This window comes from Pinus tabuliformis, chromosome 5_1 (genome assembly GCF_031772625.1).
Source record: "Pinus tabuliformis cultivar Carrire ecotype Pingquan chromosome 5_1, CPIR1, whole genome shotgun sequence".
Taxonomy (NCBI): domain Eukaryota; kingdom Viridiplantae; phylum Streptophyta; class Pinopsida; order Pinales; family Pinaceae; genus Pinus; species Pinus tabuliformis.
The window spans coordinates 268,948,246-269,092,424 of record NC_142305.1 but is presented as its reverse complement, the minus strand read 5'-3'; positions in this window follow the sequence as shown (position 1 = coordinate 269,092,424).

Below are 144,179 nucleotides of genomic sequence, written 5' to 3'. Positions count from 1 at the left end.
CTGATCTTTTGTCACCTGTGTGGTGGAATTGCCTATGTGGCTTGAAGTGCCTTTGTGGCTGTGTGTACACGAGAGCCCTGTGCTCAATTGAGCAGGTGGACTGCAGAACAACTGGCTCAGACTCGGAAACTTTTTTTTTTTGAGTGGAAAGGCCGATTAGTGTGGATTTTGCGCTAATAGTCGCGCCAGAAGCCCAATTAGTGCGGATTTTAAGGGATAAATTGCGCCAAAGCGCCAGAAAACCCGATTAGCACGGGATTTTACCGGGAAAGTCGCGCCAATTAAGATACTTACACCGATTTTTAGTTAGCGCGGATTTTTCGCTCGGGGTTGCGGAAAGGGGATCTTTGAATAGTGTGAACTTCGTTTGGCGGTTTGCAAACAGTGCAGATCGACGGAGTTACAGATTCGTCCAGGAGAGACAGATCAGGAAAGCGCCAGAGGAGATTTGCGAGAAACCTCGACTTCGTTTGGCGATCTGCCGGGAGAGCAGGATCGGTGAAGTGGCAGATCAATCCGGGAGAGGTGGATCGGATTAATTGTGATCAGATCATTGTTTCGACTCTGTTGAAAATGCCAAATTTGCTCATTGGAGCGAGGGTGCCAGATACTGTAGATCGGTGGCAGAGGTGACAGACCCATCTGTCAGGTATTGTATTTTTGTTGTTGTTAAGTAGATTCACAATGAGTAATACGATGGAATCTTACCTTAACGAATCTAGTAAACTCAACGGGTCCAACTTCACGAATTGGAAGTTTAAGATCCAGACCCTGCTCGAAGGTGCGAATGCTTGGACTATAGTGACAGGCAATGAGCAGAAGCCGACTGCAACCACACAGAACGAAGACTGGGAAAAACGAGAAAACAAAGCCAAAGTCCTGTTGAAGATGTCTGTGAAAGACAATGTCATAGCACACATCAGAGACTGTAAAACGTCCGCAGAGATTTGGACAAAAATCAAAAGTCTGTATGAGACCCAGAATGAAAACAGAGTTTTGGCTCTGAAAAGCAAGCTATTTTCAATGAGGATGGATGAAAGGGAGTCTGCTACTGCATTTGTCGCGCGAATCAAGGATGTTAAAGACGGATTGGGGGCCATTGGAGTGGCGGTGGCTGATGAAGATCTTGTTGCAATTACAATGAATGGGATGCGTGATGATTTCCAAACCTTCATCACTGGAGTCTCGGCAAGGGAGAAAACACCCACGTTTGATGATCTCACTGCGATCTTGCAACAAGAAGAAGAGCGATGGCAGAACCTGAATCTGAACCCCCAAAGTGACGATCTTGCGCTGGTGGCAAAACGACGACTATCTAAAGGGAAGCAGTCACAGCAGCAATCAGTCCAGAAAGGAGGAACGTCACATAAACATCACTGTCATAAAGGTATGCTTGCAAATCATTCCGAAAAGAAATGCTTTTATTGTGGAAAGAAGGGTCATATACAGAGAGATTGTTATTATAAGAAGCAGGCTGATGAGGCAAGGAGGAGACAGGTAAATCCAAAACACAGAGGATATTTTGTTGAAGAAGAAGACTTCAGTCATGAATTTCGACTGTTCACAGTCGACTGTGCCCTTTCAACATCGAATGAAGATGACATCTGGTATGTCGATTCCGGGGCATCCTCTCACATGACAGGTAATAAGGAATTTTTTGATAGTCTTGAAGAAATTATAAATGGATCAAAAATATATCTAGGGGATGATAATGGATATCATATTAAAGGTCATGGGGTGATTTCAGTTAAGTTACCAAATGGAAAGATTAGTCACCTTTCAAATGTTTTATATGTACCTGGAATAAAGAAAAACCTGATATCTGTATCCATGATGGCTGATCAAGATATGCATGTTGAATTCTTCAAGACTCACTGTGTGATAAAGGATTGCAGGAATGAATTGTTGCAACAGGCATGCGAGTTGGAAGCCTATATATACTGGATGCAAAATGTATATCAAAGCAAGCCATGGTTGTAGGAGAGTCGACAGTTGAACAACTCTGGCATTAGAGGTTTGGTCATCTGAATCTGCAGGATCTCATGTTGTTACAAAAGAAAGGTATGGTCGAAGGTCTCCCCATCTTTCATAACATTCAGTTAAACTGTGATGGTTGTGCCTTAGAAAAGATGCACAGAGAACAGTTCCCTGTGCATGATAGGAGGAGGCAAACAGAAATCTTAGAGCTAGTGCACACTGATGTATGTGGTCCCATGCAGACAAGGTCGCTAGGGGGAGCATACTATTTTTTGTTGTTTACTGATGACTGCACTAGGTATTCATGGGTTTATTTTTTAAACAAGAAAAGTCAGACTTTCCAATGTTTTATAGATTTCAAAACCCTGGTGGAAAAACAGTTTGGAAAAAGTATTAAAATTCTCCGATCTGATCAAGGAGGAGAATACAAATTAAAGGAATTCATGAAATACTGCAAATCTCACGGGATTGTTCAACAGTATATAGTACCGCACACACCACAGCAAAACGGAGTTGCAGAGCGTAAAAACAGAACCTTGGTGGAATGCGCAAGGAGCATGCTGCAAGGTAAAGGTCTATCTAATATTTTTTGGGCAGAAGCGATAAATATTGTTGTATATTTGAAAAATAGAAGTCCTACTAGGTTTCTTGGCTTCAAAACCCCTTTTGAAGCCTTATATGGATTTAAACCAGCAGTAAACCACTTAAGAGTCTTTGGGTCAAAGGCATTTGCACATGTACCCAAAGCTGATAGAAAGAAACTAGACCCTAAGGCAGTGAAATGCATCTTTGTTGGTTATGGTACAGAGTTTAAAGCATACAAACTGTTCAATCCTGAGTCTCGTAAGACATTTGCAAGTAGAGATGTAGTCTTTCATGAACAGGTACAATAAAGGAAAGCTGATGTTGGAGATGATTGGCACATTCCATTGCTATTGGAGGAAAGCAGCGAGGATGAAAGGGAGCAAGAACAGGAGCAGAAAGAAGAGAATGAAGAAGAACATCAAGAAGATGAAAAAGCAGGCCCAGTTATTGCAGAGGAAAACAAATTTGAGGTAAGTCCCCTACCAAGGAGGTCAGGTAGGAAGACTGAATTACCATTGAAGTTGAGAAACTATGCGTTGATGTCAAAATTTTTGAACATTATAGAGCCCTCTAATTATAAAGAAGCTAGCCAATTTGAGGAATGGAGAGCTGCAATGAATGAGGAGATGGAATCAATTCTTAGAAATAATACTTGGGAATTAGTAGAGCTGCCTAAAAACAAAACACCTATAGGAAGTAAATGGCTGTTTAAACCCAAAATTAATGCAGATGGAAGTATAGATAAGTTAAAAGCTAGGTTGGTTGCAAAAGGATACTCACAGCAAGAAGGAATTGATTTTGATGATACTTTTGCACCTGTAGCAAAGCTAAATACAATCGGATTACTTATTGCTTTAGCTACTAAATGTAATTGGGAATTACACCAACTAGATGTTAAATCTACATTTTTAAATGGTGATTTAAGAGAAGAAATTTACTTAGTACAGCCAGAAGGATTTTTAAAGCAGGGGCAAGAACAGCTTGTTTGTAGGTTGAAAAAGGGTTTATATGGATTAAAGCAAGCTCCCAGGTCTTGGTATGAAAAGGCTGATTGTTTCTTTATAGAGCATGGTTTCCATAGAAGCTTAAATGACCCAAATTTGTATACCAAGTACAATAATCAGGGGCAAATTATTTTGATTTCTCTATATGTGGATGATATGATTCTAACAGGAAATGTAGATGACTTAATCAGAGGAATCAAAAGGCTCATGGAACAAGTCTTTGAAATGAAAAATCTCGGAAGCCTTAACTATTGTCTGGGATTAGAAGTATTCAGAGATACTGGGCAAACTTTTCTTACCCAAGGGAAGTATGCTAGAAATCTGTTGGAAAAGTTTGGGATGGATCGGTGTAGATCAGCAGCGACACCTTTGCAACAAAATTTGAAATTGAGCAGTGACGATGGCACTAAGGAGGTAGATGCCACAATGTACAGACAACTGGTTGGCAGCCTGATATATCTTACAACAACCAGACCTGACTTGGCATACTCAGTTACTGTATTGAGACAATTCATGTCGAAACCGCGTGAAAGTCACTGGATAGCAGCAAAAAGCGTGTTGAGGTATCTTTGTGGTAGTGTTCATTTTGGTATTTTATACACTGATGTATCTGATGTTACTCTAGCAGGTTTTTCAGACTCAGACTAGGCAGGTAACCTGGCTGATCGGAGGTCCATCACAGGTTATACATTCAACATAGGTTCCAGGGTCATATCATGGAGCAGCAAGAAACAAAGTACTATAGCTTTGTTGTCATGTGAAGCTGAGTATCAAGCATTGTGTGCAGCAACATGTGAAGCGATCTGGTTGAGGAGACTTCTCAAAGATGCAGGAAAAGAACATAAGAAACCCACTTCTATCAAAAGCGACAACCAGAGCACCATCAAATTAGCATACAATCCAGTGTTTCACAAAAACACCAAACATATAGACACTCAGTTCCATTTTGTTAGAGAGAAAATACAGTCAAAAGAAATTATTGTTGAATATTGTAAAACTTATGACAATGTGGCTGATATTTTTACAAAGCCTCTTGCACGAGTGAAATTTGAATTGTTTAGAAAGATGCTAGGAGTCCAGGAGAATCCTTTCTCCATTAAGGGGGGGAGTTGAGAATAATTAATATTATTTGATATTAATGGAGAAAATAGTTACATTGTTGTAACTTTCTCCCTAGTTTAGGATTAGTTCCTATAGTTATGGGATTTGGGTGCAACTTCCTACTTCCTAGTATTGTATTTAATGATGTAATCTTTGATTGATTGTGAGAATAGAGTGGACGAGAGTGATCTCTCAAGTTTTGTGAGTGTAGTCCCCAGGTGCAGGCCACACCTGAGAGCTACATCTCTTTCTTTTCAATTTTGTTCACATTTTATCTGTCAAGTTATTTTTTGTGAAAACAGATGAGAGATAATTATAAAAATAATATAAACTAGGGAGCTTTGGATTGACGGTGAATGACGGTGAATGGGTGTACTATGAAGGCACTCCTTGCCTTGCTATAGGTCAATGGTTCAAATCCCCAATGGGTGCTTACCTGCCAAAAAAAACCTATAACAATAATATAAATTATTGTGAAAAGTAAAAAATTTAAATCACAATTCATAAATAAATGAACAACAAATGTCATGTTATTTTTTGTGAAAATAGATGAGAGATAACTATTTTATGAAAATAGATGAGAGATAACTATAACAATAATATAAATTATTGTGAAAAATAAAAAATTGAAATCTAGAAGAATCAATTTACATAGATATTGTGAAAATTAAAATATTGATGAATAAGAATTAATTATCTACCCCATAAGAATTTAAATTTTTGATAAGAAATTTCTAATGTAATGTAAAAAAACCTTTGATTGTATCGATTTCAGTGATTGAAATTTTCTATAAAAATGGTTTTGTACTCGTATAGATTACTAGTCCAATACATTATTAACCCAATGAAAATTTCCAATGTAATGTAAAAAAATCATTGATGGCATTGATTAGATGAGAGATAACTATTTTGTGAAAATAGATGAGAGATAACTATAACAATAATATAAATTATTGTGAAAAATAGAAAATTTAAATTCACAAGAATCAATTTACATAAGTATTGTGAAAATTAAAATATTGATGAATAAGATTTAATTATCTACCACATTAGATTTTAATTTTTTTCATCAGAAATTTCTAATGTAATGTAAAAAAACCTTTGATTGTATTGATTTCAGTGATTCAAATTTTCCATAAAAATGGTTGTGTACTCATATAGATTACTAGTCCAATAGATTATTAATCCAATGAAAATTTCTAATGCAATGTAAATAAATCATTCATTGCATTGATTTCAGTGAATATTATTGCATGCAAGTTTGGTTGAATTGATTTATTGCATTGAATTCACTGAATAATGTTACATTACATTAGTTCATGTGTGATTGAATCAATTAATTGCATTGAATTAAATAAATACCATTGGATTACATTAGTTTAAGTGTTATTTGATTAATTTATTACATTGATTTCAATGAATACTAATAGATTGTATTAGTTTTAGTGTGATTGATAATTGATTAGTTTGAGTGTGATTTAATTAGTTGATTTCATTGATTCCATTGAATATTATTGCATGCAGTCATGATTGAATTGATTTATTGCATTGAATTCACTGAGTAATCTTACATTACGTTAGTTGATGTGTGATTGAATCAATTAATTGCATTGATTTCAGTAAATACTATTGGATTACACTAGTTTAAGTGTTATTTGATTTATTTATTGCATTTATTTGAATGAATACTAGTAGACTGCATTAGTTTCACTGTGATTAATTATTGAGTAGTTTGAGTGTGATTTAATTAGTCGATTGCATTGATGTGGGTGAATACTATTAGATGCTTTAGTTTAAGAATCATGAATTAAATGTTTGCATTGATTTGAGAAAATACTATTGGATTGTGTTGATTTGAATATATATGAATGGATTGCATTTAACTTTTTTTTATAGGGGCATAATGCAATATGGAACAATGCCTAATATTGAAGAACAAAAAACATGACAGAAAATACAATTAGTGAATGTGCTAGTTGAAATGTGGGAAAACTAAGCTTATAAATGAGTTACTTTATTAAACATATGGTTACAATATAATAAAAAATAAATGATTTCAATGAATATTATGGATTTGGGAGATATGTTGTCACCTAAAGTTACATTTAAAAATAGTAGAATAATGCTTTAAATTAACAAATTAAAAATAGTAATAACAAAAAGATAAATATTCACCATAATTAAAATAATTCAATGTGCAACTTGATTTGACATAACTTTATATAGAGATATAAAGTAAAAAAAAAAAAAAAACCTTTTGCAACTTAATTTGACATAACTTTCTATAGAGATATAATGTAAAAAAAATTACCTTTTAGCATGAGGAATAAATGTAATTTTTAAATTATATGTTAGAAAATAGTATTATTGATATTACATTATGTGTAATTCATTTTACATTCAATTTACATGTGATATTTAAAACAAAAATGTATTAATAACAAACAATATTTTAGTCAACCATAAGGAAAATATTTCAATGTTAATATTAAATTGATGCAGGAGCATCCAGCTAAGGGAGGTTATGGCTGGAGTATTTGTCTTTGCAGACACAAGGAGTTTCAGTTAGTTTTTTTTTAATTTTCATTTAAATTTCTAGTTAACAGCATTTAGGACCTTATGTTAAGTTTAAGGTTGTCTCAGCCCACTATTTGTTTTTGTTTACGTTCTTTTTATTTTTGGTTAAAATTTACTTTTAGAATACAGTCAAGAAAGAACAGTTATCAATGAATAACTAAATGTAACTGCTGACAGTTTAATAACTGTACAATGAACTTTACAAAAAAGAGAGGAAAAAAACTACTGTAATTATCATCATAGTATTGAATAGAACCTAGCATGCAAACATTATGAACAAAGAAAAAGAAAGTTTGAATCCATGTATCGCAGCCTAATGTCATCTTCTTCCCAACTTAATTAAATTCACTTACCCATCTCATAACGATGACTAAGAGTGAATAATTAACACAGAAACAAGAAGAATACGCAATAAATTCAGCAAAACAATGGAGTGGGCTTGTAGAAGAAACGAGCATAATCACTGTCGAAGGAATAAACAAATATCTACAGGTACCAACAGAAGTCATATAATTTCCCTTTTACTATTTAATTATCAAAAAGAAATCACTGTGTACATCTTGATATCAAATATCTACAGTCCAAGATATAGTTTCCAAATACAAACAGGCCATGAAAACAGAGGTCCTCCATTAACAATGCCAAATACAACCACGAGGTCACCATACGACCGATATAAATACAGTTCATAAGTTAATAGCCAGAGGCATAAATACACAGGCCAAGACACAGTGAGGCCGAAGCCAAACCCTCACAACAAACCCAGAGAAGACTGCCAACAACAAACGTATCGGATAGACAGACAAAGGAATAACAAGGAGCGACCCTACCCGATACAAGCGTCAGTGTCAGGGCACGAGACCAGCAAATGGTGAGCCTAGTCGTATACCTGCATGGCCAACAAACAAGGCCATTAGAGTGAGCAAACAGAGCCATAAGAACAAGAATTGAAAACAGAGGTAAGGGTTTAAGGAAAGACCACTTACCGAAGGAGCTGAGCCCGTGCGAACGAGGAAGGAAGTCGCAGACCAAGGCCACAGTCGCGGAGTGCCCACTGCTCACAAGGAGCAAGCACAATCAGAAACAATAGAAAGCAAGGCAGAAGCGTAAGGCATAGAGGGAGAACTTACCTCTGGCTGAATGTCGGATGAGAGCCGAGAGCCGAGCCACCCCGCAACCATGACCTGCAACAAAATGCCAAGCAAACAGTCAAACAATGAAGTAAACACTTTGAAAACAATAGCATAATCGAAGCTAGCGTATAGCAAAGACCCACAACCAAAATCATAACCAGAGCTGAACAGATGGAGACCAGAGACTGAGACCAGGGGTTCCAGACCCAGAACTTCGAAACCATTCTCAGAATAGGAAACATCACAAACGTGTGCAAGTAGAAACCCTCACGGGGAATCATTCCCAGAGCTGGACAAGCGAAACCCTCGTGAAGCAACAACCAGAGACCAGGAGCCAAGACCTTAACGGTGCAGCAGAACAACAAAGTAACAATAGAATGGTCGGGGTTAGGGTTTCAACAGAATAGTGAAGAGGCGGGAGAAGCGAGCCCGAGGAGGAGGATAGTTGTCCTCACGACATCAACCTCCTGTACCACGTCATAAAGTTAGCAACCACAAAACAATCAACCACACAATCAATATTTAATAATATGTTGTAAGTGATCAGGGCTGGTCCCATCAAATTTTGGTATCAAAGCAGGTTAGAGTTAATTTGTTTCTTTTTTCTACAAAATAGAAGTCAAAAGAAGAGGTCATGGCAAAGCTATTCGAAGCGTAGTAGATGAAGGATTGAGAGAAGAGATTAGGATCTTGAATGCCCATTTGGTAGCGGTAGAAGCAGGAAGGAGAAGGGATCCAGAAGGAGGAGAGGACAGTGATGAAGAAGTTGTAGTTACGACAAATGGATCGGATGAGGAAGGACCTGAAATCAGATTCTTTAAGGTTAATTTTATTGGCTAGCAGTAAGCCAAAGCCCGAGATTTCAAACTGCGATGGTAGTTTGTCCACAAAAGTGTTGTTGGAATGGATTAGTGAATTAGACAAATACTTTGAATGTGTGGAGATCAACAAATATAGAAAGTTACATTCACTGCCACAGATTGCAAGAAGAGAGGAGAATATCGAATAAGTTACCTATTAAAAAGTGAACCAGAATGGTCGCCAAAATGAAGGGTAAGTTTTTGCCCAAAGATTACCAAATTTCTCTGTATCGGCAGGTGCAGAATTTGAAACAAAGAGGAATGACGATGAAAGAATATACTGAAGAATTTTATCGAGTGAATCTAAGAGCGGGTTAAATTTTAGACACCCCAGAAAATATAGCAAGGTTTTTGAATGGCCTAAGGCTAGAGATATTAGACGAGATAAGTATTCTTTTTCCAAAAACCATAGAGGAAGCATACTAGAGTGCCTTGAAGCCAAAAGAAAATATCGCAAGGGAGCAGAATGCCAGAAGAGGACGTGGATCTAGCAGAGGGAAGGGACAATCCTTTGGTAGAGGAAGTACTGTGAACAACAGTGAAGAAGGCAGTAGTTCAAAGACCTCAGGGACAACAGAAAAGGAAGGTAGCACTAGGGGAGGAAGGCCATACCAGTGAGGAAGGGGAAATGGCAGAGGCAGAGGAGCTTCCTACTAGTGCTACAAGTGCCACAAGTGGGGGCACAGGTCCTTTGAGTGTCCTAAAGGTGAACAGGCTGGACAAAGAGGAGCATATGTTGCTCAAACAGAGGAAGCAGAGGCACCACCCCAAAAGGTAGAGAATGTATCGGAGACAGGAGAGGCCTTAGTCTTGAATAAGGTACCACTGAAACCAAAAAAGGAGATGGCTGAACAAACCCAGGAAAATGCATTATTTCGGATTGTGTGTAAGTCACATGGAAAATGTTACAAATTGATTATAGACAGTGGAAGCACTGATAATATGGTTGCAATAGAGATTATGGAGAAATTGGGTTTGAAAAGGTTGAAGCACCCAACACCCTATAAGGTGTCTTCTTTACATAAAGGTCATCAACTGCTAGCTGATGAGCAGTGCGAGGTGGAATTCCATATTGGCAAGTATAGTGACAAAGTGATTTTTGATATCATGCCCATGGACGTGCGTCATATTCTGCTAGGTAGACCCTAGCAGTATTACCGAAAAGTTGTTCGTGACGGAAAAACAAACTGTTACAAGTTTGTCAAGGATGGGATTAAGCATACACTAGTACCTATCAAGGAAGAAGATACAACAGAGACTAGTGGGAAGAGAGTGCTACTGATGGGGGAAAAGAATTTTTAAAACAAATTGAAGATAATGAGATAAAGTATGTCATTGTAAGGAGATTGAGAGTAATGCTTTTGCATACTAAAATTTCTGACTTACCTAAAGAAATCCAGGATTTGTTGCAGGAATTCAGTGACATTGTGGCAGATGATTTACCAGATAAGTTACCACCAAATCAAAGTATCAGTCATCGCATAGATTTCATCATCAGAGCTAGTCTACCAAACAAAGTTTCTTACCAGATGAGTCCTAAGGACAACAAAGAGATCAGGAAGCAGTTAGAGGAATTATTGGACAAAGGTTTGATATGGGAAAGTTTAAATCCCTGTGCAGTTACGACAGTTTTAGCTCCCAAGAAAGGAGGTGAGTGGCGGATGTGTATGGATTCGAGAGAAATAAATAAAATTACTATCAGGTACAGGTTTCCATTGCCAAGAATTGATGACGTGATGGACTGATTGAATGGAGCAGCATATTTTTCGAAGATAGATCTGAAGAGCGGATACCACCAAATTAGAATAAGACAAGGGGACGAATGAAAAAACAAATTTCAAGACCAATGAAGGTTTGTATGAATTGCTGGTGATTCCATTTGGGTTGAGTAATGCCCCTAGCACTTTCATGTGCCTGATGAAGGAGATGTTGAAGGAGTTCATTGGGAAATTCATAATTGTGTATCTTCACGATATACTGATTTTCAGCAAGACCAAGGAAGAACATTTTCGACATGTTAGATATGTTCTGGAGAAGTTGCAGCAAAATAAGTTGCGGATAAATTTTTAAAAATCTTCTTTCCTTCAGAAGGAGTTAGTCTATTTGGGTATTGTGATTGTAGAAAATGAGCTGAAAATTGACGCAGAAAAAGTTGCAGCTATCATTAGCTCACCATCCCCTAAGAGTCTGTTTGAAGTTTGGAGTTTTCATGGGTTAGCAAGATTCTATCACAAGTTTATAAAGGATTTTAGTGGAATATGCGCACCCATGTTGGATACCATCAAAAAGGCAAGTCAGCCTTTCCATTGGACTAAAGCTACAGAGAAGAGTTTTCAGATGTTGAAGAAGAAGATCACTGAAAGGCCAATTTTGAGCTTTCCTGGTTTTAACAAAATTTTCCAAGTTTGTTGTGATGCTAGTGATACAGCCATTGGGGACATACTCAGCCAGGAAGATAAACCAGTAGCTTATTTCAGTGAAAAAATAAATGAAAGCAGGAAAAAATACTCGTATTACGACAAGGAGTTTTATGTTGTCGTCCAAGCATTGAAGCATTAGAGACATTATTTGTTGGGTAACGAGTTTGTCTTATTTTCTGATAATTCTGCGTTACAGTATGTTACGCAGCCGCATAAGTTGAATCATAAGCACGCAAAATGGGTCGAGTACTTGCAGAGTTTTACATTCATATTGAAGCATATCAGTGGTCAAGCCAACAAGGTAGCATATGCACTAAGCAGAAGAGTTTTACTCTTGCAGAAGAGCATGATACAAGTGTTGGGTTTTGAACACGTGAAGGACTTGTGTCAAACAAATGCAGATTCCAAGGAGGCTCATGAAGCTTACCAGAATCACTTGTTGAGGAATAATTGTCCATGGCTGGACTATAACTTACATGATGAGCTGCTATTCAAGGGAGGACAATTGTGTGTTCCAGAATGTTCAATGAGGGGGAGCATCATCTGGGAAAAACATAGTGGAGGTCTAGCTGGACATTTCGGTATTGATAAGACATTGGATTAGATTAGTCATTTTTATTACTGGCCGAAGATGCGAAGAGACATGCAACGATATGTGACCAGGTGTAAAATATGTCAGTTGACGAAAGGGCACAGTCAGAACACGGGGTTGTATACACCCTTACCTATTCCAAACAGACCGTGGGATTCAGTTAGTCTAGACTTTGTCCTGGGTCTGCCAAAGACACAACGGGGTTTTGACTCCATCATGGTGGTGGTGGACCATTTCTCGAAGATGACACACTTCATCCCTTACAGGAAAACCAGTGATGCTACCCATGTAGAACACTTGTTTTTCACTAAATTCGTTAGACTGCATGACTTACACAAGTCCATTATTTCCGACAGGGATGTGAAATTCACAAGACATTTCTGGCACACCTTATGGAAAAAGCTTGATACAAAGTTAAATTTCAGCTCCTCCTATCACCCAAAGACAAATGGGCAGACAGAGGTGGTGAACAGGAGTTTAGGGAACCTACTAGAGAGTCTAGTTGGAGAAAATTCACGAAGGTGGGATCGTGTACCTGCCCAAACAGAATTTGCTTACAACGATTCACCAAATCGAAGCATAGGAAGTAGACCTTTCCAGATCTTGTATGGAATGCATCCCTGAGGAGTGCATGAGTTACGATATTTGGGAAATTTAGAGAGAAGAAGTGCTAATGGGGAGGATTTCGCAAGAGCAATTAAAGACCTACATGAGCAGGTGAAGTCAAAATTGCAGGACAACATTTAAAGATACAAATAGAAAGCAGATCTGAAATGATGGGAGGTACAATTTATTGTAGGAGATAAAGTCCTAGTGCATCTGTGCAAAGAAAGATTCCCTAAGGGCGAATACAATAAGTTGAAATTTAAGAAAATTGGACCTTGCAAAATTCTGCATAAGTTCCCTGCAAATTCCTATGAGCTACAATTGCCTCCAGATATAGGAATATTGCCCATTTTTAATGTGTCGGATTTATTGCCATACACTGCCAGTCCTGAAGGGGACAATTTGGCACAGCCAAAACGGGATACCCAGGAAGAGAGTAGTTCGTGGATGAGACAAATGCCTTCAGCTTAGCCACTTGAAATCAAAGGAATCCTCAATACACAGGTGGCTAGGTAGACTCGAAGAAAGGAGTACCTACAGTACCTCATCAAGTGGAAGAACCACCCCATTGAGGATAGTTCATGGCTTGACGCAGGATAGATACAACGTGCAGGGTATTCTATTGAGGAGCTCATGGACTGGAGCCATGAATTTTCATCTACCCCGGAAGCCTGATGCAGGAGCATCCAGCTAAGGGAGGTCATGGCTAGAGTATTTGTCTTTGCAGACAGAAGGAGTTTCAGTTAGTTTTTTTTTAATTTCCATTTAAATTTCTAGTTAACAACATTTAGGACCTTATGTTAAGTTTAAGGTTGTCTCAGCCCACTATTTGTTTTTGTTTATGTTCTTTTTGTTTTTTGTTAAAATTTAATTTTAGAATACAGTCAAGAAATAATACTTATCAATGAATAACTAAATGTAACTGCTGACAGTTTAATAACTGTACAGTGACTTTTATAAAAAAGAGAGGAAAAAAACTACTGTAATTATCATCATAGTATTGAATAGAAGCAAGCATGCAAACATTTTGAACACAGAACAAGAAAGTTTGAATCCATGTATCACAGCCTAAATTCATTTTCTTCCTAACTTAATTAAATTCACTTACCCATTTCATAACGATGACAGAGAGTGAATAATTAACACAGAAGCAAGAAGAATACGTGGACAAGTTCAGCAAAACAACGGAGTGGGCTTGCAGAAGAAACGAGCATAATCACTGTCGAAGGAATAAACAAATATCTACAGGTACCAACAAAACTCATATAATTTCCCTTTTACTATTTAATTATCAAAAAGAAATCACTATGTACATCTCGATATCAAATATCTACAGTCCAAGATATAGTTACCAAATACAAACAAGCCATGAAAAAAAAGGTCCTCCATTAACAGTGCTAAATACAACCACGAGGTCACCATACGACTGATATAAATACAATTCATAAGTTAATAGATGGAGGCATAAATACATAGGCCAAGACACAGTGAGGCCGAAGCCAAACCCTAACAAGAGACCCAAAGAAGGCTGCCGACAGCAAACGTATCAGATAGACAAATAGAGGAATAACAAGGAGCAACCCTACCCAATACAAGCGTCGGTGTCAGGGCAAGAGACCAGCAAACGGCGAGCCTAGTCATATACCTGCATGGCCAACAAATAGGGCCATTAGAGCTAGCAAACAGAGCTATAAGGACAAGAACTGAAAACAAAGGTAATGGTTTAAGGAAAGACCACATACCTAAGGAGTCGAGCCCGTGCGAATGAGGAAGGAAGCCGTGAACCAAGGCCACAGACGTGGAGTGCCCACTGCTCACAAGGAGCAAGCATAGTCAAAAATAATAGAAAGCAAGGCAAAAGCGTAAGGTATAGAGGGAGAAATTACCTCTGGCTGAATGCTGGATGAGAGTCGAGCCACCCTGCGACCATGACCTACAAGAAAATGCCAAGAAAATAGTCAAACAGTGAAGCGAACACTTTGAAAACAACAGCACAATCGAAGCCAGAATATAGCAAAGACCCACAACCAAAATCATTACCAGAGCCAAACAGACGGAGACGAGAGACTAAGACTAGGGGTTCCAAACCCAGAACTTCAAAACCATGCTCAGAACAAGAACCATCACCAACGTGTCCAAGTAGAAACCCTCACGGGGAATCTTTCCCAGAGTTGGACAAGAGAAACCCTCATGAGGCAACAACAAGAGACCAGGAGCCAAGACCTCGACGATGTAGCAGAAGAGTAGAGTAACAATAGAATGGGCAGGGTTAGGGTTTCAACGGGATAGCGAAGATGCGAGAGAAACAAGCCCAAGGAGGAGGACAGTTGTCCTCACGACATCAACCTCCCAAACCGCGCCATAAAGTTAGCTAACCACAAAACAATCAACCACACAATCAATATCTAATAATATGACGTAAGTGATGAGGGCTGGTCCCATCATAAATAACATAATTTTATTTCTCCTTTATATAGATAAAAATAAAATAATTTACAACTAAAAAACTGCTTATATTTTCACTTTCCATAACTAGGCACATGCCTAATTTATTTCATTTTTAATATGTAGTTGATATATAAGATTTTTAAAAGATTAATAATAAAGAAAATTCTAATGTGGGTTGTAAATAAATATAATAATGCAGGCGCTCAAACATATTTAATATTGTAATATTATATTTTATCCAAGTTTTTCCCTAACTCAGTTCTCTTTTTATTAAAAAAAATCATTATATTTGAGGTTCACTAGTAAACTTAACTCCTATGTAAACATTTGATGTGAGGTCTTATGTAAATATTTGATTCCAAAGATGTTGTAATGTTTAACATTTTGACTTGGTAAAAATAAATTAATAATTGTATTTATATTTCTAATTAATTATAATTAATAATTAAACTTCCCTAGATACACCTGAACTCCACATCTACCAAGCCCTAGAGATCAAAGAGATCAAATCTCTTTTCACTTTAAAAGAGGTTTGTATCTCAAGAAATCTGAGTTCTCTCGATGCTTGGTAGATGGTAGATTAAGAGTTAAGATAGATCTAGGGTGATTCAATTATTATTTATAATTGATTATAATTATAATTATTAATTTTATCTTTTTTATTTTATTAATTTTATTTTTATCATATTATTATCGAGTTATAACAACGTCTCCACCATATTATGTTCAAATGCTTACATAAGATTTATGCTTACTTATGAACCTCCAATATAAAGAAAAAATTTGATAAAAGTGAATCGAGTGATGGGAAATCTTGGATAGAAATAATATTACCAAATTATATGTTACCCAACATTTATTACCACTCGCAGCTAATAAAAAGTTGAGATGAGTGATGGGAATATTTCCCATCACACTCTAGCCTAGATATTACATTTTACCCAATATTCTCCCTCACCTCTGCTAATTTTATAGTTGAGTTTGTTTACTTTTAAACTTCAAATATAAACAAAAATTGCAATAAGAAGTGGACCTATTGAGAGGAAATATTGGGTAAAATGTAATATTAAAATATTATATATTACCCAATATAACTTAGTAAAAAAATTACAATAAAAAGTGGACCTATTGAGAAGAAATATTGGGTAAAATTTAATATTACAGTATTATATATTACGCAATATAACTTAGTAAAAAGTAGATGGGTGTGGGCATAAGTTTTAGATAAAATGTAATAATAACATTTTTCCTAATATTTCCCCAACCTCAATCATATCCACAAATGTCACAGACATATCCATAAAAAAGTTATACCTTTATATGTTACATGGATTCAATGTAACATAAATATAACATCAAATAGATTTCCTCTTAATAGGTGATATTCCACATGAATACCATGGCTCAATACCATTTATTCTTAAAGTCATGGATAAATACCATGGGTCATTATTTTTTTTATTAATTTTTTTATAGGTTTATTTTTATTTTATTTTCACTAAGTTCAATTTTACATTACGATACAATACATATTTCAACGACTTAGTCTCAGTGTATAAAATTTGATGTAAAATAAAAGTGAAAATTGAATTTTTTTTTATGGTTAACATTGATTTTTAAAGTAATGTTATTTTTTTTTTAAAGTAACATTACATGCAACATCTCCATAATATATATATATATATATATATATATATATATATATATATAACATCTCCATCATATACTAGGATGTAACATTACATACAACATCTCTATAAAATATATATATATATATATATATATATATATATATATAACATCTCCATCATACACTGGGATATAGAACTACAAATATATATTAAATTTTAATATAGTCACAACGAAATAAACTATAATTAATTTACAATAATCAAATTTAAATATAGATTATAAGTTAAAAGATTAAAATATTTATTGTATTTTAAATACTTAAATCTCAAAATATTTGCCAGTAATTTTATAGAGGATTGTAAGAAATATTGTACTAGTTTATGTCAAATAAATCATTTTTTATCAAAGTCGGAATTTTACTTTTTCATCATCACTATTTTTAAAATGTTAAGATATTTATTTTTATTTTTTTTAAATTAAGTGTGGGAAATGTAAAGATGAAATATTTATTATTTTAATGTGAATTATGCATTATGAATTTTTATTTATTAATTAAAAATATATATGACAATGATGATGGTGGGGTGGTTAACCAAGATCATATTTGGTTTAAATTAGATTTTCAAAAAGTAGATAAATTATATGAGTTTTCAAAATTACCATAGTTATTATGGATAAAAATATTAGGACCTCGTGGATATTATAAAAAAGAATTTGAAATTGAAATTCAATGTCTATGTATGCAAGACAATTAAGGGAATGAATTTTTTAATATTCAACCTTCTTAGTGTCACAAAGATGGTAATTTATTTTGACCAACAATATTTTAAGAACTATTATAAGCCTTATTTCAATATGGAACTCATGAGAGATTGTCCTTATTCTTGGAATCTTGATTTTCTTGGTGGTCAAAACAAAGAGAGACTTTTGGTATTACACATCAGATTTTATCTTATACCACAAGTATTCATTCATTTTAGATGCAATAATATGCCTAGTTTTATTGTTATTATGTAGAGTGAACTATTCCTTCATATAAAAGTGTTATATCCAAGACATGGCATCTTTATCGCAACCTTTTTATCATCAACCTTCTACCATGTTGTTTATCCCCATCTTGTAAATTAGGTACCTTATCATAGTCATGATTTTGATGAAGAAAAACTTCACTACTATGAGGCAGATAAGATAGGGTATATTGCCTTTGATTTTGAGATTATAAGTTATAAATTATTTTGAATTTTATATATCCTCCTCCACAATTCTATGTTAGACATGTTGTAACACCAAACAATATGAGTGAAAAGAGTCTAAAATATAAGTTTCCTCTTATCCCATAGAAAAATTTCCACTAATTCATAATTTTTTTCAAGCCCATAAAAAGTTTTCTACCCTTTATTTATTGTTTTTTGAATGTTGAGCTTCTGATTAAGATCAATCGAAAGATATTTATATGTAGTCACTATATTCAAGTTGTAGTTGTCATAATAAATATTAGTGTATGTGATCCTTTTGTATTTAACTATAATAACCTTTGTTTTAATAGTGTTAATAGTCATACTTGTACTAGAGTATAAATCCTCTAGAATATTTAGTTGATTGTCAATATCATAGGGAGTCCTCACCATAAGAACACCTTTATGTCCCTAAACCTAGGAATAATTTTCTTATACAATTTTACCAAAGTAGATCTCAAGTTAAAAAGAAAAAACTAACTCTAATATATTACAAATCTTACTATTGGGAACCATGCCAAAATATTTTCTAAAGTTAGTCAAACAACACAAGGAAATAGTTTTAGTATTGGGACACTCCTTTGCAATTATCCTAATCATAACAACATGTTCCACACTTGAATGATAAGTCTTAAATTTAGTCTTAAATTTAGCCTACCCTTTAGCTTTGTTTCCATGACTTTCAAGTGATCCACTAATTTTATTTTTCAAAACAAATCCATATAAATTTACTAAGAGGGAGATCATTGTTGCCACAAAATCTAGGAGTCCCTTTGAAAATCCTCATTAGGTAGGAAAAGACAACAAGAAAATGTTGCCACTATCACCTCGAAAACCTTTATCTTACTCTTTAGTGGTATTTTATCACTAGGGATGGTTCCGTATATCACCTAATGGAAATACTAATGCGACGGTTAAGATGATGCATAATATATCTATAGAATGAATTAGATTTATCTGAAAGCCTAGAAAGGCCTAGGTGTTCTACACTAGGATTCAAATATTCTATGCCTCGAAAAGAGATAAGGCTATTATAAGTTACTATTTGATTGATATGTAATAATAAAGTGCAAAATTTCATATAGTAGCCAAGGAATAGGCCTTCCAATGATAATAAACAATAAGGGCACAAATGCCTTCCAATAGAAACTAGGGTTAAGGTAGGAAATTGATTCTATGTCTTAATTATAAATATAAAAAATAGATGAGGGATGGAATTAACCCTAAATAAGGAGGTTTAACCATGCACTATCATATATTTTTTCCTTTATATGTTTTATAGATGTAATTCTTAAATTATAAGCCATAAACATCGAACCAAAATTCACTTTTGTATAAATCTAGCATAGAATCCCAAGTAGATAACCTTACACATCTAGGAATGGGGAAAAGAAAATGAAATTTAATAGAAGTTACAGATCATCAACACACAATGCCTTATCTTACATGGGTTTAATCAAGCCTTCTTGCAGGAAGTTCAAATTAGTTTAATAAATTATTGAACTAAGATGAGTATTCTTACTATGATAACTCAAATAACTATTGAGAGTCATGGTGACACATAGTATAAAGACTACCCATTAGGAAATTCTCGCAAAATCCGAGCGAGGTTTCCCTAAGACCATTAAAAAAATAGAGAACATAGTCGACCAGGCCTCAACCTTACAATGTCTTCCTTGAATCAAATGCATACCACTGTTAGGGTCGGCGATGTTTCCAACCAAAAGAAGAATAAAATGACAATAATTAACATTATTTACAGACTAAGTCTTCCCTTGGAGTCGAATTTCATAACATCCATAAAAACCGTGATAGAAAACTCGAGACTAGTTCAAGTACCCATTAATCGGTTGGACATTCATCACAGTGCACGACAGGCTGAGTAATGGTTTTCTCCAACTCCTCAATCAGAAATCTGTAACGCGTAGAAAACCTCCATCCCAACTCGGAGGAGTAACACTAATTAGAAGCTTGCATTTCAATTATTGAAACAAGTATAAACTAGATATTGAGCATATCAACGAAAATATAAACGTTCAAATTACCTGTAGCCAGCCGTAGATAAAAGTCCCCATCATTGTCGAACTGCTGAAGCTTGGAATCTGTTACGACTTCCAGAGAAGCCACAGAGAGAAGAAATAAGGCCTATCATGTCATAGGAAGGTAGACTTGGCTCATAACAACTCCAGGAGTAGGCAGGAGACCGAAGATGTGTGTGCATGGAAAACCCTCTTGTAGAGTGGACTGAAGACGTCTCTCCCGCAGCAGAAACAATGAACAGAAATCGAAATGACATTCAAGGCAAAGGAACCTAAAGTTCATATCCAGTGTTAGACCAACGCCATAGCTGGAGGTCGTAGATGTGGAGCAGAACCAAAGGATGATGATGGGGTTGTCCAGAAATGAAAGCTCGAGAGGGACGGTCCTATTACCTAGGCCGCCACAACAGCCCGCAATAAATCAACATTAATGGAGGCCGAGTGGAGCTAACAACACAACAGTGAACTAAGGGTGAATAAACTCAGGGTCAGGATGTAATTTCTCGGCTTAAGCCGAGTAAGAGAGGTCATAAATAAAGTGGCATCGATGTGGTTAGTGGTAATGTTAGTACGTTAGGAATCTCGACAATTATTAAATCCATTACATTTTGACACGAGAGCTTTTAAAAAAAAATTATGATGGAAATATATGATAAGAGCCCTGTTGTAATTCATTAGTGTATCAAAGAAATCGAAAGCAATTAATTATTACAGTTCTATCAAAATATATATGTACCATGTTTATCTATGCAATAAATTGCTATAAAAGAAATTACTTAGCTTATTTAAATATGTGGATTCATGACTTATGGTATCAGAGTGCTTAGCTTGCAAATACTGAGTCCTCTGGAATAAAGAAAAAAAGCATTATCGATAATGTGCACAAAGGAAGTAGGGAAGCAGTCAACATGAGGAGAACTAGAAATCCCCCACATAGGTATGTAATGGGAGCAGGATCAACAACATTTCAAGAAGGAAAACCTGAGGTATGGGTATAACTAGGTGATGAGCCGTGAAAAACCAATACAAATATCATGGAGATTGTACAAGAATTGAAGGGTGAGATGGCCCGGTTATGGGCAGATAACGAAAGATCGATGTAATTGCAGGAAAATATTTTGAAGAGCCTATATGATAAACAAAATCATCGGCCACTACTCCCTAGTCCTAGACATGGAAATATGACAAAGGAACAAGAGTTTCGAACAGAGAAAGTGACAAAGAAAATCATGAAGAAGAATTAGATAATGTGTTAGATCACAAGACCTAGGAAAGGCACAAAATGGAGCTTCAAGAGGGGTTTCAAAAAATAAAGCCTCCTCTCTTTGATGGTGAACAGGAAGAGGCAACAGAAGCATGGCTCATCAATATGAATAAGTATTTATAGTTGTACGAATATGACCATTTTCAAAAGGCTCATTTGGTCATTTTTTAGCTACAATGCAAAGCCAGCCTGATCCAAAAACGGATCCTAGATAAACCTCTAAGTATAAAAGACTTCATATAAGAAGTAAAAGGTGCCAAATGGCACAAATCCTTTGTAAATTAGAGGAAAATGAAAGTCATTGGCTACTATCAAAAATAGTCTCATTGCAGAGATCCCTTCATTCTGAATCCAATGCAACTTGAATGGGTGAAAACAGACTTCAGATGCAGAAGCTATCATAAAATGAAGCTGCCCTTTTTCAAAGAAAAAACAGGAAAAATCCCTTGATAATGGGTCCTAAAACCCTCTAAGTCTTCATCAATATCCTAAAATGTCAAAACCACCAAAAAATGGGAAGTCTTAAGGATATTGCATTACACTATAGGAACCTTAAAAACATGAGAAAACAACGAAAATGAGGCAATCAGAGGCTTGAACAGTATTTGCATAGGGGTCGTCGGATCTGGTCGATCAACAGTCCAGATCCAATCAACAATCACAATCTGTGGTGACAGGTAGAGGTAGTCAGAGGCATAACGTGATTGAACTAGCCCGATGCAATACAACGATCACCGATATCAGCGGATCGCAATCAACAAACACGAGTGGGGCCTATGTATATATGCGGTGCAATATGCCGATCACCGATGATTGGATAGGCGAATCGGTATCGGCGATGGCCAAACCGGATGGAAATATAGACTGTATTCTATATATTTTTAAATTCGGAAAACATCAATTTCCTTTGTAAATGCATAATTCGTTTATTAAATGAAATACAAAGGGATAAAGCCCCGATGCGATATTACGGACCTGAAAGGGTTTATTAACACTGTTGCATATAAATTCAAGTCCGATAGGTAGGATTTTTCCATGTTTTAGTGTATTTTTAAATACAAAGGGGAAAACCATGGAGCAGGCATTACGACATGTGATGGCGACTTACGAGTGGACTCGATAGGAAAATAAGGCGCAGTTATGAAACTTTGAAGTCTGGAGTTGTGTTTTCTGTGGACTTTCTTGTGTTTTACAGCGTTCTTTGTGTAAACACATAGTCACTATTTCTGAAGGATTCAAAGTTTCGGTGGCTCCTTCCGTTGTGGAATAGGTGGCATTCATTCTCGAGGGCATTTATCAATGATTGCTAACACTCAAAGAAGGGATTCGAACGGACCAAAATAGGGAGATGAAGAGCCCGAGAGGGAAATGAATCAACATCACCGTTTTGGCTTAAAAGCCATGGATGTCAAAGATAGAGGGCTGGCTGAGTTGTTGAGGGCTTCTGAGTTGAGTGTGGGTTGTTATTGTTGACCCTTGAGGTCTTTTTACAGAAAGTGAAAAGCCAAAGCGGGAATTTAAGGCAAAAGAGGTAGTGCAGAAGCAAAAGGCAACCAAGGGAGTTACTTAGAGTTCAAGTGAAAAGCCTAGAGAGAGCTGTAACATGATAGAAGGCAGAAAGAAGCCAGATCCAAAGAGCCAGAGTCAGAGCCAAGAGCCATAACCAAGAGCCAAAGAGCCAAAGTTAGAGCCAAGAGCCAGAACCAAGAGCCAAGAGTGAGAGCCAACAGCCATATCCAAGAGCCAGAGCTTCAAGAGCCAAGGGATAAAATGGTGTCTGAACCCACTATTTATGTGTATAACAGCAGGAGTTGAGCCAAAGAGCTTATAAAAATACTTATACCATAATCCCAGAGAACCTAGTTGAATTGACTAGAGCTCACAGAGATGTAGCCCAAGAGTTCTGGGTGAACTCCAAATTAATTTTTTTTTTCCATGTGATTGTTTATTGTTGCATTCTTTACTGAAGATGCATAAATATATATCAGTTTCAGCACATTAATTTACAGCACACGAATAGTTAAAAACAATACCAACATACACCAATGTTTTCAAGCATTTCTTAATTCGACATTGGTTAATCATTAAGACTTGGGAAAATTTAAAGCTTTGGAAGTGGGAGAGGTTCTTGTAACTTAGACAAGAAGCCTAAGTGCCCCATTTTCAGATAAGGTGGTATCAGAGCTTAAGATTGGTTAACCCCACCTTCAAGGAAGGTTATATCAGAATGCTTGATTGACAGAGCAAAGATTGCTTGTCTAAAAGGTGTTTGAACAACAAGAGGCTGATTGTATGCTTGTTTTGCAGACTGACTATTTTCTGAGCTTGCAGAGGTAAAAGGTTGCTGAATAAGCTCTTTATTTATCTTGTTGAAGTTATTTCATTCATTGGCATAATGACAATTTCTACAAGAGGGTCCTCGAATTCTGCTCTCTTCACAAGATTCTTTGATGAAGACATGAAGTAAGAATTGTCCACCATGATGGATATAGTGAGAGAAATGTATGAGGATGGAAGGAAGAGCAGCATGATTAAAAGTAGCTGAATTCCATGAAGGAAGAGAAGCAGTTCCTTGCTGACAAATTGCAAGAAATGCAGAGGCAACATCATATTGGAAATATGAACCTGAAAAGGATGCATGAGTTGGAAACACAACTCTTTGTTGCCCCAGAAGCCTTGGTCAAGTATCAGCTTAAAGAAGAAGTAAACCATTCCAGTTTGTCTTCAAATTCTTCTGAGAATGCTTATATTGGTTCTTTTGAAAAACATAATAAAGGCATAGGTTCCAAGCTAATGTCCAAGATGGGCAATGAAGGAAAGGGCTGGGGAAAGCATGCACAAGGTATTGTTGAACCAATAATGGTTGAGGAAAGGGATAAGTATTTGGGTCTTGGCTATGGACAGAGTTCCAAAGCTGCCATGAAGGTCATTGGAACAGTCCCAAGAAGGAGTTACATTTCATGTCCTCTACCTCAAAAGTGTGAAGCTTGTATTCAAGAGGAATGCAATGGCTTCAAACATCATTTGTAAAATGCAGGTGTTGAGGAGCACACACTTGAACCAGAGAGTTGGGGAGACTCCAACAACCTTGAAGAGATTGATGGTGTTCCAAAGGGAGCAACTTCTTCATTTGCTTCACCTCCGCATGAAGGCAATAAAGGTGAAAGAGAAAGGTATAAATCTGGTTCTAAACATATTCCTTTTGATTTTTAAAAGCATGTTGAATTTCCGCATATGTATGGGAAAATAATTGCATGTTCCTTTTGTGATTTGGATAACCATGATGTTTCTGGATTTTGGAAGAGAATATCCACATATAGGAAGCAAAAGAAGGAAAAGAAGCAAGAGGCCAAAGGTCCATTGGACAAGGCAAACCATGTTGTCAAGAGGATGCACATGCAGTGCGCTTATGCCATAAGCAAGGACATCTTGCTACAAAATGTTGGAATTTGAATCCAGCAATGCTTCCACAAAAGTTGAAGAAAGTGGAAAGAGGAGACGATAGAAATGGAAGTGAGGATTCCATGAATGATGTGTCTCAGAAGGATTCACATGATGATGCTGATGTACAGACAATGGTAGTACCTTTGAAAGGGATTGGTAAGGAACAGTTAGAGTTATTATCTGATTGAGATTGCATGTCTATTGATGCATCTACATTATATTTAATTTCAGCTTTGAAAGTACACTGTGCTTAAGCAAAAGTTGAAGGATGAAATGCATGCATAAGCTTGATATGCATGAACACAGGGATGCTGATGATTTCCTTGTTTCTGAACATGTATGTGTAATTAACTTACAGGGTTGATTTCTTTGACATGCATGTGATGCCATGTTGACTTGGGAGAAGTTAACTTAGTCTCCGAATGGAGATAATGATCAAGTACTTCATCTTTTTAAAAAGACTCCTAATGGTCTTTTTCTACATGCTTGACTTGCAGGGGCATTTATTCAAAGGCTTGTTTTGTGGGCTTGTATCTAGTCCATCATTTGTATGCACATGTAAGACATGGAGGTGTTCACAAGATGTGAAATATGTTTCTTTTGTTGAAGCAGGAGTTTAGGCCATCCAAGTTTTTGTTTGTATGCCTATTGTTGTTAACAATTGTTGTTGGCAGCTTGTCAAACAGGTACAAATGAAAGTTTGTGGAGTGAATGTATTTCACATTCGTTGAGTCACCTTGGATCAATAATCAAGGCAAAGAAGCTCAAAACTACCTTCTATAACCATTTCAGTAGGAGTTTTGTAGGAAGGCAAGGAGGAAGACAGTTCTTCCCAAGAAGACTAACCCATCCAAAAAGGGAAATGGGCAGAAACCTTGGTTCAGAGGCACTATGCAAAGGAAAGTGTAGGGAGGCTTAAAGAAGAGGGTGAGTCACTCTCATTTACTATTTAGATCAGTATATCAATCTTTTGGAGACCAAAAGTTCTTTAGTGGGAAGACGTGATCCAAAAATGGATCCTGGATAAACCTATGATTCTAAAAGACATCATATAAGAGGTAAAAGGTGCCAAATGGCACAAATCCTTTGTAAATTAGAGGAAAATGAAAGTCACTAGATGCTATCAAAAATAGTCTCATTGCAGAGATCCCTTAATTCTGAAACCAACACAACTTGAATGGGTGAAAATGAACTTCAGATGCAGAAGCTATCATAAAATGAAGTTGCCCTTTTTCAAAGGGAAAAGAGGCAAAATCCCTTGATAATGGGTCCTAAAACCCTCTATGTCTTCATCAATATCCTAAAAGGTCAAAACCACCAAAAAAGGGGAAGTCTTAAGGATATCGGATTACACAATTGAAACCTTAAAAACATGAGAAAACAATGAAAATGAGGCAATCAAAGGCTTGAACAGTGTTTTCATAGGGGCTGTCAGATCCGGCCGATCAACGGTCCAGATCCAATCAGCAATCACAATCAGCGGTTACAAGTGGAGGTAGTCGGATGCGTAACATGATGGAACGAAGTCGATACGATACCGCGATCACTGATATCAGCGGATCGTAATCGACGAACATAATGGAGTGGAGCCTACGTATATATACGGTGTGATATGTCGATCGCCGATGATCGGATCGACGAATCGGTATCGGTGATGGCAGGACCCGATGGGAATATAGATTGTATTCTATATATTTTTAAATTCGAAAAAAATCAATTTTCTTTTTAAATGCGTAATTTGTTTATTAAATGAAATACAAAGGGACAAAGCCCCGATGCGATATTACGGACTCGAAAGGGTTTATTAACACTGTTTCATATAAATTCAAGTCCGATAAGTGGGATTTTCACATGTTTTAGTGTATTTTTAAATACAAAGGGGAAAACCATGGAGCAAGCATTGCGACATGCGATGGAGACTTACGAGTGGAACCGATAGGAAAATAAGGTGCAGTTACGAAACTTTGAAGTCCAGAACTGTGTTTTCTGCGGACATTCCCGTGTTTTACAATGTTCTGTGTGTAAACACAGAGTGACTGTTTATGAAGGATTCAAAGCGTCGGTGGCTCCTTCCATTGTGGAATAGGTGGCATTCATCCCGGAGGGAATTTAGCAATGATTTCTAATGCTCAAAGAAGGGATTCGAGCAGACCAAAACAGGGAGACAAAGAGTCCGAGAGGGAAATTAATCAACAATATCATTTTGGCTTAAAATCCATGGATGTCAAAGAGAGATGGGTTGGTTGAGTTGTTGAGGACTGCTGAGCTGAGTGTGGGTTGTTCTTGTTGACCCTTGAGGCTTTGTTGTAGAAAGTGAAAAGCCAAAGCAGGAAGCTAGGGCAAAAGAGGCAGCACAGAAGCAAAAGGTAGCCAAGGGAGTCACTTGGAGTTCAAGTGAAAAGCCCGGAGAGAGATATAACCCGATAGAAGATAGAAAGAAGCCAAAGCGAAGAGCCAGGAGCCGAGAACCAGAGCCAAAGAGCCAGAGTCAGAGCCAAGAGCCAGAACCAAGCGTTAAAGTGCAAGAGTCAGAGCCAAGAGCCAGAACCAATAGCCAAGAGCCAGAGCTTCAAGAGCCAAGGGATAAAATGGTGTCTAAACCCATTTTTTATGTGTATAACAACAGGAGTTGAGCCAAAGAGCTTGTACAAAGACTTATACCATAATCCCAGAGAGCCTAGTTGAATTGACTAGAGCTGATGGGGATGTAGCCTAAGAGTTGTGGGTGAACTCCAAATTAAATTGATGTTTCTGTGTGATTGTTTAGTGTTGCATTGTTTACTATATATGCATTTATATATCAGTTTTAGCACATTAATTTACAACACCCAAACATTTAAAAACAAATACCAGCATACACCATTTTGTTCAAGCATTTCTTAATTCTGCATTGGTTAATCATTAAGACTTGGGAAAACTTAAAGATTTGGAAGTGGGATAGGTTCTTGTAACTTAGACAAGAAGCCTAAGTACCCCATTTTCAGATCACACCCTATGGTTGGAGGAAGTAAAAATTGTTAGAGGAGTAAATGAACAAAGCACCACTTAGGAAAGATTTCAGAGATATTTTAAGAAAAAATATCTGATGGAAATATGTTATGACAAAAAATAAAAAGCGTTTCATGATCTCTGACTGGGCCAAATGTCTATGGATGAGTTCATAAAAAAGTTCACATCATTACTTCGGTATGTCCCTTACATACATGAAGAAAAAGCTAAAGTGCATCGGTTCTTTAGCAGTCTCCTGTTGTTCATAAAAGAACGGCTAGAGTTTTACAACCTAAAAACCATGGATGAAGTTATTCGTAAGGCACAGATCTGCTACCAATAAAAAAAATGAAAGAGAGATATGGGAAAGAGGTTGGATGACAGAAAGGGAAGTAAATTTATTCCCAACAACAAAGGGAATAAGCGCAAATGCAGCAAAGGATTGTTTAAAGGTCAAGTTAACTAAAACATGAATAGAAATCAGCCCATACTTAAAGTACGAGGTGAGACCAGCGTGAATGAGAAATTTGGTAGAACTGAAGCAGAATTAACTAAGGGACCACCTATACAGCATTGGGTTTGCAGAGGCCCACATTAGGTCAGAAAATTCCCACATCACAAAGGAGCCAATAAAATATCACAAATATGAGAATCATCTACTGTGGGAGAGGTGGCTAGAAGCATTCCTAAAATTAATGTTGCTCTTGAAAACCACCAGGCAGAGTTTCAACCAACCATGGTCGAATTCGAAGGTAAACTTTTTGACCGAGAAATATCTATTTTAATTGATCTTGGAGGTATCTTTAGTTATATTAGCCCCAGGATAGTGGAACAATGTAAATTACATGTTGTTAAGTTTAAAAATCCTTGGTTAGTACAACTAGCCATAGGAGAAAAAATAAGGGTTTTAGCGAAAGTCAATAATTTCCCTCTAATATTAGCTAATCACTCTATCATGGAAAATTTGAATGTGTTACCCATGGGGTCATACGACATCCTTATAGGTATGTACTGGTTGGAGACACACTTGTCCCTCGTTAACTGTAAAACCAAAACTATTAATTACTGAGATGAGAAAGTGGAAAGGCAGGAGATTCAAAGTATTCAAAAACCTTTGCAATTAAGACATGTAAGCACCTCCCAATTAGAAAAATGCATCAGAAAAGTTTGCCAAGTTTATGAAATATAAGTAGGGTATGCTGACTCTAAAGATAAAACTGTTTTATTAGAGAATATACCTATGGTAAAAACATTTCCACATGTATTTCTTGAGGAAATTCTTGGTCTACCCCAAAAAAGGGACACAGATTTCACCATTAAGTTAATTCTGGGAGCTACCCTGGTTTCCTGAGCCCCTTACTAGAGCTCACATAATTAAATATGCAACTTCAAGAGTTGTTGGATAAAAAATATATATGTCCCAGTGTGTCCCTTTGGGTATCTCTCGTATTATTTGTTAAAAAGAAGGATGGAACCCTGTGAATGTGCATGGATTACGATGAGTTGAATAAGCTGACCATTAAGAAAAAATACCCCCTTCCCCGTATAGATGAGTTATTTGATCAGGTGAAAGGTGCAACCATTTTCTCAAATATCGATCTCCGCTCGGGCTATCATCATATCAAAGTAAAAGAATAAGATATAACAAAAACAACATTCAGGACTCGTTATGGGCATTATGAGTTCGTAGTTTTTCCATTTGGGCTAACTAATGTCCCTGCAACATTCATGTGCCTTGTTGAGCTAATTTATGGACCTAAATTAACACAATTATTTCTTATCAATCCGGGTTGTTTATGCTTTGAGGCAAGTTCACTATATGTGAAGATCAGATATAATCAAACCTTGAAAGCTAAGTTATTCAAAAGCTAAAAGTAATACATCCTATAACTCTAATTCAATCAGCTTAAAAAGAAAAAAATATTGAAAGGGTTCTTGACCTCAAGAAGTCCACCTTCACCTCAATTATCACCTAATGAATAAGAGATTGAAACCAAAAGCTAAGATGGATAAATTGTTAATGAAAGAAGCTCCTAACTTAAGAGACACATAAGATATTCCATCATAATTCATTCATCTCAATATCCAAATCTCAATGAAAATGAAACTACTTGCATGCAAACAAGAGAAACTAGTTTTGATTCATCATTCTAGCAGAAGGGATGCCCAACTTCAACACCTATTTTTCCAACTCAATAAGGTGACGAATAAGCTATTAACTAATGAAATCAATCACTATGCATAAACCATAAAGAAAACTGAAATAAAGCTTTGAAAAACTAGTGCTACAACCAACCAGATTACAAGGAAATGAAAGTAGTTAACAAGGAAGTGTACTTAGCTTGGAATGGGGGCCCTCCACCCTTGCCTTGCACACTTTGAGAGGTGATATCAGAAGCTTAAATCAGTCACACATCCATAGCATTGAACAGCAAAATAATAATAACACAAGTCTTCAAATTAATTCCTCAATCCAAAGATGTCACAGCATAAAAGTATATCACAAAATCAATACATAAGCCATCAAAGTTTTGGCTTTAAATAAGAAGTCTCATGAAAAAACTGATCTATATTCACTCAAACAAACCCATCTACTCTCATCCACCTATCTAAGTCGAATTCATTATCCCCATCCCAAGAAAGATGACCATTCATATGAAATCTCAAAACTGCCCTATTTCTATGGGATTCCTGCATGACTAGTCATGGTTGACTAGCACCAAATGGGCCTAATAAAGCTTGTTCTGTTCGAACTAAGCATTGTTGGCTTAGTCCTAGTTCCCAAGCTTTCCATCCATGCATTCCATTCGTGCCCAAGTGTCCTGCAACCATATCAACCATAGAGCTATTACGGGAATTTCTGAATCTGCCAATTTTGCACTAAAAACCAAATTTTCATAAAAACTTTAGAAATTGAAAAATTAAAATTAAATACCTGAATGGATATCAAATATACATCAAAATGGGATAAATGAAGGGAAAATGGATGGAAAATAGATGGATAAGTAAGTTTCTTTGAGCAAAAATAAGACCAAAACTAAGGCCCAACATCTCTCCCTTGCTTATCATCAAGCATGTCCCCATGCTTGTTTGCTCCTCTTGGACCTTCGTCTTTCTGTAGTAGATGTTGTACCTGTAGATGCTTCATGTTGTGTTGCCCTTGCCAAACAATCCAGACCTGTATCATGTCTCTCCCTAAACAAAGCTGCCTTGACCTTTCGTTTTTCATATTTTGCCTGCCACATGTTCTTTCCCTTCAGCCATTTAAATGCTAGCTTAGAAAGTAGATCATTTTTCCTTTTCAGCCTCCCCAATTCTTCATTCAATTTTTCATTTGCCTTAACCAATTTAGCATTATCTTTCTTATTTACCTTGTTTTCTTCTTTTAATTGTTTCTCCAAGATTTTGCTAATTTCCAATTGGTCAGTTAAATCCCTGATTCTTCCCAAATTAAGTTCTCTCTCAAAATCTTGTATTGTTTTCATTAGTGATACTGCTGCTGCATCATCATGTGAAGAATCCTTCTCAAATACCTCTTGTGCAATATCATTCTCTACTTGCTGTCTTGGGGAATATGCTTCTACTTCCTTGTCTAAATCAATGGGACTCTTATTCCTAAATTGTCTAGGAATAGACACGACAGATGTTTCATTTTCTTGCATGGCCATGCTGTTCTGTTGTTTGGCTCTTGTTCTAGGATACAAGGGTGAGTTCATCAATCCTTTGTTTTCCTGCTCTGTTTTATCCTGTACCTCATTAACCTGTTCAATGAATTGATTTTTAGACATGAATTCTCGCCACACTATGCCCTGCGATCTCACCTGATACTCAACTAGGATTTTGATTAATCCTTGGTGGTATATCTGTCCTGCTTTAGGCCTGTGTTCATGTTTGACTATTTCAATCATTCTCAAAAGGCTCCTATATAGGAAATAAGGCAAGTTAATCCTATCCTTCCCTTTTATATGCTGCAGAAGTCTGACATGATACAAGTGAGCCACGCTATACCCTCTATCACAGGTCAAAAACTTTTGGATAACCAAAACCAACTCACCCCATGGTTCATTAAACCATTCCCTGGGTATCCCTTTTGTTCTATAAAATGTCCCTTTCCGGTTTTTCTCAAGAAAGAAAGTCCAAGCTTTCTCCTTGAAGTGCAGGCCTTTGTAATACTTCTCACCTATCATGGGTAGATCTAAAGCTTGGGAAAGATGTTCCTGGGTTACAGGAATAATAACATCTCCCACCCGTGTCTGGTCTTGACTGAAATTGTTTATAAAATCCCTGGTTATTTGTTCAAAGTGGCCATCAAATTTTTGTAGGAAACTTATCATCCCTGCCTGGTAAAGTTTTTCTAATGTTTCCTTCCCCCAGCTCTCTATCTAGAATTTTGGCTCTACTCTGACTGACATTGCTTCTATAAACCAGTGAATGAATTCCTCTGCTGTTACTAATTTCATTTTGAAAAAAAAGATATAATTATTTGTTTGATTTCAAAATGAAATTTTTGAAGGCAAAGAACCTTACCTTCCTCCTTTCAATCAACTCAATTCTAACTTTGTTAACCTCTGTTTGACTCTGCTCTCAGCAACAACACTGTTTTAATTCCCTGTTCAATGCAAACAAATGCCTGTATACCCTGTCAATATGCTGCTCTCTGCTTTTGAAAACAAAAATACATATATAAACATTGTTCACATATGCTCATCGCCTTATTTCATTGCCAAAATTCAAATCATTATTTTACTGTGTGTGTGTTTGACCAAGAAAACTTAAGGAGTGTTTATATGGCACTCGGTCTTATCATAAAACAAAACAATTCCCAACATGCTCTCGGCCTCATCAAGAATATTTGCAAAAACTGCTCTCGGCTATGTCATAAAAACTTAAAATTCTCGGCCTCAAAACACAGATAGAAACAAATGACAACGCATTTAAATTAGATTTTAAATGGCTCGGCAATCAATCCCGGTTTTTTTTTGTTTTGGCAATCAGACATTTCACATGGCATTACTCGTTTCAATCCCTAAGCATTCCAATCCTCTGTTTTGGTGCAAATGAAAACTACAAATGGAAACAATAGTGTGTAGCAAGGGCATGGACGCATGTCGTTTCATGTTCAAAATGGCGCACAATCAAACAAGGTGTGACAACAACAACACGCGGTGCGCATTCTACAACACTTCACATTACCATTCACCGCCATAACAATTTAAGTTTTATGCCTCCTCTGTTCATAACAAGTTAACACGGCATACCATAACAATTCCTCATAATAATGCCAAATCCTAACGTGTTCATCATGCACTGCATTCGCATTTAAGTGAAGCGTGATCCACTAAGGGTTCATACCAAAATTCACGCAGCAAATCAACGGGTTGGAGGCTATAGTTTCGGCTTACCTTAGATCAACGAGCGCTTTGAGGAATATCTGGCACTCCAAATCTTTGTTTAACTGCTCAATTGACTGGTGGCAAGGCAAAGCAATCGTTACCATTAATAACTGATAGTTCATAACCGTGATTCACTGTATGCCGAGCTTCAAACAACGCCTTACCTGATCGAATCCCCAAAACTTTGCTATCTCTGAACGTCAAACACGGGACGATTTTTTTAAATTCACCCAACTCAGTTCACTCTTCTTTTCACCAGGCTGCGGCTTCAATCACCATTTCTTTGAGCTATTCAGCGATGAGGATTATGGTTTGAACAGCGCAGGATTATTGTTTAAACAGCGATGAGCTAGTCGGTTCATGACCGTTTCAGGGGCTGTACTGCTCTTTGTGTCTATTGGTGTTTGCGATGCGTGGTTTACATGGCCGTCCTGTTTGACCAGTCGCCCGACTGTGTCATGAGGATGGCCGAATCATGTTCTCATACGCATGACCCCCTGCACCGTATACTGTCCAATGACCATAAGTCATCGTGCCACCGTGTTCATGTTCGTACCTGTGTGCTGGCCGGTGGTGGTTTGTTTTATTTATTACAGTTGTTTTACCATTATGCCCACCATCATGCGCTTATGATATATGACCATTGGTTGTGTTGCAATGAGTCGCATGCAATGATATTGCAACCACCCGCCGTAATGCTTCAATGTTGATTGGATGATCGAACAACGGGCTTTCTCATTGTTTGCATGCGGTCGTTCACCATATCATACCATTGCATTGTTATATAACCCTTCTCATATCATACCATTGTTATATATCATATCATGCGGTCGTCTCATAACTATATTATATACCATATAGTGTGCATACCTTAAACCTTATATCATATGCGCGTTGGGTGATATGATTTGCGCATTCACATTTTTGAACTATGGTATATATTAATATGATATATAATAACGTTTGGTTTCCATATAGCGCATGGTTTGTTTGACTTGTATAACATAGCTTTATAATTTTAAAATGACCATTGGGGTCATATTTAAAATTATCACCACCACTAATGCTTTGAGTTGTATGTGCAGGTTGAAAGTTGTCCCAGTTTGGCCTTTTTAAGCTCGTAAAGAAAAATACTTAGGGGTAGTAGGGTTAATGAAAATAGGGAATATGTATGGAAATGAAAGGGAATAGGGTTATAATGTATAAGGGTTATAGGAATATAGGATATAAATTATAATGAATATCCCCAGGTACTAATTTCAACTTAACAAAAACTAAAAATTTCTAAGAAAAATTTGAATTTTTAAAGCACAAAATGACCACATATACTCCCCTGGATGATGGCTGTACAAGTAGGATGAAATCAATTGATCATATGTTGTAGATGGATCCAAATGTAGACTTTACTGCTGCTCCTTGTTCTTCATGTTCTAATTCTTGAATTGATAATCAGGTCCCTCTATAATGATTCGTTGTTTCAGGTCCCTTTTACTGCTTACAAAATATGCACATGTTGTGTTGACATTGGCAGGTCTTTCAGGTCCCTTGGCAATGATTTGTTATATCAGGTCCCTCTATTGACAATACAAGTCCTGTTTATACTCCAGCGTTCCAGCTCGTTCCAGCTAAAGAGCTGATGTTTGCAACTTCAGCTGTCCACTTAAAGAGCAAATGCAAGTCTCCCCCCTTGTTGAAGATATGACTTGTCCTCAAGTCATTGGTTGGTGGAGTGTACCTGCAGTAAATGTATCTGAGAACAATAGAACAAGTAGAAAGAATTCATAGAGTCCAAGTTGCCCTAGTTTTCCCCTATGAATTCGTGCTTGCAATGTGCTAGTTGCCTGGTTTTCACTTGCAAACAATTTATTTGTTTTCTTTTATGTTTTTTTTTTTTGTATTTTTTTTGTATTTTTTTTTTTTTTATTCAACTAGTAGATTGGAAGATGGCTAATCCTATGCCATGAGTTCTAGTTATGTGTTTGCGATCAGTTGTTTCATAAATGCTTCTTTACTGATAGGCCTATTGTAAACTTTGAGCCTATGTCCATTCACTATAAATGAGGTGGAATCCTGGTCGATTTTCTTGATCCTTACTGCTCCATTATCAAAGATTTCGTCAATTTCATATGGGCCTAGCCAGTGTGTTGTGAATTTTGCTTTGAAGTCTTTGAATTTGGAGTCGAAAAGCAATGCCCAGTCTGCCTTGTGAAATGTCTTTGTTTTGATATATCTGTCGTGCCACTTCATTCTTTGTTGTTGCACTAATGTAGTATGTTCCATAGCTTGCTAATGATGCTCATCTAACTGATTCAGTTCCATGATCCACTGTTGTTGTGCTTCTGTCAAGTCGAGTCCTAGTTCAGCTGCTAGTCTGTATGTATGTATCTGAAACTCTATAGGCAGTAGAGCCTCCTTCCCATATACTAACTGGTATGGACTGAAACCAGTTGTAGTTTTCCAAGTGATCCTATAGGCCCAGAGTGCATCTTTTAATTTTTCAGACCAGTCTTTTCTGTTCATTTGTACTGTTTTTGTCATAATATTTTCTAGGACTTTATTTGTTGATTCGACTTGCCCATTTGCTTGTGGATGATATGGTGTAGATTTCCTATGTTTGATCTTGTATTTCTCCGTTAGATCTCGTACCAGCTTTGATGTAAACTGTGTGCCCTGATCTGTTACAATTTTTCTAGGTACTCCATATCTGACAAAGATTTCTTCAAAAAGAAAGGTGACCACTGTATCTTTTGTTGCTCTGTTTACTGCTTTTGCTTCTTCCCATTTGGTTACATAGTCTATATATACTAAGATGTACCTCTTCCCATTTGATGGTGGATTGATAGGTGCAACAAAGTCAAGTGCCCACTGCTGAAATGGTTCTATGAGAACCTGTGGCTTAAGTGGCATTTCATCTGATGTTATTGGTCGTCCTATTCTCTGGCAGCTGGCACATTGCTTGACATATTTCTTAGAGTCTCTAAAGATGGATGGCCAGTAATAGCCTAGTTGCAGCACCTTATACGCTATTCGTTTATCTGCAAAATGGCCACCACATGGTTCATCGTGACGTGATCTTAAAATGTCTAATATTTCATCTTCCCGTACACATTTTCTAATTATCAAGTCTGAACCAGTATAAAATAAATCACCATTGACCCATGTATATCTAGAGCTTTCTCTAACAATTTTGTATTTTTTCTTTTTAGTGAATTGAGCTGGAAACCTTCCAGATGATAAATAGTTTGCAATATCTGCAAACCATGGTGTTTTGACTGTGATGGCAAACAGATGTTCATCTGGAAAGTTATCTACAACTGGATTTGGATCATGGGGTGAGTGTATGCGGGACAGAAAGTCAGCCACTTGATTTTCTTTGCCTGGCCGATCTTGTATTATGATATTAAATTCTTGCAGTAACAGTAACCATCTTGTTATTCGTCCATTGGTGATGGGTTTATTCATCAAGTATTTGATTGCTGAATGATCAGTATGAATGAAAACTTGATATCCTGTTATATAGTGCCGAAATTTATTTACTGCATGTATAACGGCTAACATTTCTTTTTCTGTGACTGTGTAGTTCATTTCTGCAGGTGTTAGATTTTTTCTTATAAAGTATATTGCATAAGTGAACAAGGTCTCTTTCTATCCAAGAGAGGCACCTATCATGGTATCAGATGCATCAGTTGAGATATGAAATGGTAAAGACCAGTTTGGCCCACGAAGAATGGGGGCAACTGACAATTTCTCTTTCAGAATTTGAAATGCATTTTGACAATCATTTGTCCAGTGAAATTCAATATCTTTTGCTAATAGTTTGAACAGAGGTTGGGCTATTTTACTAAAGTTTTCAATGAATCATCTATATTAGCCTGCATAGCCTAAGAAAATTCTTACCTCTTTCTGTGTTGTAGGAGGCATTAAGTTCACTAGGACTTGGATTTTTGTTGGATCCACCTTTATTCCTGAAGTAGAAATGTGGTGTCCCAGAACTATTCCTTCTATCAAAATCATATAGCATTTCTCATTGCTTAATGACAAATTTGTTTCAATGCATCGTTTCAAAACTTTCTCAAGTTTGTTTAAGCAATCATTGTATGTGTTTCCGTAAACTGTGAAGTCATCCATATAGACCTCTACACATTCATGAATTAGATCAGCAAATATTGCAAGTATTGCTCGTTGGAAAGTTGCAAGTGCATTGCATAGACCAAATGGCAAAACATTATATGCATAGGTTCCCCATGGGCAAGTAAATGTTGTCTTGTCCTGGTCTTCTTTTGCTATTCTTATCTGGTTGTATCCGCTAAACCCATCTAAGAAGGAGAAAAATTTCTTCCCAGCTAATGAGTCTAACACCTGGTCAATGAATGGTAGAGGAAAATGATCTTTTAGTGTAGCTTTGTTTAATTCCCGGTAGTCCACACATACCCTCCACTTTCCATTTTTCTTTGGTACAATAACCAGTGGAGAAACCCATTGACTATCTGAAATAGGATAGATGAATCCAACTTTTAACAATTTTTGCAGTTCTTCTTTCACTATTTCCTTCATCATGGGATTCATTCGTCTTTGAGGTTGTCTTATAGGTTTAAGTTGATCATCTGTATAGATGTGGTGGATACATGTGCTAGGATGGATTCCTTGCATATCAGTATAATCCCAGGCAAAAGCTTTTGAATATTTCTGTAATAGTGCAATTACCTCTTGCTCTTGTGCTGATTGCAATTCATTTCCAATGTTTAGATGTTTTCCAGGATGAACCTCAATTGTTTTGATTGTTGGCTTGGAGACTGTGTTTACAGGAAAGATGTCTATAAAAGATTTCTGCAAGGTTTGAATTGTACATGTTTCCTGAAAACATTGATTCAAAAGATTACTTGCAGCTTCATATTGAGCTTTCCTAAGCTGCTCTGAAATACTTGGTTCTGAAATGAAAAGATCCATTAAGTCCTCATTCCCTTCTTCTTCTCTAAAATCAAAGAATTGATTTATACTTAAAACTGATTTTGTTTGCTGTTTTTCTTGAGTTTCAAGTATTGATTCTAAAGAAGTTGATTGTGCAGGTGAATAAAGAGTGATATGTTTCCTTTCATCTCCATGTGAAATAATCATGCTTCCAGATCTACATCCTACGAAGGCATCAGCGGTAGCTAACCATGGTCTGCCTAAGATTAGAGGATGTCCTCCCGAGTTTGTCTTTGGTTGCAAGATCAGGAAGTCAACAGGATACTCCCATGAATCCAAGGAGACTATGATATCTTCTAATATTCCTTCAGGAACAACTTTAGATCTATCTGCTAGTTCCAAGATTGTAGAAGTTGATCTAATGTTGTTTAATTGCAAAGTTTTCATTGTCTCCATTGTCATTACGTTTATAGTTTCCCCCAAGTCTATTAATGTATTTGGTACTGAGAAATTATTTATTGATATGGTAACCATTGGGATACCAGGATCAATATATTTTTATACTATGGTTTGTGTAGATATGAGGCTTGCTAATTTACCAATGACTTGGATTGTAGTAGGATCCTTTTTCTTCTTCTCTGATTTCCGAATGCACAATTCCTTTATTGTTTTAGCATATATTGGTATTTATTTAATTGCCTTCAACAAAGGAATTTTTACATAAGCATTTTTTAACTCGTCTAAGATATCAAATTCAGGAAGGATTGTTTTGTTTTGTTGTTCCACTAACCTTTCAGGATAAGGTGGTGTTTGTGTTGTAATATTTGTTCCTTTCTGATTTTGTATCTCAGTTTGTGATGTTTCAGGTAATTCTCCTTGTTCAGTTGGTTCTTCTATAATTGGAGGAGAATCCTTTTTAATCACTTTTCCAGACCTTAGATTGACATCATTAAGAGGAAGAATCGAATATGTAGGAAAACATGCTGCTTCCTCCACAGTGTATGCAGATTTGTCCACCTTATTATTTGGATTAGCCATTGGTTGGGCTGGTAGTTGAGTTGGTCTGGGTTGATTTGTAGGTAGTTGTAACTGTTGTGGCTGGGTCAACAACGATGGTGGATTCTGTTGCAGAAATGGGATGGATTGCGGATATAAAGAATGTTGTTGTTGAAAGGGTATGGATTGTGGATATTGTGGATATGCAAATGGTTGTTGGTATTGTTGCTGGTATTGTTGTTGATATTGTTGAGGTTGCTGGTTTCCATAACCATATCCTCTCCAACCTTGTGCAGGTTGTTGTGAATATTTTTGTGGAAGCCAAGCTTGCCATGGCATTGGAGGGGTCCAAGGATTGTGAGGTGGATAGGAATAATTTTGTTGAGGGAATTGTTGCTGATTTGGTTGAGGCATCCTAGGTTGCCATGGTCTTTGTGGTGCTACATAATAGAAACCTTCTATCCCTGGCACTTCTTCCATTGAGTTCATTTGTAATTCTTTCAATTTTACACAATTATCTGTGGAATGATTTCCTGTACAAAGACCACAAACCTTAATACTATCAAAAGGACATTCTCTCAAAGGTGTTTCTTTTTACATTTGGAACAAAAGATTGCTAAAGCTTGTTCTTGTTTTTCTTTCTTCTTGTTTGCCTTTAGCACATCTACTTGTGTCCCTAATGTACTCAAGAGATCTGTTCTGAAATTTTCCAATAAACTTCCTATTTCATCTCTTGTTATCCCTCCTGCAGCTGACTTTGCTGCTTTTGAACTTACTTCCCTTCTTCCGGTTCTTGATTTTCCTCTAGAATATTTTTGACATAACTCAAAAATTTCATCGAATGGAAGGTTTGAAATATCTCCTTTACCCATCACATTCAAAATGTCAAGGTATTCATCCCTTACACCTTTGAGAAAGATCGTGCGGATGGTTTCTTGATTTAGAGAATGTTGTTTAGATTTCTGTAGATTATATGTGAATCTTTCCAAATATTCTTCTAAACTTTCATCTTCTTGTTGTGTCATTCTAAAAAAATCTTCCTTTGAATCTCTAGATCTACAATAAGCTTGATATTTCTTAAGGAAGACAGATTGCATATCATCCCAAGAGGCTATTGTTTGTTCTCCTAAACCCATAAACCATCTCAAAGCTGCTACTTTTAATGTTGCAGGGAAAAGACGAAGTTTATGAACGTCATCAGTATATCCGTATGTTCTACATAGAATATCAAATTCAAACATAAATGCATCAGGATCTTCTGTAGACATTCCATAAAAGTTTGGCAATACAGAAGGTGGAATATTTTTCATTTTTACTTCTTCTCCCAATATTGCACTTGTATCTACTATTGGAAAACCAAAAGTAGTTTCTTGATCAATTCCATCTTCTTGTCTTTTCCGGTCGTTTTCTAGCTTCCTATCATTTTCTTGTTTTGCCTCTTCTTCTCTCTTTCTTCTCCATTCTCTTTGTTGTCTTTCATATTCAGCCCTTTGTGGTTCAGGATTGAGAATAACGGATCCATTTCCCTCTTCTGCCATTGATTGATTTATTTCAATTTCAAGTGGAATTTCAAGTTGTTGGAAGATAGGAGGATTTATGGATGGAAAGAAAAGTTGTTTTCCTTTTTCTTTTTGTTTTCCAGAAGTGGAGAATTGTTTTTGTTTTGCTTCCCAAGCTAGCAAAGTTTTCCTTTCAATCAAGGTTAATCTTTGGCCAGTTCTTTGTTTTTCTACCAACTCCTCAATTGTTGGATTACCAGTAACTGGGGTGTGTGATGATCCTATTTCTACTTGTGGGGGGTTTTTGATAAATCTACCTTGAGGATTTCTATATCTAGGCATAAAGAAACATAACTTAAATGGAATGTAACTAATGTTTTTGTGGTTTTGAAATTTATCTTTCTATTGACTATGCGGATATTTGCCTCCCCGGCAACGGCGCCAAAATGTTGAGCTAATTTGTGGACCTAAATTAACACAATTATTTCTTATCAATCCAGGTTGTTTATGCTTTGAGGCAAGTTCACTATATGTGAAGATCAGATATAATCAAACCTTGAAAGATAAGTTATTCAAAAGCTAAAAGTAATACATCCTATAATTCTAATTCAATCAGCTTAAAAAGAGAAAAATATTGAAAGGATTCTTGACCTCAAGAAGTCCACCTTCACCTCAATTATCACTTAATGAATCAGAGATTGAAACCAAAATCTAAAATGGACAAATTATTAATGAAAGAAGCTCCTAACTTAAGAGACACATAAGATATTCCATCATAATTCATTCATCTCAATATCCAAATCTCAATGAAAATAAAACTACTTGCATGCAAACAAGAGAAACTAGTTTTGATTCATCATTCTAGCAGAAGGGATGCCCAACTTCAACACCTGTTTTTACAACTCAATAAAGTGATGAATAAGCTATTAACTAATGAAATCAATCACTATGCATAAACCATAAAGCAAACTGAGATAAAGCTTTGAAAAACTAGTGCTACAATCAACCAGATTACAAGGAAATGAAAGTAGTTAACAAGGAAGTGTACTTAGCTTGGAATGGGGGCCCTCCACCCTTGCCTTGCACACTTTGAGAGGTGATATCAGAAGCTTAAATCAGTCACACATCCATAGCATTGAACAGAAAAATAATAATAACGCAAGTCTTCAAATTAATTCCTCAATCCAAAGATGTCACAGCATAAAAGTATATCACAAAATCAATACATAAGCCATCAAAGTTTTGGCTTTAAATAAGAAGTATCATGAACAAACTTATATATATTCACTCAAACAAACCCATCTACTCTCATCCACCTATCTAAGTCGAATTCATTATCCCCATCCCAAGAAAGATGACCATTCCTATGAAATCTCAAAACTGTCGTATTTCTATGGGATTCCTGCATGACTAGTCATGGTTGACTAGCACCAAATGGGCCTAATAAAGCTTGTTCTATTCGAACTAAGAATTGTTGGCTTAGTCCTAGTTCCCAAGCTGTCCATCCATGCATTCCATTTGTGCCTAAGTGTCCTGCAACCATATCAACCATAGAGCTATTACGGGAATTTCTGAATCTGCCAATTTTGCACTAAAAACCAAATTTTCATAAAAACTTTAGAAATTGAAAAATTAAAATTAAATACCTGAATGGATATCAAATATACATCAAAATGGGATAAATGAAGGGAAAATGGATGGAAAATAGATGGATGAGTAAGTTTCTTTGAGCAAAAATAAGACCAAAACTAAGGCCCAACATGCCTCATGAACAGTATATGTCATCAGTTCGTAGACAAGTTTGTGTTAAGGAGAATCTCCATATTGTTCTGCAAGTCCTAAGAGAACAGCAGTTGTATGCTAACTACATGAAATGTGATTTCTTTAAGGAGAAAATCTAGTACTTATGTCATCACCAAGAATGGAATTGTCGTGGATCCAGAGAAAATAAGGACTATCATGGAGTGGCCAGTACGATAAGATGTGGCTGACATAAGATCATTCATGGGTTTAACAAGATATTATAGACGATTTGTAGAAGGCTTTTCTAGGGTGGCATATCCTATTACCTATCTGCAAAATAAAGGAAAATCATTTAGATGGACCATCAACTGTCAAATGAGCTTTGATCAACTCAAACATCTACTTGCCACCGAACTTATTTTGAGAATTGTTGATCCAAATAAATTAGACATGGTTTGTACGGATGCTAGCAATGAAGGTGTAGGTAGCATATTAATGAAAGAAGGTAGGGTTGTTGCCTATGAGTCAAGAAATCTTAAAGAATATGAGCAAAAGTATTCAACATACAACTTGGAACTTACAACAGTGATTCATGCCTTGAAGATGTGGCGACATTACGTGATGGGTAATAAATTTCTATTAATGACAAATCATCATAGTCTGACAAACTATTTCAAGTAATGCATTTTAAGTGCTAGGCATGCCCATTGGGCTGATTTCCTAAGTGAATTTGATTTTGAGATCAGAAATTTGAAGGCAAAAGAGAACCGAGTTGCAGATGCCTTAAGTCAGAAGGTAATTTTCTTGTATGAAATTTCTTTTAGTGAATCACAAACTACTTTCTATGAGAAGATTCGTGAAATGACCATGCAAGATCTAGTATATAAACATTTATTGCAGCAAGCGAAAATTCTGAACAACCATGAACAACAATTGGGATATGAGGTAGATTCAAATGAATTGTTGATTTATAGGAAGAGGTTATATGTTTCTAACCAGAAACTTCTTAAAATTCTAATTTTAGACAAATATCATAAGAGTCCTTATGCATGGCACCCAGGATACCAGAAAATGAGTTTTGCCCGTAGAAAAGATTTTTTCTAACCTGGTATGAAGAAGGAGGTAGTAGAATATTTAGGTCTTTGTTGGAAAAACATTCAAGTAAAGTATATAATAAGCATATTATTTGAGTTAAAGTTTATTAAACAATCTCATTGACAATTTAAAGTGTTTTATTGCTTTGTATAGGTCGAACTGCAGGAGGCTACCTGGGAAGATGAGCAGGCTATGAAGGAAACCTTTCTAGATTTATTTTCAGAAGGAAAACATCGGGACGATGTTACATATTAGGCGGGGAAGATGTAATATCCCCAAATTATGTAAATATTTAACTTACTGCAAACTAAACAATTTGTTGTTACTTTAATTATAAAACTATTTATTGGATTAATTATGTAGAAGTGAATTAGTAGTTACTCGTAAATACTACTTTTACTTGTTAAAGTAGTTAGGGAAACAATTATCTGCCCTAACTAATTTCTTGAGTATTTACTCAAGAAAGATCAAGAGGATAGGGGTATCTGAGATTAGGAGGAAAGAATTGAAAGAAATTATGTGCTGAGATGTCAGGCAGAGTTCAGTAGCTACATCTAGTTTGAACTAGATAGCTGTGAGAGATATTAAGATCTCGTCATAGAAATAAGAAAAAGGTTCCTGCGTACAGGAACAGCTCAAGGGGAGACTACAGAGGTAGTAGTCTCAAGGTTGGAAGGTAAAATATCAAGCAGCAAGGCTTAGTTGCAGGCTTAACATGGAAAGCATTGTGAGCGAGATAAGTGAAATTAGTTTACAAGTAATTTTGAAATCTGTTATGTATCTTTATAAATGTATATATCTACATGTCAGATACTATCAGATTGTAGGAATTGACGGATTAGCCTAATAATTAGTGAAGGTAGTCTGCAATTATCTTTCATGAAAATAGATGAAGAGAAGATTATCTAGTTACTGGTAAAGGTACCATTAAAATGAGAAGTCTTAAAAAAAGAAAAGACAGAGTTTGAACCAGTAAATCCCAGTATCGAAAAACAAGTTAAAGAAGTATATGCTAGTATCGGAACACAAGTTAATGAAGTATACTCTAGTATTAAAAATCAAGTTAAAGAAGTGTAATTTCAGTATTGAAAACAATGTCAGGTATGAAGATCAATGAATTACTACCGAGAACCTCTTTTCTTGCAAATATTAAATGCTAAAACCTGGCTAGGGAAACCAAACCCTGAGTAGCAGGGTCAGAGTAAAACAATCATATATCTATATATATATATATATATATATATATATATATATATATATATATATATATATATATATATATATATATATATATATATATATATATATATATATATATATATATAGATAGATAGATAGATATATATATATAACTAGCTTATAGCACTCACAGTGTGATGATAGATATACAAGGAACCGCACACATGAACCTTTCAATAGAGAGCGGTAAAACCCTGACACTAGGGATAAGTGAACTAAGATTGTTATTCTTACAGGAAGTTCAAATTAGTTTAATCAATCATGAAAATGCAAAAAAAAACAGAAGGAAAATAGTGAACAAAACCACCTAAAATTAATTCAGAATGCTGGAAAAACTATAGCACGACAATTGCAAGAAATCTCAGAGTCTTCGATAGGCAGTCCCCAAGATTTATCCTTCACTCATGCATCATAAAGATCCATACCCTCGTAGGTAGGGTCAAAAAATAACCATATTTAAAATACTCAGAAGAAGAGAGTTTACAGTCGTGGCATAGAGCTAAAGATTACAGATTCTCTTGAAAAATCCCCTATGGGCTTACCAAAATAAATTACTGATAAATCACTATGATAACTCGAAATAAATACTAAGAGTCATGGTGACATAGAGTCTAAAGAATTCCCATTAGGGCGTTCTCACAAAATCCGAGTGAGGTTTCCCTAAATCCATTAAATAAACAGAAAACAGAGTCAACTAGACCTCAGCCTTACAATGTGTTCCTCAAATCAAATGCATACTATCGTTAGGGCCAACAACCTTTAAAACCAAAAGAAGAATAAAATGACAATATTTAACAGTATTTGCAGACTATGTCTTCCCTTGGAGTTGAATTTCATAATAGCCATAAAAACGCTGATAGAAAACACTAAACTAGTTCAAGTACCCGATAATGGGCTGGACATTCATCATTATGCATGACGAGCCGAGTAAGGGTTTCCTCCAACTCCTCAATCAGAAATCTCCAACGCCTGCAAAACCTCCATCCCAACTGGGAGGAGTAACACTAATTAGAATCTTTCATTTCAATTATTTAAACAAGTCTAAACTAGAGATTGAGCCTAGCAACAAAAGGATAAACATTCAAATTACTTGTAGCCAGTCCTAAATAAAAGTCCCCATCACTTTCGATCTGTTGAAGCTTGGATTCTGGTATGACTACCAGAGAATCCATAGACAAACAATAAGGCCTATCATGGAATAGGAAGGTAGACTCAGATCCTAACAACCCCAACAGTAGACAAGAGATCGAAGATGCCTGTGCATGGAAATCTCTCGCAGAGCGGACTGAAGACCTCTCTCTGAGAGGAGAAACAATGAATGAAAACTAAATTGACATTTGAGGCAAAGGAATGTAAAGTTCGTATCCACCATTGGATCAACACCATAGCTGGAGGCCGTAGATGTGGAGCAGAACCCAAGGATGATGATGGCATTGTCTAGCATTGAAGTCTCCAAAGGGATGGTCTTGTTACCTAGGCCGCCACAACGGCCGACAATAAATCAACATTAATGGAGGACGAGTGGAGCTAACAACACAGTAGTGAACTTAGGGTGAATAAAATCAGGGTCAAGATGTAATTTTCGAGCTTAAGCCGAGTAATATAGGTTATAAATAAAGTGCCATTGATGTGGTGAGTTGCAATGTTAGTACTTTAAAAATCCTAACCATTATTAATTCCATTAAATTCCTACACGAGAACTTTAAAAAAAAAATATGATTGAAATATATGCTAAGGGCCCTATTCTAATTCATTTGTGTATCAAACAAATAGAAAGGAATTGATTACTACAATTCCATCAAAATATATATGTACCATGTTGATCTATGCAGTAAGTTGCTATAAAAAGAAAATTACTTAGCTTATTTAAATATGTCAATTCATGACATAAATACTTTGGTGTAGTAAGAGGGATGGCTAGGGAAAGTACCTTTAGAACCTTAACTATTTTTCTTGTTAGGAGAAAAAATAAATTTAGCAAATCCACATTCAATGTTTCACTATAGTTATTAAGGATAACAATTTTGCATGAAATAATGTAGAAATATCTCAATGTTAATTAAGAGTTTGGTCATGGCACAAATAGAAACCCTACATCATATATTTAATTTGAAAAATAACAATGACAAGACATTAAAATTACAAAAACCCTATAAGAAGAGATTATTTCTATCCCAGAAAAATTTCTTGCTTTAAAAGGTCAACTCCACAAGAAATTCATGCATAAAAGGTCAGATCTATCCCATCAGAGTGAAAAATACTAATCCATGCTCTCTTTATAGAGAAGAGAATAGAATGTGTGATGATGAAAAAATGAAATGAGGCGAGTCCCTATTTATACGAGACTTATCTCCCTCATTTCTAAAATAATGCATGTAAAAATTCCTAATTACAAGTTTACTATCAGTGTTCCACAAGAGAGATGTTACAAGAAAAACTCATAGCTCAAAACATAACAAACATTTCCAATATTGTCCACATGTGTGGGAGAAAATGCCTCCTCCACTATGAAATCATACTCCAAATGAGCCCTAAATGCCACAAGTAACTCTCAAGTGGTATATGGGTGCTCCATATTCGAAGGAGTAGATCCATGTCCATGGGAATGCCTCCAAACAAAGGCATCATCACCATGGGGCCCAATGTAACTCTTTAAAGGGAAAGAGGGTTGGAATTCCTCTCTTCCACTCAAGTATTGGGGTAAAATATTTATTTGAATGCCCCCCTCTATAATCTCAAGGATAATTATCATCATCTAAGATTTAGAACAAGAAATATCCATCTAAGAGTGTCAAGGTTAACATAGGGGTCTGATGGGTCCATTTGGAATATCACTAATATCTCTAGCACCAAGCACAAGGGGATTAATATTTTATCATATGAGTGTACCTCAGTGTGTTAAGTACCATGTGGATTCATCAAGCAAGCTAATGATCTTCTCTGGGTAGGAAACATTGCATCAACAAGGTCATATTTTCTCTTTGGAATGTGTGAAACAACCTCTGGAACATTGTTGTGAAGGAGGATAATGATGTCTCCAAAGGCCTCTATTGTTTTGATGATACCACTTGACAAAACCTTGTCAACCTCAACTGAAAATCGCCATTCATTAGTGACGATAAATGTAAATGCATCATTGTAGACAATTACCTAATGTTAGGTGCATAATAATAATTCATAAAATGCTCACCTTCAAATTCCTAACTATATTAAGTCTTGTAAATAGGTTACCTCCTTATGTTAGGGCTAGTCAAATGGATAACCCTATTAGGTGTCTATAGTCCCCAAAGGGAAGTGGAATTTTCCAAGTAAACCATCAATTCATAGGTTTATGTGAGAAGCATGGTAATGAAGTGGGAAAGAGTTTAGGGTAAGGTCACATAGCCAAATGTATAGCTAATTGAGGTCAAATACCCTTAGTGTATAGATGTAAGGAAGGAGTAATCATGGTGTCAAAAATATGATGATACCGACAAGGGATGAATCAATATAATGGAAAATTTTAACAATTATTAAAAATATGCAAAAATCTAAAACCATTCAACAAATAGTCAAATAAAAAACACATTTTAACACTAGATGTATGTGAAAACCCATGAGTAGATAAAACCACAAAAATTATGTTAGAATATTTTTGTAGTCTCCAACCTACTTTTACATCAAATTTACTAGAAGAAACTAGATGGAGAAACAAATTCATTAATTTGCAAACACCAACTTGTAGCAGTCACCAACCCCATTTCTTTACAAGCACCAACCTGAAGGAAGCACCAACTCCCTAAATTTTAGAAACACCAACCTGAATGAGACTCCTATCCATGGATTTGCATGCACCAACCTACTTAGACTAGAAAATCCCTCTTTCATCTATTTTCAAACTCTGACCCATTATCTCTCTTTCATGTTAATCTTTAGACATATTTTATTTCAACTTCATCTCTAACTTATCGAGATATTGAACTACATCCAAATCATACTCAAACTATTAATATTTCACTCAATCATATCTATAGGCTTTGTCTCTTTTCTGCGTCTCTTTCCTCAGGCCCATGCACCTCTACGCTCATAGGTTATGTGGAACTCTTTTACTTGGCATCAAATATGCATTTCTTCTTCTTACACATAAAAACTTCAACTTACTCCCTTTTCATTTTTACAAACCCCATATTTATCAACATTTTCAAATTAGATCGACTATAATTCTCCTTTATTCTTGATGAAATTCTTCAAATACAATTTGCTTCACACCTTTGATCTCAATAATTTACCTCAACTTTCTAAGGTAATCTATTATCTGCATCTTTAATTGAAAATTGTGATACATTAATCTTAATATGTTCCCTACACAGACTGCTCAATGTATCTAGGTAAGGAGATCAACTAATTTTTATCTTACGCAATACATTTCATTGTCATACACAGAACATCTTTCTAATATCCACAAGCCTCACACCTTCTTCACAGATATCCTTTTATTTTATAATTTTTGGCCCTTTATTTGCCAAGGGTAGTAGTCTATGGTATTTACCCATGGAATTCATTCTTGAACAACTTTCTAAATCATGTCTTGTAATATTATGAATTTGTTAGAAGCGTGGGAGGAATTTAGCACCTTTCCTTGATATCATTACCAAGGGATGAGATTGTGTCCTTAACCATTTGTAGCATATCCAAGGTTTCAATTCCCATGAGGTTGAGAGTCATTTAACCTTCCAAATATCGTCATCTAACACTAACACATTATCACAATTGCCACATATTCTTCCTCATCACTAGCCACATTTCAACTAAGAAAAATTCCACTTGGGCACTTAAAATTTCCAAAAAGACATGCCATGTGTCACCTTCCATGTATTTCCATGTCATCACAGCCACCGCATGTCATTTTCCTCCTATCATGACATGTTACTACTTCTTGTTTGATGTGCCACTTGTATCAACCTTATGTACTCCACCTGTGGACTGACTATTCACCAACTCCTGTGTTCTATGTTGTGTAGCTTCTGGATCACCAAAAATGAATTTTGAAACCAATTATAGTAAGTGAACCCCCCTTGGTGGATTTGTACTTGGGGCGATGCTTTAAATCTATGATCAATCTTTATTTTGAACTATGACGAGAATCCCCATTACAGAAACCCCCTCTCCCAAACTAAACTTCCACCCGGGGGAGGGGTGTCTGCACACTCTTTGTTATTGGTTTAATTTATTTTCCAATCAATGACCTTCTCATCCATCGAACTAGTGCATCAACTCACATGTGGGGGATGATTAACTCCTGCACCACTCAGTGGCCCAGTAGGACATTAATCTACTATTGTTGTGAGCTCTTCCTAAGAGCACCTTGAAACCTGCACACGGTTACCAAAGAACTATTATATCACTCCAAACACACAACATATCACCATTCCTCTCAACAAAATCTCTTCATGATGCTCATTTGCAAACCTCAATATTTGGCTCTCTTTGTTGTGTCCACTACCCACAATAAATGCCACCAAAATTATTGATGAAACAATGAAGTGCCACCAAAATTATTAATGTAAAGATGTTGTAGCTACAACATAATCAAAACCAAAATGATGCTTCATTCTTTTGATAAAAATTCCACCAGTACTTAGCCTAAATATTGGCCATATTACGATATATTTCACATCATTTGGACAAGGAGGGTCATTTTATATTCTTGACACACCAAGTTAAGATATTCCTTTCAAATCAATGAATATTATTTTCATTAATGAAAACACACTTGTCAACAATGTCCCCCTTTGTCACGGATGGAAACACTCCTAGAAATTATTGGTCATTGACGACAACACTTCCAAACATTGATGGCCATTGATGACTGTGGAATGAAGTCCCCGTAGCTATAAATATCTATTTTCTTCTCACTCTCCCAATTTGACATAAATGGAAAAGTATTTCTCTCCCTTTTTTACTTGATTTTACCCATTTGACAATTCAACATAATATTGCTATTGAGATGCCCACTACAATGTACACCTTTTAAGACTATGTTGGCTCCTTTTTCTTTGAGAGGTTCCCCCTAAAATCCATGTGATTTATTATTGTTTTAATTGATTAATCTAGGCTACATCGGAAGCTAATGGTTGTTGAGACATGTGGATCTACTCTCCTTGCTAGGTTATGTAGTCTCCCCTTGAGCTCATGCATTTATTTATTATTGTGACATTAATGTGCTTTTTTTGTACTCTTGCATCAAGAATCACCAATAATTGTTCAAATTATCCCCTGAATATATGCTTACTAATAAGGTGTAATAAATCCTCTTTATTTTAAGTTCTCCCTTTAGTTCACTCATCCATTTAGACTTCCATATCTATTTCAATTATATTCCCCCTATGCCTAGGATTCCTTTAGCCAAAGGCAGAATGAACACTATAAGTATTCATGATAACAATGTCATCATTTCATTAGTGACATGTTACTTTCAAGGTCATATATAATATTTTATGTTGCTAGTAAGCATGATGGAACTTTAGCAGGTTTCATTAATGGAATAATCTCTTCCTCTTACTGCTTGATTTGTTTATATTGTCATATATTACCAAAAATTATGACTCTTTCGGACCATTCTTTTTTCCCTATAATTAGGGATACCGCTAGAACATTCTTCTTATTTGATTTCTTGTTCTGTTATCAATCAAGAATTCATCAAGTGACTTTTCATGATCATTTTTCTGGGAAGTACCAATTGTTATTATCCTTTTCCTCTGTGTATTTCTCTATACAAGGTAATCATCCTAAAATAGAAAGGTCATTGTCCTACAGGATATGTCAAACATAAGGAAAAATACAGTGAAAAAATAACAAGGAAACCAGGAGACCTTCAATGCTCATTATTTTTTATTTTCTCATCTTTCTAATATAGAAGTTAATAATCTTAATTGTTCCATTTTTTCCAACCAAAGGATTTCCTAGATCATATTACATAGTCCAAAATTCCTTTTCTTCACCTGCCTTAGAGAATTCAATTTTTCATATACTTGAAGAAGCTTTCATCAATAATTTAGAACTGAGCATTCTATTCCACTTTGGCTCTTCTTATTTTCTTCTCCACTAACCTAATCATTTTATCTACATACTTATTAAAAGAACATCAAAAGTGGTTGTCTGAGGAGTAGGACCACCATGGTTAATTCATATTTCTTCACCTGAACCTTATACTTTCACTCACAAATGATTTGTTGGGGATATTGTCCTCATAGAGTTATATTTGTTCTTTCTAATATCACAAAGAATGTACACATTGTTTGGAGACTTGAGTACTTTTATTATCCTCATTCATTCTCCCATAAATTTCCTTTACACTTGGAAAAAATTATTCTTCTTTTAACGTTTTATATCTTTTGGAAATATGAGTGATCATTTCATCACCTTTTAGAATAGGCTTCACCCATGATGTCAACTTTTCAATCTTTGATCCTCTTTAGAACAGGTTTTTTTTTCAAGACTTTGGTAAAAACAGAATGCATCAATGAACTAATCAAGACTCTTGTTCTACAATTCTCAGATGATCCTTATATACTCATAAGGTTGAAGTTCTCAACATGAAGCATCATGTTGTTCATTACTTGCGTGTAGTGAGAGAAAGATAACAAATGCATTTTTAAATTTTGAAATAATTGAATTATAATCTACTCTACAATTGATACTTATTTTCTTTTGATGAGTAGCAAGAATTGTCAAAATAGCATGCACTTCATCAGCTATCCATTTGTGTTATTCTATTCTAAAATCAACTAAATAATGACTAGCTTCATGACAAAGTTACTTCCTCCTTTGAACATTATCTTTTGTGATATGAACTATTTATTTGATCAATAAGTTGTTATGATTCTTCTTACTTGTTGATTCCTCCAAATCATGTGTTTCTTAGTTGTCCCTATTTAAATAGATCACATCTTTTTCTTGTAGCTTCCATCTCACTGATGTATCCTTTCATTTCTTGTTTCATATGAAATTGTACTTGCATCTACTACTTCATTTCCTTTTTTTGGCATGTATACCAATGTGGACAACTTTTTTGCTTTTAGTAGTGGACAATTTGAATGAAACATGGTGTGATGGACTTCAACTAGGTAGTGCCCATTTTAATTGACAATGTGAAGGATATATTGCATTCAATATCTTATCATTCTTTGCTACCTTTTAGTACATTTATATTGTATGGAGTCTTGATTCCTTTTTCCACTAATTTTCCGAAGTATTCCTTCCTAATTCTACATCCTATAGAGTTGAATGTGAATTGGTGTCTTTTATCAACCATTTTACTTACATTGATGATGTTGTGTTTTAAACCTTTAACAAATAGAACATTTTCAACACTAATCCTTTTATTATCAAGTCTAATGTTTTATTTTCCCACTACTTTTGTTGATGTAGAATTTCCAAGAATAACAATGCCACCATTGAACACTTTTAGAGAGAGGAATGCACTTTTATCGCCTTTCATATGATTAGGGAACCCATTGTCTTTATACTATTGATTATTTGTATCTTTAACACATAATATTAATTCACATTTCTGTCACTGTTCTTGCTTTTTTTCATACTTTTGAATTCTAATGTCCATTAATAGTATTTGATTTTGTTTTCTTTTTCTTGATCTAAGGGAGTTGTTTTGTTTGGTTTTCTTTAAAGATCAAGAAACATACTTCCAAAGTATTTTTCTTGATTCCAAAAATTTTTACATATGTAACATTCAGCAACCTCTAAGAAGGGGAAAAAAATTGTAATTTCTAAAAGCATTCTTATCATAACCTCTAGAGTAGTTTCATTCAAATCTATTACTTAAAACCTTATATTCTCTTTTCTACTATTACTCAATATATTATGATTTCTTCCGTAATGTCTATAATCTATTTCCTTGTGTACAAGATTATTGCAAGAAAAAAAATAAACATAGAAAATACTTTAACACTTGGGAGCATTGTTCCCTTGAGAATAGAATATTTTGATTTTTTGATGGATTTTCCCTTTAGGGGTATTAAATCCCTAATGATTTTTCACTCAATCTTTGTGTGTTTCCAAATTTTTGTTATGAATTTTCCATTATTGCTACTAAGTTGTATTTCTATCCTTTTCCCTTATTTATTGTTGCAAATCTTCATCATTTCCTTTGGATGCATCATTGTTAGGTCCTTTGACTACTTCAACATAATTGATTGATTATTTTTATTTAGTTTTCTTAGTGATTGATTCTCCTTTATAACCTAGAGCAGTATTTGTGAGAGTATATCCTTGATAGTTAATAATACCATCTAGGATTTTGGTACTCTTATCAAACTTCAGATATTGATTTAGTTGATCATTGTCCATTTCTAGATCATTTCTGAGTGAAATAATCTCATCCTCTATTTTTTCGCAATGACCTCATCATTCATTTAGCTAATTAGTCACCACTTCATTCACTCTTTTGATTTCTGCTTGCTAAGTATTCAAGATAAAAATTATTTTCTTTCATTTATAAAAATATTGATTCTTCTCCATATATACATGCAACAATTCACAATTCTTTGTCTCTGATTTTTTACTATGAGCCTCTTAATCTCCTCTAGGGCAAAGATAAGTTTTCTTCTAAAATATATTTTCTCACCAAGATATTCTTCTTGTACATATTGCATTTCTTTAGCTTGATCTGATTCAATATCCTTCTTCCTGTTTTTATTTCATTTGGGTTTCTTCATGGCATTAATGAAATTATCAAGATCACACTCATGATGTATTTTCCCTTCAACTTCTTTTTTCTCTGAATCCAATGTCTCTTCCATAATCATGATTAAAATACCTTCTTTATAACTACTAGAAGAACATATATTATCCCCTCATATGGAAATTCATAAATAATTTTCTTACTTTTCCCATTGGGTGTTCTTTCAACTTCAACTTTTCCTTTATTACTATCATTTTCTGAATTTTCATATGAACATCTAGAGGAAATATGACATATTCCTTTACACTTTAAACAGAATAGTAGCATGTATATGGATTTGATGGGGACCCAGCCCACGTGGCCTTCTCCTCCGCTCCTTACGTGGACCTTGTGTGATTGTATTGCAATGGAATATTTTGTGATTGTGTAATTAATGGTTAGTTGATATTTAATCAACCCGCATGTACCTCTCCGCCTCTCCACGCTCCACCTGTCCGCCTTGGGATTTGACAAAACCCTAATCTCACTTGCCTTTACTCCGGATTGTTCGCGGTCATTCGGTCATTTTCACTATTTGTTGGGCTCTGTGGTTATGCTGGTGTTCGGCTCTGTGCATGAGCTTGGTTTTCTCTGCAACACTCCGCCCTCTGTGGCTCTGTTCTGGTGTTTGTTTCTGCCTATGAATTCTGTCACTCTCTGCAACACTCCGCCCTCTGTGGCTCTGTTATGGTGTTCGGTTCTGCTTATGGGTTCTGTTCAACACTTCGGCTCCGTCTCGGTGGGGAACTCACAGTTGCAGCTTCGTCTCTGGCTCCAAACCATCGCCCAACTCCGTCGATTCAGGTAAGAAATTGTTGCATGCTATATATTTATGTTTCCAACTTGAACGCTCGCCTAACCCTTCACAGCTCCTCTGTGGTTAGGTTGTCACTGAGCACTCAGCGGTTTATGGACCTGGTTACAACTGGTAAGGTCCTATTTCTTTCTTCTGTTCTGTCTGTTCGGCTCTCGTGGCTTATTCACCTTTGCATAAGCTTGTTTATGTCCGCGACCTAACACTGTTTGTCACGGTGGTTGCAGGTAACCGGCTCCGTGGCCTTGCAGGGGATTCGACCGCTTATCTTTTCGGGTAGCTCTGTTTCTATTTCACCTTTCTCTGTGTCTTTTGGTCTGCACGAGATTTGTTTGCCATGGGTGTCTGTCTTCTGTTAATGAGTCAAGTATTTAAGGGGCTCGACCCACTCTGTAATTTTCAGAGGGTTTTTGTGGTATTTGTAGATAACTGTTTCAGTCCTTTGCTCTTCGTCAATAGGTCATTCCATAGTCGTGCTTGGTTAGCCTTGTGAGCTCTCGCTTACTCGGCCGTTGGCAATGTTATGTCTGGACAAAAATTTTGTTTACACAGCAGATGTAATAATTCCTTTTTTTTGGGTTTCGGCGTGGTTGCTTACCTGTGGTTTGAGGACCGTGGCTCTTTCTAGCTTGACTACTCGACCCCTTTTTATTCTTCGCTTGACTTCGCTTCGGCTGGTTATGGGACGTTTGTATTTGGAGTTACCCTGTCACTGTTTGACCTGCAAATTATTATAATGAACAGAACTGTATGTATGCGTGCATTGGCCTCTCGACTTAATGAAATTTGGTTACAAAGTTACTTTGCAATGGATGGATGTAAACAGTAATTGGAAATAGAATGTTTTGGTGCGTGGATGCTGTGTGGAATGTTGTCACGGTTCACATTCAAAATAGATGCATTGACAAGAATTTCTGTAGATGCAAAATATGTTTTGAGGACATAGAATCACAATCTGTAAATTAGTTAGGATGCACTGAATAATATATATGAAGGAAAAATAATATTCTGTTGTTTCTCTTATTTCAATATCGTACTCCAGAACCTTTTACATGTATTTTCCCTCTCTTCTTATACCATAACTCAGTGGTTAGGTAACTGTTAGTTAGTTCCAGATTACAGTTACCTGGCAGTTACTCCAGTTACATGGTTTGGCTATTTTTGGTTTACCTGTGCTTGCTGTCTCGCAATAGTTTGATGCCTACAGTAATTTATGGTCTTTTGCCTAATTAGTCTAATAATCTTAATTCAAAATCTATACTACAAGCCCTTAACATTTATAGTTAGGACCGGTTATTACAATTGTAACAGGAACAAGTTAACAAGTCATTTAAGCTAATCACTAAATGCTGTAGTCTAATCCTTAAAGAGCAAAAATGATAATAATGAAAAAACTAAGACAGTCTTGCTGTCCTTCTGTAGAATTAATCACTTTCCCCAATCTTCTTCGGAAACCTGTTCTGCCACTTCTCGGTCTGTGCCCTGTCGACCAGATGCTCCTGCATCAGGCTGCCGGGGTAAAAGAGAGTTCTCATGGCTCCGTTCCATGAGTTCTTCCACCGAGTAACCTGCTTTTCGGATCTGCATCTCGTCAAGCCAAGAACTGTCCTCCATTGGACGGTCCTTCCATTTAACGAGATAACGCAGATATTCCTTTGTGCGTGTCTTTTTGGCCACCTGCGTGCTGATGATTCCTTCTATCTCATGAGTCTTGACCGATGGTAACTGTTTCTTCCAAAGATTGTCCTCGAACTGGGTGTCCCGTTGTGGCTGTACCACTCGTCCTTCCTCTACTTGGGCATGGTATGGAAACAGGTCTGCCACATTGAATATGGGTGATATGCCTATATCAGGTGGCAGCTGAATTTCATATGCATTTGCTGAGAATTTTCGCAGAATTTTACATGGGCCGATTTTTTTAAACTTCAGTTTGTTGTACGTGCCTTTAGGATACCGTTCCCGGCGCAAATGTGCAAGGACTTCGTCCCCAATTTCAAAGTTTACCTCTCGCCGCCTTATGTTTGCACGTTGTTTATATTTCTGCGTGCTGTCCTGTAGTCTTGTCTTGACCTTTTCATGCAGCTCACTCATTGCTTCTGCAAAATCTTCCCCATCTGCACTCCTTCTTTCTAGCTGTCCCAAATCTCGTAACTCATGTATTCCTCGCGGATGCATACCATACAAGATTTTAAATGGGCTAAGACCGGTACTCCTGTTTGGCGAATCGTTATAAGCGAATTCTGCCTGGGCAAGAGCTCGGTCCCACAAACGTGAGTTTTCTCCCGTCAAGCTGCGTAGTAAGTTGCCCAAACTCCTGTTTACCACCTCTGTCTGTCCATCAGTCTGCGGGTGATACGCAGAGCTGAAGTTTAATTGTGTGCCCAGCTTTTTCCACAGGGTGCGCTAAAAATGTCCTGTAAATTTCACATCCCTGTCTGAAACAATAGTTTTTGGTAAGCCATGTAGTCGAACTACTTCTGTAAAAAAAAGATGTGCCACGTTCGTGGCGTCGCTTGTCTTCCGGCAAGGAATGAAATGAGCCATCTTTGAAAACCTGTCCACCACTACCATCACCGAATCATATCCCCTCTATGTTCTAGGCAATCCTAGGACAAAATCAATGCTGACTGAGTCCCACGGTCTGCTTGGAACAGGTAGAGGTGTATACAGCCCCGTGTTCTGGCTGTGTCCCTTTGCTAGTTGGCAGATTTTACACCGGGTTATATATTGCTGTACGTCTCGGTTCATCCTTGGCCAGTAATAAAAATGCGCGAGCTGCTCCACTGTCTTATTGACGCCAAAATGTCCCGCTAGTCCGCCACTGTGTTTCTCTCTCACCAGATTTTCCCTCATCGAACAATCTGGAACACACAGCTGTCCCCCTCGAAACAACAATCCCTCCTGTAGATTGTAATCTAGCCATGGGCTTGTATTTCTCAATACGGGATTCTGGCATGCTTCAAAAGCTTCCTTGAAATCCGTGTCCATCTGGTATAAATCTTTCAAGTATTCAAATCCCATCACCTGTATGCCACTTTCCTGTAAGAGCAGGGCTCTTCTACTCAAAGCATCCGCCACTTTGTTGGCCTGCCCACTTATGTGTTTCAACACAAAGGTGAAACTCTGTAGGTACTCCACCCACTTGGCATGTTTATGGTTCAGTTTGTGCTGCTGAGTTATATACTGCAAAGCAGAATTATCAGAGAACAAAACGAACTCATTTCCTAGCAAGTAGTGCCTCCAATGTTTCAAGGCTTGAACCACTGCATAAAATTCCTTATCATATGACGAATACTTCTGCCGACTCTCATTCAGCTTCTCACTAAAGAATGCCACTGGTCTGTCCTCTTGACTGAGTACAGCGCCAATAGCTGTCCCGCTGGCATCACACCGAACCTGAAAAGGTTTGCTGAAATCGGGCAGTCTCAAGATTGGCCTTTCCGTTATCTTACGCTTCAGGAGTTGGAAACTGTTTTCTGCCGCCTTAGTCCAGCAAAAAGGTTGACTGGCCTTCTTGATGGTCTCCAACATGGGTGCGCAGATCTCACTAAAATTCCTGATAAACTTCCGGTAAAAACTTGCTAAACCGTGAAAACTACGTACCTCGAACAAACTCTTGGGTGACGGCCAACTCATGATCGCTTCAATCTTTTCTGGATCCATCTTCAACTCATTCTCTGCTACCACGAATCCCAGATAAATCAACTCCTTCTGCAAGAAAGTGCATTTCTTTAAATTTACCAGCAGTTTGTTCTGCTGTAGCTTTTCGAACACCCTTCGGATATGCTGAAGGTGTTCTCTTCTCGTCCTGCTGAAAATCAAAATATCATCCAGATAGACTATTACAAATTTGCCTATAAACTCTTTTAACATCTCGTTCATCAATCTCATAAAAGTGCTTGGAGCATTACTCAATCCAAATGGCATGACCAGCCATTCGTACAGCCCTTCGTTGGTCTTGAAGGCTGTCTTCCACTCATCTCCCTCTCTTATCCTGATCTGATGGTACCCACTTTTCAGATCGATCTTAGTAAAATACGCTGCTCCACTAAGACAGTCCATCATATCATCCATTCTAGGCAAGGGAAACCTGTATCGAATGGTGATCTTGTTTATGGCCCGTGAATCTGTGCACATTCGCCATTCTCCCCCCTTCTTGGGCGCAAGGACTGTAGGTACCGCACAGGGGCTCAAACTCTCTCTGATCAATCCCTTGTCTAACAATTCCTGCACTTGCTTGCGTACCTCTTCATTGTCCTTGGGGCTCATTTTGTATGCTGCTTTATTCGGTAAACTTGATCCGGGTATAAAGTCAATATGGTGGCTGATGCTCCTCTTGGGAGGTAACTTATCAGGTAACTCCTCAGCCGCAATTTCATTGAATTCTTCTAACAGCTCCTGGATCTCCTTAGGCAATTCTGTCCTTTCCACGCTCAATAATACTGGCTTCATTCTCCTTACCACTGCAAAATTAATCTCATTTTTTCCAATCTGTTTTATATACTGCTTTCCTCCAAGTAATAATGCTTTTGTCCCACTGGATTCAGCTGTATCTTCCTCCTTGATGGGTACAAGAGTATGTTTGACCCCATCCTTCGTAAATTTATAACAATTTGTTTTGCCATCGTGTGTCACCTTCCTGTCATACTGCCATGGCCTTCCGAGCAGTATGTGACACACATCCATTGGCATGACATCACAGACCACTGTGTCGTGATACTTGCCAATGCGGAACTCCACTTCACATTGTTCATCGACCAACAACTGGTGTCCTTTCTGCAGCCACGACACCTTATAAGGTGTGGGGTGCTTCATCCGCTTTAACCCCAGCTTTTCTACCATTTCCGTGGCTACCAAGTTGTCAGTGCTTCCGCTGTCTATAATTACCTTACAGCACTTTCCATGTGACTTACAAACTGTCCGGAATAGTGCCTTCCTCTGGGTTGTCTCAGCCACTTCCTTGGTTGGCTTTATCAACACTTTATTCAAAATTAAAGCTTCCCCCGTTTCTGCCATGTCTTCCACTTCCCGGGGTTGTGCTTCAGCTTCCTCAGGCTGTGCCATTAGCGTTCCCCTCTGACCAGCTTGTTCAGCTTCTGGACATTCAAAGGCTCTGTGCCCCCACTTGTGGCACCTGTAGCACTGGACATTCGCCCCTCTTCCGCGGCCATTTCCTCTTCCTCTCTGGTATGACCGACCTCCTCTGGTGCTATCTCCTTTCTCAGTCGTCCCTGAAGCTTTTGAACTGCTGCTTTCTTCGCTGTTTGCAGCACCCTTACCTCTTCCGTAGGACTGTCCTCGTCCTCTGCTACTTCCTCTCCCTCTTCTGCTGTTCTGTTTTCTGTTAATCTTTTCCTCCGCCTTAACAGCGCTCTGAAAGGCTTCTTCAATATTCCGGGGAGAAAGAATACTAATTTCATCGAGTACCTCCATCCTTAATCCATTTACGTACCTTGCTGTTTTTTCTGGGTTATCATCAGTGTAGCCAGCACGTAAATTTACTCTGTAAAATTCTTCTGTATATTCTCTAACTGTCATTCCTTTCTGTCTTAGACTCTGAACTCGCCGATATAATTCCACCTGGTAATCTTTCGGCAGAAATCTGCCCTTCAACTTCGCTATCATCCGAGACCATAGTCGTATCGGCGTCTTGTTCATCTTCTTTCTGTCTGCTTGGACACTGTCCCACCATAATAGTGCGTGTCCCTTCAACTTAGTGGCAGCGAACTTAACCCTCTTATCCTCACTGACTTCTTCATTTTCAAAATATTTGTCCAGTTCGCTTATCCAGTCCAACAGGACTTCTGCAGACAGACTGCCATCATAATTTGAGATTTCTATCTTTGGTTTGCTGCTGGCCATCAAAACCTGTCGCAGCAACCTCAATTCTGGAGCTTCCTCATCAGACCCCTCTGCAGCTGTCATCACCTCTTCTTCACTGGTGTCTCCCAGTTCTGGGTCTCTTCGTCTACCCGCTTCTACTGCTTCCAAGCGAGCTGTAAGAACTCTAATTTGTTCTCGTAATCCTTCATCTGCTCCTCTTCGTGCACCTCTTCCACGTCCTCGTCTAGGCACTTGTCCTTCTGCCATCTTCTCTTACTAAAGAAAACTGCTCTGATACCAATTGATGGGGACCCAGCCCACGTGGCCTTCTCCTCCGCTCCTTACGTGGACCTTGTGTGATTGTATTGCAATGGAATATTTTGTGATTGTGTAATTAATGGTTAGTTGATATTTAATCAACCCGCATGTACCTCTCCGCCTCTCCACGCTCCACCTGTCCGCCTTGGGATTTGACAAAACCCTAATCTCACTTGCCTTTACTCTGGATTGTTCGCGGTCATTCGGTCATTTTCACTGTTTGTTGGGCTCTGTGGTTATGCTGGTGTTCGGCTCTGTGCATGAGCTTGGTTTTCTCTGCAACACTCCGCCCTCTGTGGCTCTGTTCTGGTGTTTGTTTCTGCCTATGAATTCTGTCACTCTCTGCAACACTCCGCCCTCTGTGGCTCTGTTATGGTGTTCGGTTCTGCTTATGGGTTCTGTTCAACACTTCGGCTCCGTCTCGGTGGGGAACTCACAGTTGCAGCTTCGTCTCTGGCTCCAAACCATCGCCCAACTCCGTCGATTCAGGTAAGAAATTGTTGCATGCTATATATTTATGTTTCCAACTTGAACGCTCGCCTAACCCTTCACAGCTCCTCTGTGGTTAGGTTGTCACTGAGCACTCAGCGGTTTATGGACCTGGTTACAACTGGTAAGGTCCTATTTCTTTCTTCTGTTCTGTCTGTTCGGCTCTCGTGGCTTATTCACCTTTGCATAAGCTTGTTTATGTCCGCGACCTAACACTGTTTGTCACGGTGGTTGCAGGTAACCGGCTCCGTGGCCTTGCAGGGGATTCGACCGCTTATCTTTTCGGGTAGCTCTGTTTCTATTTCACCTTTCTCTGTGTCTTTTGGTCTGCACGAGATTTGTTTGCCATGGGTGTCTGTCTTCTGTTAATGAGTCAAGTATTTAAGGGGCTCGACCCACTCTGTAATTTTCAGAGGGTTTTTGTGGTATTTGTAGATAACTGTTTCAGTCCTTTGCTCTTCGTCAATAGGTCATTCCACAGTCGTGCTTGGTTAGCCTTGTGAGCTCTCGCTTACTCGGCCGTTGGCAATGTTATGTCTGGACAAAAATTTTGTTTACACAGCAGATGTAATAATTCCTTTTTTTTGGGTTTCGGCGTGGTTGCTTACCTGTGGTTTGAGGACCGTGGCTCTTTCTGGCTTGACTGCTCGACCCCTTTTTATTCTTCGCTTGACTTCGCTTCGGCTGGTTATGGGACGTTTGTATTTGGAGTTACCATGTCACTGTTTGACCTGCAAATTATTATAATGAACAGAACTGTATGTATGCGTGCATTGGCCTCTCGACTTAATGAAATTTGGTTACAAAGTTACTTTGCAATGGATGGATGTAAACAGTAATTGGAAATAGAATGTTTTGGTGCGTGGATGCTGTGTGGAATGCTGTCACGGTTCACATTCAAAATAGATGCATAGACAAGAATTTCTGTAGATGCAAAATATGTTTTGAGGACATAGAATCACAATCTGTAAATTAGTTAGGATGCACTGAATAATATATATGAAGGAAAAATAATATTCTGTTGTTTCTCTTATTTCAATATCGTACTCCAGAACCTTTTACATGTATTTTCCCTCTCTTCTTATACCATAACTCAGTGGTTAGGTAACTGTTAGTTAGTTCCAGATTACAGTTACCTGGCAGTTACTCCAGTTACATGGTTTGGCTATTTTTGGTTTACCTGTGCTTGCTGTCTCGCAATAGTTTGATGCCTACAGTAATTTATGGTCTTTTGCCTAATTAGTCTAATAATCTTAATTCAAAATCTATACTACAAGCCCTTAACATTTATAGTTAGGACCGGTTATTACAATTGTAACAGGAACAAGTTAACAAGTCATTTAAGCTAATCACTAAATGCTGTAGTCTAATCCTTAAAGAGCAAAAATGATAATAATGAAAAAACTAAGACAGTCTTGCTGTCCTTCTGTAGAATTAATCACTTTCCCCAATCTTCTTCGGAAACCTGTTCTGCCACTTCTCGGTCTGTGCCCTGTCGACCAAATGCTCCTGCATCAGGCTGCCGGGGTGAAAGAGAGTTCTCATGGCTCCGTTCCATGAGTTCTTCCACCGAGTAACCTGCTTTTCGGATCTGCATCTCGTCAAGCCAAGAACAGTCCTCCATTGGACGGTCCTTCCATTTAACGAGATAACGCAGATATTCCTTTCTGCGTGTCTTTTTGGCCACCTGCGTGCTGATGATTCCTTCTATCTCATGAGTCTTGACCGATGGTAACTGTTTCTTCCAAAGATTGTCCTCGAACTGGGTGTCCCGTTGTGGCTGTACCACTCGTCCTTCCTCTACTTGGGCATGGTATGGAAACAGGTCTGCCACATTGAATATGGGTGATATGCCTATATCAGGTGGTAGCTGAATTTCATATGCATTTGCTGAGAATTTTCGCAGAATTTTACATGGGCCGATTTTTTTAAACTTCAGTTTGTTGTACGTGCCTTTAGGATACCGTTCCCGGCGCAAATGTGCAAGGACTTCGTCCCCAATTTCAAAGTTTACCTCTCGCCGCCTTATGTCTGCACGTTGTTTATATTTCTGCGTGCTGTCCTGTAGTCTTGTCTTGACCTTTTCATGCAGCTCACTCATTGCTTCTGCAAAATCTTCCCCGTCTGCACTCCTTCTTTCTAGCTGTCCCAAATCTCGTAACTCATGTATTCCTCGCGGATGCATACCATACAAGATTTGAAATGGGCTAAGACCGGTACTCCTGTTTGGCGAATCGTTATAAGCGAATTCTGCCTGGGCAAGAGCTCGGTCCCACAAACGTGAGTTTTCTCCCGTCAAGCTGCGTAGTAAGTTGCCCAAACTCCTGTTTACCACCTCTGTCTGTCCATCAGTCTGCGGGTGATACGCAGAGCTGAAGTTTAATTGTGTGCCCAGCTTTCTCCACAGGGTGCGCTAAAAATGTCCTGTAAATTTCACATCCCTGTCTGAAACAATAGTTTTTGGTAAGCCATGTAGTCGAACTACTTCTGTAAAAAAAAGATGTGCCACGTTCGTGGCGTCGCTTGTCTTCCGGCAAGGAATGAAATGAGCCATCTTTGAAAACCTGTCCACCACTACCATCACCGAATCATATCCCCTCTGTGTTCTAGGCAATCCTAGGACAAAATCAATGCTGACTGAGTCCCACGGTCTGCTTGGAACAGGTAGAGGTGTATACAGCCCCGTGTTCTGGCTGTGTCCCTTTGCTAGTTGGCAGATTTTACACCTGGTTATATATTGTTGTACGTCTCGGTTCATCCTTGGCCAGTAATAAAAATGCGCGAGCTGCTCCACTGTCTTATTGACGCCAAAATGTCCCGCTAGTCCGCCACTGTGTTTCTCTCTCACCAGATTTTCCCTCATCGAACAATCTGGAACACACAGCTGTCCCCCTCGAAACAACAATCCCTCCTGTAGATTGTAATCTAGCCATGGGCTTGTATTTCTCAATACGGGATTCTGGCATGCTTCAAAAGCTTCCTTGAAATCCGTGTCCATCTGGTATAAATCTTTCAAGTATTCAAATCCCATCACCTGTATCCCACTTTCCTGTAAGAGCAGGGCTCTTCTACTCAAAGCATCCGCCACTTTGTTGGCCTGCCCACTTATGTGTTTCAACACAAAGGTGAAACTCTGTAGGTACTCCACCCACTTGGCATGTTTATGGTTCAGTTTGTGCTGCTGAGTTATATACTGCAAAGCAGAATTATCAGAGAACAAAACGAACTCATTTCCTAGCAAGTAGTGCCTCCAATGTTTCAAGGCTTGAACCACTGCATAAAATTCCTTATCATATGACGAATACTTCTGCCGACTCTCATTCAGCTTCTCACTAAAGAATGCCACTGGTCTGTCCTCTTGACTGAGTACAGCGCCAATAGCTGTCCCGCTGGCATCACACCGAACCTGAAAAGGTTTGCTGAAATCGGGCAGTCTCAAGATTGGCCTTTCCGTTATCTTACGCTTCAGGAGTTGGAAACTGTTTTCTGCTGCCTTAGTCCAGCAAAAAGGTTGACTGGCCTTCTTGATGGTCTCCAACATGGGTGCGCAGATCTCACTAAAATTCCTGATAAACTTCCGGTAAAAACTTGCTAAACCGTGAAAACTACGTACCTCGAACAAACTCTTGGGTGACGGCCAACTCATGATCGCTTCAATCTTTTCTGGATCCATCTTCAACTCATTCTCTGCTACCACGAATCCCAGATAAATCAACTCCTTCTGCAAGAAAGTGCATTTCTTTAAATTTACCAGCAGTTTGTTCTGCTGTAGCTTTTCGAACACCCTTCGGATATGCTGAAGGTGTTCTCTTCTCGTCCTGCTGAAAATCAAAATATCATCCAGATAGACTATTACAAATTTGCCTATAAACTCTTTTAACATCTCGTTCATCAATCTCATAAAAGTGCTTGGAGCATTACTCAATCCAAATGGCATGACCAGCCATTCGTACAGCCCTTCGTTGGTCTTGAAGGCTGTCTTCCACTCATCTCCCTCTCTTATCCTGATCTGATGGTACCCACTTTTCAGATCGATCTTAGTAAAATACGCTGCTCCACTAAGACAGTCCATCATATCATCCATTCTAGGCAAGGGAAACCTGTATCGAATGGTGATCTTGTTTATGGCCCGTGAATCTGTGCACATTCGCCATTCTCCCCCCTTCTTGGGCGCAAGGACTGTAGGTACCGCACAGGGGCTCAAACTCTCTCTGATCAGTCCCTTGTCTAACAATTCCTGCACTTGCTTGCGTACCTCTTCATTGTCCTTGGGGCTCATTCTGTATGCTGCTTTATTCGGTAAACTTGATCCGGGTATAAAGTCAATATGGTGGCTGATGCTCCTCTTGGGAGGTAACTTATCAGGTAACTCCTCAGCCGCAATTTCATTGAATTCTTCTAACAGCTCCTGGATCTCCTTAGGCAATTCTGTCCTTTCCATGCTCAATAATACTGGCTTCATTCTCCTTACCACTGCAAAATTAATCTCATTTTTTCCAATCTGTTTTATATACTGCTTTCCTCCAAGTAATAATGCTTTTGTCCCACTGGATTCAGTTGTATCTTCCTCCTTGATGGGTACAAGAGTATGTTTGACCCCATCCTTCGTAAATTTATAACAATTTGTTTTGCCATCGTGTGTCACCTTCCTGTCATACTGCCATGGCCTTCCGAGCAGTATGTGACACACATCCATTGGCATGACATCACAGACCACTGTGTCGTGATACTTGCCAATGCGGAACTCCACTTCACATTGTTCATCGACCAACAACTGGTGTCCTTTCTGCAGCCACGACACCTTATAAGGTGTGGGGTGCTTCATCCGCTTTAACCCCAGCTTTTCTACCATTTCCATGGCTACCAAGTTGTCAGTGCTTCCGCTGTCTATAATTACCTTACAGCACTTTCCATGCGACTTACAAACTGTCCGGAATAGTGCCTTCCTCTGGGTTGTCTCAGCCACTTCCTTGGTTGGCTTTATCAACACTTTATTCAAAATTAAAGCTTCCCCCGTTTCTGCCATGTCTTCCACTTCCCGGGTTTGTGCTTCAGCTTCCTCAGGCTGTGCCATCAGCGTTCCCCTCTGACCAGCTTGTTCAGCTTCTGGACATTCAAAGGCTCTGTGCCCCCACTTGTGGCACCTGTAGCACTGGACATTCGCTCCTCTTCCACGGCCATTTCCTCTTCCTCTCTGGTATGACCGACCTCCTCTGGTGCTATCTCCTTTCTCAGTCGTCCCTGAAGCTTTTGAACTGCTGCTTTCTTCGCTGTTTGCAGCACCCTTACCTCTTCCGTAGGACTGTCCTCGTCCTCTGCTACTTCCTCTCCCTCTTCTGCTGTTCTGTTTTCTGTTAATCTTTTCCTCCGCCTTAACAGCGCTCTGAAAGGCTTCTTCAATATTCCGGGGAGAAAGAATACTAATTTCATCGAGTACCTCCATCCTTAATCCATTTACGTACCTTGCTGTTTTTTCTGGGTTATCATCAGTGTAGCCAGCACGTAAATTTACTCTGTAAAATTCTTCTGTATATTCTCTAACTGTCATTCCTTTCTGTCTTAGACTCTGAACTCGCCGATATAATTCCACCTGGTAATCTTTCGGCAGAAATCTGCCCTTCAACTTCGCTATCATCCGAGACCATAGTCGTATCGGCGTCTTGTTCATCTTCTTTCTGTCTGCTTGGACACTGTCCCACCATAATAGTGCGTGTCCCTTCAACTTAGTGGCAGCGAACTTAACCCTCTTATCCTCACTGACTTCTTCATTTTCAAAATATTTGTCCAGTTCGCTTATCCAGTCCAACAGGACTTCTGCAGACAGACTGCCATCATAATTTGAGATTTCTGTCTTTGGTTTGCTGCTGGCCATCAAAACCTGTCGCAGCAACCTCAATTCTGGAGCTTCCTCATCAGACCCCTCTGCAGCTGTCATCACCTCTTCTTCACTGGTGTCTCCTAGTTCTGGGTCTCTTCGTCTACCCGCTTCTACTGCTTCCAAGCGAGCTGTAAGAACTCTAATTTGTTCTCGTAATCCTTCATCTGCTCCTCTTCGTGCACCTCTTCCACGTCCTCGTCTAGGCACTTGTCCTTCTGCCATCTTCTCTTACTAAAGAAAACTGCTCTGATACCAATTGATGGGGACCCAGCCCACGTGGCCTTCTCCTCCGCTCCTTACGTGGACCTTGTGTGATTGTATTGCAATGGAATATTTTGTGATTATGTAATTAATGGTTAGTTGATATTTAATCAACCCGCATGTACCTCTCCGCCTCTCCACGCTCCACCTGTCCGCCTTGGGATTTGACAAAACCCTAATCTCACTTGCCTTTACTCCGGATTGTTCGCGGTCATTCGGTCATTTTCACTGTTTGTTGGGCTCTGTGGTTATGCTGGTGTTCGGCTCTGTGCATGAGCTTGGTTTTCTCTGCAACACTCCGCCCTCTGTGGCTCTGTTCTGGTGTTTGTTTCTGCCTATGAATTCTGTCACTCTCTGCAACACTCCGCCCTCTGTGGCTCTGTTATGGTGTTCGGTTCTGCTTATGGGTTCTGTTCAACACTTCGGCTCCGTCTCGGTGGGGAACTCACAGTTGCAGCTTCGTCTCTGGCTCCAAACCATCGCCCAACTCCGTCGATTCAGGTAAGAAATTGTTGCATGCTATATATTTATGTTTCCAACTTGAACGCTCGCCTAACCCTTCACAGCTCCTCTGTGGTTAGGTTGTCACTGAGCACTCAGCGGTTTATGGACCTGGTTACAACTGGTAAGGTCCTATTTCTTTCTTCTGTTCTGTCTGTTCGGCTCTCGTGGCTTATTCACCTTTGCATAAGCTTGTTTATGTCCGCGACCTAACGCTGTTTGTCACGGTGGTTGCAGGTAACCGGTTCCGTGGCCTTGCAGGGGATTCGACCGCTTATCTTTTCGGGTAGCTCTGTTTCTATTTCACCTTTCTCTGTGTCTTTTGGTCTGCACGAGATTTGTTTGCCATGGGTGTCTGTATTCTGTTAATGAGTCAAGTATTTAAGGGGCTCGACCCACTCTGTAATCTTCAGAGGGTTTCTGTGGTATTTGTAGATAACTGTTTCAGTCCTTTGCTCTTCGTCAATAGGTCATTCCACAGTCGTGCTTGGTTAGCCTTGTGAGCTCTCGCTTACTCGGCCGTTGGCAATGTTATGTCTGGATAAAAATTTTGTTTACACAGCAAATGTAATAATTCCTTTTTTGGATTTCGGCGTGGTTGCTTACCTGTGGTTTGAGGACCGTGGCTCTTTCTGGCTTGACTGCTCGACCCCTTTTGTTCTTCGCTTGACTTCGCTTCGGCTGGTTATGGGACGTTTGTACTTGGAGTTACCCTGTCACTGTTTGACCTGCAAATTATTATAATGAACAGAACTGTATGTATGCATGCATTTGCCTCTCGACTTAATGAAATTTGGTTACAAAGTTACTTTGCAATGGATGGATGTAAACAGTAATTGGAAATAGAATGTTTTGGTGCGTGGATGCTGTGTGGAATGTTGTCACGGTTCACATTCAAAATAGATGCATAGACAAGAATTTCTGTAGATGCAAAATATGTTTTGAGGACATAGAATCACAATCTATAAATTAGTTAGGATGCACTGAATAATATATATGAAGGAAAAATAATATTCTGTTGTTTCTCTTATTTCAATATCGTACTCCAGAACCTTTTACATGTATTTTCCCTCTCTTCTTATACCATAACTCAGTGGTTAGGTAACTGTTAGTTAGTTCCAGATTACAGTTACCTGGCAGTTACTCCAGTTACATGGTTTGGCTATTTTTGGTTTACCTGTGCTTGCTGTCTCGCAATAGTTTGATGCCTACAGTAATTTATGGTCTTTTGCCTAATTAGTCTAATAATCTTAATTCAAAATCTATACTACAAGCCCTTAACATTTATAGTTAGGACCGGTTATTACAATTGTAACAGGAACAAGTTAACAAGTCATTTAAGCTAATCACTAAATGCTGTAGTCTAATCCTTAAAGAGCAAAAATGATAATAATGAAAAAACTAAGACAGTCTTGCTGTCCTTCTGTAGAATTAATCACTTTCCCCAATCTTCTTCGGAAACCTGTTCTGCCACTTCTCGGTCTGTGCCCTGTCGACCAGATGCTCCTGCATCAGGATTACACCCCATTTTCATCTTTCTCACCTCCATATATGTCCTATGAATATGAATTTATCTTTTGATAGATCAACAACTTAAATAACTATGGAAAGGGAGTCTCCTTTATCATCTGATTTATTATTTGTGCAGTCAACATCTTCCATCTTCATACGTTCCTTTTTATTTCCTTCTTCAAATATATATTGTAGTTTATCTAGTATTTATTTTGTAGTGTAATGTCCCTTCAACACTCGTGAAACACTATTAATTATCATGTTAAATTACCATGTCTATCTTGAGGAAATAGTTGATAGCAAAAATTGTCTGTTGGAAACTAGTTTAATAGAACTTTTGGCTCTTTCTCACTGGTTCTAGATAACGACTACCTCATTCCTTATTCAGGGATTGGTCTATGAAAATAAAAAATGGAAGAGATCCATTCTTTCACGGTGAATGAATTACCACTAGAGTTGTTTCCTTTAAAAGTAAATTGTCACTGTAAATCTCCGGTGTTGAGAATTTGGGTTTTGATTCATTGGTTGTACTCACTAACGCAAGGGGGTCTAGATTATAGAATTCATGAAGTGCAAAAAATATTTTGTCTCATATCTATGTGCATCTGCACAAATATACGAGAAGAGAGACACGTCTTTCTCGCTTTCCTCATCAGGAAACTCTTGGTCTTTATCCGTAGGGATACCCTAAAGGAGAGTGCGGTCGTTACAAATAGAAAACCCATATGAGACATGGACAGTGATATTTCAACTAATGTCCTCATTGTTCTAGCAGGCTTGGAGGATTGGTATTATGTTCTCCCTAAAATTTTCTGGTGGACAGAGTCTAGCATAGACAAAGTCCAATCTTCGTACAGTAGGAGTGAAAATAGAGATGACCAATAGCCCTGAACCTCTAATTCAGATGTGGGTAAAATGTAAGCATTATCTACACTAAACTATGGAAAGACGTGCTTTGAGGTATGCATTATCTATAACAAATTATGGAAAGACCCTTTATGAATTAGGGTGTGCAAAAGATAATATTATTGTATTTATTTTCTTGGAAAATTATGCATGGACATAATAACTGTTATATGAATGCATACGATACTGTCTGCATAAAATATTAACCATGTTATTTTTGGAAAAAATACATACATAGTAAAGGATAAATTAACTATGCTAATCTTTTGAGATAGAATGCAAGTAACGAGGATATTGCTTAAGGATTCTATAGGAATTCTTATGCATGAGATGGTAGGAGTCTAGGTTATTTTCCAGAAGCGTGCATTTGAACCTTGCATATAGAAATATAAATAAAGTATTCTTTGGTTCATGAAAAGGTTGTATTAGAATAAAAGTACAAGAAGTGAGGTTTTCTTTGAATAGAATATGTGATTTTTTTAATAGTTTCTCTCAAAGGAATATGTGTGCTTGACTATACTATCACAATAGTTATTTTGCTAAGTTTCTTGTGAAATATGGATTGCATTAATGATAATAATAACTATTAAGCTAGGTTTTCTGCAAAGAATATATGATTTTTTATTTATTCATTAAAAAGTATTTATTGGAAATGAAAATATGCGTTTTCAAGTTGTTGAAAATGAATATGGGTGAGATGAGAAAAATTACAACTATTATGCTCGATATTTTTGAAAATAAATAAATTAATTGCAAGCACAAAAAAATAATTGTTAAGTTTGATATGTCTTGAAAAGAAATAAGTTATTCACATGCACAAAAATAGGACTATTATGTTGATATTTCTTGAAAAGAAAATAAGTTATTTCATTTCAAATGTTTATAGAAATATTATCATGATTCATATGCATTAAATTTTTAAAGAGAAACATTGTACTCTTAAAGAGCATATGTGTTTATGTGTGTAGGAATAATATCTAGTTTCATCTACTGGAAATCAATATGTTATTTTACATGCATGGGAAGCTTGTGTCATATAGAAAGAGACATGTAACATTTTTGAGAAATATTTTACACAAAACTTTTGCATAAAAGATAATTGGTTGTATTATTTGAGAAGGATTTGTTATTCATGCTATTTATTGAGAAAATATTGCAAAATAGTCTGATTTGTGAAATGATAGGACAAGATATTGTATTACATGCATAATAGATAGCGAGCTATCTAACTTTTGTAAAAAGAATCATTAGTGTGTTAGGTTCCTTGGAAAATAAATATATATGTTTCTATGAAAAGAAATATTTGTTGTGTTAGAACTCTTAAAAAAAAGAGGAGAAAAAAATGTCCTTGCATACATTATTTAATTAGGTTCTTGGACAGGAAAATTGCTAATCACATGCATTATTGCATTAAGATTCGTCTTGGAATATTCTTTAGAGAAACATATACACTTGCATGCATGGAAAAGTATAGTTTTGGTATTAGAATTCTGGAGGAAAGAGAGGTGTGATCACATAATATTGATTGTGTTGCCTTGTTTTGGAAAAAATAATATGCATTTGCATGCATAAAGGGATTAGCTATGGTATTAGCTTTTTTCAGGAGAAGATTAAATATATTTATTGGGCTAGATATTTTCGTAAGAGGAAAATGTTTGTTTGCATGCATGAAATAATGGATGTATGCATTTGATCCCTTTGGAAAATAAAACATAAGACTAGACACCAAGAAAATTGATTGTTGGGTTAGTTCTCTTAAAAGATTTGTTATGCATTTGCATGCACAAGAACAATATCTAGTATGTTAGATTTCGTTTGGAAAGAATATGAAAGTGCATGAAAGATTTTGTTAGAATTTTGTTGGAAATATGATGCTTGATTGTGATATGTTTGTTATTTATGCATGTGAAATGATGTTAAAGAAGGAATTTCATGATATTTTATTTATGTTTTATGTATGCACACGAATAGATGTTTAAGTGTTACTAATGATATCAAAGTCTGTTAACGACAACAATTGGAGGAAAGGATGGTGACTCATGCAAAAGATAGATTACATTTAACATTGTTGCGGGTAATGACCTAATGCTCCTTGCAGATCGGGAGTGCAAACTATATGATGGTCCACTTATAGAACGACCAAGAAACAAAGATATACAGATTGAATATTGTTGGGTACATGATATCATGATGATCGTAATAGATTTTAGATAGATATGTTGTATTTAAATGATATTTTTAAGTAATATTTTATGACAATAGTTAAGAGATGGACTCCCTTATAAACCATTGAGTGAGGGGTGAACACCCTCATGATAATTTAATATTAAGATTAAATATTTTCTTGTTTTCAGCCTACGGGTTTCAAGGGTATATTAGTGTCTAATGATGTGGTTTCTTGTTGTGCCATTTTTATGATTTTGATTCCTTGCATGATGTGATATGTATATTATAAATAATGTTATTAACTGACTGAGTTAAAGAATCATGGAATTGATGCAAGGTTATATCAGAATGTTTATCTCAATATGCTATAAGAGTGGTTATTAATGGTTATGCAACTTACTATTCCTTGACTAAAGTTAATCTATGTAATGATGAAGATTCTATATAATGGTTAATGAGGAATATATAATAGTAATTTGGATATTTTCCTATGAAGTTGAATATTTACCCCTGGCTAAATTATGTTAAAAAAAATCTACCTCCATGCATTTTCATGTGAGGTTACTAGGGGATGTTAAAAGTGGTACCAAAGTTGAAGGTTGTAGCACTGGTTCCTTTTGGGAATTGGTAAGTGGAAATAAATTGTTAAGTTATGGTATATTCTATGCTTATAACAGTTTACTTCTTTTTCTTATTATATTCCACCGATTAGCAATTATAGGTTTTAACCCTGTACAGAAATTACCTGCATACGAGTTCTTAAACAAAGAAAATAAACAATACAAGAGCATAACCCATAAAACACATATGCACAGAGATTTTTCCCTGCATCCCAAAACCAGGACTTCCAGCTTGATTTTTCATTATGTTCCTTTCAATGTTACAATAAATATTTATACATGCCGAAGCATGCAATACCATGGACCGAAAACCATCGCGTCCAATACCATGGACCGAAAACCATCGCGTCTAATACCATGGACCGAAAGCCATCGCGTCCAAAAAAACATGTGCGAAAATCATGCACAAAACCATAGGTGGGTCCGCCCAAAATAACATATGGTCCAAAACCAAAATTTTCCGGGGCGCTGCCCCGGACCCCATAAAGTGGGGTTACGGGTGCCCTTCAAACCCCTTATTAACTACGTGGAAAGAATATAACACAACCCAAAAATCTCCCACTTGTTGTTTTCTTTCCATAGGGGGCCACAGGAGAGCGTAGTCAATTTTTCAGACCTGAGATTCCCATTGCTTCTCTACACCAAGAGAACTTCTCAGAGCTCACAGATTTCCTCAATGCATCTGCAGTATTCTTCAAAGTGTCCACCTTTACCAGCAACACCTTTCTGTCTTCTATCATATCCCTCACAAAGTGATACTGAACATCAATGTGCTTTGTCTTTGAATGATAAGCAGGGTTCTTTGCCAAGAAAATTGCACTTTGGCTGTCACAGTCTATTCTTATATCTCCCTGTACTAACCCCATACTTGAACACAATATCTGCAACCAAACTGCTTCCTTGCTTGCATGAGTGGCTGCCATGTATTCTGCCTCTGTAGTTGGTAGTGCCACTACAGATTGTTTCTTACTCATCCAACTGACTGCACCTCCAAATAGGTTAAACATATACCCACTTGTAGATCTTCTCTGATCCAGATCTCTAGCCCAGTCTGCATCAACAAAGCCATGAATATCCAACACTCTGTCCAATCCTGGTCTTCCTTGGTAGCACAAACCATAATCACTAGTGCCACGTAAAGACCTGAAAACCCGCTTCACTGTTGTCCAGTGCTCCTTCCCAGGTTTTGACATAAACCTGCTCAATACTTCCACTGCATTTGCAATGTCTGGTCTAGTACAGACCATTGCATACATCAGGCTACCCACTTCACTTGCATATGGAACACGAGAGATGTCCTCTTCCTCTTCTTGTGTCTTGGGACACTATTAAGCAGATAACCTCACACCTACAGGAATAGGGACCTTCACCGGTTTACTATCCTGCATATTAAACCTCTGGAGTATTGTCTCGACATACTTCCTCTAGTTTAACCAGAGCTTCCTCTTTGACCGATCTCTTTTAATTTCCATGCCCAAAATATAGTTTGCAGCACCAAGATCTTTCATGTCTGATTTGGAGGACAATTGGGTCTTCAAATCCTGGATAATTTCTTTGTCATTTCCAACCAGCAACATATCATCCACATACAAGACCAGATAAATAATACGGTCACCAATTAATTTAAAATACACACAATGATCTGCTTTGCTTCTGGTGAAGCCAAGTCCCTGTATAAATGTATCAAATTTCTGATACCACATCCTTGGTGACTGTTTTAACCCAAACAGAGACTTCTTTAACTTGCATACCAGTTCTTTCTTACCCTTCACTGCAAAGGCTTCAGGTTGCTTCATGTAGATTTCCTCTTCCAAATCCCCGTGAAGAAATGTTGTCTTCACATCCATCTGTTCTACCTCAAAATCAAGAGCAGTAGCAACAGATAGAAGTAATCTAATAGAAGTTACCTTGGCAACAGGAGAAAAAATATCACCAGAATCAATTCCCGGCATCTGGGAATAACCTTTTGCTACCAACCGAGCTTTGTGTTTCTCCACCTTTCCTTCTGCATTTGTCTTCTTCTTGAACACCCATTTGCTGCCAATGGGTTTCCTTCCAGCCGGCAACTCCACCAGATCCCAAGCCTCATTTTTGTGCAAAGATGCCATTTCATCGACCATGGCCTCTTTCTAGAGTTTTCCATCCTCTGAATCCGCTGCTTCCTTCACAGTTCTGGGATCATTATCAGTAACAGACAAAGCAAAATTTGAACTGAAAGCAGATGGACTATACCTTTCTGGCTGCCTTCTTTCTCGAACTGATCTTCTCACAGCCGGAGTTTGTGGCTCTTCATCTTCTGATTCCTCCTCTGCTGCAGAGTTTGATTCTTCCTCCTTTGGCTCAAACTCTATCTTCTGAGGTTTCTTTGGTTGGACTTCATGTTGAATAACATCTTTTACCTCCCTGAACAACACATCTCGGCTGTACACAACCTTCCGTGTGACTGGGTTCCAAAGCTTGTAACCCTTTAAACCATCCTTATACCCAATAAAGATGCACTTTTTAGATTTACTATCCAACTTGGTTCGTTTCTCCTTTGGAACATGTACATATGCATCACATCCAAATACCCTTAGATGTGAAAGAGAGGGTTTCTTACTAGTCCATACTTCTTGTGGAGTCTTATCCTCCAACGCTAATGAAGGGGATATGTTGATCACGTAACATGCAGTATCCACCACCTCTGCGCAGAATTCCTGTCCTAACCCGGCACCACTGAGCATGCTTCTTGTCCTTTCCATCAACGTCTTGTTCATTCTTTCTGCGACTCCATTTTGCTGAGGTGTATATGGAGTAGTCTTCTGCCGTGCTATACCACACTTCTTACAAAATTCTTCAAATTCCTTGCTGCAAAATTCTCCACCATTATCTGTCCTCAGCACCTTTATCTTCTTCTCTGTCTGATTTTCCACCAGAGCCTTAAATTCTTTAAACCTGTCAAAGACTTCAGATTTCTTCTTAAGAAAATATATCCATGTATTCCTTGAGAAGTCATCTATGAATGATACATAGTACAGAGACTTACCCAGTGATGGAACCTTCACAGGTCCAAACACATCACGGTGCACAAGCTCTAATATCTGTTTCGTCCTCTTACCACCAGAGGGGAAACTCACCCGATTCTGCTTCTCATATACACAATTTTCACAGAAATCAAAATCCAGAGAGCTATTATTCATACCTTCTACCATACCTTTACCATGAAGTATTCGAAGGCCCTTCTCTCCAATATGTCCAAGCCTTTGATGCCACAACATGGTCTTCTCTCCAGAGACCACTAGATTCTCTACTCCATTTTCAATAACCATAGAACTATTGCACCCATCAACAACAGTGCTACCTTGCAGCTTGTACAGAGTTCCAATCCGAACTCCCCGCATTAATATGAGTGCTCCTCGAACCATCTTGCAGGTATCTTTCTCGAACACCGTCTTTACACCTGCATCATCCAACTTGTTTACAGAAATCAGATTTCTGGCCAATGCAGGAATATGTAGAACACCTGGAAGTGTTCTAACCCTTCCACCTTGCAACTTCAACTTTACTTTTCCCCGACCAATGATTCTAGCCTTCTTATCATCTCCTGAGAAGACATCACCACCATCATATTTCTCATACTCGCAGAACCACTCTCTATGGGGAGTGAAGTGAAAGGATGCACCTGAGTCAATCAACCATGCCTCATGATCTACATGTGTACTTGAAGAAGCCAAGTACACATCCCCACCTTCATCTAAGGTGGTTTTCGCCTCTGCAGAAGGAGCATCATCAGATCCCTTTCCTTTATCAGGAGCTTTAGATTTACAATCCCTTCTGAAGTGCCCTTCCTTTCCACATTTCCAGCACACCACCTTTGTAGGTTTTCCCGGAGATTTAGATCTCCCTCTAGATTTAGATCTCCCACTCGATGACTTATTTTTGTTTCTGTTCTGGGACCGTCCTCGTACAGACAAGGCATCACCATTCTGGTTGTCCATATTTTTCCGTCTCATCTCCTCTGTCAGCAAGGCTGAGACTATTTCATCAAACTGCAAAGCAGTTGCATTGCTACCTATTGCAATAACCAGACTATCCCACGAATCTGGTAGAGAACACAACAGACTGATGCACTTATCTTCATCTGAAATTTTGATATCAACAGATAATAACTGACTTACCACAGTATTAAACGCATTCAGATGCTCTGTCACCGAGTCTCCATCTTTCATCCTCAGGTTATACAGTTTTTTCGCAGGAGAAATTTATTCACCAGAGACTTAGATTGGTACAAAGTCCCTAACTTGACCCACAAAGCCTTTGCCGTAGATTCCCCTGATACATTCAGGAATACTGAATCCAAGACACACAATCGTATTGTGCTCTTTGCCTTCCGATCCAACTTCTTCCATTCTTCATCGGTCACTCCCGATGGTTTAGTACCCGGATCTACCACGATCCACTGATCTTTATCCACCAACAGATCCTCCATCTTGGGTTTCCACAACTCAAAATTCTGACCATTGAACTTCTCAATCTCTATCTTTCCACTGCTCGCCATCTTCTTTCACCACCAGAATCGATCTCGCAGATCTCCCACTGAACAGGGTCTACCACAGGCCCGAGTGAAACCCCTCAGCAACAAAGGCGTCCCCTTGAAGCCAAAATAGCTCCGATACAAAACGTAGGTTTTAACCCTTTACAGAAATTACCTACATACGAATTCTTAAACAAAGAAAATAAACAATGCGAGAGCATAACCCATAAAACACATATGCACAGAGATTTTTCCCTGGATCGCAAAACCGGAAATACCAGCTTGATTTTTCATTATGTTCCTTTCAATGTTACAATACATATTTATACATGCCGAAGCATCCAATACCATGGACCGAAAACCATCGCGTCCAAAAAAACATGTGCGAAAATCATGCACAAAACCATAGGTGGGTCTGCCCAACCTAACATATGGTCCAAAACCAAAATTTTCCAGGGTGCTACCCTGGACCCCATAAAGTGGGGTTACGGGTGCCCTTCAAACCCCTTATTAACTACGTGGAAAGAATATAACACAACCCAACAACAATCACATGTACATAAAGTAAAGTGCAGATAGAACATTAAACGATCGGCAGAAAACAAGCCAAGACAAGAGACACAAGATGTGGCGGCTAGCCAGGGACAAACCCCACAATGTGTGGGGAAACCCTTTGATCAAATCTTCTTTTATATTCAATGATTCAGCAGAGAGAAATAGTACAATAAATCTGATTCATATCAGTAGTAGCAAACCCTAGATCAGTAGCATCAGCATTAGTGGCTTCATTATCAAACTAGGGCAGACGATATCTCACAAACCGACAGTCGGATTGACTTCATTTCACCACCAAAAGTTTCGGCTTCCAGAGGAGGTTCAGATGAACCTACAACGCTGTTCAGATGAGGAGATCTTCTAGGCCACGCAAGTCAATCTTTACTTCTGCAGTTGCAGCTTCAGTTTCAGCAGTTTCCGGCTTCAAACTAGGGCAGTCGATATCTTGCAAACCATTTATCGGATTGACTTCATTCCACCACCAAAAGTTGCGCCTTTCAAAGGAGGTTTAGACGAACCTACAACGCAGTTCCAAAGAGGAGATATTCTAGGCCATGCAAGTCAATCTTTACTTCTGCAGTTGCAGCTTCAAATTCAATAGCTTCCGGCTTCACATGTGTGAGAGAGAGAGACCCATTTCAGCGCAGTAGAGAAGAGACTCATATCTGCATAGTAGAGAGAGAGATGTGATGAGATGAGTGATCCCAAATGAGGAAAAGTCCTCTTATATTTATACACAACGTTGGTGGGTTAATAGATGCGACTGTTGGGCTTCTGAGCCTACATGAGTTGTAGGTCGGCTTGATAATAATTCCATAATCAAAATAAATTCATATATCCATGAATACTTATCGGAATTGGATGATCTTTATATCAATCCTACACCTCTCGACGAGAGGAATCTAATAAAAATATTATTAGCCATGAATAAGATGACCCACATGAAGTTTTTCCCTGGTTTCCAATTTTAACACTCCCTCTCGACCATGAAGAACTTCATCTGCAATCTGTCTATTGGTCGTTACTATTCATCCATCAAATGCACTGCCCTGTATAGCCTGACCCTTGCCCTGCTCTGCTCTATTCTTCCTATTCTACTTTGTCTTGTTCTGCCCTGCACTGATCTGTACTGTTTTACTCTGTTCTGCTCTGCTCTTAAATTGCTCTGTTCTGCTCTGCTTTTGTCCGAATTATGAAGAAGAAGAAATGATCGAGGATGTATCATACTGACTCAAAGTCAGTCTCAGAGTATGTACCACTGGTCCCAGACCAGTCTCAACCAACCTAAAGTTAGCATCATAGTGAGCACAACTCCAATGGTCCCAGACCAATATCATCCTCCACTGACTCAAAGTCAGTCTCAGAGTATGTACCACTGATCCAAGGCCAGTCTCAACCGACCCGAAGTCAGCATCATAGTATGGTACAACTCCTACCACTGGTCCCAGACCAGTATCATTGATCCCAGATCAATGGAGGTCATCCTAACGTACGGAGTATGGTAGTTACAACGATGCGTCCATCGGTACTACTATGGTCCTAACTTCATTTCCCTACTCATTGATCAGATGAGAGGTACTTCCCATGAGTCCCAGACTGCATGGGTAAGATGCCTTGATAGGAGAACTAATCAATCCTGTCCTCACAGGAGAACACATCAATCCTGCTACAATTTCCATGGAGAACACATCAATCCAGGCCTCACAGGAGAACACATCAATCCTGCTACAATTGCCATGGAGAACACATCAATCCAGGCCTCACAGGAGAACACATCAATCCTGCTACAACCGCCGTGGAGAACACATCAATCCAAGCTGCCATGGAGAACACATCAATCCAGGCCTCACAAGAGAACTAATCATCCTGCTACACAGGAGAGCGAATCATCCTGTTCCACAAGAGAGCGAATCATCTTGTCCCACAAGAGAGCGAATCATCTTGTTCAAGTGTTCACCACCAGGGGAGGGTGAGTCACCCTGTGGTCATATGTTGCTCCAGTAGGAACCGCAAGCCCTTAGAGCTCCCAGAGCTCAATGTATGCAACATGCAGGACCCTTGTACAAAGGTTTCTTGCCGACTCCAAGTCGTTTTGGAAAATCACAGATTAGATCTTTCCTCGGGGCTTTGACAAGGTGTATCAACCTGCACATCATCTTAATGTGATGGAGCTTCCTTGCTCATCAACTTACCACATCCTAGATGATGTCTATCTGCTAGAGCAATTGACGAATACGGGATTCCTCAATAATCGAATCCCACCTCTGGTTGTTACAGAGAATCACAGTGGTATCCAATGTAAATCCAAACAGCTCACTGAAGAGCTTTCGTAACCAGACTGCCTCACACGAGGTTATGCTAGCAACAATATATCCTGCTTCGGCGGTGCTCAAAGCTACCGACTTCTTCTTCCTGCTCATCCAGTATATCGAAGAAGATCCCAAGGTGAAACAATACCTGGAAGTGCTCTTACGGTCAACCACACTGCCTTCCCAATCAACATCAGTATATCCAAGTAGTCTCACATCTCCGGCAGTGTATCTTAATCCATGAGAGATTGTGTCCTGAAGACATCCCAGAAGATTCCTGGCATCAATCCAGTGAGGCTCAACCAAATATGAGCTCACAATGCTAACTGCAAAACATATGTTCGGACGGAGGTTCACCAAGAACATCAATGCAAATGAGTTTTTGAAACTCAAAGGCATTTCCCAAGTCTAGTCCGATATCACTACCATATAACTTCTAAAAGTTAAGATCCTCGAGGTAGTCACAGGCTTGCAGTCCATCATACCAAATCTTTCCAATATCTTTACCACATATTTTCCTTGAGATAGGAAAATTTCCCTTGGCTTCTGCCATACTTCAAGTACTTGGTCCTTCATTTCAAATTCACAAGCCATCTCCCTCTTACATTTGTGAATGAGAGCGTTTGCACCTGTTAGAAATATGTCATCCACATACAACACCAGTATGAGAGGCTTGTCATCTTCAACCTTAAAGTAAAGGTTAGGATCAGCTTCACTCCTAGTGAATCCCAGCTTCATCAAGTAGCTATCGATCCTCTCATTCCATGCTCGAGGTGCTTGCTTCAGCCCATAGAGAGCCTTCTTCAACCTGCATACATGAGTTTTTCAATCATAAATCTCAAATCCTTCAGGTTGCTCCACATAGATCTCTTCTTTGATATAACCATGCAAGAATGCAGTCTTGACATCCATCTGATGTAGGTTCCATCCTTGTGAAGCGGCAAGGGCTATGATCGAGCGGATGGTCATATATCTGGCAACAGGTGCAAATATCTCATCATAGTCTATACCTTCCTTTTGGGAGAAACCTCGAGCAACAAAACGAGCCTTATACTTTTCCGTGCTTCCATCTGCTGCATGCTTTATCTTGTAAAGCCATTTGGAAGTAACAACAGTCTTGTCCTGGGGTCTGGGAACTACTTCCCAAACATCATTATTTATGATAGACTCATATTCTTCGATCATAGCATCCTTCCATACTTGATGCTTGACAGCATCTGAGAATGACGAAGGCTCATTTTGTATGATCGTGCTCATGATGGTCAGGTATCCTTGATACCTATTAACTTTCTTAGTTTGATAGAAGGTTCCTCAGGGTGCAACATGTCCTTCAGCATCGTCAAGTATCCCCCTAAGCAATGAAGGCCTCTTCCTAGAAGAGGAAGGCTCATGTGGATGAGGATCAATCGAATCCATGGGTTCTTCTACATTAGGCATTGATTCGTCATCCTTTTCTTTCGATTCCCTGGTGTCAGCTTCTTGAGAGCTACTCAAAGTCAGCAAATTGATCACCTTCCTGAGAGCCATATCTTTCTCAAAGGTGACATCATGACTAATTATGACTTCCCTTTGACCGGCTACATAGATTCTATAGCCTTTAGTATTTTCACCATAGCCCACGAAAATTCCCTTCTTTCCAGATGCTCCCAATTTATTTCTTTTCTCTTTCGGCACATGAAAGTATACAAGGCTTCCAAAAAAAAATTAAAATGAGAAACATCAGGTTTCTTACCGATGAATTTTTCTTCAGGAGTCTTGGAACCAAATGCTTGATGAGGGCATCGATTTTGTACATATACGGCAGTGTTTGCAGCTTCAGCCCATAGAAACTTAGGAAGACTTTGATCATGTAGCATGGCCCGGACAGCTTCCATAATTGTGCGGTTCTTCCTTTCTGCCACACCATTTTGTTCAGGAGTATATGGTGTAGTAGTCTCCCTCTTGATGCCAGCCTCTTTACAAAAATCATGGAACTCATTAGATTCATATTCAGTCCCATTGTCAGTTCTTAAGATCTTGATCTTCTTTTCGGTTTGATTCTCGATTAGGGCTTTGAAGTGTCGGAACCAAGGGAACACTTCATCCTTCTTTTTCAAGAAGTATATCCAGGTCTTTCGAGAATGGTCATCTGTAAAAGTGAGATAATATGAGTATCCTCCCAAGGAGTTCATAGGCATCATACCTGATATGTCTGAGTGAACTAGTTGTAATATATCGGAGGTCTTGCTTTGACTTGAAGGGAATGGTCCCCTTTTGAGCTTTCCTTCGGCACATCCCGGACATACACCTTCTTTCTCTACTTGGAATTCAGGCATCCCTATTACCATCTATCTTACATTGGGTAGAGCTTTGTAATGAAGGTGGCAAACCTCCGATGCCAAAGTTCGGACTGAAGTGTTGTGTCACAAGATATGACACCTAGCGGACTTCCACCGACTTGATATAAAGAATCAACTCGAAACCCAAGAGTGAAAGCATCTTTAACATTATTTTCCATATGTGTACCTTACCATCGCTGAAGGTTACCTTATAGCCTTTGTCTTCCATTGCCGAGATGGATACCAGGTTCTTTTTTAGATCAAGTACATATAATACATCTTGTAAGTGAATCGTATTACCTTGATTCAGTTTAAGAGAAACATTGCCTACACCTTTCACTGGGTATTTCATGTCATCTCCAAGGACAATTTCCAGGTTAGTTTCTTTCTCTACCAGATTATAGAGTACTTCTTTGTAACCAGTGAAGTGTCTTGAGGCACCACTATCAATGAGCCAAATTCCCATTGAGCTCGAAGGAGCAGAGGTAGATAGAGCAGCTAGTAGATAATATTAAGCCTATTTATCGTCAACAGTGATAGATTCATACCTGGAATTTCTAGCCTTCTTGAATGGTTGCCCTCTTCCTTGATTTCCCGCATTCCGTTTTCCTTTGATGTTGAATTTTCCATTCCTTCGATTACCATGAGAGGGATTTTGATCATCGTCACGGTGAGAGTCCTTTCTATCAGGGCATTCCCTTGCATAGTGACCTGCTTTATTGCAAATGAAACATCGTCCTTTTCTTCCACCCTTAAATCCAGCCTTTATTTTCCATTTAGACCCAGAATTATTTCTTTTCTTAGCATGAGAAGAAAAAGCAGCAGGAGGACCTTTAGGCAAGGGCATTTCCTGCTCTTCTACCCTTGTTTGTTCTTGAATGCATCTAGCCATTAATTCCTCGAAACTAGGAATTACATTATTGTTCAGAAGAGTAGTCCTGAACACATACCATTCAGATGGTAATCCTCTGAGAGTTGTGAGTGCCATTTCTCTGTCAGTAATGGTTTCCCCAATAGATAGGAGATCGTTCTTGATCTCGGTGATTCTTAAGAAGTATGCTTGCATACTTTCATCTTTACCCTTCTTGATTTCCCTCAACTTACTTCTAAGAAACAAAACTTGATTTGCATCATTAACTTTAAATAAACTCACCAGTCTGTCGTATATTTCCTTGGAGGTGTCCAGTTCAGAGATGTAGGCCACCAAGTGCTTGTCGATAGTGTCCCGTATGATCTTCTATTGTTTTGACTTCTCCATTTTTTCATTTGTTCCAGGCAGCAGCGGATGCATTTGATGGAGGCTCAACAATATTGCCTCTCACATGATCCAACACTCCTTGATTCTCAAGGGTTAGATCGATAGACATCTTCCATCCGTGAAAGTCAGCTTTCTCACGGAGCTTGTCTGCGGCAGGAAAGAGTGCTGAGGACCCCATAGTTCTTTTAGGATAGCCTTGCCAATCTTCTCTTCAATGATTGCTCTTGCTCTTGCTCGGGCTTTGTCTTCACCTCAGCTCTGATACCATGTTAAGTTATGGTATGTTCTATGCTTCTAACAATTTACTTATTTTTCTTATTATATTCCACCAATTACCAATCACATGTACATAAAGTAAAGTACAGATAGAACATTAAACGATCGACAGAAAACAAGCCAAGACAAGAGACACAAGATGTGGCGGCTAGCCAGGGACAAACAACACAATGTGTGGGGAAACCCTTTGATCAAATCTTCTTTTATCTTCAATAATTCAGCAGAGAGAAATAGTACAATAAATCTGATTCATATCAGCAGTAGCAAACCCTAGATCAGTAGCATCAGCATTAGCGACTTCATTATCATACTAGGGCAGACCATATCTCACAAACCGACAGTCAGATTGACTTCATTCCACCACCAAAAGTTTCGGCTTCCAGAGGAGGTTCAGATGAACCTACAGCGCAGTTCAGATGAGGAGATCTTCTAGGCCACGCAAGTCAATCTTTACTTCTGCAGTTGCAGCTTCAGTTTCAGCAGTTTCCAGCTTCAAACTAGGGCAGTCGATATCTTGCAAACCGTTCATCAGATTGACTTCATTCCACCACCAAAAGTTGCACCTTTCAAAGGAGGTTCAGATGATCCTACAGTGCAGTTCCAAAGAGGAGATCTTCTAGGCCACGCAAGTCAATCTTTACTTCTGCAGTTGCAGCTTCAAATTCAACAGCTTCCGGCTTCACATGTGTGAGAGAGAGAGACCCATTTCAGCATAGTAGAGAAGAGACTCATATCTGCGTAGTAGAGAGAGAGAGAGATGTGATGAGATGAGTGATTCCAAATGAGGAAAAGTCTGCTTATATTTATACACAACGTTGGTGGGTGAATAGATGCAACTGTTGGGCTTCTGAGCCTACATGAGTTGTAGGTCGGCTTGATAATAATTCCATAATCAAAATAAATTCATATGTCCATGAATACTTATCGGAATTGGATTATCTTTATATCAATCCTACACCTCTCGACGAGAGGAATCTAATAAAAATATTATTAGCCATGAATAAGATGACCCACATGAAGTTTTGCCCTGGTTTCCAATTTTAACATAAATTCAACGTATGATACTAGTGAGCATCAACTCAAGTATGATTCTAACCAACTATATAATGATATATGCAGTAGATTTATTTTAACATGAGATATAGGATGCGTGTTTATAACTACATTGAAGAGTAGTAAGTAATAAAATCTGTTGTAAAATTGTTCTCATGACATTTGAATGTCCATGAGCAGAAAATTAAATGAAACCTATGTTGCACCTATGAACAATCATGAGTACTCACTAGTGAAAGTAAGAGTTGACTACCAACCTTTGTATATATGACAATATTTCTAATACATTTTATGAACATGACTAAATTTACAATGAACTACTTATAATGAATGAATGCATGAATGTAAAAGATGGGGAATTTCCATGAAGAGTACGATATGGTGTTTTAAAAGGCCATTTAAAAGGACCCCTTTAGATCTTAAAAATAAACAATTAGTTGAGTAGTGAGATTTGACTGTAATAACTAGTTGTTGATTGAGTCTTGTCGTGGTTGCATTAATATGGTTGGTAGCATTGATTAGTTAGTGTTCCATGAATAACTATTAAAACTTATATGCATGAATTGATTTTGATTTAAATTTGTTGCAATTTCTAAACAAGTGATTATGGTAGTTACTTCACATGTCATTCTGTGGGTAGCAATACACTCTCATAAATTGGAAATGCTTGAATTTTTACCCTAATTGTTATTGACATTTACACATTAATGAATATTTGCACATAATTTTATGTAAGACAGTATTGTATGCATGAAACAAAAATAATCATCAAAGTGAATATTTGTTTAAACAATGCATATTTATTAGTAATGTTGATAATGGGAGTAAGAAGTGGTAGCATAATGGCAACATGAGAACTGTTGAAGGTAAAATGGTTGAATGCAAATTAAAACCGTAAATGAGAACGTATAAAATTGTGATATGCATGATTTGGATATTTGGGAAATAAAAATGTATACCACATGTATTTCAGTTATGTTTCTTGTCTATCGAGATATTGTGGACCCATGCTAATGGTTAAGTATGAATGCATGAAGTACATAAATGTTTATTTTCCTTTAATGATAATGTGCACATCGTTCGTTATGTAAATTATTTTGGGAAAGAGTGATAAAAGTGAATTTCAAATTCAAGATAGTTGTGGAAAGTTGTGAAAGGCGAGGAGGCCTTTGGTTGATGATAGTTTCCTACAAAAAGGGGTTGATGGTGCTTTCTTGCCTGTATTTCCTCTCCCTAGAGATATATGATCTCAATAAGAGAAAAGACCTAGCCAAGATGGTGAGTGGGGAAAAATCCTGAGGAAACTCTATTTCTTTTGGACCCTATTGGAGGAGGCCATAAATTCCTCATTGACGAGATGTTGTTAGAGGAATAGGCAGGACACTGCGAAGAGGAATTTATTATTGCACCTTATGTCATCATTAGAATTATTGAGCTAGTTGGATAATGGAATTCTAGAATCGACCTTTTATGGTCTCTGTCAGAGAACTATCTGGACATGAAAATGGATCAATATGGTTGTGGAAATCAATTCCCATTTGATTGGAGGAACATTGTTTTACCACTATGGTTCTCATATGATAAAAAATTAACTAATATGTTAAGTGTTGTGTTAAAAATCAATTTTGTATACCATTATGTAAAATGTTTATGTACATTTTGACAGGAAATGGGCCTAGTGATCAAAAAGGAATTACTGGAAGTATAATTTCCTTTATTTTATTATGATTTGATGAATGTCTTAGCAAGGGCTAAGATAGTATGCACTGGGTGCAGTTATTGATCATTTTGATCATGAGGGAGTTAGGTGCTCTCTCAGTACTTGCAAAAGTACTCTAATTAAAATATAACTTGACATTGTATAAATAAGTGATAGTTATAAGTATTTCATTTTATTCAAAACGTTGTGACTAATGTGATTATGTTGGATTTGTCGATAATAGAATACATGGTTCTTTCCATGGAGTGCCATGGATTATCAAACAATCCTTAGAGTGTTTACGTAAACATGACCATGATCATCAAGAGTAATTGTTATGTAATGGTAAGTTGGCATAGATATTTTATTTTCTTTCCATGAATTTGGATAATGTAAGTGATGGAAAGTAGAAATTGCATATTTTTGCAGTTATAAATGCTGACAACTATTGATAAAATGTTATTATTTTTGTCTATGAATATTTATGGGAAATGAAATCCTTCATCTTAAAGGGGAAAGATCCCCTTTTGCATTGTTTAGATTGTTATATCATGAGTACAAGTTAAATTTCCAATGAGAGATGAACACTAAGGGTGGTGTTCTCATTAAGGGGGAGAGTATGTAATACCCCTTCTACGCTCGTGAAACATTATTAATCAATGTGCTAAATTATCATATTTATAGTTGATGAAATAGTTGATAGAAAAAACCATTTGTTGGTATATGATTTGAATTAATCTATTGCTCTTACTTGCCAATTCTAGATAACCATTACCTCATTGTTTATTCTAGGAATGGTCTATGAAAAGAAAAAATTGAAGAGATCCATTCATTCATGGTCAATGGCTTACCACCAGAGTCGTTTCCTTTAAAATAAAATTATCATTGTAAATTCATGGTGTAAGTTCCTTTATTCTCTTCCTTGACTTTCTGAGTGTCTTGTGGTCCCTCTCGAGACTCCATTTGGTTTTCTTTTTCTTTAATACCTTTGGTAAGGAATTGTTTGAAGATTTTCCTTTATTATTATCATTTAATTGTTTGAAAATTGATTTTTTTATCATTGACTGCTTAGATGAATTGGTTCTCTAATCATCATTCTGAAAAGTGTGTTTGAATCAGTGATTAGACTTTTCATCTTAGTTTTCTTCACTTTCAAAAATTAAGTGACTTGAAAAGAAAAATATTTGCATCGGCTTTTAGATCTTTGTGTGTGCATTTAAATATAAACAATGCATTGAAACATGAATTACGTTGTGTAGATTGTTTGTTGCATACTCTTTGTCTCTTCCCTTCCTTAGATAAATTAGAAAGATTCCATTTCCTCGTGCTAATTTTCATTTTAGGATATTCAAGTGACATTCACGGTGAGCCCTAAAACTGAAACTTAATTGAAGATAAATAGTAAAATTTATTGAATCAACCTAAGGAGAATTTGTAACATTAACACAAACATTTATAGGTCTAAGCTAGAGACATGTTTCAGAATCGTTAAATGTAAGATTTTTCGTTGTGTTCCAATTTTGTATAATAGAGGTGAAATCCGATTCCACGTACGTGAGAGTATATCATTCTCTGCATACCTTTGGGTTATATATTGGATGGCACCACACACATAAAGTATATGAGAACACTCACACTGAAACTGTTACGCATTAGACAACTCTATTATGGACTATACTTCAAAGTACCATCGAGTATATTTTGGAAGTCCCCTATAGGTTTCTATCCTCACCATAGGTAACTCAGTCAATTTCCTTGTGTACCATGATACACTGAACACAACATTCGGGAAGATTTCCTACATGTACGTTATGTACCTTGTTTTATAAGGTGTATATTGCAGTTCAAGGTTGATTGGAAATATTTTATGCCTAATTTATGCTCTTTTTTATCTACTTTTGTGTTGATTTCTAAAATTTATTATCCAACGTGGAAGAGAAATTTTGCCCACTCCATCATTCGCGTAGAATGTAAAAGAAGCCTCCACTTTGACCAAAGCCTACTCCTTGTCATCCTTACAAGTATAAGAAGATGAAAACTACCAGACCAAGAAATTCAAGAACTACTTCTGGTCCTCATCCTTAATATGATCAACCAAATCATCTTTCCCTTTGAGTAATGAGCCTGATATCACCTCTACTTTTGACGGTGACTCTGACACAATCGATATAAAAGGTCCTGAAGCATTATTGCCAAGGTTATTTAACTTTACTTTCCTAAGTTAGATACTTCACATCCTCATGTTTTTGAGCCTAAGGAACCTCATCCATATTCACATATTACTTTATGTCCTCTCCCCTCTCTTCCCTTGTCTCAGACAGAACCTTAACCTATATATCTTGGACTTGATGGTGAACCTCTTACATGTAGACTTGTGAGTATTTAAGATATCCCATAGGAAGAGCCTTATCCATCTACTCTTGTTCATTGGAGTGGACTCCATTTCTATCACATTGATCCTCTTCCTAGTCTTTAGACTCCTACAAGAACTCCTTTACCTAATTCTTTAGACTCACCTTGTCCTTCTCCGCAACATACACCTATGATTGAACAATAGGATGACCCTTATGTTAGTGGGTAAGGTTATCTTCAACATCCTAACTCTCCTTATGTTGGGTTACCTCCATATGGATTGAAGTTTCCTCCATCATCCCCTCCTCATATGGTAGGGGGGCAAAATTTGGTTGGTATACTTCAAATTGGTAATCACCCTTTTTATAATCCTCCTTGTCTTAGGATGACTTCCAGTGTTTGGAAAAATACTTTTCTTGTTCAACCTTGTTCATTTTAGGACACTATTGTTGAATCCTAAACATGTTCTATCTTCATCTCAAATTCTTACCCGTCCATCTGTGCCTCAGCAATTTTAAATACATGTAAGTCAACCTTCACAGGCTATCATTGCGTCCCAACCTATTTCGTCAATATCTAGTATCCTTCAGGTTCTACTTGCCCAACCTTTACAAGATACCTTACAATCTCAACTAGTTAGGCAAGGTATTCCTCAAATTCCAATAGGACATAATGTGTATAGTATGGCACAACCCAAATTGAACCCACCTTATGTTAGGATGATGCAAAATCCCATGGAGAAATAGTATAGACCTTATCAAGGTGTTCCTCAAGTGCCTTTTCAAGGATAACATATCCAAACCCAACCATTCAAACCTTTACAGGGTTATCCTACAGGTAGTCGACAAGATTACACATATGCTGGTTACCATAATCCTCTTTATTATGGTGCCCAAGTTCCTCTTTATTAGAACACTCCTTATCCAGGAATTCAAATACCTGTTTCTCACACTGTTCCTTCTTATCCAGGCTATCCTCCACTAGATTTTAATTGGTCATTACCTTTTGTGGAAACTCTTGAATTCCCATATTTGACTTGTCTTACCAGTGATATCATCATTAATTAACTTTTGTGACCTATAATTCCAATGAAAGCTCCATCCGATATCCAAAAATTCAATGGGAATCCTAGAGAAGAACTGCCAACCCATGTAATCATGTATCATTTTGGTGTTATTCGAACTCCCTTCATCAAGATTCTATATGATTACAATGTACTCTTATAGGTTCCGTAGCTAAATTGAACATCGATTTACCTAGAGCTTCATTTCATTATTTTAGTTCCTTGTCTACCACCTTCCATACACATTTCTAGTTACCCATCCGGTATGAAATGGGAACATAACTTTTGACCAACTTTAAAAAAACCAAAGCCACTGAAATTTCAAATCACATTCATGAGTGGTAGTGTCATCGCCATTTGGTTAAGATCTATGTTACACATCAATTGCTAGAATAATGGTTTAGAAATACATGTTCTCATCTATCACATAGGATGTAGCTAAAGGCGGAGTCGTGACTAAAGAGAAACTAATTTGTCACTCTCAGTATTTGCACCTCATTTATACCCAATATGGCACACTCTATGAAAATATACAATATCCTCGGAGACCTTACAACATTGCTCCCTCCATTCCTCATAATGAACCTCATGTTGATGATGGCATCATTGGTTCTTTCAGTTTGCAGATAGTGAGAAAACCATATGGTGTTTCTCTCACTGTTTCTTTCGAAAATGCTTCATCCAATCCTCCTACGACTTCTTCTTCTGAGATAAATGTCATTTCATATGATAAAGGAAAATATCAATAGCAAATAAGAATCAAGAAGAAATGAAAAGGTAAAAATAAGAAAGATTCTTCACCGCGGGACAAACAAACAAATCATTGCTCTAATGAGAAATGAAACACTCACTACCCATGCTTGATTTGTAACAAGGAGAACTTTACACATGATTTTACTCACTGTTCAGAAGTGAACCAATTTCTAAAATCTTCCACTTCTCCTACTATGTTTACCAACCCGTTTCCCAATCAGGAGACCCATATGGCTGCTCGGGACCCATATTCCTCTAACACAGTTTTAATTCTCTCCTCCATGAAGCATAATTTGATGTTACGATGGCTACTCGGAACAAGGGCTCTGGTAATGTGAATCCTCTAAATGACCATGCTACTGATCAACCAGCCAATTCGACATCACCTCCATCTGATCCTTATCTGCTTACAATTCCTATGAAGTTAGCTATTAAGCCTCTGAAGGGTGTCATCCATAAGTCTGCTTTCAAATATTGTGCAAGGGCTGCTCAAAATTATAACATCATTGGAGACTTGGCTCAGTCTCCATCAACTATGTCAACCCTCGAGGCGTTGCAAAACTACCCCCCCTAGAAGAGGACTTTGCTTTCAGGTATTGGCTGTTTTGATCCTTTAGATTCAATCCTTGTTCTATTCAATCATGAAAAATATACCCCTCACCTTCCAGCGCAATTTGCCTTTATCATTCAGGTAGTTTTCCATGGTAAGAACATTAATCGTTCTATTGTGGAAGAGGAAGCCTTGACCTGTATCATGTCTATGTCTTGCTAGGAAGTGAATGGTTCACCTAAACATAGTCAGTCACCTACCACATTGAAATTTTTTTATGGGAGAACATATAAGCCTTCTGGTATTTTAAATTCCTTACAAGTAAAATTAGGGGTAAAAATTGTGCCCATAGAAGTGGAAGTTATTAACGAACCTCTTGATTATAATCTTCTCTTAGTTCATATGCGGATTTATCCCACGGCCGCATTTGTTTTGACTTATTTTCATATGATCACATTTCCTGATAAGGGAAAAATTGTTGCCATTGACCAACTCACATTTTTTTCCTTTGATTTTCATGTTACTGGAAGTGTCCCACTTGTAGGGGAAACTCTACATTCTTATCAACATGTCAGGGTTGGATTGTTAAAGGATTCCTTGCTAATGGGAACCTTTTCGCTTCCTCCTCCTCATCTTCCTGACAACTTATCTTTGGTTTCTTATATCAACTTGATATCATCTTCTACTTTAAAGACCGGTCCATGGATTATACCAGATGAAGCTAGCATCCATATTTTACGTGATCGAATGCTGCTTACCCCTATTGAACTCATTTAGGAAGTTATCTCTTCATATTGTGTGGCTCATACCTTCTCTTCAATCAATTAGGTTGATCGATCATTGGATTAGGACAAGTGTTGTGATCCATTATCTCATGTATTCTCTATTGATGAGAGAATCATGGAGATCATGATGCTAGACGATGCATCATGTGACGATCATCACCATGGTTCCTCCTTACCATATTCCATTGACGATAATCTCAATGATGTGTATCTACCCGATTTTATCGAGTCTTTTACGAGTTTTCTTTCTATCCAGGAAGTCGATTTTGAGAAGAATATCTCAAATATCAAAGAGATGATACCTCTTGTTATCTCTATTAAACTGAGTACTATTGAAAATGTACACATTGGTGTGTCTTGTTTTCCATCTGATATTGAGACCTATAAACCCCTATTTCTAATTTTTCGTGATGTATTTTGCTGGAAGTTTGAGGAAATTCTAGGTATCGACCCAACTACAGTAGTACACTACATTAAAATGTATCTTGATGCTAAACCATTTCGGTAACGCCTCTGTCTGATCCATACAAAAAGGGCTACGCAATTAAGAGTGAAGTTGAAAAACTCTTTCATTCTTGTTTCATATACCTCGTTCCTCTCACTGATTGGGTACTGAGTGTCATTCCTATCATGAAGAAACATGGGACAACCCATGTATGCGTTGCTTATTGGGATGTTAATCATGCCTGTCCAAAGGAAAATTACCCAACCCCTTTCATCAACCAAATTGTTGATGATTGTTTTGATTGTGAAATCTATTTATTCATGAATGGTTTCTCCAGATATAATCAAAACAACATTCTCCCAGCGGATCAACCTAAGACTACATTTATTTGTTGTTTGGGTATATTTTCCTACCAAAACTCCCATTTTGTCTATAGAATGTTGGGGCCACATTTCAATGGGCCATGGATTATGATTTTTATGAAATTCAACATATCATGCACACAAATTTGTATTATGTGTTGTTTATGATTAGCTTCTCAGTTTTGTTATTTCAAAACATAGAATTTGTATTGATCCTCTTAAAGTAAAGGAAATCATCGACTTGCCTACACCTTCTTCACTTGTTTAGTTACTACTTCTTCAAGGGAAATCTAACTTCCTACAATGGTTCATCCTGAATTATGCTGAGTTGACCAAAGGATTCATTCACATTCTTAAGAAAGGGGTTCACTTTGATTGGGATAATGTAGCTCATAAATTGTTTAATTCCTTGAAAGATGTATTGGTTGGGGCATCTCTATAATATCCCCCTTATTACTAGAGCCATTATTTCATGTATCTTTCTACTGCCATTGGGTGAGCACCAGTATTGTAGCAATAATGCTACAACTCCTGGGCTTCCTACTTTACTTTTATCAACTCGGTAGTTCATAACAAACTTGGAAGCGATGGTGTTGTATGCACAAGTACTAGTTATTACTGCACGCTGTCACTTGGTCAGCTGGTGCAAGATCACTAGGAGCTCAAGCCAACTTCTATGGATTCCAGAAGAAGCTCTATATGTGATGAAAGAAAGGAAAGCTTACTCTAGAGAGGCTACTCTACTTGCAAAAAGGAAAAGAAGACTGAAATGTAAAGTAAACCTAGCAAAACCTACTTAACCAACTAATCCTACTTTTGAAGAAACAGAGATGAAAAACCATGAAATGAATGTCATTACCTACTCGGGAAGTAAACAACATCTACTCAAGTTATTTCTACAAGTAGATGAGCAAAAAACATATTTTTGGATTTTTATGAATTTTTATGTGAAATTATCATGCATGTAATTTATTTGATTGTGAATGTGGCGGCGATTAGGTGGTGATAGAGGGCACTTTTGGGACTTGAGAATATGTAGGATGGTGTGGATGGGTCCTAGGAGGTCTCAGGTGGCCTTCTGGAGGCGTTTCCCATAATTGGACTTCAAAAAGAAGCCTACAGGTGCTATAGCTCCAAATCTCACTCTTGATGTTTGTGATGCTGCACTCATGGCCTAGGGCAACCCCTCCTTCTAGACTTGGTCCAAATACTTAAAAAACAATGTTTTACTCCTCATACGTGATATTTCCCAAAGTTAAACGTGTGTGTGCATGGGTCTGTGTATACCCAACCCGCGTATATGTCTTAAAACACTTAAAAAAAATTAATTCTCCTTAATTTCAGGTGGAAATCAAGAGTTTTGCCTATTTATTACCTATTAGTGCCCGTGGCCCAACTGTTGCCAATGAATTCCCAACTAAAAAACTAATTTGGGAGAAGTATAAAAAGGCTTCAATGGGAACACCTAAGGAGGAGAGAATAGAGAGGAAAATCACTCTATTGAGATTATCCCTGATTAGGTCTGAAGATCCTTGTGCTTCCAGCACTTCCCCCATTACAGGAAACCTTTGTTTCCTTAAGTTATGATGTTTTTTCACTAGTTGAGATATCCTTATGTGAGTCATGGAAGTATCCTTTTGAAGAATTGGGATTGGATGAATCCAGAGGATGACTCTGCTTGCAACCTATGAGAGGAAGATTCAAGTGATATCATTCCTTGTTTTACTTTAGCTATTTGCAATAAAGAAACACTTGTCTTGTTCCAGAAATTAATCTTCTTCAAGCTTATGATATTAATGTTATGATTTGCTTATGAATAGTGTTTCAATTGTGTAACTAACTACCTTTCAATATGCTATGAAGTTGATTTCTTTATGATGCTTGGTCAATATACTTCTATGCTTCTTTGGATTGGTTTTCTCGCAGGTTGAAGGATCGAAAGGAACTCCAAGAGGGTTTGGACACTGGATGGATCTACCTGAACAAAGGACCCCCAGGTGCAACTCTCTTCGGGTAGTTTTCTTATATTAGTATCATGGTTGTGTGGAATGCTTTTTTTTCATTGTAGATAACCCCTGCTCTGCTAGGGTATTGACCCAAGACCCTAGGGGACTTTGTCCCTCAACAGAAATGGCGACTCCACTGGGGACAACAGTATTGTTGTTCCTAGTTTGGGTTAATTTAAGCCAATCTGGGCTCAGCCTTTGATTTTCTTTCTGTAACTGAATTTTCTATTCTTATAGGAACTCAGACTTTAAGTCTGAAAAGTTTCTTCAGACCCTTTTTTTTTGCTTTTTCTTGTGAATTGTTATATACACAGTTTGTTTAGGATACAAAGGCGTATGTATGCAAGCTTCCCCATATGAACGCACGTATATGCAGGTTTCTTTGGTCTAAATAGCGTATACATGCAGATGTGCATTGACACAGTCGCGTATACCCTAATTTTCCAAGATTTTTGCAAATATTTCTTGTTCAGTAAATTTGTTTGTTGGTATGAGTACTTCCTGAGCAATCAAGTTTGGTTGTCAGTCTTTGTTTTTACAGCAAGTTTCCGGTTTCAAATTCTCTCCATTTGTGGAAAGTTTTGGTCTTGTTTTGCTTTGTTGCAAGTGTCATCATATGTGTTTGATCACATGGGATTTCTCTCTGAGAATCTTGGTTGTTCTGGTCTTCCAGGGTAGAAAGATTGTTTTCAATCTTTGTGACAAACTTTATCTTTGTGATCTTCTTGCTTTGTGTCAAAGTTGCACCTTGTGGCCATTTACTTTTCTTGCTTTTTGAAAGTTGTTGAGTGAAGATTTTGAGAGTTGTCTTTCTTGATCTTTTGATCATTGTCACCAAGCTTTTTTGCTGCTTTTTGGTTGAGTGAAAGCATCGTGAAACACCTATTTTGTTAAGTTTTCGCCCATTTTGAGTTGATAACTTGCAAAGTGTTTTTGTTGCCTATTCTTCAGTCTTAAAGTTTTCAATAGCATTTAAAGCACTTTTGAAAAGTCATTTTTTTGTTTTTTCTTTTGAAGAAAACTTCTTGAAAACTTGGTTTTTTCTTTCTTTGGCCTTGTTTTGATTTAGTTTCTTTTTGCGAGTGAAAGTGCATTTTTGTTTGTCTTGTGATTTTCTTTTAGTGTTTGGACGAAAATGAGCATTAGCAACTTATATTCTATCTAAACATCTTAAGTGGCTAATTAGAAGTGATAAACAAGTTACTTTCATTCTTTGCTTTAGAGTAGTCTTTAGTTTTGCATCAGCATATACTTATTGCATTAGGATAGTTTGTGCATCTTTTTAGGGCATCCATAGTTTTGTTAATGTTTTGCGAGTGTGAACCTTGTTAAAAATAAAAGGAAAGAGAAATTTATTGGTTTCTTAGAAGTTCCTTAGAACCTAGTAGAAATTTCTTTGATCGAAGAACAAAAAGAGTGTATTTGCATATAGTTTAGTTTTTATTAATTTCTTTTGAGTCAAAACACCACAAATTTGATTTGCACTTATCCCTTGACTTAAGCACAGCCCATTTAAAAACAAGCGCTAATTAAAATATACTAGAACTTATTTATATTGTTAATTGAGACACACCAACAAGTTTTAGGATATTTTAGGTCCTTGGATTAGGTGAGTGGAGAGAAAACTCTCCAATGCCACTTTAAAACTATAAAACATAGAAGTCTGAATAGCGAGTGAAAATCCAATAGCATTAGGAGGACCAGGAAAGCTCCATATATGGGAGTTAAGCATGAGGGTTTTTGAAGATAAGGAAGAGAGATACCCCGTCTCCTACTTGTCATATCTTACCTCAAGACTGTTCCGCCTGGCTTCTGACATGAGTTGGTAACTTTAGTTGCTTCTCCTAGGGATCTACATAGGTGGCTTTGGAGGGGAATCCCATGGCACCTGAGGTTGACGTTGTATCACTCTCAACGGTATTTCTGGAGTGCACCCTTGCAAAGCTTGGGGGCTTGCACCGACAAAGGCTGTTGTTAGGAGGTCAGTGTAACTTCCTCTATTACCTTCGCTGGTAGGACTGGGCCGTCATTATCCCAGACTATCTTCGGAAGGCCCCTTACATCACTTTCTTGTATTTTGGTGTCCGATCCTCATCGCCCGGAGCAGAAATACTTGAAAGTTGTTTGACTGGCTGACATCTTTTAGGGACTTTTTAGTGTGTGCTCTAAGCTCTTAGTTGGCCTAGCTTTCATTTTTCTTGAGTCTTTAATTAGATCTTAATAAAAGATTCAAAGTGGCTGACTGATCGCCTAGATGGTCTCGAAGACGTTGTGGTCTTTCACCACCAAGTTTAGAGCCTGCTCCTAGAAGGCGCAGAGGTAATACTGCCAGTGGGTTTCTTCCCGTGGCAGTCGAAGCATTGGGGATTGATCCTCTCCCTGGGGGCATCAGTGTGCAATATAGGCCTGGTACTTCCGCAGAACTAGAGAGGAACACCCCAGTTATTTCTCGAGTTCTCTTTGAATTGGAAGACAACTTTGAGGTAGAAGAACTCCCAGAGTCATTAGCGGCTCCGAATTCTCCTCTACCTTCTAATCATCCAGACGTATTACAATACATTGGGACTCCGACGCATAGACCGTCAAGTCCAAGTCATATTACGCACTTACCTTCGATGACCACCATTGGAAGCATAGATTCTACCACAAGTGCTACATCCATGTAGACCCCAACATCAGTACAAGGGGGAGGAACTATTTCCATCCCATTTGCATCTTTATTTGGGTCTTTTGCTAGCACATCCTTAGTTGGGTCTACCTCCATTCCTTCTACTAGTGGAATTTCCCAAGCCAATGCATCTAGTTCTAGATTCTTCCCATTTGCGATCCATTCACAGGGTATTTTGTCAGTTCCTTTTAGTGCCTCCACATCCATGATGGGTGGGTCGACTTCATTTCAAGGTTTTCCTTTTGGAAGTGGAAATATACCACATTCCAACTCGACGATAGGATCTATGCCTTTTTCTTCTACAGGACAAGGCAGAAATCCCTTTCAAGGTTGGACTAACCCTACCGTTAGTGGCATAGGAACTAGGAATCCATTTTTCGGAAAAAAAGGGAATAGGCCATACTCCACAGTTAGTTTGTTTCAAAGTATTGCTCCCTTATCTTCTGCTTGGAATCCTTATTAGGGGTTATCAACTCCTTATAATCCTTTAGGAGGGAGCTTCGATGGTTATGGAGGTTTTTCAGTCGGAGTTGGTCAAACTTCGAGTTTTGCTGGATCACAAGGTTCGCCTTTTGGTTCAGTTGGTTCTGCTGGTTACTTCGAGCAACGTGGTGCCTTCCAAAATCCAGGCCAATCTTTTTAGAACTTTGGGAACCCCGCCCAGTCTGGGTGGAATCCCCAAGGTCCTCCTAGGCTTCCTTTTCTGGCAACGTTGAATTTGCCAGATCTCATGAAGTTAACAAATGATCCAACCAAATACAATCCGACCTGGCCTCCGATCCCAACCGAACTCCCTTCAGACATTCCAATGTTCGAGGGGAAGGGTGGTGAAGACCCGGGCAACCATGTAACCACATTCCATTTGTGGTGCTCACCAAACTCCCTCATCGATGACTCGGTTAGGTTGAGACTTTTTCAACACACCTTAACTGAAAATTTGGCCAAGTGGTATATAGAGTTGCCAAGGGAGAGCTTTACATCTTTCACCAATTTGGCTAACATTTTCCCAAATTATTTCTAATTGGTCGTCCGTTATGATGCCAGAACTGAACTTCTGGCCAATTTTTGTCAAGATACGGCGACTCACTTTTCTGATCATATTCAGGAATGGAGACAGAGAAAGAGGCTCATTAAAGTTGAAATTCCTCCTTATTACTGTCTCGAATGGTTTTTGAAATATTTACAACCTGAGATCTCTAAGGATGTCTCCCTGTCCAGAGTTTATTTTGAGGAGCAAGTTATTTTTAGGGCCTAGCAGTTAGAATTGATTTACTCTTAGTCTGGGATTCTACAAAAAATCTTAGTGGGTGCTCCTGGGACTAAGGTTGATATACCCAAGTCGAAGCCAGGTCCCCATGCGGATGGTATCGTTGGATCCGCAAACACTAATGTGGTGAACCTGTTGAGCCAATTGCAGTAGTTGTCTTTGCAAACTGCTCCTACCAATTAGGTCACGTCATCTAACCCTTGTTGGGTTGTGTTATATTCTTTCTATGTAGTTAACAGGGGGTTTGCGGGGTACCCTATGTTAGGTTGGGCGGACCCACCTATGCTTTTTTGCATGATTTTCGCACATGTTTTTTTGGACGCAATGGTTTTCGGTCCATGGTATTGGATGCTTCAGCATGTATAAATATGTATTATAACATTGAAAGGAACATAATGAAAAATCAAGCTGGTAGTCCCGGTTTTGGGATCCAGGGGAAATCTCTGTGTATATGTGTTTTTATGTGTTATGTTATCGCATTATTTATTTTATGTGTTTTAGAATTTGTATGCAGGTAATTTCTGTACAGGGTTCAAACCTACAACCCTTCATCTTCTCAACCCTCTTCCGTTAATGCCGTCCAATCTTCCAACCCCAAAGGGAATCAAAATTCCAATGGAAAAAGGAAAGGACGAGGTAAGAAAAAGAGTCAAGATGGGAAGACTGATGCAAATAAACCTGGCAATAATGCTGGCGATTGTGGAAATGAGTCTAGAAAGAAGGTCAAGTTTCTATGCAAGCTATGCGGTGGAGACCATTTAACTCATCTCTGCCCACAGATTCAAGACGGTCAACGCTTGTCAGGGCAACAAGGGACTTCTAGCTCTCAAGATGTGTTAACTAACCCTTTTCCCCAAGGGCAGCAGATGCTTGCCGGCACGAATTCAAATTCTGGTACCTCTGCGGGGGGAAACCAAGAAGGGGAGAAATCATCAAATGTTTTCATGATGGGTTATAACGTCCATGTGGCCACTCGGTGATGTGATTACGGTGAAACTGAAACATCCAAGGACAAAACTGCTACGGGAACTACCGACCTTCATATTGAGCGACCCTCTGTCAAGAATATACCATGGATACCGAAAGGTTCCGCTAAACGTGTGACTATCAATCCTAATGCTAGGGCTACCCAGAATTACTCCATTGTTGAGGATCTAGCTTAGAGTCCATGCGCTATGTTCGCTTTAGACGTCCTCTAGTTGTGTCTAGCTCAACGAAGTGCTTTACTTTCGATGATAGGGGTAGTTGATCCAAATAACTCTTTAGTGCTCACTTTTGACATCCTCAATGTCAAGAAGAAACTCGCTCATCACATGGCTTTTCAAATAAAGAATACCTACCGGAAAATTAACATTTTTTGAACCATTATCGATGAAGGAGCTTCCACGTGCGTCATTTCAATGTCACGCTGGAAGGCCATTGGATCGCTTTTCGTTGTTCCTTCACCTACCCTCCTGACAACATTTGACGAGAATTCTCATAAGCCGTATGGGATTATCCCAACCTTTCCCATATGTGTTGGGGGAAAGGTCATTAATATTGAAGTTGAAGTTATTGATGCTAACCTAGATTACAATATCCTCTTAGGATGGAACTGGGTATATGAAATGGAAGTCGTTGTTTTGACTCTGTTTCGTGTCATTTGCTTTCCTCATGAGGGGAAATTGTTAAGGTTGATCAATTGGATTATTCTCCAGTTGATCCTCGAGCAACTTCAGACTCTACTATTCCCTTAGTGGATAACCCTCATCCGCCTACTAAGAATCTGGGAGTTGGGATGTATTCTTCATTGATGGGTACATTTGATTTTCCCTCTCCTATTGCTAGAATCAATGTCGTTTCATCATCCAAGGAGTCTTCACGGGAAGAGTTCTTCCGAACTCATTATTTTTCAGACCCTTGGACCTTGCCTTCACCTACGACCACATTAGATGAAGGACAAGTTGGTGGAATGGCATTTCCTATGTCTGCAGCAGAGCTTAGATATCAGTCTATCGTCAACTCTGCAGACAACCATTCTACTCCTTTCTCTGAGGAGGAGTTAGATGGTGATGTGGCCCCAGCTTGGACCCTTGATTCTACCTTTGCTATGGATTGCTTAGATACGGTTTTACCATCCGAGGAAGCAATCCTAGAAGTAATGATGGGTGTAGATTGACCTTGGGAAGACTTACACCATTGTTCATATTTTCTTCCTCCGTTGTAGGAAGTAGAATCTAGGTTCTCCGAGCTGTTTACTAGTGATGTTTGTATGGTATCAAATCCTTTGGCTCCAGCACACTTTCGTGCCGAAGGTAATATGTCAGTGATTTCAAAAACGATATCTATAAACATGAACCCTAACAGGATCGAGAATCTCTTCATCGAAGCGGAATGTTCCCCTAGAGAAATTCAAATTTATACCGACCTTTTTAAGGAGTTTCGAGATGTATTCACTTGGTCTTATGAAGAAATGCTTGCCATTGATCCATCCATAGTTAAACATGAGATCAAGACGTATGAAAATGATAAGCTGATTCGTCAGAAGCTTCAGCCAGTTAATCCTAGGAAAGAAGCAGCTATTAAAGTTGAAGTTGAAAAGCTGCTCAAGGCAGGTTTTATATACCCTATTCCTCTTATGGATTGGGTTTCTAATCCAATCCCTATAGATAAGGAACAATCCGAGTATGCATTGACTTTAGATACCCAAACAAATCTTGTCCCAAAGATAATTACCCCACACCATTTATTGATCAGATTATTGATGAGTGTGCGGGTAATGAGATTTTCTCCTTCATGGACGGTTTTTCTGGTTATAAACAGATCTCTATCCATCCTGAAGATCAACATAAGATAGCTTTATATGTCCCTGGGGTACCTTTGCATACAGAAAGATGCCTTTTGGTCTTCAAAATGCCGGAGCTACCTTCCAGCGGGCCATGTCATACACTTTCCATGACATTAAACATATCATCGAAGCATACTTGGACGATTGAGATGCTCGTTCTCGAAAGAGAAGTGATCATCCGAGTCACCTTCCATTGGTTTTTGAGCGATGTTGATTTTACAAGATCTGGTTGAATCGCAATAAGTGCGTTTTCGTGGTTACATCTGGTCGGTTATTAGGGTTCATAGTGTCAACTGAAGGGATTCGAGTAGATCCCTTCAAGGTAGAGGCAATAATTCAGTTGCCTCCCCCGTCCTCAATTCGACAAATTCAAAGTCTTCAAGGGAAGGCTAATTTCTTAAGAAGGTTTATAGCGAATTATGACGCGATCACTAAAGGGTTTATGCGTTTGCTACCTAAATGACTTACATATATATGGGATGATTTTGCGCAGTGGTCGTTCGATGCCTTGAAAAAGGCATTAGTCTCTACCTTGCTTTTGAGTCCACCAGATTATGGTAGGGATTTCCTTTTATATCTTGCTGCTGCAGAATCAACCATAGGTATGGTTCTCATTCAGGAAGATGATGCTCTCATAGAGCATGTGATTTATTACTTGATCCGAGGCTTGGTAGGTCCTGAACTTTGCTATTCTCCTATTGAGAAGTTGGCTTTGGCAGTTGTCCATGCTGTCCAATGGCTCCGCCATTATATCTTGCTACGCAAAACTTTTGTCTTAGCGACGGTCAATCCGTTCCAATTTGTCCTCAGTAGGGAAGTGATTGGGGGCAAATATAATCGATGGATAGTCATTTTACAATAATTCGATCTCGAGTTCTTGTCCACCAAGTCTAAGAGATCTATGGTTTTTGTGGAGTTAATTTCCGAGCTACCTTGTGGAGAGGATATTGTTTATGAGGAATTCTTTCCCGACGAACATCTATTCCTCATATCTTCACTCGACCCTTGGTATGGAGATATCATTGTCTATCTCTAAACTTCGAAGTTTCCCTTTACTTTCAATAAGGATGAATGCCGAAAATTACGTCACTTAGCTAAGAAATATGTCATCATTGGTGATACATTATATCGTCGAGGGGTTGATTCAATCCTTTGGCGTTGTTTAACCTTAGAGGAAGCAGAGTTAGTGCTCAATGATTGCCACAGTGGAGCTTGTGGTGGTCATCTTTCAGGGCTTGCTACAGCCCAACATATCTTACGTGTCGGCTACTTTTGGCCTTCGCTCTTCAAAGATTGTGTTGAAGCGATCAAATGTTGTCACCCTTGTCAAGTTTATACTCGGAAGATGTGTGCACATCTAGCTCCTCTTTTCCCCGTTGTCACTGTCGGTCCTTTTACTAAGTGGGGTATTGATTTTACAACTTGTAATCCGCCTTCAGCAACGAATCACAAGTACATTATCGTGGTCGTAGACTACTTCACGAAGTGGGCTGAGGCCATGCCCACTTATAGAAACGATAGTGAAACGATGACTTTGTTCCTTTTTAATCAGATTATCTCAAGGTTCAGTATCCCGAGAGAGATTGTCACTGACCATGGCAGTCATTTCCAGAACCAACTAATGTTTGAATTGGCTCTTAAATTGGGTTTCCGACAGGAGCACTCGTCTCCATATTATCCTTAGGCCAATGGATAGGTCGAGGCAGTGAACAAAACCCTTAAGACGATCCTGCAAAGGACGATCAACAAAAATCGGTCCAATTGGCATCTTATGTTGTATCCGGCTCTTTGGGCATACTGAACCTCTGTAAAGACTGCTACAGGTTTTACACCTTTTCAGTTAGTTTATGGGATGGAATCTATATTACCTGTTGAATGTGAAATTCCATTTCTTAAGTTAGCTATTAAGCTCCTTCCAGAGACCTCTAGTCTCGAAGAGCGCCTCTTTCATTTGGAGCATCTCAATGAGCAATGTCGAGATGCCGCCACAATCAATGAGGCTCATAAGAAAAGGGTTAAAACTCAGTACGATAAAGCTGTCCATCCTCGAGTCTTTTCTAAAGGCAACCTTGTCTTGGTCTATGACCAAGATAAGGATGCCTTGGGGGCAGGCAAGTTCAAGCCTATGTGGTACGGTCCCTTTATAATTAAACGAGTTTTAGAAAAAGGGGCATATGAGTTAGTTGATTTTGAAGGAAACAAGTTGGCAGAGCCCTGAAATGGGCTCTACCTCAAGAAGTACTTTGCTTAAGTAGCAGCTAGGAAATGGCTTCTTTGTACATTTTGTATTTTTGTACATATCTCATTGGGAGTTTTTGATATCAACACTTTTTGGTCTGCTGTGGCAGGTGTTGATGGATGACTTGGTCTATTTTGGATTCGCCAATGGTGCTAGTTGGCACACTCGGAACCTTGCTTCCACAGCTTGGGTAATCTACTATCCAACTGGTCAGTTGATGGTGTCAAGGGGAGTATGCATTGGTCCCGCTTCAAATAATATGGCTGAGTATACTACTGTCATTAATTTACTATCTGAAGAAATTTCTTATGGAATCGAATCGTTGGTAGTATATCTTGATTAACAGCTGATAGTGTCACAATTGAATAACATTTATCAGTTAAGGGATACATGCTTATATTTCCAGTATTTAAGGGTGAGGTTGTTGTAAAGATCATTTGTTTACATTAATTATTTGCACATTCCAAGATCTCATAATTGGTTAGTAGTTTCTATCGCTAATCAAGCTTTAGACTGGCACATCATTCATTCATCACAATAAAATCAAGCATCAAAAAGTCAAAACTGTATATATATATACCATAAAATATCTCAAGTGTACATAAGTGTGTCCAAAATAATATACAAAAATTAGGACTCAAATTCCCATAATCATGTCCAGTACATCTAATGCCCCGGCTTAGGGTGAGCGGCTAAGTATGTGACTACTGCTTTGGCTACACACCTAAGAGTGCGAATCCAGTCTCATGGCATGCCAACCACATGGCACTGCATGTCTATAGGGAGATCCTCTGCAGCCTCCATTGGTACTAGGTGAGTTAGTCTCACCAAGTGCTGTTGAACGGTGTTTATGAATCGCTCTGTGTCCGCAGCCACCTCTTCAGCACCTCGGTCATGACATCCATGACATGGGAACCCATATGGTCGTACGAGCCCAATATCTGGAACATGATCATCATATTAGTCATTTGAATCCTATCAAAAATATTTTTCAAAGTTCATTTTTATATTTGAAAAATCATAAAAAATCATAAAATCATAAAATCAAAAACATTTGTTACCTATATTTCCCCATGTCGCAGTTGGTGGTAAGGCTAGATCAGGATCTCCTCGGAAGTCCAAGTTGGCATAAGGGTAATCATCCACTGCGATGATCTGCTGCTCCCACCAGGAGAAGAAGTCATCATTGAAAATAGTCCATGGAATGTCCCCACCTCCTAGTTGTTTCATCAAGTCAGCCCACCTGCCCATCCGTGGATCTCGTGGGGTGCTGATCGAAACTGATACTCTAGGACGGAGTGCTGGGACCCTCTCAAAGAAGAAAGAGCACAAAATAGTTCCATACCCAAAGTTTTTGGTCTGGCCCTTTTTGATAGAAGTAAGTTGGCTCTTCAAGTTGGCGAGAAGAGAAGTACACCAATCAAATACTATGGTGAGACAGTCTATGGCCAAGCTCATGGCCAGCAGTCAAACCTGGTGTAAGGAAGCTGATACGTTCACTCTGGCTATAGTGAACATGACGATCCTCAATGATAAACTCTCCACGTGCTTGATTGGAATTTGGCTTCCAACCTTTTCTGAATGACCCGGGCAATATATATGCACATAGTCCTTGATAGAGAGACTACATCGTGATCTGCCCTTGGAATGTACTACCTCTCCCCTCCGAGAAAGGCCTGTGATGAAATAAATATCCTCAACCTCTATCTTGAGTGGCATTTGATAAATCATGAATGAGTCATCCTCGATGTTGCAGTAGTGAACGAGCATTTCGAGCAAACAAGTGTTTGCTTTCATGTTTGGCATTTTGAAAAACTTTAGCAAACTACATCCTCTTAAGGCATCCAAGGCCTGAGGATCATACATAACCTCAGAATCCACTGTGGCATGCTCTCTTTCCCTCCAAGTGACTGGCGTCCTGAAGAAAAAACAAGTTTAGATCGTTAGTTTTTGTTTTCAAATTTTCACGGCGTATACACGGGTCCGTTTCATACACAGTCGCGTCTAGGGCCTGCGTATACGTGGGTTGTACATAGCCAACCCACGTATACGCCGCGACAAATTTTTTGACATAAATTCAATGGTGAAACTTGAATTAAAAATTTTAAAACCAATCACAAATGAATGCAAGATAAGTTTAAGGGTTACCTGGTGATTTTGGAGAGATTTGAACGGTCGAATTCGGCAAATGGAAAAGCTTGCTTCTTTTCTTCACTCCTTGTGCTCTCAACTCAAATGGTGATAATGGTGAGTCAAAAAACTATTTTATAAGCTTTGAAAATGTCAATTTTTTTCAAAACTTGATTTTGTTTTGTCTCATGTAAATTTTAACTTGGAAGCTTGGAATGTCGAGAATGGTTTGATTTTTAGGACATTTTTGGATGCTTTTTCGATAGTTTCGAGACGGTTCCATGACTGTTGACCCGTCATGGCAGGTATCATTTTCTCACTGGCATATAGGTTAGGGAAGCCATTTTTCCATTGCATTATGCATACTAGCCTCCATTTGTCGATACACTTTCCATAGGGTCGATCCCATCGTGTTATGGTTCGTAAACCATCTTCACTCGCCAATTTTTAAATCATGACACGATGGTAGAGCCATCCTTTTCATGGGCATCATAGTTAGCACCTCACTGACATTTGTTGCCCATGCTGCTTCGATTTGAGTAGGCTTGGGAGTCCTCTGTAGTCCCGCCATGACTTATGCGATGAAGACTCATTCCTCTTTGCTTCTTCGATTCGTTCTGGCCTTATACCTTAGAGGGTCCTTTGTGTTGAGTTGTACTAGTGCATTGCATTTTGACCATTTGCACCTTTTGGCCTTGAGCCAGCTTCACCTGGACTCGTTTTTATGCCAGATTTTGACCATGATGTTTGCAAAATCAAACTTGCATCCCCTTGACTTCTGCAACTTGACACACCCTGACCCATGGAAGGAACACATCTTTGAGTGCCTTTGACCAGTTTTTGCCTCCCTGCATTGAGCATAGGATTGTTCCAACCCCAGGAACTTGATCATCTGTTTCACCGACACTCGTTCTTTCCACTGTACTATATCATTCTTTTACTCTTTTTCCAGCTTAAAGAAAAAGACAAAAAAATTATATATTCCAAAAAAAAGAGTGAGAATGGGACAATATTTCCACTTATTGTTGGTAGCTAGAGTCAGTCGTGTCGCCCTTGAACAAAGCACTCAAAACAAAGTCTCCTCCATTTGGGTAGGATTTAGTTTGACTTAGGTACGCCTTAACCTTGTTATTGAGTCAGTTCTCCCCTGATTGGTTATCTCTTCCAATCATATGGAGGGTTTGTTTGTGCCTCCTACATAACGAACTTATACAGAGTCATCATACACTACCACATAGTCACATTGAGTCGTGCCTTTGTTCAAGGGAAGTTAGCCTGAGTCGGCCTCTCTGCGGTGTCTCTTGATTGATTTTTCAGTCGGCCATCCATGGTTGTTAGTATCTTGTCTATCATCACATCAGCTATATTGGTCCTTTACTCGTGCCGGTTTGAGAAGGTCTCCATTGACTTCTTGTTGGCAGGTCTTGTCCTTATCGACGACGACATCTTGTTCTGAGGACGGGCCTAGAGCCGCACCTTGGCCCTATTTTCATTATTGATAGGTCACCTTGTGCTTCACATCGATCAGTATCATGGGTCTTTAACTAAGTGGTTTCCCTTATGTTCAACATGAGCTTACACTATCACACATTGGGATTCATGCAGTACCTTGGTTTCCATTTGACCTTATTGGTGGATACCTCGCCTCTTTGTTAGCTTTCATTATTGGTTGGTTCAGAAGGTTTTTGTCGTGCGCTAGCCACATCTTGTGTACTCTAGAAACATTCTTCAGTCGGGTTACTACATCTTTTTCATCCGATTCCTTCCACATTATTGGCCTACAAGTTACACTCCCGCTAGATTGATGAAGGATGCCTTAATGCCTTCCTTCTAGTGGATCTTTCCCTATCGACTATGACTCATTGCTCTGTGGAAAAGATCTAGAGTCCATTTGGCAGTACCTTGGGGTTTGCAGTGATTAGTGGCAGATCCCTCGCTATCGACAGTGGGAAATCATCATTGTATCCTAATTGATAGATTCTTACAGGTGTTCAGCTCCAGCTCATCTATTCACACTTGTTAGATTGTACTGGGTACCTTGATGCTCACTATCATTATTGGTGAGTAGTCTTGCATTTATTAACAGTATACATCAATGACCGGTAATCAAATTATTTCTCACGTGTTTGACTTCAAATCATTTATTCCCATGGTGTAGAAATGTACCACGGTGGCCGGTGAAGACCTCAGGTTGCATCAGCATTCATTGGTTCACTTGACAGTTGCTCCTGTCGTTGCTAGTTGATACCACTCCACCTTATATGTTGCAGTCATTCATGGTGACATCCTATATGCTGGCACCTGAGTTTGCAGTGTAGTACCATATTACTACATCATGTTCATTTGGTACTTTTGGGGATTAATCTTTGATATCAGTGACCAGCTTCATCCTTCAGCATCATTGAATTTCTTATATGTGATATTCAGACATGTACTTGTTCGATCATGGTCAGATGATCCATTATGTATTTTCCAGTCTTATATACTTATATACTTAGTGGATCTACTTGTACTTGATATACGGACATGCTTTACTTTCTCTGAGCATGGGTATGCCCGCCTCATACAATGTTTCTTTTTGATCTCCTTTTGTGGCTTGGCAGGCTGAACTCTGGTGAAGTCCTTCTCAGTTTTTGACAGGTTTCCTTTCCATGTACTTACATAATACATTTCGGCCATCATGTACACCTTATGACCTCATATACTATGGGGAATCTGTTATAGCTCCAACTCTCACTCTTGATGTTTGTGATGTTGCACTCATGGCCTAGGGTAACCCCTCCTTCCAGACCTAGTCCAAATACTAAAAAAACAATGTTTTACTCCATATATGGGACATTGCCCTGAGCTAAACGTGTGTGTACATGGGTCTGTGTATACCAAACCCACGCATATGTCTAAAAACACTTAAAAAAATTAAATCTCCTTAATTTCTGGCAGAGGTCGCGGGTTTTACCTGTTGATTACCTATTAGTGCCCATGGCCCAACTATTCCCAACGAATTCGCAAGTAATAAACTACTTTGGGAGAAGTATAAAAAGGCTTCAATGGGAAGGCCTAAGGAGGAGATAATAGAGAGAAAAATCACTCTGCTGAGATTATCCCTGATCAATTTTGAAGATCCTTGTGCTTCCAGCACTTCCGCCATTACAGGAAACCCTTGTTTCCTTGAGTTATGATGTTTTTTCAGTAGTTGAGATATCCTTGTGTGAGTCATGGAAAGAGCCTTTTGAAGACTTGGGATTGGACGAATCCAGAGGACGGTTCCACTTGGAGCCTGTGAGAGGAATATTCAAGTGATATCATTCCTTGTTTTACTTTAGCTATTTTCAATAAAGAAACACTTGTCTTGTTCCTGAAATTAATCTTCTTCATGCTTATGATGTTAATGTTATGATTTGCTTATGAATAGTTGTTTCAATTGTGTAACTAACTACCTTTCAATATGCTCTGAAGTTGATTTCTTTATGATAATTGGTCGATATACTGGCATGCTTCTTTGAATTGGTTGTTTTTTAGGTTGAAGGATCCAAAGGAACTCCAAGAGGGTTTAGACCCTGGCTGGATCTACCTGAACGAAGGACCCCCAGGTGCACCTCTCTTCACATAGTTTGCTTATATTAGTATCATGGCTGTGTGGAATGCTTTTTTTTCATTCAGTAGATAACCCACACTCTACTAGGTTATTGACCCAATACCATAGGGGACTTTGTCCCTCAACAACAGGAAAATCTATAGGAGGCTGCAGGGGATCTACTGGAGCTCTGCAAGAGGATGCCGAGAGCAGTTTTGGAGGTTTTGAAGGTGTGAGAGTGGGTGGAAAGGGTAGCTAAAGGCTGGGATGATGTGTTAAGGTGCCTAGGGGTCACCAAGGATTGCTACGAGAGGAAAGGATGGTCGGGACAGATAAGTAAATCCTATGGAAAAACAGAGAAAACTAAGGCAGATTTGTGGTGCACTTTGGGTGACCTGTAGGGCATAGATCAGGGAGAGAAGGTGATGTCTGGTAGGCTGACTTTCTGTGAGAAGAGATTTGCTACAAAAGGACCTGAAAATCAAACAAGGAGATCAAGTGAGCATGGAAACTAAGTACATAAAAAAAAAATGGAATTTTGCATCAAGCTAATCTAGATTATGAGATATGGAAAGAAATGTTGAAAAATGATATAATGAGAGAAAGCATGGAAGGAAAATTATTGCAAGACAGAAATGAGCATGGTGAAAGAGATCTAAAGCAAAGCATTAACCTTCTAACAAACTGCAACACTAGAAATCCTAGGGAGAAGGCAAATCTGTGTTTTTTGGAGGCAACAAGAGGGTCTTGACCCCAGTTCATGGTCCCAAAGGGAGGAAAGGAGGCCAAGGCTCTGTTGATGGCCTTTTTGTATCTACTTTCTATCACTCTCCAATCTTCTATAGAAAAATCAAATTGAAACAACCTTCTAGATTACCAAAAGCAACCTATTCTTAACCAGGAAAGAAATTTATCTAACACGAACTAATCCTTAAACTAAAACAAAGTATATAAATACAATCAAGAGGAGATTGGTTTCTTGGATTGGGACCTAACCCAAGAGATTCAGCCCTCTGAGGTAATTGAGTGGTAGCTCAAAAAGGATCTCATCTTTATTATCAAAATAATAATAGGATTACATGAAACTATCAATAAAAGTAAGCTCAAAGTTGAGTAGAGCAATGCTGCAACAAAAATTCGAAGATTGGACTAACTTCCTTATGAGGCCCTAGGCCTTTCTACTTATACAACTGAAGCTCCCAACAACTTCATCAAAATCAGGCAGGCTTGGCTCCCAAAACTTGAGATAAACATAAGTCATCGTCCACTTTCTCCATTGCCTCCTAGTGCACTGATTTGATTGTTTGTGCTCGAAGCTACATGAAGGAGAATTCAAAGTGGGGAATCATAAATGAGGGGGATATCCTCCTATAAATCCTCTCCTTTTTCCACTTCTAATTATTGCTCCCAATTTTCCATTAAATCTTTGACTTTGTCTTCAAAATACAACAAAAATCTGCATTAAACACATATTAGACTCCATGGCAACATAACCAACCCAACTCATTCCATAAGCATAAATATAATCAAAAAACATGCAATAATCTAAGAGAATGGTTGATTAAACTATGTTAGGAGGAAAAATGAGCCCATATAATTACCCATTTATGGGGCTCACCATCACCTCCCCACTGAAGGTGTTGCTCATCCTCTGAGCAACTTAGTCCATCTCCTCATCTTTGATGGCCTTGATGGCCTCCCTGACATCCCATGCTTTTGATGTCAGATTCTCTTCTCTGTCATGGAATCCTGCCTTTATGTCCACCCCTTCCCATTGTTGTTGCTCTTATTCCTCTTTTCTACCTTCTAGCATGCCTAGCAGCAGTGGGGGACTCGATTTGAGGCCAATCCAATTGACCTTCAAATTCTGCATAGAACACTTGTATAGTGGCACTCTCCTTGATGCTTCTTTCATCCTTGTTGGAGAGTGATACTCCCTGATCTACAAAATGTGTGGTAGGGTGTTCCACCTCCTCATACAAGCATGAATACAGTCATCCCCATGTAACCTTTCCATGTCCTCAAACTGTGCAATGGCATGACCATGATCATTGATATACTTGGGGACAATTTGGGGTTTATTTGCAAGCAGTTGGTGTGTGCTGATGAGAGCCATGGGATCTGATGGCTCAGCTCTGATCATTAAGGGCTCATTCTTCTCCTTTAACATCAACTTCCTTATCTCTGCTACCCTTAATTCCTCGTGATTCATCCATGATGCCATTGCCATTAGTTGCAGGTCCCCTAGCCTAGCACTGGGGTCCCACACATTCATATTATTGAGGGCCATGTTATGCAAATAGAACTTTGCTATTTTTGCCTTGTCTTCTAATTAACTTTGGTCACATAGGTCCATAAACTGTCTGTAATCTTGGAAAGGCATTGTGCCTCTTTGTGCCAAAGTCTTTATCTGAAACTGCAGCCATTGGTCTTTGAGGTATAATCCATATGATTTTGCTGGTGTTCTGCATTATAGTGCCTCCATGGACCAACTGGACATGCATGCCAATTGTGTCTCTTTTTCTTGCAACTTTCTTATTAGAAATTCATTTTTTGTTTGAAGGTGAGTTCTTGTGATTGCTTCTCTATGTCTGAAAACACTTAGTTCTCTAACCATTTCTCTGAGTTGATTCTCCATATGACCAATATCCTCAACTCCCTTGGATTTGGAGATTTGCATCCACCTATGGCTTCTTATTCTTTCTTTCTCCAACTCAAAGAAAAGTGGGATTGCAAATTTCTATCGAATGATTCTTCCCCCCTCAAGAAGATTGTAGTAAGAGCCCAAACTAGGCTCGGGGTTAGGTTCTTGAGCCTCCATTGCTTCCTCCTTCCCCTGTAACTGTCCTTCTAGTCATTTTTCAAGTTTTTTGGTCTCATGTAGTCTTTACAGGGTCTCCTGTAGAACAGTGTGTGCCTCCTGTAGGACTATTTTTGAGTCCTGTAGTTCCACCTTTTCCTTCCATGTGGGAGATCTAGGAGTCTGCCTTTCATAAGTGATATGTGCCTTTGAAGGGGATTCCTTCCCTTGGGCAGAGGGTGAGTCTTCAATAACAATGGGCACTTTAGAAGAAGGCTAGGGTTTCCCTTGTTTGATCCTTGTGTTCTTCCTATCCCTAAAATACATTGAGCTCTACCTCTTCCTCTTTTTTTTGGGTTTAATTGGGGTATTTAGGGTAATAAGAGAAGCTATTGCCTCTCTTTCTAGGGCCTCAGGAGACACCCCTGTCTTTTTTGCCCCTTTTTCTCCTCCTTCTATCTTTTTCTCTACCTCTGTTTGTTTTGTTTCCTCGTGTTTTGTTTTGGTTTCTTCTATTTTGGTTTCTTCCTTCTCTCCTTCTTGTTCCTTAGTTTCTTCCCCTTCTCCCCCTTGTTGCTCCTCCTCCCCACTATCAGAAGGACTGATATCATATGTGATGGCCTTTATGTCATCTTCTGCTGTCATTTTTTGAAAAATTTCCCATGCTATGGGGATTATGAAGGTATGGAGGGCTTCTTCAACTAACATTTTAATTAACCCATGGTGATCCAACTGATCTGGACCTCTTGCCTTCAACTTAATGCTCAAGTCTAGGAGGGACTGCGGGAGAAAATAGGGGATGTTGAGTTTCTGGGGTGTTGGAGTGTCCATGCCATATCTCAGCTCATGGAGTCTAAAATGGTATCCATAGACTATGCTATACCTCCCTTCATAGGAAATATATTTGATGATTTCGTAACTGACCTCATCCCAAGGGTAGGGTATGCTTCTCATTCTGATTCCATTTTTTTCTTCTATAGGATGTTCATTGTTTTGGAAGAAGTTTTTCTTGGCAACCTATCCAATTGGTTTTTCATCTTTGCTCCAAGGTAATCCAAGAGGAAGGGTGGTAACCCTACTGAGAAATTCTGGGGTGATTTCCATGGAGAGACCTCTAAAATTAAAAATGGCATGGGTCCTTGAGTGAGGGACTAAAGAAAGGGAAAATTCTTGAGAAACTTCTTCATCAAACCCTCAGAATTTCTCAAAAATGGCATCCAATTTTCTCTGGTGAATATGGCTACTACCTGGGGATGTTCATGGAGCCCGGTTGAATTTGTGGGCTCCTTCCTCATGAATCCCCCTATCATTTTTCTTATACCCCTTTTGAACACCAGATGATGGAGACAAGAATTTTGTAGAAAATAGGAAAATAGAGAAAAATTGTGTTTTTTTTTTAAGAAAACAGGCAGAATTTTTTTATGTAATTCCTCTTCTTCTATGGACTCAATTCCTCCTTAAAATTATATCATTCCTTGCACATATTGATAATCAAGGTGGGTATGCACAGAACCTACCTCCTCAAGCCAAAAATCGAGCAAAAACCCCGTGTTTTCTCCTTAAAAATAGTTTACTACCCCTCCTATAGAACTGCTTGTAGGTGCTCCTGTAGAACCTGTAAGTGCTCATGTAGAACGTCGATAGTAGGAGTATGGATGAAAGCGATGGAGAATGATGGTTTCGAGGCTATGTGGGTGACAAAGAGCTTGTCGCAGCTAAGTGGACAATGATAAAATGAAAGAAAAGGTGGTGAAGGAGTTTCGAGGAGGAGTATGTATTCCTTCTTTTAGATATTTCCGGTGAGGGGGTGAGCTAGCAAAAAATGTACGTTGCCATATTTGGACTGTTGTTCCCCACTCGCCTTGTCATCATGCTTTCTTCCTGCAATCACCTCCCATCATTGCATCGGAGTTTGCAAACCCTCCACTACCTGTCCTTGGGATTTTTCTTGAGTTTGAATACATGCACGTGTGGTGGCAACTCCGGATGAGCACAGTCAACTCGATGAGGGTGGCCAGTTAACTGGCCACCATTTCTCGTTCAACCCTAACCATCTCATTTGCTTATGCATATTTTTCAATTACACCAATGCAATAGAGGAGCGGGTTAGTCACTTACCTTTGAGTCGAATGGATGTGATGTGAGGCATTTTGGCTCCTTTTGCTACTGCATGCTTGTATTTCCTTTGCTACATGCCTGTATTTCCTTTGCTACATGCTTTCTACTTTCTGATGTATGGCTAGTTGTTTTGTGTAGGTATCCTCTAGCTAGATCTAGATTCAAATGTCTCCTTTAATCACATGGTTTCACTTCTTTTGCTGCTGTGGCTTGATTTTAAGGGGATAAACTGCTACATGAATTCCTACAGGAGCTCCTGTAGTTGCTTCTCCCTTTAAAATTTTAGTTGATTTTTGTGCTAGGAGCGGTGAGGATGTTGCCGGAGATGCTGATGGAGATGGAGAGGTACTTTGTAAGCTGCAAGTGGGACTTGAGGTGCTCCTCCCTTTATTTTTTTTGTTTTTTTTCTAAAAACTGGTTTCTGTGTTTCCCTATGACAGGAAGGAAAAAATGATGATGATGATGTGATGCAGGTGTGGGATGGATGGCAAGGAGGGTAGATAGCTATAGGAGGGTTTACATGCTCTTTATGAAGCTTCCCAACCCCTCAGTACTGCTTTTGGAACCATTTCTAACTCTTGGTGATTTCTACAGGAGCCTCCTGTAGAAAACATAGGGCCTCCTGTAGAACACACAGTTTTCGAAAAAAGAACACAGTGGGGTGGAAGGAAGGTCAGAAATCATGGAGAAGAGTGTGGAGGAGATGAAATAGTCTTTGTGGCATCTTCTCTTGCTCTGTATGGTCGTCCTGCATCCTGCAATGCACATTAAAATTAAATTTTGTTTTCCTTCTTTTCTCTGTTTTTTTTTTTTTTTGAAAAACAACTAGGGCACCTCAAGGAGGTTTTCACCGTGATTGCCTGCCTTGGGTGCCGCCAAGGGAGGTTTTCACCCAGGGATCTTATTCCCTTTTTTTTTCCTCTTTTTTTGCATCACTAGGCCACCTCAGAATAGGTTTTCAACCCAATGATGGGACTCAAGTGCCTCATGGAGGTTTTCGTTTGAGTCCTTATTATTTTTTCTTTTTTCCCTATTTCTTTAGTGTGTGGAGGCTAAGACATTCCCCACTACCATCACTGTTTTATTCATATATTCAATGAACTCTCGCTTGGAGAGGGGCTTCTTGTAAATTTTCAACCTATGTCCATTGACAAGCATGGGGATGGCTTCCTCATCAATGTTTCTAATCAGAACTAAACCATTGTCAATGCATTTTTCCACAGTGTAGGGTCCCAACCATCTTGTCCTCAGCTTGTCCTTGAAGTCTTTGTACCTAGAATCATAGAGCAGTTCCCAATATCCCTCTTGAAATTTGTTCTCCTTGATATTTTTTATCATGCCATATCTTCCTCTAAAGCTGAACTACCTTTGTGTGGACGAGGGGCTGCAATCCTTGTTCATCCAATCCATTGAGTTGGAGTAGTCTTTTCTTCTATGCATGGCTGAGTTCTAGGTCCAGCTGAGCTACCATCCTTAGTGTATTGTATTCAAATTATATTGACAGCAAAGCCTTCTTGCCATAGACCATTTAATAGGGTGTGAACCCTGTGGTGGTCTTCCATGTTGTATTGTAGGCCTTGGTGGCCTCAACTAATCGGTCTGCCCAATATTTTCTGCTCTTGCTCACTACCTTGGTCAGAATTCCTTCCAAAGCTCTGTTAGTGACTTCTAACTACCCATTGGCTTCTGGATGGTAAGGGGTGGAAGTCTTGTCCTTGGTTTTATGATGTGTGAGCAGGTCTTAAATCAAATTGGAAGTGAACTGGCTGCCTTGATCTGTGACTAATTCTCTTGGATACCTGAACTTGTAGAATATGTTTTCTCTTAAAAACTCAGCTACTTTTTCCTCTGTTGCTCCTTTGATTTCTTTTGCTTCTGCCCACTTTTTCAGGTAATCAGTGCACACAATGATGTACTACTTCTGTTTTGAAGCAGGGTTGATAGGACCCACAAAGTCCATGCCCCACTTCTCAAATGGCTCCAAGGTCACTTGAGGTTGCATGGGCATCTCATCCTTTGGAGTAGGTTTCCCCATCCTTTGACACTGATCACATTGCATGGTATATCTCCTCACATATTGATGAAGAGTGGGCCAATAGTAGCCTACATGCAATATTTTGAAGGCAGTCCTCTTTGCTGCCAAATGGCCTCCACAAGGCCCGTTATGATAGGTCAGGAGAATGTCAGAAACTTTCTCCTCCCTGACACATCTTCTCAAAATCTGATCTGGGCCAAGTTTGAAGAGATTGCCCCCAATCTAAGCGAAAGGGGCACTTTTCCTCATGATCTTGCTCTTCTCCTTTGAGGACAGGTGTGGTGGAAACTGTGCTAAAACCAAGTAGTTTGTTATATCAGCAAACCATGGAGAGAGTACTAAGATAGAAAACAGGTGTTCATCTGGCATTTGATCATCCACCATTCCTTCTTCACCTGCAGACAAATTTACTCTAGACAAAGAGTTAGCAACAACATTTTCTTTACCAGGCTTATCAACAACGGTCAAATCAAACTGTTGTAGTAAAAGAAACCATCTAATAATGCAAGCATTTACATATGGTTTGTTCATTAAATATCTAATTGTAGCATGATCAGTGTGCACAAAGGTTTGATAGCCTATGATATAAAGTCTGAATTTGTTTAAGGAATGCACCACAGCTAGGAGTTCCTTCTCGGTCACCGTGTAGTTTAACTTTACCTTTGAAAAATTTTTGCTTGTAAATTATATGGCATAAGGTGACTTTCCATCAATTTGTCCTAAAGCTACTCCTATTGCATTGTTTGACGCATCTGTGTGAACGTGGAAAGGTAGGGCCCAGTTTTGGCCTCTCAAAATTGGGGTAGTCACAAGTTTGTGTTTTAAGGTATCTAGGGCTTCTTAACAGTTTTCAGACCATATGAACTCGACATCTTTTCCCAAAATACCAAACAACAGAGAGGCTAACTTACTGAAATATTTAATGAATCTTCTGTAATATCCAGCTAAGCCTAGGAAACTTCTGACATCTCTCACCTTTTGAGGAGGTGGTACCCTTTGGATGATGGAAACTTTGTTGGGGTCCACCTGCAATCCTTGTTGAGATATTGCATGTCCTAGCACGGTCCCTTCAATCATCAAAAATTCACATTTTTCCAGACTGAGGGGCAGGTTCATTTCAATACACTTGTCCAAAACTTTTCCTAGGTTAGATAAAGCTTCCTGAAAGCAGAACCATATGGAGTGAAATCATCCATATATATTTCCACTGCATCATGAACCAGTTCAGAAAATATGCTCAGTACTACTCTCTGGAAAGTGGTTGGATCGTTACACAAACCAAAAGGAAGGACTCGATATGAAAATGTACCCCAAGGACAAGTGAAAGTGGCCTTATCTTGGTCTTCTAGGTTGATTTGCATCTGATTGTATCTGCTAAACCCATCTAGGAATGAGAAAAAGAATTTCCCCGCCGGGCCATGTAACACTTGATCTATGAAATGCAAAGGAAAATGGTCCTTTTTAGTGGCTTTGTTCAATTCCCGATAATTGACGTAGATTCTTCACCTACCATTTTTCTTTGGCACTAGCACCAAAGGAGAGACCCATTCACTGTCAGAGATGGGGTAGATGAATCCTGCATCAAGTAATTTTTGCAATTCTTCCTTGACATTGTCTTTAAGGGCTGGATTCATCCTCCTTTGAGGCTACTTGACTATTTTGCAATCTTCCTTAATGTATATATGATGAGTACATACTGAAGGGTGCACTCCCTTCATCTCCTTATAACTCCAGGCAAAGGCATCTAAATGCTTCCTCAATAAGTTGCACAGCTCCTTCTCCTGGGAAGTGGATAGGGATGGATTGATTTTCAAGGTTCTGTCTGGGCCAAACTCGATATTCTTAACATGGAGAGAGGTCGGGTCGGCAACACAGAGATCAGTTAAGGGATTGTTTTGGGTTTCTTTCACTATGTCCTCTAATGGCAAGGTACTGGGGGGTGGATTCTGAATTAAATTCTCAATGATATCATCCTCATCTTGCGGTTCCCCCCCCCCCCCCCCCCCCCCCCCGCCATGGCAATTTCTAATGTACAAAGTGGTGCAGAATAGACTTCATCCTCATCCTCGTCCTCCAACCAGAGAGGGAGATCATGTTTTAGCAAGGGTTGGGCAGGAGGGTATAAGTCTAACTGTTTGGACATATGCCCATTCTTGATGGTCATGTTCGCAGCCCAACAACTAATATAGGCATCAACAGTAGCCAACCAGGGTCTTCCCAAGATGAGAGGATGCCCAATGAGCTTTTCCTTCGGCTGGAGAACCAAGAAATTAGCAGGGTACTCCCAAGAATCAATGGAGACCATCACATCTTCCACAATCCCCTCAGGGGTCACGGTGGAGCGGTCTGCTAGCTGCAGTACTGTCATGGTCTTCCTTAAGGAGCCCTGGAGGTTGAGTTTGAGCATGGTATTCTTTGTCATCACATTAATGGCAGCTCCTAGATCAATCAAGGTGTGTGGTATCATGGTGCCACTGATGTGGACATCAACTACTGGGCTTCCAGGGTCTAGATATTTCGAACAGATTACCTGCCCCAACATTAGGTCGAACAGTTATCCTATGACATTGATGGTTGGTGCATCTCTCTTGCGCCTGCTTGGATGCCTAAAGCACTTCTCTTTGATCAACTGATTTTATATAGGAACATATTTTATGGCTTGGAGAAGTGGTATCTTTACACATAACTATTTCAATTCTCCCAGAAGTTCAGTTTCTTCTAGGGTGGGTTGTGTTGTCCCGAATAGTCTCTCAGGAAAGGGTGGAATTTCTTTAGGTTCACTTTCCTCTTTGCCTTACTAAACCTCCCTAGGGGGAGGCTAGCTATCTAGGAGATCCTTCTCAGATCACAGGTTAATCTCTTGAATCTCCACAACATAATTTGGGCACGATGGTTCCCCACTATGTACTTGTTGAGCTTGTCCATTGTTCAGGTTCAGGTTCAGCTGGGCAGGCATTTAGGGTTGCCTTGGTAGAGCAGGAGGTAATGGTTGTGGTTAAGCAGGTGGTGAAGGCAAAAGAGCGAGAGGAGAGTTGTACTGGGGCCTCCACCCCTGATGAGATGCATTCCACTGAGGTTGTGGCTAAGCATAGGATTGGAATGAATGAGCAGTTGGTTGGGCATGGTATTGAGATGGAAAGGACCAAGGAGGAGGAGTGGACTAAAAAGGATGAGCAATAGATTCCCAAGAAGGTATGGAAGTGACTTGGTTGGGGTTGTAGTATGCCTAGGATGTCCCTTGCATCCCCTGCTGATATGGTCGAGGTCCATGCAATCTCCTTTGGTTCATGAAATAGAGTGGTTCAGTGGCTCCTTTGGCCCCTTGGTATACAACTTTAAGTCTGGGAAAGGAAGTGCACTTGTGTGTAGAATGATATTCTTCACAAACTAAACAAACCTCTATAGAGTTCAATGGGCATTTGTTCCTATGGTGCCTCCTAGTGCACCTAGGACAAAAAATGGCCAAAGCCCTCTTTGCTTCCTCTTGTTTCCTTTTGATATGCAAGGTATCCATTTGCATGGCAAGAGTCTGCAGCATCTCAGTCTTGAAGTCTTCCAGCATGTTTCCAAGTTCATCTTTGATGGATGAATTGGATGAGGAGGTATTGGCTATGGGTTGACTCCCCCTACCTCTCTTTCTAGCTTCTCTAGAATGGTTTCTAAAGATAGTCTTTATGTCCTCATAAGGTAGTTGGTAGTTATCTCCCCCAGCCAGTAAATGGAGGGTGTCTGGAAGGTCTTCCGGAATTCGCCTGAGCAGGACCAACTTCAGAGATTCAAGGTCAAGTGTACACCTGGCCCTTTTGTAACTGAGCTGGAACCTCTCTTCATAATCTTCCAAGGATTCATCACTTCCCATGGTCATTCGGAAGATTTCTTCCTTGGTATCTTTTGACTTACAGTAGTCTCAGTATTTGTTGTTAACGGCCTGTTGCATCTGAGCCCAAGTTGTGATGCTATTGCTGGGTAACCTCGTGAACCAACGCAATGCTACATCCTTGAGAGTAGAAGGAAATTGTTTCAATTTTTTCTCATCTTCTGCATAGTCATAGGTTCGACAGATGACAACAAACTCAAACAAGAAGGTGTCAAGATCTTATGTGGTCAAACCATGGAAGTGAGGTAGGGCTAAGGAACTTATATTATTCATTTTGGTGTCTCCATTGGTCTCTCGGATGGGAAAGGTACCCTCTATTCTTTCTCCATTCTCCTAGCATTTATGTTCTTATCCATTGTCTCAAGAGGGATGTCTTCTTCTTCTTCATCCCCTATAGGTTCTTCAAATATCTCTGGTTGTTCACCTAAAGGTTATTCTTGATCACTACCACCGAAGAAGAGAGAAGGTGGCTATGTGATGTAGTGGGGGTGTTGGGAAAGAATTTTCCCGAATTACCTCCGTTCCTACGAGGCATGAAAGGAAATATTTTCGGTTGGTTTTTGTTTTTTCATTGCTTATACCTGCAAAACTGAAATTGGTTGAACAAACAAATTGCAACTAATTGAAATGAACTTGCTAAAATGGAATTGCAGAACCGAAAAGGAAAGCAAATGAAATGTAGAACTAAAAGCAAGGAAATGACTAATCTACTTTTGCTGAAATGAAATTTGCAGAATTGAAAATGAAAGAAAATGAAATGCAGAACTGAAAGCAAGGAAATGACTAATCTACTTTTGTTGAAATGGAAATTGCAAAACTGAAAATGAAAGCGGGGAAATGCGGAAACTGAAAAAAACAACTACTTAGCAGAAGGCTGTGATAGAAAATAGAAGAAAGCAGTAATCACAAAATACTCTAACGCTTCCCTAGTAACAGTGCCAAAAAGTTGTGAGCACCACTATTGCAGCAATAATGCTGCAACTCCTGGGGTTCCTACTTTACTTTTATCAACCCGGTAGTAACAAACTTGGAAGTGACGGTGCTGTATACACAAGTACTAGTTCTTACTGCAAGCTGTCACTTGGTGAGCTAGCGCAAGATCACTAGGAGCTCAAGAAAACTTCTATGGATTCCAGAAGAAGCTCTATATGTGATGAAAGAAAGGAAAGCTTACTCTACAGAGGCTACTCTACTTGCAGAAGGCAAACCCTACTTAACCAACTAATCCTACTTTTGCAGAAATAGAGATGTAAAACCATGAAATGAATTCCATTACCTACACAGGAAGTAAACAACATCTACTCAAGTTATTTCTAGAAGTAAATGAGCAAAAAACATCTTTTTGGATTTTTATGAATTTTATGTGAAATTGTCAGGCATGTAATTTATTTGATTCTGAATGTGGCAGCGATTAGGTGGCGATGGAGAGGAGTTTTGGGACTTGAGAAGATGTAGGATGTTGTGGATGGGTCCTAGGAGGTCTTAGGTGGCCTTCTGGAGGATTTTCCCACAATCAAACTTCAAAAATAAGGCTACAGGAAAATCTACAGGAGGCTGCAGGGGATCTATAGGAGGTCTACAGGTGGTCTAAAAGAGGATGCCAAGAGTAGTTTTGGATGTTTTGAAGGTGTGAGAGTGGGTGGAAATGGTATCTGAAGGCTAGGATGATGTGTTAAGGCACCTAGGGGTCACCAAGGATTGCTAGGAGAGGAAAAGATGGTTGGGAGAGAGAAAGAAATCCTATGGAAAAATGCAAAAAACTAAGGCAGATTTGTGGTGAACTTTGGGTGACTTGTAGGGCATAGATCAAGGAGAGAAGGTGATGGCTGGTACGCTAACCTACTGTGAGAAGAGATTTGCTACAAAAGGACATGAAAATCAAACAAGGAGATGCAAGCAAGGAAACTAAGCACATCAAAGAAACGAAATTTTGCATCAAGCTAATCTAGATTATGAGCTATGGAAAGAAATGTTGAAAAATGCGATAATGAGAGAAAGCATGGAAGGGAACTTATTAAAAGATAGAAATGAGCATGGCGAAAGAGATCTAAATCAAAGCATTAACCTTCTAACAAACTGCAACACTAGAAATACCAAGGAGAAGGCAAATCTGTGTTTTTTGGTGGCAGCAAGAGGGTCTTGGCCTCAGTTCATGGTCCCAAAGGGAGGAAAGGAGGCCAAGGCTCTGTTGATGGCCTTTTTTTATCTTCTTTCTATCATTGTTCAACCTGCTATAGAAAACTCAAATGGAAACAACCTTCTAAATTACCAAAAGCAACCTATTCTTAACCAAGAAAGAAATTTATCTAACAACAACTAATCCATAAACTGAAACAAAGCATATAAATACAAACAAGAGGAGCTTGGTTGATTAGATTGGGCCCTAACCCAAGAGCTTCAGCCCTCTGAGGTAACTCAGTGCTAGCTCAAAAAGGATCTCATCTTTATTATCAAAATAATAATAGGATTACATGAAACTGTCAACAAAAGTAAGCTCGAAGTTGAGCAGAGCAATGCTGCAACAAAAATTAAAAATTTGACTAACTTCCTTATGAGGCCCTAGCCCTTTCTAGTTATACAATTGAAGCTCCCAACAGCTTCCTTAAAATCAGGGAGGCTTGGCTCCCAAAACTCGAGATAAACATAAGTCATCCTCCACTTGCTCAGCTACCTCCTAGTGCATTGATTTGGTTGTTTGTGCTCCGAGCTGCATGAAGGAGAATTCAAAGTGGGGAGTCATAAATGAGGGGGATACCCTCCTATAAATCCTCTCCTTTTTCCACTTCGAATTATTTCTGCCAATTGTCCATTAAATCTTTGACTTTGTCTTCAAAATTCAACAAAAATCTGCATTAAACACATATTAGACTCCATGGCAACATAACCAACCCAACTCACTCTATAAGAATAAATATAATAAAAAAACATGCAATAAGCTAAGAGAATGGTTCATTAAACTATGTTAGGAGGAAAAATGAGCCCATATAATTACACATTTATGGGGCTCATCACCATTTATACCATAAAAATGGTATTGATCCAAGAATATATTGTAGGGACAGAACACCCGATATATTATCTGAGTGAGAATCTCAATGATACTGAGATCAATTATACCCACATTGAAAAATTCACTTTGGCGGTCATTCAAGGCATCCAAAGGTTCCACCATTACATATTTCTCTCAAAAACTACAGTTGCTTAAGATTGAAACCCTATGACATACATTTTGTCACGTTAATTGTTGGGGGGGAAATAATATAAATGGATCGTCATCCTGCAAGAGTTTGACCTAGAATTCATCAAATACAAGTCAAATAAATCCTTTATATTTTGTTGAGCTTATGAGCCACCTTCCTTCCCCTTACTTGGATTCAACATCTGATGATTCTATCACTCACGAGTCGTTGTTTCTAATTTTCTCATATGACCCATGGTATGGAGTCTTTTTTATTTATCTCTAGAACTAGACTTTCCAGTCTCATACCTCTTACTCTGAGTAGCGACATATTCGATACTGTTAGCCTCCTGCTATAGTAGGTATTCATTTTTCATGATTGATATTCTTACATACCAAATATGTCATACTCTGCAAGCTGCATTGTTCCATATTTCCAGAAGAAACCGAAGAAGAAAGCCATGAAAGTGTGCCGGTCCAAATGTCACTGCTGTATTCCATTTTTGATCACATTGCGGGCAGTTTTCATTCAGAAAGAGATCAAAGCTGGACATCACTAACTTCCCCTTCTTCTAATTCCCCAAGTCACTTACTAATTTCCCCAAAGAGGTCAAGATCTGCTTGAGCCTCTTAGTTTCATCATCATCCATATCACTTGCCTTGGTGGAGATCTGCTTCACTCAAGGATCTCAGTTCCTTTCAAGTTATTTTCCTCAAATTTAGCCTAAGGTCCCTGACCTTAGCGCTTGCTGGTCACCTTCATATTAACTGCTAATAGTATTATATAACTCCCTATCAGTTTTCCCATCCCCCTATTAAACTATGTATATAAAACTCCCATATGTAAATATTCCCTCCCTGGCAATACAGCCATATTTTTATATGTCCGGGAAAAAATGGTCCATCTCGGGCTGTTTTTAGCCCATCCGAGTCATAGCAGCGGTTAGATGACACCTGGTCATGCTAACAAACCTCTTCCCCTAGCCCTAAGACCCTCAAAAACCCATGTTTTACCCCTCATCCCTAAGTCCCAGCTGTAAATATTTCGACCGCGCTCATTTTACATCTATAAACCCCCTTTCCCGCACCTAACCCAAATTTTTTGTGTAAAATATTAACCACGCTCGTGTTAACCCTCATAATCCACCGTTCCCTAAGTTATAACCCACCTACGCGCTATATTAAAAACAGAATATGCTGCGTATATTCCCGGCCTAACGTCTCGCCACCTCGCGTCTACCGCCAGCCGTTGGATTGCCAGCCCCGCAGATCAACGGTGGGCGGGCCACCCCATCCCCAAACCACCCGAAGGTTAGCGTCCGGGAGATGGGCGGTATTACCGCCGTACCTCCCACCACGCATCACCTTCTGGGCTGTGGCGGAGGCCCCCCTCACGAATCCATCATCCCCAAAAAGCGATGCGCCACAATACCGCTTACTGCCTCCTGCCCTTTGACGTCGCCGTTTACATCACCCCCTTGCCCAGTCACCGCGACACGTCAACCGCCTGCGTGGCCTCCTACCAATGTGTCGCTGAGTCATATGCCTGCATGGCCCCTTGCCACGTGTCATGCCACGTCACCGACCGTACAGGATGACGTCATGCTGATGTCATCATGCCACGTCATCCTGCTGACGTCATTGCTGACGTCACCCGTCGTACAACATCACATCATGCTGACGTCATCAGCACTTTTTTTGGCGCGAAGGAGAAAAAGTCTCACTTCGGAGCCCCGAAATCCAATTCTGAGACAAATCGCTCATCGCTAGATTTTTTGGGCCTGAATGGGGAATCTTCAGGGAATCTTTTCATTCTGCGGCCCCCAGCAAGACCGAAAGGCGCTGAATGAACCGTTTTTCTTCGCGAAGCTTGCCGGAAGGAGCAGAAGACAGTTTTGAAGGAAATAGAGGCCGAACAACGGCCATTAAAATGATGATTTAGACCCACATCACATTAGAGCAGCATCTACTTATTGCCAAAGAGTATGAGAGGAAGAAGGAGAGCCAAAGAGTATCAGTCGAAGATTTTTTAGGGGCTTGAAGCACCTGAACATTGATGAGGCCCCCCCAGAAAGTCAACAAGAAAAGTAAGCCCGTCCTAGCTCTCAAATCACAGTCAGAATCATTCAATGCCTCCGAACAGCAAGTGTGCAAAGACCAATGCACAGTTATGAGAGATGAACAGCACAGAGCCACCAGGACAGACATTAACTCATTTTGATACAGCTACCCCCAGCATAGCCCAAAGATATTTTCTTGCATTTATTTCTAGATAAGATTAGGTTAAAAGTAATTAGTTTCCTGTCAGACCTGTTAGGTCAGCTGTAATAAATAAATTTTGGATAAAATCTTCCCTATATATACCACCCTCTGTATTGTTTAAGGGGGGTGGGTTGATAGTCTTCAGTGGAGACTCGCACTGTATACCTGATATGTTTTCTGTAATCAAAGACTGCTGAAAGGCTTGGAGGAAAGACTGTCTACTCTGTGTCTAATGGTTTTGAAGAAGTGAATTTGGAATTCTTGTGCTGCAACATGACTCAATAAGTTTTCCTACCTCTGTTTTTCCATTGATATACCGTCTAAAATAGTGGAAAGAAAGAATAGTCTAGAATTGGTTTAACCGCCCTCTATGCTCATTTTCTGCTATTTCTTTATGTTTTCATATGGGTTAGTAATGAATATGAATTCCGTATGGCTCATGTTTCCCCTAATCTATTCATCATTGACAGTTGTCTAGGAATTCTTAATTGCTCCTAGACAGAGCTCATTCACCTTCCCCCTTTTAAGCCGAGTGAGAGATTCTTTGTTGCCTCTCGTTCCTTATCCCTCATTCCATCCTTTTAAGCTTTAAGTGTTGTTTCATGAGCAGCTACCTTGCTCCTTATTTCTCTTGTGACCAAGAAAATGCACCAGCAGTCCCACTCCTTGACTCCACGCCCAATGGTTTGAAACTTACCAGACTATGTTTTGCCTCTCTACTTGAGACATCTTCCTTCCACCAAAAACAAAACAAAACCCTCTGAACTCAAGACCTAGCCTAAAATCCTTTCCAAACAAAGCTAAATCTAAAAGAGAGAGCCCTCTTTGATTGCAGGTTGGCTAGAACCTGCAGTCCAAAGATGGTCTGTGGTTACCTCGGCCGTATCCTTTTTGGAGCATAAGGACAACCTGAGTGATAACAGATACCAAGCCAAGAATTACATCATCATTGGTGACACCCTTTATCGATGCAGGATTGATATGATTTTATGAAGGTACCTCACACTTGATGAGGCCGAAAAAGTCCTTAATCAGGGGCATATGGTAATCATTTATCTGGCTATGCTACCGCGCAAAATATCTTACGCACTAGTTACTTTTGGCCTAACATTTCTTGAGACTGTAATCTCATTGAAAATAATTCAGGGAAAATTTTAGGGGATAATATTCGCAAGTGGGCTAATTTTCCATGCTTTTTCTAAAAAAAATATTCATTAATTTCCATTTTTTCTAAAATCAATTCGCTTAAATTTTCTAGTTTAAAATTGTTTTACCTTAAAATTTGCCAAAATTTTATAGAGACTATAACACGTTATAAGAAATTTTAATAATTCTACAAAAACATAGCAAACATTTTACAAATTGCATATTATGTACTAGTGATATTATCCAATGTTTTTAAACATTAAAATAAATCTCCATCCTTAAAATTTTCCCTCCAAGAAGTGTCATGCATTCCAGATTGATGATCGTAAGGACCATGCTCTGTCGACTCCAATACATCTCGTTATTGGTGTCAGACCATTTTTGAAATGGGGTATCGACTTGATGACATGTAATCATCACTCGGCCAGAGAGCATGGTTATATGACTGTCACTGTAGATTATTTTACTAAATGGGTTTAGGCGATGCCTATATTTAACAACACTAGAAAAATGACTACATACTTACTTTTCAATCACATTATCACATAATTTGGTGTTCTGTAAGCCATAGTTACAGATCATAGAAAATGTTTCCAGAATCGTATGGTCATCGAGCTAACTGCTAAGCTAGGAATTTCCCACAAGATTTCAACTCCCTACTATCCTCAGGCTAATGGACAGGTTGAGGCTATGAATAAAGTTCTCAAAAATATGAGTCAACGTATGGTAGGGGTCCATAAATCAGACTAGAATTTCATCCTTTATTCTTCCTTGTGGGAATCCTGAACCCCAGGAAGGACTGCTACCAGATTTACACCCTTTGAGTTGATTTATGGTCTAGAATAAATCCTTCCAATCGAATGTGAGATTGCATCATTGAAACTAATTATTGAACTTCTTCCTAAAAATTTTGTAGAAGAGGAAAGTCTTTTACATCTGACCTAATTATATGAGACATGATGTGATACTTCTATATCTAATGAAACTCATAAAATACGTATGAAGGTGTAATACGACAAAAGTGTGAAGCCTCAAGTCTTGTCAAAAGGAGACCTTGTTATTTTGTATGACCAAGAATCTAATAAGTTATGCTCAGGGAAGTTACGACCTATGTGGCTAGGTAAATCTATTATCAAGCATGTCCTTGTAAAGGGGCCTTTCAGTTAGTCTATTTAAATGGGATTCCACTGGCATAGCCTAGGAATGGCATGTATCTAAAGAAATACTATGCTTGATCTCATGTGTAGTAACAATGTGTACATACTCTCTATAGGTTTGTGAAGTGTGTTTGTGGTGTGTCCCTTTAGAATTTCCTAAGGTTTATGTTAGTTCCTTTTACATTTGGTTTGTGGATGTTGGCATCCCTTGAACCGTATTTTGGTTATGTTGATGGTGGTATTCATAGGAATCAGAACTTATCCTTCATAGTGTGGTCTATATTTCTTCCAAATGGCAAGTTAGTGAGCCTACAAGGGATTTGTATTGGTATCTCTACCAAAAATATCGTTGAGTATAACGCAGTGGTCTAGAAACTGTTTGATGCTATCTCACATGGTATCTGTCGTTTAGTCATCAGACTTGATTCACAACTCATGGTGCTACAACTTGCTAATGTTTATTCAGTTAGAAGTCATACCATATTATGTATGTTTTTAACAATTCACCTTTTAGAAAAAAAAATGATTTCATACAATATGAACACATTTCTAGAAATCTAAATACATGGACAGATGTACTAGCTAATCATGTTTGTGATAGACATTTGCAACAAATGTAAATAAATTTCAATACACATCACGTCATTGAAAGTACAACAGGAATGTGAAAGCACTAAGGATATCTATATATATATATATATAGGTTTTACAAAAAATTTCTCGAGAAACATATGGCCACATGGCCGATATACAAAACTACATGAGAATATCCAAGTAGACTAATAAAAGTGCTCATGATAACAAGACACTACATGAGCTATCTTGTGTAGTAGCCGACCAATATGGGTAGGAACCCTGATGGTGTGTTGTTGAAGTCACAATGGAACCTGGCTAATCACAATCTCATCTATCAAGTGAGTTAACCCTTCCATGTGGTGCTCCACCTTAGTTGGGACCTTGGATACATTAGATCGTGTACTGCATCCCATCCTACTACAACAACATGTGTTGGTTCTACTACTGATTTTCATTATTCTCCTACATGGCAATGATATGAAGAAGCTATCGGTCGAACAAGACCAATATCTGCATGAAGAATTAATAGTTTAAGTCTTGAAAACATAAAAAAAAATGTGAAACTTTAAAAAATTCAAATGGTTTAAATACCTACCTCTAACATACCATTTCTCACCCTTAGGAAGAAAGAGCTCACAGTCATCATGAAAATTCATCCTTGCATAATGATAATCATTGACCATAATGGACTATCTGCGCATCGATCCAAAGAAGACTGGTGAAAATTTGGTCACCGACAGACCTACACTTCGGGACATATGATCTACCCACCTCCTCATCTATGGTACCCTCGGATCAATTGACTGAAGCCTAATTTGCTGAGGCTGTAGTAATGGAATCTGTTGTAGGGAAAAAGAGACCAAGATGGAATTATATCTGATATTTTTGAGCTTTCCCTCTCTTTCTCTAGTAAGTTATTCTTTCATGTTGACCAATACTTCCTCACTCTAACTGAAGACTGTTGGCTCTAAGCACTCCACACAGTATGATATGTATGATCTTCTCACTACATGAAGTGTTGAGCTACTCATGAATATGGAAATAATGAAGAAGATCGTTCTTAAGGGAAGATTGGTTACATCATTTATGTTTATATTTCCATCTCTAGTTTGTTTGGATCGAGGTCTACAGTAATTAGTGATATAGTCTTCTGTTGTTTCTCCACCCCTTTTCCCACATAGGATAAATATGGGGGAACCTCTCATGGATAAACTGATAAGATAATTTATGCCCTCTACTATGATATCAAGAAGATGTTCTCCAAATTGGAATTCTTGTGATTTCACATCCCATTCATGAATAAGATATTCTAGTAGCTACATTTGTTGCCTTGTCTGAGGAAGCCAGAAGAATTTCAAAAAACAACAATATTTTAGTGTCTGCATGGTAGTAGGATCATTATCTGTATTTAAATCTTATTCTTCATGTTCTCTTTCTCTCGAGATAAAAGCCATTTTATGATGATGAATGCTTGAAACATCAAAGGGAGGCTCATTAGGATCTTTTCCATGAAACAAAACTCTGAAATTTTGAAGGAGAACTCACAACCAAATTTGGGAATTGTACCCAATGCACCTCCAAGGAAGAAGATAGAGCATTACACCCCTACCTGCAATATACCATCACTTAGGTGGAATGAAATTTTCGACTCCTTGGGCCTAAGTGGGTCCTAGGGTGAACTTTTTGAAGCCTAAAACCTTAAAAAATACATGAAACTTGCCTAAAATCATAACATGGGGCCATGAATTGAAAGAGAAAGGTCTTAGCTCCTACTTGGAAGTGACGAAACTTGAAACGATCCACCGAATTGAGCATAATCAGTAGTAAAAGATCGAGGGTAAAAAATACTAAGAACTCTCACTGCTGAAGGTAAATTTGAAATGGTAAATGTGAATAGTCATTTTGGATATTTATGGTTGTTTCTTCCATTATTTTAATAACTTTATGTAGTTACAAACCATGTTTACCATGATACATGTAATTTTAATCCTTTTTGTGATGTTTTGCTTAGGTCGACAACTGTTTAACGGATTTTTCCTTTATTTTGAACATATTGTTTTGACCAAGGAGTACAATTTTATCACTTTTTCAGACTTCGTAAACTTACCGAAAAGGAACCCCGTGGAGTCCTCTTTCAGCTCTTTTCAGACTCCCAAAATATGAAAATATTGTCGAGCACTTCTCTTTCTGAACTCGTTAAAGTAAATAAAATGGTGTCTAGTTAGTATAAGTTTAACCCTTTTCCAAACTAAGACATACTACTTATGAAAAAGGAATGCCTTAGTCAAAGATGTATAAAAGGTTATCTTGGGTATTTTTTCCTGCCTCTTTGAATCTAAGAGACTATCAACGAAAAGGAACATCTAGAGTTTCCTTTTCCGCCTCTTTTTCAAACTCTCTAAACACGAAGAAAATTTCAATTTTTACCTTCGCTGGACTTGTTAAAGCATAAAGTAACATGGAATTGTCGTTCATGACGAAATTGGACAACTCCTTCTCTAGGTTCATTAAATATTCTTAGAGGGATTCATCTGAAGGATGGATTTACAGATCAATCATATGTTATCCTCCTCAATCTTGTTAAAAAATAAATAGGTACTAATCAATATGGTTGGAGAAATTTGGAAAATAGGGTACTCCATTTTGATAATGGAAGTGAGTCACTCTTGAACATGACACTCTTACAGTTCATGTCCATGAGTGTTGGGTTGGGATTTATACTTTCCTTTTTGTCTATCATAGAGTTTCAAAGCCTCCACATTTGGTTTTGTGTCAATGATACCAACCCCTTTTAGTGTCACCATTTTGTTCAAGGGAAGTAATTAAGTAAAGTCAATAGATGGTAGAATGCTCTTAAGCCTTTATTCCATGTCTACATTTCTTGATCAGGTTTTGTATCAACATCATTTTGATCATTCTGTCTCAAATGATGATACTTGTTTCGTGTATTTGATGGGGGATACATGAAAGCCCTCCTACAACGGGTCACTTCCTATCGACATCAGCTCATTATCTAGTAATTTGACTTAGAAACATACCTTGGTACCTTGGTGCTTACATATGTCAATGAAAAGTTTTCTTGCTCTCGGCGACAGGTTTACATCATTGGCCTTTAACCGAAATATTTTGGTGGTGTTTGACATAAACTCATTTATTCACACCATATGAATTTAACTAGCATACATTGATAGCCATTAACATCATCGATAGCCTCTCTCGTGTTTTTAACAGCTTAGATGATTGGACGGTAATCAGATGGTGTTTACCATTTTCGACTCTAGCTCATTGATTCACATGGTTAGAGTCATACATTGGCTGGTCATGTGAACAAGATAGAACTCCCTGGATCTAGTTTCATCCATCCAGGTTTCGGTTTGAGGAGTAATACAAAATTCCAATGTACGGTGGCTATGATCATATAGGAATTCATCCATTCATGGGTCCACCAGCAGTCATCCCTGGAAATATCTTTTGATCATTGTGCGTGTAATGTGAACTTATGTGATGAGTATGGTTATGCCTCCCCCAACAGAGATATGATGATGTAAATGTATTGTAATAAATGATGATTTGCCCAGTTGTTTTTGATCTCGACTTGTCACAAGGTAAAGCACTTCAGTCATCAACTATCATTTCTCACTTTGAACTTTAGGGGGAAATATGTTATAGGCCATTTTGTCACATACAGTCAATAAACCTTCAACTGGACCAATCAATATCCTTTGACCTCCTTTTTGTCATCGTTGCATAAATCCCTAATCATGACTCATTCTAATCCCAGATTTTCTGTCTCATAATACCTTGTTTTAGAAATTTTAAGGACCAACACTCTTTGGCTTCCTAATGGATAGCGTTGACTACGAGGTTGCTCCATTAGGGCCTGCATGGAAAATAGGGTAATCCATTTTGATCATGGAAGAGAGTCACTCTTGAACATGACACTCTTCAAGTTCATCTCCATGGTTGTTGGGTTGGGATATCTACTTTCCTATTTGTCTATCATAGTATTTCAAAGCCTCCACTTTTGGTTTTCGATCAATGCTACCAACCCATTTTAGTGTCACCATTGTGTTCAAGGGAAGTCATTAAGTTAAGTTAATAGATGGTAGAATACTCTTAAGCCTTCATTCTATGTCTACTTTTCCTGATCCAGTTCCGTATTAACATCAGTTTGATCATTCTATCTCAAATGATGATACTCATTTCATGTCGTTGATTGGGGATACATGAAGGCCCTCCTACAACGGGTTGCTTCCTCTCGACATGAGCTCATTTTATAGGAATTTGGCTTAGAAACATACCTTTGTACCTTAGTGCTTGCATACATCAATGAAAAGTTTCCTTGCTCTGGGATATAGTTTTACATCATTGGCCTTTGACTGAAATATTCTGTGTTGTGTTCAACATCAACTTATTTATTCACAGCATATGAATTTTAATAGCATACATTAAGAGCCATTAACATCATCGATAGTTTCTCTCGTGTTCTTAATGGATTAGATGATTGGACACTAGTCAGATGGATTTTACCATGTTCAAATCTAGCTCATTGATTCACATGGTTAGACTCATACGTTGGTTGGTCATCTAAATGAGATAGAAGACCTTGGATCTAGTCTCATCCATCCAGGTTGCGATTTTAGGAGTAATACAAAATTGTTATGTATGGTGGCTATGATCATATAGGAACTCATCCATTCATGGGTCCACTATCAATCATCCATGGAATAATCCTTTGATTATTGTATGTGTAATGTTAACTTATGTGTTGATTATGTGTATGCCTCCCTTAATAAAGATATCATGATGTAAATGTATTGTAACAAATGATCATATCATTGGTTGTTCATGATCCTGATTTTTCACAAGGTAAAGAACTCCATTCATCAACTATCATTTATGACTTTTCACTTTAAGGCGAAATATTTTGTAGGCCATTTTGTCACATACAGTCAATAAGCCTTCAACTGGTCAATCAACATCCTTTGAACTCCTTTTCATCATCCTTGCATAAATCCCTAACCATGACTCATTCTAGTCCTAGAGTTTCTTCCTCAGAACACCTTGTTTCAGAAATTTTAAGGACCAACACTCTCTGGCTTCCTAATGGATAGCGTTGACTAGCAAGTTGCTCCATTGTGGCCTGCATTGATCACCTACATTTTGCTTCACTATGCACCTCTGTTGAGAGAATCCAAAAGCCTCTTCTTCAAGAAGCTTCGAGGATCGGTTGTAACCATTTACCTCACCTAAAAGTCTTTAATCTTATACTATCCTAGCTTGCATTTTTCATCCATTATTGCTTCAGCTCATCCTTCGATCAAGAGTGGATATCAAGCCCAAATTTGTAAAAGGATAAGAATTCATGAACTACCTCCTTCACCTATATATTTACTGCCATCCATAGGAAAGGGGTTGGCTTTTGGAGAGTGATTCTACCCTTATGTTCCTAATGTGAGAGATATATTTCCATATATTAGGGTCATTAGAGGTGCCCTTTAGGACAAGGAAAGGAAAATTCATCTCAGAGGATCTCTTTTATACGATCAACACCTATTTCTGGTTGTAACTCACTCCATTTCTATTAGTGGAAATAGTTCTTTGTTTTCCTATATATGATGTTGCGGTTTCATATACTCCAATACCATGTTGATCTACTCAATAAACTGATTAGGCGACACTTCTTAGATTTCGTGAATCCTTGGCTTGTGTCATTTGACTATGCAGGTTCTAATAATAGTGATGAAAGCTAGGATTGGAGCATTCAATCCAAGGAAGGAGAGAAGCATATGAGAGATTCCAAGTAGGCTTCATTCCGTTATCTATTTACTTTAAGGAAAAGATTAGTGCCTTTGTATTTTTGTTGTTCTATGACAGTCCATCAGGCCTAAGGAAGATACTTTTGTCTGCAGTCGTAGATTTCACATAACACCTATAGCTCCTAATTCAGATGTGGCTAAAAATCTTAGTCAAGCACTTTTTTTTTTACGTATGCATTATCTATACTAAATTCTGGAAAGACATGTTTTGAGTAATGCATTATCTATAATAAATTCTGGAAAGAACCTTTATGAATTACAATGTGAAAAAGATAATAATTATTGTAATTATTCTCTTGGAAAATTATGCGCAGACGTAATAACTCTTGTATGAATGCATATGATGTTGAGTGCGTAAATTATTAACCACATTATTTTCTTCAGAAAAACTACATAGTAAAGGATAAATTAACTATGCTTATCTTTTGAGAAAGAATTCAAGTAACCAGGTTGTTCATTGAAGAATTCTATAGGAATTCTTATGCATGAGATGGTAAGAGTCACGATTATTTTCTAGAAGATTTCATATGAACCTTGTGTATAAAAGATAGAGAAACTGGTCAATAACCTTTGCGCATTAAACAAAAAGTTACTAGTATGAAATAAAACATCATAAGTACATGGCAGCTCACGATGTCAAAGAAATTAATTTACTAATGATAACTTGATATATTACTCGTAATTTATCCGAGCCTTAGCAAAGAAAAAAATTAGCTCCCTACAATTAAAAATAAGTTATAACCCTACAAAGGTTAATGAGAAACACAATCAACAAAAGGTTTACAATGGCCAAGTCTAGTTTTTAACAAACGAAAATGCAAGCCACATAATTGAGCAAAACATATACCGAGGTCGAAAGGTCGTAATGTGATTTCAACTAAAAGTTAAATAAGTTACACATTACAAGCTATTGAATTGGAGCGATAATCAACCCAAATAAAATTTTGAATCAATTCTCACAGTTTTCTAAGGTCACAAGGTCAATAGTTACAAAACCCTATTGTATCTAATACATAAGTGAAAATACACCAAGAACTATGTGAAGCATGCCAAAGACTAGTTATAAGGTCTAGTTGCCACACAATGACCTATAGCATGTGATAGGGAAGGGGTTAAAGGAGAACCTGGTACCAAAAAAAAAAGAAACTCAAGCACTATAAAATGAACCCCAACTGGAAAACAAACATATGAAGGTTAAAAGAAGCCAAGTTAGCGGGGGTTGGTTGAAAGGTAAAAACTTAAACATAAATAAAAAGGAACTGAGAGGGTAAGGTTGTCAAATTAATACTTTTACACCAAAAGGAAGGAAACCATCATTTATCGTGTACTACGTGAGGAGAAGTTAAAATGAAAATATTATTGACCTTGTAAAATAAAACCCGAAACTAAGTTAAAAGGAAAATATTATTGACCTTGGAAAATAAAACCCAAAACTATCAAGATACAGAGCAAATCATCTTTGGAAATCCAATACTTAGACATGACATTGAGGCATTTAACGTCACCCATACTCCTCACATAGCTCAGCGGGGATAGTATTTAAACAAATATATCTCCATAGGGTGCTCGAACACCAGGAAATGAAACGTGTAATTGTCAAATAATTAATTAACGAAATGATGGAAGGGAAACTGTATTAAACTCACATGGAGAAAACGAAATTGTCTTCACAATTTCACTAGGTGTTTCCAACCCTGTCGGCAAAGGTTTCAGTCGCTGAGCCATTCTCCGATGAGGAAAGGTTCGAATGAGGAGAGGCGGAGCGAGAGGGAAGGGAGGTGGTTACTTTCGTAAATCCTCATCCAAATCCACCAATGAAACTAAAACCCTAAACCTCACACTATCGGATTGTTGCCAGTGCAGAATCCTAGGGCGGTACAATCAAAGTTAAGGTGGTTACTTTCGTAAATCCTCATCCAAATCCACCAATGAAACTAAAACCCTAAAACTCACATTATCGGATTGTTGCCAGTGCAGAATCCTAGGGCGGTACAAACAAAGTTAGTATCGATCGTGACTACAACTAGAGAGTCTGGATGTTTCCAAGTGGGTGGACGTAGCTCGTCATATCATAGTCAATAAACTAATGATGGTGTGTTATATGGAGTATCGCTTGACAACTCTAGTTTGCATACGTTCCCATCCGAAAAATAAGAAATCCTCTAGTGTTAAGAAATATTAACATAAATGGCTTATTCGATAGTCGCTAAAACATTCAACCATGACCATATCTATACATAAGTATAGGTTATAGTGGACCTAGTAAATGTATACACCAATCACATAAAGACACACTTAGTGACTTTTACAAAATCGAATACGGGTGAATTATATTGTAGGTATTGATACCCTTTATGGTGATGTATATACGAAGAGTTAAGTTACCATAGGTATGAATTAAGAGTGGTGTTAATGACAAAACTTTGAATTACCTATTCTATTAAAGTATTTTTTATGGGGTTATTTTGAGGTAAAGGGGATGTTACAAGGGATATCTAATTACATCGCTATTTAATATGCAGTGGAAAAGTGCAGTTGATGTGATAAGTTTATGGGATAATTTTGAGGTAAATGGGATGTTAAAAAAAAATATTAATTATATAGCTATTTAATATGTAGTAGATAAATGAAATATAAAAATAATATTATTGTGAGTATATGATGTGTAATTGATTTTATTTTGACTTGATATGTAATATTTAAAACAAAAATATTATAATAAAAAAAAATTAAAAATATTTAGATTTGTAATTCTTTCAATTAGCAATGTGAAGTTTACATTTTAGGAAATATTAATAGCAAAAATAATTCTATATATTATACAAAACAAGTGAAAATTAAATTTTTCTTACAATTAAAGCATTTTATTAGTGTGTTGTTCGAAAGCAACATAGATCCGTATCAATTCTATATTTATTAAGAGAGAGGAGAAATCAGATCTCTTGAGGTGTAAATCTTTCCTCAAATTTTTCACTCAAAAATAAATTTACATCTTGAAAAATTTAATCTCTCTTAGTAAGTTCTGAATTAAAAATTAAAAAATATCTATAATTGTAATTGATATTTTTATAATTTTTAATGAATTATAAAAAACAAAATTAAATATATGACATATACATAAATAAATATAAAAACAAAATATACCGCAACTCATAACGCTATCGCACTAACTGCTTACAATTCTGGTAAATTCTCTTAAAATCAATTCTTTTATTTTGTTTTAAAAATAAATATAAAATAAATATAAAATAAAGTAATAGATTTATAATTGGTATTCATCTTAATGAATTGTTAGAAGCCGATGTAGATGGTATAATCATAGCATTTTCTTAAGACAACTTTATAGAAGCATTTGTAATACAAAGCTCGGAAATAATCTTAAATCTCTCTTAGGATTTTTTATTTTATTTTGCTTATATTTATACATTTTAATGAATTGTCAGAAGCAGATGTTGATGGTATAATCATAGTATGTTTTCGAGACAACTTCATGGAAGCATTTGTGATACAAAGCTGAAACCATAGACGTGTCTTTTGTGGCTTTAGTTCGAAGGGTGTACCCAAACATCAAATAGGATGCTGCTACGTGTGGCCTTGAGTCTTCTGAAGTCGTTTTTGGTTGTTTCTTACTCTCTTGCAAAGGAGTAGAAAGTTACTTAGAACTCATCATAAGTCTAGCATCTTGCCACCCTCATTTTCTTGTCCACCGAGGTTGCAGAGGACCATTAAGGAGAAGAAAGACCTATATTCCTAGCTATGAGTAGATCCTGTAATAAAAATTTGTGCTAGTGGTTACTAATAAATAGCTCCCCTCCAATAATAATAATAGCTGCTTATCATTCGCACTGAATTTGATTATTGCTTTTTAACTTCCAGAAGAAGTGGTTTCGTGACGAACAACCTTCCAAATACATAAGAATAAAAAAAATAAAACACATAAAATAACTTTCTCATTCACACTAAATACGTTTAGGCTATCTTAAAAAACTGATTTCCTTTCTGACAAACTTCCAAAATGTCCAGCAGACAACTATACCAACCAAAACGCTTACTATTATTAAAAACACAGTGCGTAGATATCGACAAAGTAGCAAAAAGAAAAATAGGTCCGCACCTAAAACACTACCGGAAAGAAATCAAAGCCAAAGTCAACAATCTTCGTTTTGACTTCGGGAGTTCCCGGGGAACAATTCTCATTGTTGTACCCCGCTGGAAGTGCTTAGAATTCAGTATTCAAGCTGCCTTATAAAAATGCTTTAACTTCTCAAAGCTATCCCCTCCTCCGTATTGGATTTTGAGATCAAAATCAAAGCCTGATAGATCAAGGCGGAGAGGATTTTGGCTGTGATCACGGAGGGTTGGCTACTCGGCTTTTATTGAGATGTGAAGACGGGTCCGCAATGAGAGGAGATTTTGAAATTTGAAATAAGATTTTGGACACCGAATAACATTCGATATCAGTACATGGAATTCTCAATTCAGAGATTTAGTTCATGTTCCTTGGAAACCGTTCGTGTATGTGAGATTTGACTTTCGGAAAATCTGGACAATTTATTATCAGTAGTGTAATTGATCCTCACTCCGAAGGGAATCTGTTCGGCTTTGATAAAAGGGGAAAGTGTTTATGGGAGGGTTTATGAAAAAGTCCAACATGAATGAAGTTGCACCCAAGACCAGATCACAATCTGCGACGGTAGCTGCCGGTAAAACTTCCCATGTCATTTCCAAGTCTTATTGTGCTGCCAAAGACGAAGCAAGAAGATCAAGAAAATATTCGAAGCACAAGATTATCAATACTCCCACGCTGCGTATTGTGTATGATTATGAACCCGAGACTATCATAACTGACCCTCAAAATTTTCGGTCTCTGGTTCAGAAACTTACAGGGAAGCTTCCCCAAAAATCAAAAGAGAAGAACAGGCAGACCGATCCCAGTGGCCCATCGTGTGAGGTAGCCTGTGCAGAAGTTGCAACGGAAAAAATTTTCCTATGTAAAATTTTCTTTTATAGCAGTTTTATATTAAAGCTTTATATATATATATATGTATATAAGAAAAATGTTATAAAAGTTTTTGTATTAAAAAATATATATATATATAATTTTTTTTTATGTGTTAAAGCCTTTTATATATAAATTTTTTTATAAAAAAAAATAATAAGGGTTTTATTCATTAGGAGTTTTTGGAGGAGCTTTGTAAGTTTATAAAAAAATTTTAAGGTTTTTGAAGAAAAATGGCTTTCTCAAATTTCCAGCCCCAGTTCCCATCATTTATAGGAAAAGGTTATGATATGTGGGTCATTAAGATGACGACCATTTTGCAAGCTCATGATGTTTGGGATTATGTTCAGCTTGGGTTTTCAAAACCTAAAGATGAAGCAGCAGAATGAGCTCTCAATAATACAAAGGAAACAATGGAAGAAAGACAAGAAGAAGAATTCACAAGTGTTGAAGCTTATCTAGCAGGGAGCGGACCAAGTAGTTTTCCAGAAAATTATGATGACATCTTCAGCAAAATTGGCATGGCATACTTTGGCAAAAAACTATACAGGTGTGGCCAAAGTCAATATTGTTAAGTTGCAAAACACTAGGAGAGATTTTGGAACTCTGTAGATTAACGAGACAGAGGGCATCGATTCTTTCATGAATCGGGTCATAAATGTTGAAAATCAGTCAAAGACTTATGGTGAAGATATTAAAGATCAAACAGTGGTTGAGAATATCCTTAGATCTTTGTCTACCAAATTTGATGTTATAGTTGTAGGGATAGAAGAAGTCAAAGATTTGGAATCGTTAACAGTTGATGAGTTGATGGGATCACTTCTATCACAGGAGGCAAGGATAGACACAAATAAAGATTCCACTTGAGACTGCATTCAAAAGTTAGGTTTATATTTCAAGAGACAAAGGTCAAGGCGAAAGTAGATCGAGATGCAAATGACGAAGCAGAAGATATGGTGGTGAGAGAGATGGCCGAGAAGAGCATGAACATGAAACTGGAAGAAACTACAAAAGCTTCAACAATAATCCAAGAGTTGATAAATCAAAGGTGAAATGTTATTATTGCAATAAATTTGCTCACTATGCCTGTGATTGCAGGAAGAAGATAGTTGATGAAGGGAACGAGAGAGTTAATGTCACTACAGAGAGTACTATCTCCATGTTCCTAGCTTGGCATACCATGCCTGAACCTTCTGCTAGTGTGTGGTTGTTAGACAGTGGTTGCAGTAACAACATGAAAGGTAACAATGATTTGGTTGAAAATTTCGATCAATCTGTGAAAGCAAAGGTAAAGTTGGGGAATAACAAGATTGTGGATGTAGATGGAAAAGGAGCGGTCAACATTCTGACCAAGCAGGGTGAGCCGAAGACAATCTGAAAGGTATATTATGTTCCTAGTCTCAAACATAATTTGATAAGTGTTGGTCAATTGACACATAAAGGATACAAAGTAATCTTTCAAGGTCAAGAATGTGTTATATATGACAATCCCTCAACAAAGTAGCTGATAAAAAAGGTGCAGATGATGAGGAACATACTCTTTCCTCTAATTATGAATGACAGTGTTCAGGTGAGTTCTTTTATAGTTTCATGTTCTAATGATTATTGGTTATGGCACTTTCGATTTGGACACTTGCATTTTTCTGATTTAAGATTGTTGCAGCAAAAACAGATGATCAGACGATTACCTCCCATTAAAGAACCTACTAGTACTTGTGAGTGTTGCATCTTGGGAAAGAAACACCGTGAATGTTTTCCAAATGGAGTTGCATAAAGAGCAAAGAAACATCTTGAGCTAATGCATACAGACTTGTGTGGGCCTATGAGGACACAGTCGATTGGTGGAATTTGTTACTTCCTCACTTTCATTGATGATTATAGTAGAAAGACTTGGGTTTACTTCTTGAAGTAGAAGTCTGAAAATTTTTCAAAGTTCAAGGAATTCAAACACTTAGCAGAAAACTAAAGTGATCGATAGATCAAGGTGTTGAGGTCATATCATGGTGGAGAATATGACTCAAAGGCATTCCATGATTATTGTAAACAAAATGGAATAATAAGACAATTTACATCTAGGTACACATCGTAGCAGAATGATGTAGCAAAGACAAAGAATAGGACAATTATGAACACGGTAAGAAGCATGTTGAAAGGAAGAAAATTGTATAATGAGTATTGGGCAGAAGCAACTGCATGTGTTATTTATGTGATCAACAGGTCTCCTACAAAGAGTGTAATGAACATAGTACTAGAACAAGCATGGTCAGGTATGTCTTGCAACATATCTGTATTTGGATGTGTAGCTTATGCACATGTGCCTAAGGAGCGAAGAGGCAAATTGTATGATAAAACTCAAAAATGCACATTTACTGGTTATATTGAGCAATCAAAAGCTTACAAATTGTATAACCTAGTCACCAAGAAGACCATAATTAGCATAGATGTTGTGTTCAAAGAATAAGGGTCATGGAATAGAACTGTAGACAAAACAATTGATACAGAAGTGCCACTGATCGAAGAATATGATGTAGAATAAAAGGACTAGCAAGAACCACAGGTGAAAACACTAAACATAGACATACCAACAAGGACTCCAAAATTTTATGAGCAGCATGGATCTTCAAGAAGATTAGCAGATTGAGGTTCTCCTAACAATCAATCAGGAGATGAATCAAGCAATGGTAAGAGAAATATGAGAAGCATGAAATATATTTATGATGATTTGGATGTTAGTTCAATTTTTGCATTGTTTTCATTCCAACCTTCTTCATTTGAAGAAGCAATCAGAGATTAAATTGGTTGCGACCCATGGATGAGGAAATTGAAGATATTGAAAAGAATGATACATGAGATTTGATTGATTTACCAAAGGACAAAAATTGCATTGGTGTGAAGTGGGTGTATAAGAAAAAGTTGAATGAGAATGGTGAAATTGACAGGTTTAAAGCAAGACTTGTAGCAAAAGGATTCACGCAGAAACCGGGAATATACTTTGGAGAAACATTTTCTCCGGTAGCCAGATTGGATATTGTAATAGTAGTTCTAGCCATAGCAGCTCAGAACAAGTGGAAAGTATATCAAATGGATGTGAAATCAACCATCTTCAATGGAATTATAGAAGAAGAAATTTGTGTGTCGCAGCCTCTAGGTTATGAAGTTGAAGGTAACGAAGATAAATTTTATAGGTTTAATAAAGCGCTCTATGGAATGAAGCAAGTGCCTAGAGTTTGGTATATCAAAATCGACAGCTACATGATTTCGAATGGATTTTGCAAACGCAACATTGAGCCTACCTTGTACACAAAGGTAGATGAGGATGGACAGATTTTGATTGTTTTCTTATATGTTGATGACATGATTTTTACAGGTGATTTTGAGTTAGATGAATTTAAAGAAACCATGGTGAAATAATTTGAGATGACAGAT